This window comes from Coturnix japonica, chromosome 1 (genome assembly GCF_001577835.2).
Source record: "Coturnix japonica isolate 7356 chromosome 1, Coturnix japonica 2.1, whole genome shotgun sequence".
Classification (NCBI taxonomy): Eukaryota; Metazoa; Chordata; class Aves; order Galliformes; family Phasianidae; genus Coturnix; species Coturnix japonica.
This window is the reverse complement of record NC_029516.1, coordinates 53,396,637-53,540,815: the sequence shown is the minus strand read 5'-3', so window position 1 is coordinate 53,540,815 and position 144,179 is coordinate 53,396,637. Positions and strand designations below refer to the sequence as shown.

The 144,179-nt window shown below is 39.5% G+C and overlaps 2 protein-coding genes across 12 annotated transcripts in view; both read right to left on the bottom strand.

Moving 5' to 3' along the window:
- The window catches only part of DNM1L (dynamin 1 like), a 35,858-nt gene extending 13,084 nt beyond the window's left edge, over window positions 1–22,774 (bottom strand). For 2 of the 4 annotated variants that reach the window (XM_015866337.2, XM_015866355.2), the window contains exons 1-12: window positions 22,513–22,774; window positions 12,438–12,585; window positions 8,689–8,727; window positions 7,462–7,508; window positions 6,402–6,473; window positions 5,532–5,618; window positions 4,944–5,106; window positions 3,174–3,294; window positions 2,425–2,556; window positions 1,613–1,819; window positions 1,297–1,417; window positions 1–64 (exon numbers count right to left, since the gene is read on the bottom strand). The exon at window positions 1–64 is cut by the window's left edge and continues 92 nt beyond it. In XM_015866337.2, coding sequence (XP_015721823.1) covers window positions 1–64; window positions 1,297–1,417; window positions 1,613–1,819; window positions 2,425–2,556; window positions 3,174–3,294; window positions 4,944–5,106; window positions 5,532–5,618; window positions 6,402–6,473; window positions 7,462–7,508; window positions 8,689–8,727; window positions 12,438–12,585; window positions 22,513–22,614 — 1,303 coding nt within the window. In that variant the 5' untranslated portion in view covers window positions 22,615–22,774. The remainder of the gene's footprint in view (window positions 65–1,296; window positions 1,418–1,612; window positions 1,820–2,424; window positions 2,557–3,173; window positions 3,295–4,943; window positions 5,107–5,531; window positions 5,619–6,401; window positions 6,474–7,461; window positions 7,509–8,688; window positions 8,728–12,437; window positions 12,586–22,512) is intronic. The other 2 variants (XM_015866348.2, XM_015866366.2) reach the window with 1 other exon arrangement.
- A 7,032-nt stretch (window positions 22,775–29,806) lies between these two features.
- FGD4 (FYVE, RhoGEF and PH domain containing 4) lies at window positions 29,807–137,475 on the bottom strand. 8 transcript variants are annotated; one of them, XM_015866281.2, is made up of 18 exons: window positions 78,181–78,195; window positions 76,468–76,561; window positions 70,157–70,321; window positions 63,450–63,630; window positions 59,895–60,369; window positions 51,017–51,106; window positions 48,952–49,097; window positions 45,241–45,397; window positions 43,964–44,102; window positions 43,110–43,168; window positions 42,340–42,486; window positions 41,151–41,323; window positions 39,626–39,656; window positions 39,345–39,440; window positions 38,814–38,939; window positions 36,829–36,969; window positions 35,780–35,920; window positions 29,807–35,584 (listed from the first exon to the last, which is right to left on the bottom strand). In XM_015866281.2, exons 2-18 carry the CDS (start codon window positions 76,556–76,558, stop codon window positions 35,327–35,329), a joined length of 2,616 nt encoding a protein of 871 aa, XP_015721767.1. In that variant the 5' UTR covers window positions 76,559–76,561; window positions 78,181–78,195; the 3' UTR covers window positions 29,807–35,326. The 8 variants fall into 8 exon arrangements, with proteins under 8 accessions (XP_015721767.1, XP_015721760.1, XP_032301439.1 ...); XM_015866274.2 differs by lacking the exons at window positions 76,468–76,561; window positions 78,181–78,195 and adding an exon at window positions 137,240–137,475; XM_032445548.1 differs by lacking the exons at window positions 76,468–76,561; window positions 78,181–78,195 and adding an exon at window positions 104,199–104,297.
- Between the last annotated feature and the right edge of the window lie 6,704 nt (window positions 137,476–144,179).

Below are 144,179 nucleotides of genomic sequence, written 5' to 3'. Positions count from 1 at the left end.
TGATTTGCCTTTTAACCAGCAATTCAAATGAAACTTCAGGAACAAACAAGGCAGGACGGGGACCCTAGTTTAAAAGGACAGTAAAAGTTGTTAAACTGTATATTAAAACAAGGTAGTTATAGTCATGAGTTTCTGGTGAAGCCCATAATAAATCAGGTCATGGCCTTCTCACCCAGAAGAACACTCAGAACAGGCCTTGAAAATGTATGAGTAATAACAGTTCTAAGACTACTGAAATAAAAAAAGGCTTACAGACTAAAGAAATACAGAAAATGCCTGTAAGACTAATTCAGTGTTAATAAATTAACCAGCATCCCTGTCAAATCTTGAGCATTTCTACCTAATCTTACAACTGTGAATAATTATCTTCACTTTTATGGATCCAAGTTTAAATAAAATTTGTAAGAAAGACTAAAACATTCTCTTCCTAACTTTCAGCAGACAGAAGAGGTACCACTATTGAGGGGCCATACAATTCTCACTGGATGACAGCTGGGTTTGCTGTTATATACACTTGGGTGCAGTGTCCCTGTGTCATAAATTAAATTATCCCAAACATTGACTTTGCAAACCAATACAATTTATCAGCCACTAAACCCTGTGGAAGAAGGACAACAGCATGCATACATTTCATTGCTGCAAGTATCTGATGTATTCCAAGTCTCAATAATTCTTGACCACAGAAACATATTCGTCTGCCTGCACCAATCAGAACTCAATACAAAAGGTGACTTGTTTGTTCAGTCAAGTTCTAAGGAGTGAACACTCCTTGTACTGCAACATTTAAAAGTAAACTTACAGTGAATTCCTTGCAACATCAATTCCCACATTCGTATTTACATTATTGGTTTTGTTGTGAAACTATTAAAGAGTCACATCCAATATAGAAAATGAGAATATCCGAATGTGTCCTAACCTGCAAATCTCCCTAACCTGAGTCTTCATATCTAACATAGAAATGCTTCATGCAAAACAAGTGCGGTCAATCCTTCATCACACTTTTTCATACAAAAAACTGTACCGGGTTGCCAAAGTTGGGCCTAAGCTTAATTTCAGCTTCTTCACAACAGAAACGAGCAAGCACTTCCTTTAAACTCATTCCATAGCTGATAACGGCTGCAAATCTGAATGCTGTATTTTTCTCTTGAAATAACAAAAAACAGGATTCAGCATATCCACATAAACTCACACAGCTTCTGTTAATTCACAGTCCTGAAGCAGCACAAATTAATTGAAATCTTATTTTGATTCCAACAGATACAGGAACAACACTTAGAAATACAGAGTAACACTCACAGTAGCATTTCTAATGGCAGTCAGAATATCAATTGTGTTAAGGCCACCTAGAGGGTCAACAGATTCTAAGGTTCGTCCAAAGGTCTCATGAAAGATGTAACAGATTCTGGCTCCACCACACCTGAAAGAACAAATTAACTGAAATTAGTGAAGTAGAAAAAAAAGCTCTCATTATGAATTTTTTTATGATTACTTATATTCAAACTTTTTTTTACTATATTATGCTCTAGTGTACTACTGTCGTCAATGTAAGACAGCAAGAGATACAGCTCAATCTAAACACAGTCAAAATTCCAGAAAACCATTTAGTACTCACAGCTCAGAAGTCTCTATGTATTTTGCTGTTCCTTCAATAGTATTGCAATATTCTGTGGCAAATTTGGTAATAAGCTGCAATAAAGTGGCACTTTTGTCCTCAACTGGTTCCCCATAGCTGTTAAGTAGAGACTGGTACTGAGCAGCTAAAACATTTATTCTGGTTTTCAGTTCGGGCAAGCAGTCCCTGATATGATGCATTAGAAGTCTAAAAATAGAAAACAGACCTTCATGAGAGGGAAGAAATTTCAGCATTATCATCTCCAGCAAAAGAGAGATGAGACAGAAAATAACCAACAAAGGAAAACATTTGCACAGGGAAATTACAGTAAATTCAAAAATTGAATTTGGAACCAAACAGAGCTTTCCTTATCATAGAATCATAGAATCACAAGGTTGGAAAGGACCTACAAGATCATCTAGTCCAACCGTCCTCCCATTACCATACCTACAGAAAACCACTAATCCATATCTCCTAGCTTCTTATCTTGATCACTGCCAGGGATGGTGACTCCACCACCTCCCTGGGCAGCCATTCCAGTTCCTGACCACTCTCTGAGAGAAAAAGTTCCTTCTTACATCCAGTCTAAACTTCATCTGATATAACTTGTGTCCATTTCCTCAGGTCCTGTTTGCTGCCTGGGAGAAGAGGCCAAGCCCCTCCTCATCACAGCCTCCCTTCAGGAAGTTATCATTTCTGATTACCAAAGTAAAAATGAATGGTAAACACAAATGATTACGTACATCATACAGCAATCTACATTTCAACATACCTTGAAAAGCAGACATATTTGTTTTTTATTAATGTAATACCTGTTCAGTGTCCTAGCAAGATACTTAGTTCCATTCCGATTGGCTAAGGAGGGATACTTCTTTTGAAGAAAACCATATTCATCACGAATAGAATCCGCTACACTCTTCTTATTGTTGATATCCAGCTGACTCCTGAAGTTAAAAGACAGAATTTCACACTAGTTAACATGAGAACTAAAAACAATTCACACTCCTTTTTTGCCTGACAGGACATCTAAACAGGTGAGTTTTGCTTTAAACAACAAAAGACAATTACTCCTATTGCTTGGGTGATAAAGAAGGGGTTCATCTACTGTTGCATGGAGCACAGAGAATAAATCAGTACAGGTAGCAGCCATAGACAGACTACACAAAAAACTTTACGCTGCATGACATTAGACCTAGCTGATGCAAATATAAGAGTGAACAAGTACTACAGCCAGTACTATGCTGTTAGCACTAGCTTAGCCCTAACATGATATCTATTAGTGCTGAATTAGCAATACTGTGAACAGCTGATCAGAAACATCCCTCAAGCTAAAAAAAATCAATAGTGGGAACAGAAGTAACACTACAGTTCAACTAGAAAGGAATAAAGACATTTCTTCTAAATCAGCAGTTGGTTGATGGGACGAAGAGACTTTTGAAAAGTAAGCAACAGGTTTGTTGGTTGCTTGTTTATTTCAATGCCAAGTCACCTTACTCTCAAATTCATACTCATGGCTAAACGAGTCAAGTCTCAGAAACAGTGCAGATGTCCCCAGACAGACCTGTTCACTACACCAATGATGCCAAGTTTTACTGGAATCACTCTTCCCATGAGCACATCCATAGCATCAGTGCCAGCATCCATGAGATCCAGCTTTGTGATAACAGCGAGGGTTCTTCGACCTACCAAAAGAAAAACTCACTTTCAGGGATGTTTTGTCTTCACCAAAGCTCAGCATTCAAAAAATTTCTTATACAGTTGAATGAAGTATAATAGAACAAAGCAGCAGAGACCAGCACAAGATGTGTGGTGCTTGTCTACCTGGAGCTCTTAATCAACAAAAATGTAGATGAATAAATATTTGGCACGTATTGCTCCCCATGCATAAGTTGCTAAAGATTTAGGTAACATGCAGTTTGAAATTACATAATTGCTAAATATAATAAATATTTTTGCATAGTGTGTGAGGTTGCTATTAATCATTTATGGAGAAGACTAAGGCAAACTGGCAGGGGACCTGCAAGTGTGAGCAAACTGAACACATTTCTATGATATACGTAACACTGCACATAATGGCAATTCACATAATGAAACTTTTTGAAGTGCCACTACTACTGGAGAAGCTGCCAGGGGAGGTAACAGGATCAGTTCAGGCATTATGCATCAAATACACTGCCAAAAGTACTAACAGTCTGAAGAAGCATCATGGGGTTAATGAAACAGATTTTTGTCAAATATGTAACTTAACATTTTCTGAGTGAAAACAACTTTGTATTAGACACTGTGAAAAAAAAGTCACTCAAATTCTCTTTGCATACCACTGTGCCTACAAAGCCTGCAACACAAGCTGACACTCCAGACCTTTAAAGTTTAGAATTTTGGGAAGTGATCCAAAAAAACACAGCTGACCACTTTTACAGGAGTAAACGAAAAGGAAAAGGTCTGCTGGCTGGAACCAGAACAATTTGACTAAAGAGAAAGCCAAGGGAAGAGATTCTCCCTCGAAGCTGTGGACTCTGCAAATCACAAAGCAGACTTGTAGCTTGAAAGCAAGTAAGAAATATTACTTCTGTGAGTAGAAGAATTTGAGGGGAAAGCAAAAGAACACAAAATTTCTCCTTAATTACAGTATACCTATGTTCAGAGTATACACTTTCATAATCTTTCAAATTACTTGGTGCCATTTATTAGAAAATAGTAGCAACAGTACCCAGCAGCTTCAGAATTGTTTCAAAGTCATTAGGCAAATACAAAAGTTATCCTTCTTAGATTACAACAAAGCAATCAGTTCTGTCAAACAAATGTGGAACACTAAAATGGATACTAAAAATAAGTATTAATTTTATTCTCACTAAAAGTCTCTAAAGTAACATCTAAACAGATGATTGCTGCTGCAGGGTGACATTCTCTTGTAAAAGAGATATTTTCTCTTGTAAAAGAGAAAATGTTTGTCAATAAAGCATGAAGTCATCCCAACGGATTAAACTACTAAATATCTCAAAACCACTAACATTCCGTAATGCCATTTTGGTGCTCTGAAAACAGATGCGGCTCACAGGACTATTAAAATAGTTTTCTGATCTGTTTGTAAGTCAGAAAGCTCTGACAATATTAACTGTTCACAATATTTTCTGATTTGCAGAGACTGAAACAAGAATCTTTAAGCAAATATAATAATTGCATTTTCCAGCAGATTAAGTAACATTTTCTTACTTCTTTTCGCTCAAACAACTCCTTTTTTGTTTTGTTTTGTTTTTTTGTTTGTTTTTTAATTCAATCCTAAAATAAAGGTGAACCTGAATTACAAGATCTAGTTTTCCTTGCTGCTTACCATCCGGATCCACTTCCCGTGCAATTTTTAGTGCTTCTGAAGTGGCCATGTCTGTGTTAGCTGCTGTGACTGCCAGAATAATTGAATTTGGGTTGCTGATGAATTGAAGGATTAGCTCTCTTATTTGAAGTTCGATATCCTTGGGCTGGTCACCAACAGGCACCTAGGGAAAAAAAGAACACAGTGCAGAACTACTCAAAACTGTACATTTATTCCCATGTTAGACCACTAACTGAACACTGTAACAAAGTTCTCAGCCCTTCCCTTTCACTTGGAGGAGAAAAGAAAGAGGAAAGAGATAGAGAGGGAGGAAAAGAAGAGATGGGGGAAAAGAAAAAAGGGGAAAAAAAGAATGAAAAGAATTTTAAAAAGGCCACTATAACAGTGAATAGCACCAGAAACCTAAATGCTAAGCCAGAAGATGGCTATATAACGTTTGAGATGTCACCAACTATTTTATCTGAAGGAAAATGTGAACAACTTTTATGAATTGAAACACTAAGAATACAAAATAACGCTTAAGATCGAACATTAATCTCCTTGTTTGAAAACACAGTGTTTTCAGAAGGAAAGCATTCCATATCTCACCTTTGTCATTCCTGGTAAATCCACAAGAGTCAGATTCACAACATTAGATGAAAATATCTTAAGGTGAATTGGTTCAGGACTGATACCCTAGAAATGTATTCATAATACAGTAAAGTTAATCACTGTACCAGATTATTTAAAAAACCCTTTAGAAAGTCAAATCTGAAGTTTTGTAATAATGCATACATAAATAAAAGAACACTTTTCATTCATCACGTACCTTATCTATTTAGTGGAAGAAGAAAAAAAAAAGCCACATATGTAAACCAGTTTCTCCGTATTTAGCAGCTGCCCTGATATCCCTTCAATATAATGCATGAAATGCTTAATTTCATAAAATCATCATAGGATAGCCTGGGTTGAAAAGTACCACAATGATCATCCAGTTTTAACCCCCTGCTATGTGCAGGGTCACCAACCACCAGACCAGGCTGCCCAGAGTCACATCCAGCCTGGCCTTGAATGCCTCCAGGGATGGGGCATCCACAATCTCCTTGGGCAACCTGTGCCAGTGTGTCACCACCCTCTGAGTGAAAAACTTCTTCCTAATATCTAACCTAAACCTCCCCTGTCTCACTTTAAAACCATTCCCTCTTGTCCTAACACTATCCATCCTCGTAAACAGTTTTATCCCCCCAGAGTCCTTCTCCACAGGGCTGCTCTCAAGGGGTTCTTCTCCCAGTTTGTATAAATACCTGGGATTGCCCCAGCCCAAGTAATTATATAGATATTCAGTAACACAATACTGCTTGCTATCTCTTCATTAGAACAGTTCAGTGCTTTTCACTACTAGATGTCAGAACAGGTTAAGAAAGCTTTCAGCAGCAAGAGAATCCACAGCAAAACAAAGATGGACAGTTCAGTATTTACCTTATTATTTCCTGAAATCCTCTCTGTTTCATTTTCTATTTCCTGACGAATTTCGTCAAAATCTGTATAGATCTGAAGTACAGAAAAGAAAGATTATTTAAATAGTCTTTCATCCACAAACATCTAATTGTGAAATAGTGCTTTTTTCTCCAAGAGACAATGAATTATGTAACTACATATATAGAAGATGAGGGGAAATAAGGAAGAGTGACTAATAACTCTTCAGCTACTGCTGTAACAGCAACCATCAGTGCTCAAAATTAAAGGAATCAGAATCTTATGGCAGTTAGTAGTGCTTACAACAATATCAAACAAGGTAGAAAACAAACTGCACACACCAAAAGAGAAATTCACACATTTAATTCTACCGCTAATCCAGTTACAACCATTTGAAGTTGATGAACAACATCAAACTTCAACTCCTTCACACCTCGGGAAGGGACAAAGAACACAGTGTTTCATTTCCTTTTTACATTCTTGTTTACTCCATCCTCTTTTCACCAATAAAAGGAAGCCACCACCAAGCTACCCCTTCTACATGTTCCCTCTGTGTTCCTCTTTAGGATTCCTTCAACTTTCCGTACTGCCTACAAAGTGTGGAAATAAGTTTCAAGTAGTAAGACATCTGCCAACAAGGGGCTTTGCTGCTGGCTAAGACAGTAAAGCTTAATTCTTCACTTGAAATCCTCAGCCATCCCTGTTTCTCATTCCTTGCTAAGTATTAAACTCTTCCTTCCTTTTCACAGCCTTGTAGTATATCTCTAAAGCAGTCAATTCTTCACTGGGCAGAAATGACTTGTGATAGTGTACAATTGCCCTTGCAATTTAATTCATGCACACACACAAAAAAAGAAAAAAAAAAAAGCAGCAAAGCAACATTTTTAGGGTCAAAATAAATAACTCTGGCAGAATCAATGACCCACATACAGATTCATTGGTAACTAAAGCTTTGGTTAATCTTCTACTCTTAGAAACAGAAAAACCTGAATATTCTGCATGCAATGTAGCAGAATGGTTCTCTTTTTTGGGAAAGGATACTCCGTAACCAGAGCAAACATACCTTATTTTTGGTGTGAAGAAATTTACCCCACTCTTCTGCATCTATCTCTGCAAACAAAGAATTGGCACATGAGGAGGAGGAAGCAGATATCCCAACCATGTTTTTCTGAGACTGCCGAAGACTAGAATGTGATTTTTTTTTTCAAGCAGCAAGAAAAGAATTAGTTCACTTTCTGCTATTAGACATTAAATGACTCAGTACAAATACATTCATGATTCTGCTTATTTAAGCACAGCATCTCGTTATTCTTTAATTTGCCTCTCTTAAACAACATCTGTCTTCATATTTGTAAACTGAGCCAATCAGCTGCCCTACCATTCTTTGGATAAGGTCTGAGTCCATTAAAAAAAATCAGCTTGCAACAGAAAACAAAATAATTATTAGCAACAGCTTTAAAAAAAAAGGCCTGAAACAAAAAATATACACCAGCTTATAGCAACTTTTCTTTTACCATGCAAATGAGATCAAATTGCAGCTGAAAGAAAAAGTTAGAAAAACCTGTAGAACCAAAACAAACAAACAAACAGAAAATACTTAAGAACTCTATATAACAGTGAAGTCTTATGAAAACATGTCTCTTCCCAAATCTGTCGTGGACCAAAGATCTTAACTCTTGTCTGTCACCACAGGGGCTTGAAATTACTTGGGGACTCTTCAAGAGCAGTCCCAGAAACAGCAAAGAAGGTTTGGTCAACTCTTGCTCTGTGGTGCAGGCAGCACGCACAGTCATACTGCAAGGCACTCACACTTCCACAACTGGGTTTCTGAATGAAACAGCTCCATACAGAATTTTTTACTTAGTGATCCTCTGCTACTAAACGAGCAGTCTGCTCTAGGAAAATAACCTACAGGGAATTTCACAACTTGACAAACACAATGTTTCCCTAACATTAAGTCAGCCATTCAAAACGTTTTTTCACTCAAGTTGAGTTTCAAGGTACTTTTAATCAATAGAGATCTTTTAAAGGATTTGGGAATTAAAAGTGCAGAAAGTTCTATGAGGCAGCAACCACATAGAAAAGCAAAAGTCATCTCATTCTAAAGCAACAAGGTCAGAAAGCTAAAACAAACAAACAAACAACTAAATCACAAGACTTAGCAAAATAATCAACAGTAGCCAATGTGTAAAAGAGTGATCAACAATAAAGTGACACGAAATGTATGTGGTTAGTGTATATAGGCATGCACTTTATGTGTAGGGAGAAAAAGCAAACGGATAAAGGCAACCTTTAGAAAGGTGTCTTGGATTTTTCCATGTAGCAGGGTCTGCAGTTAAAGAGAAACAGCAGTGAATGATGTTTAAAATTTTTCATCATCTTTAACACAGCACTTTATTAACCTTCATCGCGAGATTATATTATAAAGATCACAAAGGCATGCAGACAGATGTGCATGCTAATCCACTACTGATGAGAATGTGTAACATCAACGATATGCACAGCAGTAAGATTTTAACTAAATATTAACAAATGATGATAATTAATCAGATATTCCGTATCACAAAGTTTACTTGATGATCTCTTTACTATTGCTGCTCATCTAATTCCAACACTTTACCAATTTTTTGTCTGAGCCCAGAGAAGAGCACCAATAGGTTCTGCAAAACTGAACTTCTTTGGCAAAATACCTTTGTCATTGTTTTCTCATGGCAAGAATGAGATAAAGTCAGGCATGTCTTTAGTGTCACTGGAGATAATATTACTGCACACGAAAGAAATCTCAGTTTTGTATCCATCTTTTTAAATGATGAAAATAAATTTATGCAGATTAAAAGACCCAATCACAGCAATTCTGAGACAGATTTAAGAAGAGACAACATTTGCTATCACCATTCTCAACTTTTAAGTTCCTCATTTATATAAACCCCATTACAAAAGAAAAAAGAAAACTTCATTAAGGATTAATGAGTTTATGACTGTATTTTTCTGTGACATCGATAAGTCCTTATGGAAGTGCAAGAACAAAACAAACCTTTTTTGTTGCATGCTGTACCTGTTTGGCACAAAATGCAAGGAGCACAGCAACAACTGGCTCATCAGTTTGGAAAGCCTGCTAGGTCTGGGGAGTCAACTCTGATGTCTTGCACTTGTGGATAAGTCAAAACTTTATCAATAGAACTACATTAGATGAACTGGATCTAGTAAAAACCAAAATTATTAAATAAAAAATACTTCTGTCCTTACTGATTTATTAGAGTTAATGAACAACCACAGGCATACAGGAAAATCACTGTTAGAAGGTAGGGTTTTGTGTTTCTTTTTTGTATTGGCTGATGAATCAGCAAAATCACATGCCAGCCTCCCCCTCAAAAAAAGTATAAAATGAAAGAGATCACTAATTTCACATCATTAAACAGGTTTAACTCATTAACTGTACAGAGGAACTACAGTAGAAATGAACGTTAATGAGGAAACTACAGCACTTTCAAAACTGCATTGCTCATCCAGTCTTAAGAACTGAGAATAGGATGATGGGCACAGAACCAGAAGATACAGCAAGATTCTGCCTCCACCACAATCTGAAAGAAATGGAGCACTCCTTTGTTATCTCTTTCTTCAGGAGATGATGTAGGACATACTGTTTCAGCCTTTAATTACTGGTTTTCTTGCAGCAAAGAAACCTGCTACTAGATTTAGTGCTATGCAGAATGGTTTTTTTTAGTATCAACCAAGAGATTTTAAAAATAGATACAAAAAAAAAGATGCGGCTTATTAAGAGGTATTACATTTTAACTTGTTAACATCCATGGATCTAATGAGAGGGGTTTTTTTTAAGCTTTAACAAGATTCAAGTTTTCCTTGCTATATATAACACCAGAGACTGAACCCATGATAAATGGCTTAGTGTTAACCTCAGCCTTAGTGCACATGAAGGAAAAGAAAATGTAAGGAATAAATGCAACATTCCAAGGTGTATAGAAAGTTTCATATGATGCAAATGTAAGTTTAAATCATCCTAGGAGTTTCATTTTATACAGTGGGAATCTTTCACCTGACTCACCTGAAGTCTATGATGACACACACACACCTTTGACATTTGAAAAAGAAAAAATCCCAATGGTTTTAATTTAATGCATTTGAGTTTTTGGAAAAGGAGGAAGGATTTGCATCAGGACTCAGAAAGTAAGGATTCTCAGGGAAAGGAGAAAAGGATTGATAAGTATGACAAAACAGGAATTACAAATCACAAGGAATCACAAAGCAACAAGGCAGCTGCGCTGAAGTATCCGTTCATGCAAAGAGTTCACAAGCACATTCAGAAAGCAACATGCTAAGGCTGATGTTCCCTTGTCCAAGATTCCAAGGATAAACCATCCACACCAGCAAGGTCTTTCCCACAAGATTTCCCTCTGTGAAACTCGTAACACATTCAAGCTGTACCTTGACATGCAAGTCATAATAAAGGTATAACATCTATTATAACATCTATTATAACATCTGCAATAGTATCATGACTTATTACAATTTCAGACAGAAGAGTCAGGATAACAGGCTGCCATCTGTCTTCTTCCCAAGCAACTCGATCCCGTGTTCTCAGATGAAACAAGACAATCTTTACATCAGCTAAACCACAACAGTGACAAAATCACTGATTCGCCTGAATTTTTGAGGCAGAAGAGAGGCAAGACAAATGCAGCTGGTCAAAGTTACATAAGTTTGTCTGTTCTTTAACAAACATGCCCACGTTTCTCTCACAGGAACATCCAGAAGAAATTACATCTTAGATATTGATCTTCTTCTCTAAGAGTCTAAATGGGCCTTATAAATATTAATTCAGCCCAACAACCTACCACAGTAACGTAATGATCCCATTTCTAATTTAAAATTCAAATCCCTGGATCAAATGCAACCTACAGCAGAAAACCTTTGCTTTGACTTGGTATTTCCTTCATTACAAAATTATCTTGTACGCCTGTAAAGTCACAGAGAAGAACAAAATCCTGTTTGATGCACAACCCAGAATCAAAGTATTTCTAAAAGTACCAAGACTCATGTACTGTGTAAAGCAATTAGCATGAAGCCACACAGAAAGAAATCCAATGTGTCATTCTCAAAATGTAGGCAAGGGAGTCTGTGCATTCCCTACCTTTGATGGATTTCAAGGCCCAAAAGGATTAAGACCTGAGCAATCTGGTCTTGAGCTCAAAGCTGGCCCTTTTTCAAGTAGAATGCTGGGCTTGAAACCTCCCTGAAATCACCTCCATTATGAATTATCCCATGATCCTTTCACAATCAAGCACTGCCTAGACTGTACACAGAATCCTGCATGCTAAAAGCACTTAATTGTTATGAGTCAGAATTGTGTTTTCTGTTTGCAGCAAAATTAAAAATGGAAGCTTCAGCCTTTAAATTGCCCAACATTAGTAACTGTTTTTTGGAATTACAGGGGTTGGATGTCTTCAATAGACTACTGAGTCCAACTCCACTGCCAATGCAGGTTGTCTATAATAGGTCACACATGTAGGCATCCAGACAGCTCTTGAGTACCTCCACAGATACAGACTCCACAACCTCTCTGGTCTTGGTTTTGATTCTCCTACCACTTTGCCCAGAGCTTATCCATTTCTTCACCTCCTTCTAAAAAGATACATACTCATCACCTCAAGGAAAGTTCTTACTTAAACGCAAAAGAGAAGGGGGAGAAAAGCACACACAAGGAAATCGTGTTCTTGACTCTTCAGACAATCATTATCGCAAATGAAATGCTTTCTTTGGCCTGCTTTTCTCAAAGGCATTTGCTAAGAACAAACAGGAATGCTTAAAACATTAAAGATATTCTGAATACCCAAAAGCTTTCCATGTCTTAACTTTTGCATTATGGACATCACAGCTGTGACGATGGCACTCTTTTCTTCCAAGGAAAACTTACTTTTCAAAGTGTTTTAAGATTACAACAACTGATTTTTCAGTAAAATACACCAGAAGATTAAAAGCCCATCTCCTGCAAGGACAAACCCACTCTTGGATCGCACTTACCATTTTCATCTCCAGCTGTTTTCCGACCATCCTCTGGGGAAACATACACCAGCTGCAGAATAAGGGGTCTTCGGGTCACAACTCCGGTACCTCGTGGGAGCAGATCCCTCCCCACAAGGCTTTCCAACACAGAACTCTTTCCACTGCTCTGAAAATTGGAACACAGTTACATGACCTTCTTGAACAACAAAATGCTACCAATGTAACAGTTTTAGCTTGTTTTCATCACTCCCTTACACAGTGTTCTGCTATCCTTCGCTATACAGAGTCACATGGAGCATTTGACAGACTTGCTGTATCTAACAGTGATATCACACCACATAGGCGACAAAGGACAACTCTGCTATAAAAGAGTAGAATTCTCAATTTGACTTTGACATTTAAAAGCCACAGTGATAGATGCATCTTCTAGTTTTTAAAGCTAAACTAAACAAGTAAAAATAAGATTCAAGGTTTCAGGAACAAAATAACATCCCCTTTAGCATTTTCTACCCTAAATATTCATCTTTCCAGAAATGCTTTCGGAAAATAAAGATATTTTCCTGTATAATGCTCAGAAGGAAATTCTGTATCCTCCGCTATGTCATTTACTAACATCCTGCAATAACACTTTACTCTGCAGTCCAACATTAATAAAAGCAGGAGCATCAAACAGAAAACACCAACTACACACAATTGAGTCCATCAAGCCAAGATAATCCTGCACATCTTTTAGCTTTTTACTATTATTTATAGATACTATAGTACATTGGCTTCATTAGTACAAATGATGTTTTATAATCTAATAACATATAAACAGTGATTGTTTTATATTGTTTTTCCCCCTCTGCACGTGTGTGTATATGTATACACACGCATATTTATTACTGAATAGCTGCAAACATCTGTCCACATAATAACAATCTGTAAGAAGCTGAGAGATGCTCAGAGGTTGGGAAATGCTAAATTTAACGTTTCTACATTAGAAGCATTCTGTAGAATTCAGCATGAAACATCAAATTGGGCTACATGGTCCAATAACAAAATGTGAACACGGGGGTTGTACGAGTGGTTCAAGATTATTATCATATTAAAACTAACAATTAACAACAGACCCAGTTATATCAAAATAGCAGTTCAAAAATCTGACCATTAAGATTCCGAGGGTGTTGTTTTGTTTTTAATAGAACTATATCCAATTCTTCCCATTTTCTGTAGTTGATAAGTCAACATGGGCACGCCATAAGAAAACCTGCCCTGACAACCACAGTAGTAAGTTAGGAGTTGCTACAACATGAATGCTGTTACCAAACAATTATTTATCAACACTGTTTGTTCTAATGGATGAATAGCTAAACAACACTGATTGTCTATATTTTTTTCCAAATCTACATAATGTCTATATTTTTTTCCAAATCTACATCAAATTCCATGGCAGTGAGTTGAAAGGAAGAGATGTGATCCCAGGCACGTAGACAGACTTGAAAAGTAGGCCCAGGTGAACCTAATGAGGTTCAACAAGGCCAAGTGCAAGGTATTGGGTCAGGGCAATCCCTGCCACAAATAGTCTGGGAGAATTGAGAACAACCCTGAAGAAAAGGCCTTAGGTGTATCACAGATGAAAATCTGAATATGAGGNCAAGCCATTCCATGAATAACAATTAAGTTAAAAGCTCTGTAGAAAATAACCTGAGGACACTGTTTGACATCCTGCAGAATATGAGGCAGCAGTGTGCGAGTGAGAAGGCCAACTGCATCCTGGGCTGTATCTGCAGAGGGGTAGCCAGCAGGAAGATGGGGGGGGGGGATTGTCCACCTCTGCTCTGCCCTCATGAGGCCCCATCTGCAGTACTGTGTCCAGGCCTGGGCCCCCAGCACAAGAAAGTTGTGGAGCTGCTGGAGTGGATTCAGAGGAGGGCCATGAAGATGCGCATAAGGCTGGAGCAACTCTCCTATGAAGAAAGGCTGAGGTAGCTGGGCTCGTTCAGTCCAGACAAGGGGAAGCTCCAGGGAGACCTCAATGCAGCCTTTCAGAACTTGAGGGGAGCCTATAAACAAGACAAAGAGCAGCTTTTTTATAAGATTATGTAGTGACGGGATAAAGGGTTACGGTTTCAAGCTTAAATAGGGTAGGTTTAGATTACATATCCATATTACATGTAAGGTAGAAATTGATCACAATGAAGGCTGTGAGGTGAGCAGACTGTAGTTGTAGATGCTGCACTCCTGGAGGTGTCCATGGCCAGCCTGGTTGCGGCCCTAAGCAACGTGATCTAGAGATGTCACTGTGCATGACAGGTAGACTGGAACTAGATGATTTGCAAATGACTCTTGGAACACAAACCATTCTATGATTCTATACTAAATTACACATGAAACTAGAACACTATATCCTACATCACTCCCACAGCCCAGTTATTTTCAGACGTAAAAGGAATTATCTGAATCCCTTGCAGTGGTTTAATAAATGGCAAATGTGAAGTCATACATTTGATGATACATTACAATACTCCACACATCAGGAAATTTGTTTATAATTGCATTTGGTATCCTCACTGAAGCAATCTGCTTTTGGAACATGATGCAGTATCTAATAATGCGCTCCTTAATCTGGCTCCCATATACATCCATTACCAACAATTATCTGGAAGCACAGCAAGAAGAGCAGTAAACACAAAGCTGATCCTACTCTGCCAGGGGGGTGAAGGATACAGAGTCTATTCAGAACACAAATTCAGTTCAAACAACTTTACATACAATTGTAGACAGGGACTAAGTAATACTTTGGGGTAAGAGTACCAGAGAATTTGAGGGGTTACACTTGCAGCAGCACCGTGCTTATTTTATCACCTCCTTGGAGCTACTGTCATGATTTGAAGCAAAGGCTGAAATACCAATTCCAGGAAAGCATCAACACATTCTAATCTTCTGTGGCAAACCAATCAGGTTTTCCTCTGGACTCTGACCTGATCCTGATTTGACATATCTGCAAGCTGTAATGACCACGGGAACTTCATATAAACTGCTCGGAAATAAGTGTTTAATGCTCTGCTCTGTTAACCATCTGTCTCACCAAGTTAAATGGACAGCAAAACTATTTTCCTTAGGAATACTAACATAAGAAGGGAAGATACGCATAGGGACTTGACTTAAGAAATGTTTGACTTCAATATGCAGTATGTACAATATCAATCTTACCAGTTTCTTACTGCCATGTAAACAGTTATACTATCATTGTTGTCAACCACTTTTCCAGACTAATCTCAAAGAACCAAGGATGAAGGATAGTAACAGTGAAATGGAGGGGCACTTCTCTCTCAAATTACAAAGCTGAGATCTGTGAGAACTGTGACCCACTCCAAACAACAACATCATCATCTCTACTCATTAAATATCCTTATAACCCTGCTTCTACCTCCTCATTCTACCTTCCATATTTACATGTCCCTGCTTATTTCACCTGTGTGCACTTCTAAGTATCAGCACACATTTGCTCCCATCCACTACACTAATTCTTATGAGGAAAACTTCCTTTGCAACCAGCTGTATTACTAGCCACGCTTATCAGGAATTGTGAATTGGTAGATAGGACATGACTTTGTCCAGCTTCCTTCACAAGACTTTATTCTCAGAAACACTTCAGGGTTGCTGACATGGCAAATGGGAAAGATTCTGCATTGAAAATCTGGAAGAAACGCTACGAACAACCCAAAATGTATAAATACTACTTATCCCAAACATTCCCCTCCGCAGCTTTCTTGTTCTATTTCCAAGTCCACAGTGACCTAATTAGCGGTCCTAGTTTTGGAAGACTTGCTCCCCATATACAGAGTGCCAAGATGTATCCTCCGTGTCCAAAAGAGCACTGACTCAACTCTCTCCCACTACTGATATTTCCTCTTCTCTTTGAGTCCCAGTCATAGGCAGAAAGGCCTACGATACCCTGTTGGTGAAGATAAAGGCAAAGAAGACAACGTGTACCTCAGTCTTGCCTGTACCATTTGTCACTAAATCACCAGTCACCATTAAGAGCATGCTAAGAGGCTGTCCCTAAGGTCATGCCAAGTCTTTTGAGCTTCATTGCCTTGTGTCTTATAGGACCTCAACAAGCAGCTCAGGGGATAAGCCAGCCAGCTTCTAGGGAGCAACTCATAGGAGTTGCAAAGAGGCAACTCACAGACCCACCGTGAGACTCACTGATGAGTCATAGGTTGTTACATATTTCAAGCGTGATTAAAACAATAATGGGCTTGGCCGTGCACATTTTAAGTCATCTTATAAGAATCCATTGCCTTCATAATGTTTGGGAAAGATGGCCTGGGGAATTTCCAACAAAAAATGGTTCAAATGGTGATACATTTTCTTCATTATAGAATCACTGAATCCTTAAGAGTTGGAAGGGACCTCCTGAGAGCCACCCAGTCCAACTCCCCTGCAATGAACCACAGCTACATCAGGTTGCCCAGGGCCTGATCCAGCCTCACCTTGAAAGTCTCCAGGGACAGGGCATCAACCACATTGCTAGGTAACCTGTTCCAGTGACTCACTACCCTCACTGTAAAGATTTTTTACTTACATCTGACCTAAATCTACCCACCCCAAGCTTGAATGCATTTCCCCTTGTTCTATCACCATTCCTTCCAAGAGGACCTGATAAATGTTCAATTATCTAATCAAACAGCAAAAATAAATAAATAAATAAATAAATAAATAAATAAATAAATAAATGCAAAGAAATCCTGCAACAGAATACAGACATACTACAGGACAGTACAAGAAAACAGAAATGCGTAATAACCAGAAACATTTGAGAGTGATCAGAACGGCGAAGTAGGAGAGGTTTTGCTTCTCCATGACGCAGCTCCTGAAGTATTTTCTTCAGACAAGCAGCGCGTCTGCTTTGACATCTGAGACAAAATGGCGGAAATCCTGCAATTTCTGTCACACAAGAAATAATGAGAATGGCCTTGCTGGCTAAATCGTGCTCTTAGCAATGCATGTGCATATGGCTTACTCAGCTGATGCATTTTTCACTGAGGCATCGTCCACAGGAACACTACCTTCTTTTCAAAGCATCTATATGGGAATCTCAGTCAGGAAGAAACCAGAATCCATGGGGAGTCTCTTCACAAAAGAGACTCATATATGAGCTGCAAGGAAAGCCAGACATTACATAGCTCACTCCAACCTGTTCAAGAATCCTCTATTCACACTCTAACAAATACACAGAATATCTGCATTTGTATTCTTTCCCAATACATCAACTCTCAAGGTCCTCTGATACTTCACTAGAGTCAAAAATACCTCATTTAATTAGAATCAACCAGTACTGGTTATTTCACAGAAATGTGATGTTTAATGATCCACATTTCAAAGCATGAAAGATTGGCCTTATATATTCTCACTTATACCATTCTTGTTAGTTTTCAAGTAAGAGAAGCAAAACAAAGCCAAGTTGTATTTTCAAACGCGAGAAGCCCTAAGCAACTGAGATACTTTTTGACTTACTGAGAGGAAGCCGGTGAACCTCCTGGCTACCATACAAGGAAATCTTCTCCAAGACCAACACAACTGTTTTCTCTCCAGATCATGAAACACACTTGCCAAGGCTTGTTCCTTCCATCGCAGTTTCTCTTAGCTTTCCTGAAAACATGTCTTCCTTATGCTATCCCCTGAGGGCAAGATTTAGGATCCATCCATTTTAATTACAATACCGTATTACCAATCACAAGAACAGAACCCTGGCATCAGGCACACAAAACTACAGCACTATTTCACTTCAGCAGCAAAGTTTCTGGTATGCCTGGCATAAGAAAACACCTAATTAATGTCAACTTCATTTTGCTGCTTGTTTGAAACGCTCACCAGAACAGTCAGGGCATGATCTGACAGGAGGAAGGGATGGCAAAGGGGAAAACATTTATGCCTGCAAGTAAATACAGGGAATTATATCAAAACACAAAAACTCTCACAAATTAAATTAAATTAAAACAAAAAAAAGCTTGCAAAACCCACAAGCAAAACAAGTTCCCTCCAGGCAGCAGAGCCAGCACTGAACACTCTAGATCTATCCATCCCATCACAAAGGTAAGAGGGATCTAAAGACAATTGCACTGAAAACCCAAGAAATACTGATTGTTCAAAGAAATGAAGAGGAGGGAGGATGCCCATTCCTGGCTTGGGTTTGTAAATTGCCTACCCAGTTGCTTGGCACAACTTTGAGTTTGCCAACATGGATTAGGATGTGTTGCTGGATGAACCAAGTCCCTTCTCTGCAGGGAAGGGCACTGTAGTTCCGTGCAGCATAAAATAAAAACACAAAAATAAAAACGTAACAAATTGAAAGCATGCAAAATAAAAATGTAATGCTCATCCACGGGTCAATCATAGTCTTAAGGAACAGCTTGTTTGGATGGCAGCATCCAACAGACCAAACTATGTTAAGCACTATAAGATACACTTGCACACTGGAAGTCCCAAAATAGCATTTACTATTGCTCAGCCTTCACAAATGTCCACTTGAAAGGTCTTTTATAAATATCTTTGTGAATTGCAGCTGCTTATTCATGCAATTTCATCATGAAGTCTCTATTATAATCGTCACTGCAAAGCACAACTTTTTCCTTTCTAAAATAATGCTGGTGTTAGGAGAATTCCTTTGTTACAGAGCTAGCACTAAAGTTAGTACATATCTAGGTCAGTGACTTGTAGAAACCCTAAAGAGATGCCAAGAATTAAAGACCTGGAAAAAAAGAAAAAAAGAAAGAATAAGAGAAAAAAGAAATAGGGAATTCACTTCCACACATCTCTAGGCACTGATTCTGTTGATGTTTAATCTAAAAGTCACGCTCTCTTCTGTCATGTAGGTATTTCTATTATAATACCTACACCTCCTTCACAGAATCACAGAATGACCCGGGTTGGAAGGGACCTCAAGGATCATGTAGTTCCAACCCCCCTGCCTGGCAGGGCCACCAAACATACACCTTTACTAGATCAGGTTGCCCAGGGCCCCGTCCAACCTGGTCTTGAACACCTCCAAGGACGGGGCATCCACAACCTCCCTGGGCAGCCTGTTCCAGGGCCTAACCACTCTCCTAGTGAGGAGTGTCCTCCTTAACACATAAAAGGCCATAACTCAGTTTTCTTCCCTGCATCTCATTTTAGCTCAGTATTAATGTGTTTGGTTGAGGCACCTCAATACAACCTCAATATCCCTTGCCACAAAGCAAAGTATCGATATCAAAGACATCATAAGGACAATAGGGTTTGCGTAGCATTCCCAGCCTCTACACTGCTTCACATTTCAGCAACACAGCTGTAAGGTGGCAACTGAAACACTGAATCAGGAAAAACAGCACACCTACTGGGAAGGACAGCGAAACCCTAAAATAGCAATACATAGTTGGCCGTGTAAGGGTGCCCTGCAAGTCCTATCATCGGCAGTTTTCTTAGCAGATTCCATACCAGGGTACAGAGATGACTTTTACAGTCAACTATGGGGGAAAGCTTGGAGTCACACAGCACTTAACCAAAAATATCTTAAGGGACAACGCTGTTAAAAGGCAGGTTTCAAAAACACATGGAAGCCAATTCTCAGCAGCAAAACCGTCAGCCCTAAGGACATATGTGAGACATCTCCAGAAACCTGGGCTGCCATAAACTACATTGAAAGGACTAAACGAATACAATCTTAAGTATGAAATAACTGCAGAAAATAACTACAGAGTCACTGCGTCCATGAAGACAATTATATTTTTCAGGAGCTGAGACTTAAACAAAAGAACAAAATTTGGCTACAGTTTCCCATCCAATTTGCTACATATTTTCCTGAGGTAAATAAAGGCATTCAAGCTGGTCTCCTAAAAGATACAGTACCACTATACCTTACTCACAGGTCTTAACACCAAAGGGGTATTAATACAGAAGGGCAGACTACTCATTTCCACTGTCTTCTTTCCTGGCCTGACTACGGAAGTTTGAAGCTTCAGCTTAGTCAGTGTTGTTATGAGTCAGAATTCATGGTTTGTCCAGGTCTCAGGAAATCCAGGATTACCCTTTTCCCATCCCAAAAGACAACGTGCATCACTTTAACCACTGAGGGCTGCGCCCTGTTAAATTCCCATTGAAGAAGTTTGTATCACCACTCCATGGACAGCCATTGGAACTTCGGTTCCTAGTGTTGACACCGTGTCCTGTCACTGATAATGATTCAATACAGGAAACAGTCATCTCATATTGGTTCAGCAGGACCTGATAAACCTGCATATGATGTTCGTTCTGATCCTGTGTGAGAACTCATGGGACCCACCCAGCACTAAATTTGTGATATTCCAACATTGCCACCATCATTTCCAATGCAATGAAATTGATATTTAGGTCTGCACACAATTCTCTGCTTGTAATCTGCTGATCTGTGTGGATGAGCGGACTGAGACGGTCTTCATTTCATGATGTGACAGCTGTGCATGGATGTGTGGAACATGGCTTGCCCTTCACATCGCTGTCACCGCAGCTGAAATGCACCACCCACTGCCTCACTGCACTCACATCCAATGTTTGGGCTCCATAAAGGTTCAACAAGCATCAAAGAATGACAACGAGTGCCATTTTTTCTGCGGAGGAATTCAGTTCCCCACATTTGTTTCATATGCGCTTCCATATCAGACACCACTTAGTCAGCCTGCCCCTCTGCTGCCATCTGTTACACCGCAACATAATGTAATGAACAGAATATTGACGGGAAGGTTCAACCTCTACTGCCAAAGCACCTACATCCACCTCTGACACTGTAGGCCAATACAATAAACTAGGAGGCATGACTTCCAAAGTAGCCTCTGTATGCGAAAATAGTCCTATGTACTCCATGTACTTTTAAGTTAACTAAGTTAACTAAGATAAGGTCGTTACAAAAGACTTCAGCACATTGGAATGAAGCTGAAAGGCATATTTCCATGAATTTCAAGTATAAAAACATCACACCTCTGCTTTACACCCTTCTGATAGAGAAATAAAAAAACAGCATTGACAACAACAAAATCAGTTTATATTGTTAATATAATGAGATTGGAAGTTTCTACACAGCAAAGGGCTCCTGCGATCAGCAGAAACCAAGGACCTGATATAACTGACCAGTACAAAGTCTCCTCCTCAGCGCCGGTGTTGTGGATCTCTTTTATAAGGCAGCTGACACAGAGTCTCTGAACCAGCTGACTGATGGTGGTTAAGCAAAGGAAGAGCTGCCTACCCTACAACCACACCACAACTGGCTTTGAGGAAAGCCATGCCATGCTTCAGCTATAAGCTTGCAGTCGGTGCCTTCAAAGCCATGTAACGATACCCAGCTGCAGAGCATCTAGCACAATTCTCTTGATGTCAGCCTACTATTGTCAAGTAACGGCATATATTCAATAAATAAAAAGAAAGAAGGTGATGTACTAAAGCCAAGTTTTGGTTGTGTTTAATGTTTCATTTTCACTTCTCCTATGACCGCCACCGTTCTGGACTGGAAGTTATGCTGAGGAACAGCGTCCCGTTTGGACGCTGGGTCCTCCAGAAGGGTTTGGAGTCCCGTTTGGATACACCAGAAGGATCTGAAGTCCCGTTTGGATATATCAGAAGGGTCTGGAGCCCCGTTTGGATACATCAGAAGGGTCTGGAGCTGCTCGTTCAGCCCCTCAGCGTTACCAGGCTGGGACACACTGTAACGCCAAGACAGGCCGCTTTGGCTGCCAACAAAGAGGTCCTAAAGGCGGCACAACAGCTCAGCGACCCCTCAGCACAGCCGACACCCGCAGGTGCCGTCCCTCTGCTCTCCATCCCTTCAGCTCAGCGGCCCGTAGGCCGGGGGGTTGCCCCGGGGAGCGCCGCGGCCGTTAGAACCGGCGGGGGAAGGAGGGCGGTGGCACGGGCACTCCCAGCGCCAACGGGGGGGGCCGCGGGCACAGCTAAGGGCGTCCCGGCCGCCCTCGTCCCCCCGTGCCCTTGGAAACGGAGACCGCGGCTCAGCGGCCCCAGAGGAGCAGGGGACGAGCCGACATTAACCCGGGGCGGTGCGGCCCGGTCGTACCCGCCGCCTCGTCCCGCCCCGCCTCACCTGCGTGCCCACCACCACGATCTGCGGCAGCTGGATGATGTCGGCCCCCACCGTGTTGAAGACATCTTGCAGCTTGTTGATCACCGGGATCAGAGCCTCCATGGCGGCGGAGGCGGACACAGCCCGGAGGGGCTGAGGGAACAGAGAAAGCCGGGGAAGACGTCGGCGATGAATGGGCGCGACGGGCAGCGGCTCCCGTCAGCCGCCCCCTCCGCCTGCCGCCATTGGAGCCGGCCCCCGCGCACGGCGCGGCCCCCAGCGGGCAGTGCGGGCTGAGCGCCGCGGGGATCCACGGGACATGTAGTGAGGAATGGGGCCGGCCGCACTGGGCCCAAGGCCTGTGGAGATCGTCCATTCGCTTAGGTGTGCTGAAACCAATTGCTCTCAGAGCTATTAGGATCATTAACACAGAATCACAGAATGACCCGGGTTGGAAGGGACTTTCAAGGATTCATGTAGGTTCCCAATTCCCCCCTGGCCTGGCTAGGGCGCCACCAAACATGACACATTTTACTAGATTCAGGTTTGCAGGGCCCGTCCAACCCCTGGTCTTGAACACCTTCCAAGGACGGGGCATTCCACAAACCTCCCTGGGCACCTTGTTTCCAGGCCTTAAACCGACTCTTCCTAGTGAAGAGACTTCCCGTCCTAACATCAATCCTAATCTTCCCTCTTTTTAACTTTAAAACCATTTCCCTGTGTTCCTTGCTATTAGTCAGCCCTTTCGAAGAGTTTACTCCCCTCCTGGGAGTAAGTTCCCTTAGGTATTGAAAGGCTGCAATGAGGTCACCCCGCAACCTTTCTAGGCCTGAACAACCCAACTCAACTCATACAACACAGTGTATTGCATATAAATACATAAGGATGTGGAAATTAAACCTAGATCTGGATGTTTCTAAGCTACTAGTGGTTGGAAACAGGGTGACTGTCGTGCACAAGCGCTCAGTGCTTGACCTTTAGTCCATCCCAATATGGCTATTCTTAGAATTTAATCAGTGTAATATATTTCATTAAGAACACAGTGAAAATATCATTTGCCAAAATGTGTAGAGATAACTCAGCTTTCCCAGCAGAACTGTCAAAAAATACCATCAAGGACACTATACCCACATGGAGAAACACAACTTAAATGGATGAAATGAATTAATGAACAGAAGAGAAACAAGAAGAGCGGACTAAATAAGACTAAATAAGATTAGGAAACCCAAGGAAGAAAATCTTACCACATTGTCTATTTCTGGCTAAAAAGTGGGTTCTGGAAATACCTTTGCTATAAAATGTTGTGTCTATTACCAACTTACCAAAGCCAGCATTTACCTCAATCCAGAGCAACTGCACCAAAGCAATCATCATTTTGGCAAGCAGTGACCATCCTGAGCTTTAATTATCTAATTTCCTTAATAGGCTTATGTTGTACAGGGCAAGAAACTCAAAGATCTGATAAGAGACAGACTGGTTTTTACTAAAGGTTAATTAACATAAGAAAACAGGAACTGCCGCACTGAATCTGACCTGATATAAATCTACCTCAGGATGTCATTTCTGAGTACGTTAAGCACCAGGATTCCTGGGGAAATTATAAAAGTATGGTAATAAGATCTTCTGATCACAGTCCTGTGTATTAAATCTGATTTTGTCTGTAAAATCTGAAGCTGACAGATCAACGTGCCTTCTGTTTTATCGATGCTACTTGAAACCAGATTGTTCTGTTTGCATTATACCATATAATATATTTCTGTGTGCCATGGAGTAAAATTCTTGGCTGCAGCAACATCCTGCAATAGTAAATTTCATGATCTAATTACTCATATTGCAAAGAAAACCAATTTGGTGTCAGCTTTGAAATTCTTGTGTCCTAATTTCATTATAAGCTTGCTTGTTTTCGTGTCTGAAGTCAGAACAAAATTAACAGAATTTCCAATTCTCCTTCTCCACTGTGTGAATTTCTTATACTGTTTTGCATCATCAGCTGCTTCCTTTAACTCAGACAAATCGCCATCCCTGGATGTGCTTAAGAGGCGTTTGGATGTGGTGCTCAGGGATATGATTTAGCAGAGGGCTGTTAGAGTTAGAGTGCTATGGTTAGGCTGCGGTTGGACTTGATGATCTTCAAGGTCTTTTCCAACATGGGTAATTCTATGATTCTATGATTCTATAGTGACATGCAGAGAAGAGCAGACCACTCATCTGCTATTTAATGACTTCATGCCAGAAAACTACAAGCTACCATGACATTAAAGGTTATTTCCTTGCTGTCATCTTTGTCTAGAGGAAGAAATATTTGATAACCACATTTTAAAGTTTCAATTATGTAATGTAACATGTGCAGTGTGTACACCACCATACTACTTAGTACTGCACAAAAAGTAATGGCAAAATATTTTTGTAAATTATTCCTTGATAATGTCAACTTGGCAAATTCTCAATACAAAATACTACTTTTCAACATAGGTACCATCATGAGCTACACCACATTTTCACTGGCAATAAATAAGGTCCTGCATGCCATGCTCATAAAAATCTTCACCAGTGGAAGTGACCCACTGTTTCACAGCTGCTATGACAGTGTAGTTGGTAGGAAAATGTTGCCCACACAGTCCATCTTTCATTGGCCTGAACAGATGGAAGTCAGAAGGTGCCAAATCTGGACTATATGGTGGATGTTGTAGGACAGTCCAACCAAGGTTGACAGCGTGATTTTCATACTGGTATGGCACCTGGTGTTACGGTGTTGCAAGAGAAGAGCTATCTTCTTCCCCAGACTGACTCTGGAAGTTTGAGCCTTCAGCTTAGTCAGTGTTGTAATGTAGTAGTCAGAGTTGATGGTTTGTCTGAGTTCCAGGAAATCCAGAAGGATCACCCTTTTCCCATCCCAAAAGACAGCACACGTCCTTTTACCAACTGAGTAATGCATCTTGAACTTCTGTTTCCATGGGGAATCTCCATTTTGACAGCTCTCCATGAACTGTTCTGACTGGCTTATAGTGGTAACACCACCTCCTGTTATTGGCAGTGATATGATCCTGGAAACTGTCCCCTTCAGGCTCTTCGTGTTACCCTCCTGGCACAAAATTTGTGATATTCCAATGTTGCCACCATCATTTCCAATGCAATGAAGTAGATATTCAGCTCTGCACACAATTCCCTGGTCGTAATCTGCTGATCTGTGTGGATGAGCTGATTGAGACACTCTTCATTTCATGGTGTGACAGCTGTGCATGGCTGTCTGGAACATGGCTTGTCTTTCACATTGCTGTCACCACAGCTGCACTGTTCCACCCACTGCCTCACTGCTCTCACATCCACTGTTTGGGCTCCATAAACGTTCGACAGGCATCAAAGAATGACAATGGGTGCCATTTTTTCTTCAGAAGAATACACCACTTTGCATCATGTGTACTTCCATGTCAGACACCGCTTAGTCAGTCTGCCCATCTGCTGCCATCTGTCACACTGCAACAAAATGTCATGAATGGAATACTGGTGGGAAGGCTCAACCTCTACTGCTGTACCACCAACATCTGCCTCCGACACTGTGGGCCAATACAATAAAGTAGGAGGATTCACTTTCAGAGCCACCCTCATGGTATAATTCTTGATAGCACTTGCACCAGACATCTGCACAGCAAGCACCGTTACAAGAAAGGAATTCCTGAACTCCTTTGCAGTCTGATCCTTCTGGGGTGTTTTACAAGGGTTGCCCAAGCTGGCAACATTGAAAGCTTTGTCTTCTTCCAGAAGAGTCAGAGATCTGATTTTTCCAGTCTCTAGTTCAGGGGTTCTGCTGATTTGGCATGGCAGGCTCGCCCTCACTCTTCATCCAATGATAAGAAAGTCACAATGCTGATACAATTGCCAAGTTATGTGTTATCTAGAGTGAGACTCAGCCTCTTGCATAACAAAATAATTCTGGGGTAGAAAGGCATCTTTGCTGGACAATCTGTATTAGTAAAGAACTGACTGCTCCTTTTATTCTTTGCTATATCATCATAGTATCATAGTATCATAGTCTCGTGCGGGTTGGAAGGGACCTTAGAGATCATCGAGTCCAACCCCCTGGGATTCGAGCCTCTGTGTAGCATAGCGGCACTTCCACCACTTGCACCACAGGGGGGATTCGAACCCTGGCATGTTTGAGACTTCACTCAGCCTCTCAAAACATGATTGCAGAAATGATAGCAGCTTTTATGTTAAGGAAGGGACAGGGAAGACAGGGAACAGAAACCAAGAGCCATAGGGCAAACCAAGCACGTAGAGTTTGATCGATCAATAACAAAGGCGGAGCATTCTGATAAGTGTGTGTAGGATATCAGCATTTCTGCTAAAGGCCAATGAGAGGAAACCTTTTTGGCCGGAGATAAAAATGATATCCTCATCAGCCCAGACTGCTGTGCCAGAGCACTTCCCCCCTACATCCCTTCCTCAGTTGGGGTGGCCAGACTTCGGGGAATAGCAAACATAATTTCCATTGATTGAAAAATAAAACACACACTTGGTTAGCCTTCAACTGTACAAATATAACTGGAAAGGAAACGAAAAATATACCCATCGAATTAAGATGCAACAGATTTGCTGGCATTCAGGAATGCTAGAGCCTTGTAACTGCTATTTCTGCTTCTGTTATTTTAAGCAAGACTGTCTCTTGAGGTCTTTTTTGGCCATATGTTAAGATAAAATAGTATGCCAAAAAGAACACTGTCTCTATTTATCTATTATAACACAAACTTTCTTATGCATGTTCCTTCTTATATTGTGATTGGCACTATTTTAAACAGGAAATATAATGAAGGAATGCATGTGGTTTATGCCATCACAGTCTGGGTATAAGACTAATAGATACCTCTAGTGCCTGATTTAGTGGTTCGCAACCCTGCCCGCAGCAGGAGGGCTGGAACCAGATGGTCTTTGAGGTCTCTTCCAACCCAAGTCATTCTATGATTCTGTGATCTACCTCAGCTCTTCAGTTTAGGACAGATTTGTAATTCTGAAGTGGACCCAGTATCTTTACCTGCCATGCCATAGCACCAAAGAGTTGTCTTGGGTTGCATTGATGAAAGCCTTTTCATACAAAACAGAAGAACATTTAGTCAATAGGGCTAGCTAAGTGCTGGCCTGAAACTGAATTCCAGAATATAATATAGGTCTTTTGTAAGTGCTACTTGCCTTGAGCTAAAAGATTTGGATTCCTTTTTACAAGCTGAGCAACATGCCAGTAAGCCAAAACAGGCAAGGCAGGTAGTTCTACATAGTTATGCTATAGGTCTAAACTGAATTATGATTGTAATCTTATCATCCATCACTGGGCCATTCATTCAATTTCACAGAGTGAAAAGGCTTCTCCATGCAGCAGAAACCAGTCTAAAGCCCAGACTAAAGACCCAAGAGAGAGTTCATTTCCATGTTCCCCATGCAAGACTGCTGAGATCGGCTGCCTCTGAGAAGGCGCAGTTGAGAAGAAGAGGCTATGCAAGACCAAAGAACAGACAGAGAGTAATCCTAGGTTCTGCTCCCAAGGCTGCTTCTGTTTCTTAAATTATTGGCTACTTTAATATCACAAATGCACAAACCAAATCTAGACAAGTCAGGAGTCTTCCAGTTATGTAGGATGGTGCAGAGGAAATTTCACATGGGGAATTTGGGGATCTAGGCCTAGGCCTTCATCTACCTAGGTACCTATTTGAAAAATATGCTGTAACGTGAAGAAGTGTGAGAGTCTGAGATAGACAACAGGTCTGCTCATGACACCTGAATGCTGTTTTAAAATAGACACGGCAATACAATCATGGAGTAGATCTTAGGCAAATAAACTCTGTTGGACGTATCCTGGTTTACCACACCAACTGGGTCTGACAGGGATAAAACTGCCAGAGTTATCTGGTGTGTAGGGCCAAGGGGGCAGATGTAAGAGCATTAATTAAGGTCCTTCCTCTTGTTCATTAGAGACACCACAACACCTTTCAGACCAGTCTCTTTAAAACACAAAACAGTTTCAAGTATTCTGTTTACCAGAGGCTCCCATGTCAGGAAGCACTCACACATTCCCACCCAGTTTAATTGACAGTGAGGCAGTATTGGTCAAGCTCTTACCTCAACTCGGAGGAGACAATGTCTACTGTGCATACTAACCCTGTGCTCAGTAAGACTCCTGAATGATTTCCTAGTAAGTAGACATATCGGTGCTTATTAAGCCTGTCAATATAAAGGAATTAATTAGGAGTTATGATTACGATTTCCCTGTAACCTGAACGTTATCATTATTTTCTCATTAAAGTACCCTTTAAGGAAAATTCTGTTCTTTTTGTCTCCATGTAGAGCACACTGCATACTGTTTAACCCGAGGAACACAATGGTTTAGAAGCAGAGTTAATCATAAAGGAACATGAAGTCAGAGAAATCATTGAGAAAATATATGTAAGTAGAGAAGGAAGGCTTACCTTCAGTGCTTCAAATATGAAACTGTTTCAGCTGTTTAACAGAAGGAAAAACAGAGGCTAAATAAAATTCTTGTGCTCAACTCATTCCAGACAGGAACAAACAAATTAACACCATTAATATTCTGCTTTATTCTTAGGGAAGTCTTTCTGAACGACTGTACCCACCTCAGTGCAGAAGAACTCCGATGATGAATCAGATGCAATCAGAATGGGTTCACTGTGCACACAGGTAATGGAAATGAAGGCTACAACAGATGGTTCTTTTAAGTCACTCTTAGAAAAGAAGTAGATGCTGTTAGATAGGTCTTCAGCTGGCAGAATGTGTGCTCAGCTAGTGAATGGATTCTAAGTGTCTAAATTGTCTGTGCTTAGGATCGTAGTCCTGCTAATTAATGGTTTGCTTTTGCCTCACTACTTGAATTCAGTGCCCAAGAGATTACGCTGAACAACTGCTCAATGTCTTGTTTCTCCCTTTTGTTCATAGCTTGACAAACACTAAGAGTGCTGTGGGGACACGGTGAACTTTTCTGGTCTTGGTTGCTCACAAAGTACTCGCATAGCAAATCCCATCATAGAAAAGAACTATTGCCATTATACAGCCTCAGATGTAAACTGTGAAGGATTGCTGAGACAACATCTTTGTCTTTCCAGTGTAAGATGCCATAGCATTATACACCGCCCTTTGTACATCTGGAATATATCTTCCATTCCTTTGGTTGTATTTTGGCAGGTTAGTTAACGCTGTTCCAAAACGGCTCCTCACCATCACCTGAACAACTAGAAATGTTGTTTTCATCAGCAGAGAAAATAAGCAGTAGGTGGACAAAGCAACCAACCAACCAAATAGAATCAGCCAACAATACTTATTGAATGATGCCTTTATTTTACAGGATTTTATTTATTTTTTTCTAAGTATTCAATGGAAATTAAAGTGCTTACTTTATACAGTTCTCCACCCACCTTAAAACCAAATATACATATCTTACAGAAAGTATATACAATATCTGCAATTATTTTACATTCATATATTTTTGACCATAAAAATGACCACTTACATTTGCACGACTTCGAATGTCATTTAAATCTCACCTTTTAAATATTCTTCAGTTTACTGCAAAGCCAGAATAAATTTACACCTCTTCCAAATATTACTGTTTTTACAAACAAAAAGTGTTTTCCCAATTAAAACCAGACGTAATGTTTTCATAATAAAGGGGAATTACAGCGCGTAGCCTGTAATGCTGATGTCACATTACAGCTGATCCAGCTCCCACTAAAAAAATTAATGTATTAATTTGCCTTGAGGACTGCGGAGTAGGGAACGTGCTAATAGAATAAAAAAAACCAAAACAGTATTTGTATTACAAACAATTCCCCATATCCAACAAATCTGCCTTCTTTCTTAGAACTCTTAGGGCACGTTATTTCAACAATGCTTTGATGCAATTCCCCCACTTATTCTGAATGTTGTTACCACAGTTAAGGAATCAACAAAGGATGAACTACAAAGCAAAGTAGGTTTGTGTTACGCAGGGGCTGATAATACATTTTATTGATGGAAACCTGCTGAAATTTTAGTAGAGAGAAAATATGTTCTAGGTTCTCTTGTGTTAGGATGAAGGGATGAAAGCAAAATGCCATGGATGACTCTGGGCCTAATTGTAATCACAAAGTTAAACAGGAAGCAGACTGAATGCATTACTGGATTTAGTCTGTTTTGGTTTTATGTAGTTGTTTTTATGTAGTTGGAAATAGTAATCATGCCACAGAAGGAGCTCTAATTCTATTCACTTTTTCTCCTGAAAAGCATACTCAACACAATCAATATAGATCATACTTTGAATGCAGCACAGTGTGGTTTTGATTGTAAAATACTGCTTGAAGCAGGTTGTATGAATAATAGTCTCAAACATTATCCACACACACACATATATATACATATACAGACAGATATATATGTGTATATATGCATACATTCATAGACAATAAGTTACTATTATGATCTGTTAATGGACAAGGAATTTAGGAAGCAATCTGACTAGCAGATTAAAACTCATCCAAGACACGTGCTTCACTATAGTCCTGTCGGTCAGTTATGGGTGCATTCTTATACCAATATGGCTACAGAATGAAGAAAAAACATCACTCTATGCATCTGGGTTCAAATTCCAAAGAGGAGTACACCACAAATTGAGACTGATCCCCCTTTCACCAATGGATTGATCTTAAGGATAGTTAAGTCTGCCACAAAATTCTTTTCTCCAATTGCTTTCAGATTATCAGCTGTCTCCTCTCGCTCCTACACCGACTGTCTTCCAAGTGAAACCCCTCTGAAGTTCAGCTGAGCACCGTGATTCCAGATGAGACATAGGAATTCAGCGGGTCTTAAAGTGGAGTAACTGATTTTCCACTTATGTCCTTATAGAATGTAAGGTTGATTCTGCGTGTATTTAAGTCCAGCAGGTATATGCTAGTTTACACCCACTAAGGATTTCAAAATATATCTACAGATAAAGTTATTTGTTAATTACTTAGAATTATTTGTATGTGGAATTCCTAATTGTTTTCTTGAAATCCCTTTTCTTCAGTATAAGGAACTACTGCCTTTTGTTCATTTTATTTAATCACGATGCAAAACATGGCCCAGTTTGTGTATTGGTGGTATACTGGTATGGTGGGAAGTACTTAAAAGAAAAAACAGGCAACGAAAAACACAGTGAATCCCCAGGAGCCTGTCAGACATTTCCACATCCTTTCCAGACATTTTTAAAGTGTATATTTCTCTTTTTTCCTCTTGACTCCACTCAGAACTCTTTAGAATACACATCTATTCTTAACCTCATCTAAAACTTACGCAAGTTGTAGTGTATATATTCTACATTTAATCCATGCCTTAGTTGCATTCATATTTTAAACACATGAAGAATAATAAGCCTCTTTTATATAAAAGGGATTTAGAGGAGATTTATAAAGCACTTCGAGATGGTTTTGCATAAGAAGGTGCCACTGTATTACATGCAATTTAAACAGTTTAATATTCTGCTCCAAAGAGAATATAACATTTTTTATTCTCAATATCTGTTTTATACATAAAAATTAAACACCTTTTGGAATAAACAGAACTATTCAGTGTAAAGGAATCTGAAAGTACTATATGCTATCAGTTTTACAGCAGCTCTTCAACTAAGCACAACTGCCTGATACCAAAAACAATTTTAACAGGACCTGGAAGAATGGTATAAACACCATAATATATTATTTTTCTGTAATAGGGCAATAAATATCATATCATTTTGAAAATATAATATGCTCCAAACAAATATCATGATAAAAATTAAGCCACTCTTCTGTTTGAACACTGACAAATCACACAAATTTGCTTCATCTGCTTCAAACTGCACTGAGGGCTGATCATTCTTAGCTAGAAGTGAGCATTTCCTGAACATGAGACTGACAAAGTTTAAATAATGCAGCAGAGCCACTCACATACATTCATGTATTATGAATGAATGCTCAGTTATGCTTTATTTTCCTTACACACGTAGCTAATAAATACTTAAAACCACTTAAAACCATGGGAACAGCCTACACCGTATCAGAATGATGGCTTTGACTGCTTTGGTCATGACACTAAGCCACAGTGCTTACTACTTAAAACGTTTCTCTTTGCAGTTGTAAGAACAAGCTTTGGATACTGTAGGGAGGGAGTCGATCTGTGGAGAATGGTGTAAAACTGCTAAGGTGGATAAATCTAGAAGCAACTTTTCATACACACAGAACCACACGTTTGTGTGCTGTTATCTTCTGAGTCAGGATGCAGTAATTCTGACCAAGCAATTAAGTGAACATGAATGAGTTTCTGCTACAGTAAATAAAGAATCCCACGGTATAAACTTTAATTGTTGAAATAGAACATGAAGCTGAAATCCAAATAAGTAACTACTGCTAATAATATAATAATGATGCTGATTTAATTCCACATTATGTCCACATGCAGAGCTCAGCCTGGGATATGCTGAAACCACTGAAGCAGCTTCAGATAGTCAGTACCGCTATAACAATAAAGCAGACCAGAAATGGCTGCTTCTAATGTTCTCCTAATTATTTTGCTGGAAATGGGTCTTCCTACTTGGCCCAGAATTAAATTTGCAGGATCTCAGAATACAGGATGTACTAAGTGATTGCAATTGTTTCACCATATTGAGTATAATTCAGTCCATCTTATCTTTTAAGATAAGGATCTCTTTTCAGGCAAATTCACCCCTCAACAACTTGAATGTGGGAAGTGATGTTTTCATACACGATGCTGTATGAAAAGATGACCCTGCAGATCCCACATGTGCATTGGAGATTCTTCCAGAAGATACCCCCTTTCTAAGACCACCGAGAGTTCTCCCTACCTGTCTGAATGTTACTTTATCTCTTGTCAAAACGCACTGTGTTGCTAGAGAGACACCAGTGAAGATGTGAAGGAACTTACCAACACAAGCTCTATACACCTTAAGCCGCCCATAACTGACAGTGAAGGCAGCTGGAATCAGAAGTAACTTAACATCTCGCAAAGAATTACAGAAGAGCTTGCACATCAGATAAAAGCAGCACTAGGATTACAAACATAGTAATCTGAACACATGGAGCACCCAAGGAAGAATTCAGAACTGACATGCAGAGTAAACTGTAGAGTTAGCGCCCTGCAATGCCATGTTCTGATTATAACCAACACTAGTGTAAAGCTTTGAAGTCTAAAAGCCATTATAAATTTTGGATTTGTGCAGGTAAGAGCAAAATCCAGACCACTAAAATGAAGCTGTGACCTTCTTACTGAAAAATGGCAAGTACTGTGTACTCAGGTACATACGGTGCTAAAAGCAAAGCTTACTCTAACCATCTTTTGTTAAGTAAAATGAGCATTTTTTTCTAGTGTTGAAAAAAAAGAGTCAAGTGGGAGTTTAGTCAATAATTCATTTGGAAATTTCATTATAAAAAGTGATAACTGAAATCTGCCCTCGTGTTACCAACAGAACTGGACTTAAGCCTGGGCTCTTCAGCTTCTTATGTCTTAAAATACAGACAGTAGTTATATTGAGAAGTAACACTTCCGGATGCTGTCATGATAAGGTGATTGTAGAACATATATAATTCCCTTCCTCATGATTTGCAGGCTCATATTTCATACTAAATGCATATAAAGCAGTCTCCATATTACAACAGCGATCCTTGGAGACCGCTGTCATAAATAAGTAGTGTAGTATCTAATCTTCTCCAACAATCACAATATTTAGATTGAAAATGTTCTTTTGTTCCAATAACCATAATAACAAAAATACCGTTCCCAGAAGGTTAACAGAATCTGTTGATTATCTCAATCTGCATAGTGCATTTTAGTAACGAACTACTGCACTCTTAAGAGATAACGGTGGTAGGACACTGAAGAAAAATGACTACTCCTTTAAACACAACTGGAACTTATTTTTCCATTGCATGCCACTTACGTTACTGCTATTTTTTTAATGCATAAAAGTATCGAGATCGTTAAGTGTCAGCTATCAAAACAAATCACTGAACAGTATTTGTTAATTTAGGACAGTTTAATTTCAAATAGAAAACATGCTTTTTAAATAAATTATTCACTAACAGGAACCCAGTCTCAGGAAATAAGAGCAAAAATCCAATATTGTACATTTTAATACTGTACATATATTATATACTTCTCATCTTTTATGTATTCTTTTCTAGACTGAAAATCGTTCTATTGTTTCCTTGATAAATCGAGACTTTAAAAGCCAGTATACCTGTAAAAGCAATTTGCATTACTTTAATTAAAAAGAAACAAATGAATACAACATATGTACAGATCTGTGGAGTTCAACCTACAAACTACTTACATTAAACCAAACTATCCCTGTATCTTTAACTACAGATCTATTTTGGCAATGTGGAGGTATATCTTTTATCCTGTTGCAAGTCCTAATACGTAAGCAGGAAGCTTCAATATTTGCACTCATGATGAAAGTAGCAAACATGAACCAAATAGCAACTTTCAAAAAGAAAATGTGCATCACAATCAACAAGTAGTACAGTAAAGTTAGTAGGGATTCCTAATAGTATTCACATTTTTTACAAGTCTCTGAAATGGACCTGTACATCACTCTTTGTGACAGAACAACAGAAGAGCAAAGAGAACAAGAAAGAAATCCCTAGAAAGACCAGAGTTTTTCCCAAACATAAAGTGCTAAGACATATATGGTAGTAGGAAGTTGTGTTTTTGTTTCTTTTTCTTTTTGCTTGATTGAGCAAAGAAAGGCTAACGGGTTAACCTTCCTCAAAAGTTAAACACAAATCCAATTGAGTTTTTTAACAATACCATGTTTTCTTGAGCTTCAGCATTCAGACGTTTTAGAAGATTCGGGTTGATCTTCTAAATTCACTTGCAGTTCATTTTGACATTCTGACGTCTCACCTTTGACAGCTAAATGGATAACTTTTAGCCACTTCTGTTTCAGTTCTTCATTGTCCGCAGCAAAGCTATGCACAGACTTTGACTGGGTCAGTTTGAAGCTGTGTGGGAGGTCAGCACTTCTTGGAGTGTCATCAACGGTATAGCCCAGAAGTGGAATTGTAGCCAGAGCTTTAACATCCTAAGAAAAAGAAGAAGAAGAAGAAGTACCTGATTAGAAACAGCCAATTAATTTGCCTGCCTGCTGCGTTTCATTTACTACACCAGCTGGTAAAAACACTTACACCTTTCCACCATTACCAAGGAATCTGAATTCTCTTCCTCAGATGTCAATGTCAATATTTATTAAAAGCTTTTCTATTTCCTCTTTGCTTACCTGTGGAGCACCATACATATAGAGGACAACAGCTTCCTGTTTAGGTATAACACACCACGCTTTCTGCCAGGGCTTTGATTTTTCCATGTATTGAAGGAAGCTACATATGACACTATTTCCAGAGACTTCAGCAGATTCAATCTAGGATAGTATAAAGCATTAAAATGAAGGTAAATTTTCATTAATAAAGACTAAAACCCACAGAACAGAAAGGCTGAAATACACCACTAGTCATAGCACATCTTGGATAATATCTGCAAAAGAGCTTGAGCAAGTAATGAACTACATAGGGAGATTATGTCAGTATTACATACATATGGTCACAAAACGTGCACTCTAATGCACATGTAATCTGTTCCTTCTTTCACCAGTAATTCTGGATTCCACACTTCTAGATGGCTAAATATTTTTCCTCCTACTGCTACCCTTTCTCTGTATCTTAGTATCCACAATAAGGTTTTAATTCTAAGGTAACATCATGCAAGGCACTGAAATGCTACTGACTATCCAATAGGACAACCATTCTATTTCAGCAACAAAATACTATGACAAGATCTAATGTAAATGCATTCTACGGATAACATAAGAAAGCAAGCCTTAATTCTAGACCTAACATTAGGTGAATTGTTCAGAATCAGAGGGCAGAATGACACGCTTCTTAGGTTAAATGTTGATGCTGAGAAGAATAGGAAGAACACAAAATGACTACATGCTAATACTTCCTTAGCTCTATTTCTTTCCCACCCAGGGTAGTTAATCACTTCATTACAACAGCATGCAGACTGTTGTTTCCTCAGCTACCTTAAAAAGCCACCACAACAAGAAACAGCAGTCTCTTGACTATTTAATGTGCTAATGGAGTCCTGTAGCAGTATTGTGACAGATGAATGGTGAAACGCATAATCCATTGGATGAGATGAATTTGATCCACGTGTCCCTTATTTTCCTCAAACACAAAAAAGTCCCACAGGAATCCTACCATTTCTCATTTATTGATGAGTCAAAACTGCTTGCAGTTATGCACATGTGATATTTTTTACATGACATACCTCCAAGATGCCTTTCTTCTTCTTTTCCTCGCTATCAGTACAACCAATTATAACATGATAGCAGTCCTTACAAACTTTATTCAATTTATTGCCATCGTATTCAAGATGTGCCTTATAATCAGAACATTTCCAGCAAACCACCTTAGAAACAAACAACAAAAAAAGATAAGCAGACGTATAAATTGTAAGTATTTATAAAATTTCATGAAAACAATTTAATTAGAAGTTAATATGATCATATCTAATAGCAATGTATTGTTCAATTATGAAGAAAAAGAAAGATAATGGCTATTATGTCATTAATAGTTTAATTGAAAATAACATCCAAATTTGTGCCACTGATTCTTAACTAGAAGTGTTCTTCACTATTTACATTACAACTCTGTACAAAATCCCATTAGTCTTTCAAATATACATATAAACTAAATATAGGAATAGAATTAGAATACAGGACAAGCTATGCTGTAGGAAGAGAGTCTCCCATTTTCTTTACAGTTCAACCTGAAAAGGTACAGTCACCATTATGTTTTCCACATAAGCCCAGAAAAGCATAACTTTTAGAAAGAAAAAAAAATTAATTAAAAGACACCAGAAATGTCTAATTTTTAACTTGCTAAAAACACTGAACTTACAGTTTCAGAATCTGTTCATAAGGAATAAGTAATAATAAGTAAATTCATAAGTAAATGCTATACTGCTGATATTTCTTTCTAAGAAATATTTAAGAAAATTGAAATGCAAGAAGATCTGAAGGAAGATTTTTCATTAGAAGTATTTTCATATAGGAATGTTCTTTCAGCTGAAAAAGACGCCCTGCATAAAACAGTGAGTAGAGTCATTTCAGTAAAGTAAGGCAGATGAGTGGATTTGAACAACCCAAAGACCTGAAAAAAATTTTGTGAAGAGCCAAGGATGTGTAGTAGTAACCTAGATAACTACCCTCAACCAGTATCCATAGAGAACACTTGTTTCTGTTTCCAGTTATTCACTGCTGGAAAGACATACTCACTGACCCAAAATAATTCCCAATAGAAATGTATCTTAAGACTAAAATGGAAGGAAATGTGACAGAACTCAAATAAGAGTCCAAACTCCAAAAGGGAAGTAAGAGTAAAGGTGCGATCTTCAGATTTATGGAGGAGTTTTAAGATAGAACAATCTGGGAAGCAATAAAACAGATGACAACTGAAGCTTCTGAATAAGTCTCTATTGTTCAGCAAAGAACAACAGCAGAGCTGTGAATGCCATAAGCCTTCACATCACATATGAAATTTAGAAAGAAGCCATACAAGACAGCCTGTATCAAAAAATGAAATCTGGGCTTGCACTACCATCTGCTGGACAAAGGAACAGCTGCCGACTGGCAAGAAAAAGAAAGCAAGCACAGGATGTTTGCTCTTCTTTTATTAACTTCTGAAAACTCTTAAGTCATACCACTGTTGTTTAATTATTTTAAAGTGACGTGTTATTGCAGCCTCACATATGGAAAATGGCAGTAATATTCTCTTCTTCCCACCTTATCCTCCTCTTATGCTTCAGGCATGTTCACAGAATCGAACCGTGAAATCAGCTGGTAAAAGCTCCAAGACTACCCAAAGAAAATGTTTTAACAACACCTCTTCGTGGTCTGCTTGCAAATAAGAGAGAGGTGGTAGCAAAATGGGAATAGGAGGCAGCCAGTGCTGATAGAGGTAATGAAGGTTTATGTTATTTCAACAGTCTTCAACCTGTTGAGATCAGTGCAGGCCACTCAGCAATAACAGAACAGTTCATACTTTGGATGTTTTCCACAAATGCACGTTACCTCTGCTGCAAATTACTTTCCAATTTGCTATGCCAACTAATTTGGACAGAAGATCCTTTGTGGTGCTACTCAGATTCTCCTCTCAGTCACAAGCACAGTAACAAACTGCAGTATAACAGACAGCCACCAGAAGTGTGCTCAGAGCTATTTCCAAGCTCACCTGCATCAGTTTTGTACTTACATGTCCACATGCTCGGCAGTGGTGCCGCCTTCTTGTCAGTGCATTGAAGGGCTCCTTGCATTTCATGCACATGGTTACTTCATTGTCTCGGATCCACCTTGGTGCTCTCTTCCCAAGCTCAGCGTTCTGAAGAAGGTAGGGGAAGGATGGGAGGATAAAATAAACCAGTTGTACAGAAATCTTAATAGAGAAAATAATCATTCTCTTCCTCTGGAAAGGAAATGGCAAAACACAGTTCTAAATTGATTTTGAAATCCATACAAGAAATAACAAAGAACACAGTCAGAAACGATTATGCACGAATGAAAGGATACTCTGTTATGCATTTCAAGGGGAAAAATAAAAAAAGACTCATTTATAAGATTTGGCATTATGGAGAAAAACAATTACCAGCAAAACGACTACTTTGTACTTTTTTTGCTCTAAGGATGATTAGTCGGAAAACAAAGCTGCTTCTGATTATTTCTTTTCCAACTATTGAAGAACAAAATGGGTACTAATAGGGTTACAAAGGAAATAAAAGCAACTCACAGAAACCTCGACGGGCATGTCTTCATATTCCTTAGCAATAGCATTTCTGAAAGTTTCATTCCTCTGCTGAAAAGCTTCTATGGTATTCTGAAGTGCCTAGGGAAAAACAATGGAAAAACTCCTCAAATGCACTACACTTTGAATGGACAGCCTGCATTCTGACCATTTATTGATTAGTAGAGGGAAACTACAGCCAGAAAATATGAATATTGCTTTTTGATTGCCATAGTGAAAAAACATTTAAAAAAAAAAAAAAAAAGAAAGAACGTAGAAAGGTTTACCTTTATCCATTCTTCCTTGTCTTGTTCAGAACTAAAAGAAATATTTGACACGTTAGTCCAAAACTAGTTCAGAAAACATTATTTCACTATCAGCAACTTCCTGCAAAACCAAGAATCTGAATTAATTTTCATTAATTCAAAGTAAGACAACGCTGCTCATTAACTGTTCAACTAAAATGAACAAACAGAACAACCCATGAGTAGTAGTATTCCCATTGCTGATTACTTCTTTTGTTTTGAAGATCAGGATGGAAAGGAAAAAAGGAAAATGCTAAATATTTAGGTGTAGGTACATTTTGTTCTCTCTTTTCATGCACTACTAAGTTCACACCAACACATGTTTCTCCTGTACATCCATCTACCAGATTTTCATCCTTAAAAGTAATTTTCTTAATGCTTTTGTTGCTTTGTTTCAATTTTTTTTGCACTGGCAATAAAAGTATCCAATTGAAATAAAAGGAAAACTCTTCAACATTATGAACCAGTTCGCTGACTTTTCCTTTTTACATGTTTGGATGGACTACAGATGACTTAACAGGAAGTACAGGTAAAACATACAGACGTGACAAATTAGATAGAGGTAATATATTAAACTCCAACCTTGTATGATAGATTTCTCTTTGAAATACATCAACAGGACTGTTACTCTTAAGTATTTTGCCATAAAGAAAAATATCTTGCAATTTTTGATTTGATAGCAAGCTATAGTCTGTCCCCAAATATATGGTGGAGACACAGAACTGTATCCAACACAGATATCAAGTTGCAGTTACATCCTGATTACTATGAATAAGATCTTAAAGAAGCTCCAACAGGCTATGTGGATGTTAAATGGCTCTACTTTACTTGAGGTAGCGCAGACAGGGAAAATTTAGTCTTGGCAATGCAAAAAGAAGCAACAGAAGGGTAACCCAGAAAGAAAGAGATTTGAGAACTAACAATAAAGAGTCTAAGAGTGCCATTTAGAAGAGTGCAATTGGAAGGAAGGGACCGAAGAACTAAAAAAACTTGTCTTTCAGGATGAGACTGATCTCTGGAATCAGAGAAAAATAAACTGAAAACAGATCTGAGTAGTGGAGGAAAGTAGGTACCCATCAACCACTGTAGAGAACTTTGTTCTGGGGATATAACCCCACCAGGGAGTTTTGTTGGGTGGATGAGCCCTGAGTTGAACTGACCCATTTGTACCAAGGTAGTTTAGGAACCAGAGGCTGCAGCACTGCCCAGATTAATACTCAGTGTCTGAAAACTCTTGATGAAGCCAGACATATCTCCTTTGCATACACTGATCTCAACTTTCCAGGCAGCTCACTCACAACTGTCTTGGATATTTCAACAAGGAAAGGCAACATACTATATGCTGTAGATGCATCTTCCACTCCAAGAGATTCTTAGAATGACAATTGATGCTTTTTGCGGCCTACGTTATTTTCAAAACACTGCCATTAAGATGAAAAACTATATCTTCCTCCAAATCTATGCATAAACTTAATCCTCCATAAAAAAGGCAAAGGACTTCTCTTACCTGGCCTGCAACTCCAGCGTTCGCTCTTTTCCAGACACTTGAAAAGTGTGTGGGTATTCTTCATTATGAGTTTCTATAATCTTCATACCGTCTATGCCAACTCTGGTTCGAACTGAGAACTTTGATCCTACCAAGCTGAATTTGGGGACGCAGTAGAGCAACATATTGTTAAACTGGGGAGAAAAATAAATACATGGCTTTACATTAACAAAAACACAGAAAACAGGTAGTTCCTACTGAGAATTGGACTATATCACAAAGCTGAACTAAATAGGTGGAAAGCAGGTTCATTTCTGCTTAGCTGATACATGCAAAGACCAAAACTGTAATGCAAAACATCTTTTTTTCTAATATTTTTATGGGATTTAGAATTCCTCACATTTTCTCTGTATTTTTAAAAAAGAGATACTCAAATCCCTGTTGAACTTCTCACCCCTTTTGTTAAGCAATGAACTACATTACACCTTTTCCAAGGGAGGCTTAAAGGCACACTGCTGTAGTCTGTTATTCCTAAGAGAAGAAACAAGCTCCTGTCAAGAGGATGAACTGTCATAACAACAAGTTTCCACAGGACCATGAGGCTTATATGAGGACCAAGGCACAGAATCTATTATTAGGACTGAAATCCCAAGCGTCTACATTTTTGTTTTATGAGAACTACATAGTTCCCATGCTATTGAACACAAGTGTCCAACCTTTTGGTTTACTGAGTGAAGAGGGATTGTCACGGGCTGCATATAAACTATATAATACAGTTACTGTACGTAAGTAACAAAATTCATTTATTTATTTATATTAAAACAGAAAAACAGTGGGTTGAACCTGTACTTAAGATGGGCAGATATTTATTTAACAATGGGTAGTTAAACCCATAGTAGTTTAAAGCAGTTAAGCTACCCTCAGGTAGTTTAGGGCACTATGGTTAGGCTGCGGTTGGACTTGATGATCTTCAAGGTCTTTTCCAACCTGGGTAATTCTATGATTCTATGAGTTGTTGGGTGCTGGTTCACTGGTCTGAACAGTGTTCTCATGCCCTCCTATGAGCAGTACAGGGTTTGGTCAGGCTCAAATATCATTAGAGGAAAGGTTACTCAATCATCTGGAAGAGAATTTGCTTCTCTCTTTAGTATTTCTTTCAAGTCTAGAAAAACATACAGCCACCCTTGCAAAAAGGCAGCATGATACTCACTAGGAAAAGGTGCCGTTCTTGAGCAGATGTATTGCGAGCAGCAAGTTTAAGGATCTGTCCTTCTTTTATCAGTTCATTTGAAGGGTTCACAATGTCTTCCTCTTCTCCCAGCATCTCATATATCTCTAACAATTTCTTTAGATTCTCCTATTCGTGGAAAACACAATTATGAAGCTTATTAATTAATAGCACCGATCATAATGCATTTTAAAAGAAATGCCAGGAGCCTGTGTAAGTCTGGAGAATGTCAGCTTTGTAAAAAGATTTTTAAAGTATATAAATATTTATATACATATACTGCTGCTATATAGAGTCAACGGTGATGACTGATTAATCAGGTTGATACAGCTTTAAGAAATGTTATGATAGTCTTTAAAAATGCTGGTATATATACCATAATTTACTGTCCAAAACTTCAGAATACTAATCAAGTCTTTCAGAACACTTAATGAAGTATACCTAGCATGATGGTCTGATAACAGCAGGGAGACAGTAACTACTTTCTACAAACATTATTTTTCCACCAACAGAAACAGATGCAACAAGGTTAAGAGTCCAAGATACTTCAACCTGGAACTTGCAGGTTAGGTGCACTGTCAAATCTTGTTTATCATCCCCAGGAACCATACAAATATGGTGAGTAGAAGCAATCACTTGGACACTGGAAAGTAATTCTTTCCCATTTAGGGCAAATGTTAATATCACATCCTAATCCTAAGTATTCAAATACAGTGTTTTAAAAGATGAACAGTAAAACAAAAATAATTTACCATTTTCCTTATTGCACTATTTGAGTGGCTTGCTGCAGTGGATATAATTTCCAGAGATTCTACGTAAAAGAAAAAGAAAAGCAAAACAAAAAAGCTGCATTTCCACGTGTATTTCTATTGCACAGAAACTGTTGTACTTTTTACATAAATTACACACTGCGATAAATTCATTGCAATATCAATAATAACTAACAAAGGTAAAGTGGACAACACAAGAAATTTAGCAACCAAATTGAAATAATCACTAGGAAAGATCAGAAGAGAATCATTGTAGATTACCTCAAGGTGAGCTTCAATACTTAGAATCACACTTTCGAGATAGGAACAGTCATGGTTCTCTCACCTCTTTTCACAAAGCACTCCAGAATGTCACACAATAGTGTGATTTTTTTAGTTCAGACACCTCATATTACTAACATTTATGATAATCGTACTAATAATGAAATACAGAGAGGAAAAACATTGAAAATTGATTTTTCTTTTTCCCTGTAAGAGTTTAAAAACAAAACAGAGCCTAAATCTTCCTCTTTTTCTTTCCAAATAAAATAAAATACATGTGCATAAAAAAATAATAATCTGATGAGTAGAAGCAAACAAGCAAACAAAAAACTTGAGCACAATTCCAAAACTAAAGCAAAACTAACATACTCCATTAGAATGACTAAAGGATTTACAGTTTCTACACTAATTTCATCTGATTTTCAAATATTTTTTCAATCCTACTGTTTCACTGAATAAATTCTTTTTGCAGTGTTTTTGTTATCACCTTTTTTCCCCCTAAAAATGGTTTTAATTTACAGTATCCCCTTACTACAATCTTATTACCGCTATTTTATTGACTAGAAGATATTTACTTTCAGCATCTTTCCAGTCTAGGGAGTCCTGAGGCAATTTCCTTAGGTAGTCCTTTAGAAGCATCTCATAGCGTGGAATGCGTTGTACAGGCTCTAGCATGTGATGTTGTAATGTCAAACTTCCACACACTTTTTCCTTCTAAAAAATTGTAAACATATTTCAGTGTAGTAAGCAAAAAAAACCTAATTTACAGGTATTTAGTAAAACAAAAATTATAATAGATAAGACAAATAATTTATTCTAGAAACATGTATGGCAGACCTTCTGAAAAAAAAAAATATTACAAAATCTACTTTAACAAAACAAAGTTCTTTCCTAAATGTAATTGTAAAAGTAATATCCTAAATATTCAGTAGAATTTATAAAGGGAAGCCCTACCAAAAAAACACTCCCCAACTTCACTGTATTTTAACATTCATTTTGTAATAACTCTGAGAATAAGACAAAGAGCACCGAGTTCATATGAACAGGTCAGGATCGTATGTTAGAAAAAGTCTCCTAAATGAGCAATAAAAGGGTCTTTTTTCTCTCTGAGGAGAGAATGCTTTCTGTGAGTTTTCTTCATACTTCCTGGGGATGTATTTAAAATGCACACCCTTTTCCATAAGCTTAGGTGTAATGAAAAGATTACATTAAAATACACATAACTGCCTGCCTTCATTTGGAATCAAGATTCCCTATATTGCAACAAAATGTAAGCAGAAATATCTTGCAGTATTTCTCAATGTTGGGTCCTCAGGACGAAGATACATACCTGCATTTCACAGCAAAACCTACAGGGAGCACTACAGCATAGGAAACGCGCTCTTTGAGAAGAGCAGTATGTTGCCGTCAAGACTCCTTTTACTTTTTACGGCTCAGCGTTTTGTATTTCAGACCTACTTCCAAAGCAAAGTGTTCTGCATATCAGCACTGGTGCAAGCCAACAGAACACCTGCAGATTCAGCACGAGGATCCAAAGCTGCACTGATGCACGATTTTATCCTAAAACTATTTACTCTCAGTATCTATGACAAAAAAAAAAATGTATTCAGTCTTTCCATGTTTCAACCTTTACGCACTGGTTCTCTGTGATGCAGTGGAAAGTTTGGATTTATGTGGGTATTTATGCATATGTGAAGAGAGAAGAAAAACTGCAGCATGAAGTGGAGAAAAGAAACCCTTCCTTCTAGAGGATTCTGTAATTTTCCACTTTATTCTTTTTTTTCTCCTAAAATCCCAAACATCTTTATATATGCTAGTGCTACTTGCAGCTCTACATTATTCTCCCCATTACCTGAATATCCTGAATGATGAATTTGAATTGAGGTGATCGTTCAGTCCACGTTTTTACCAATTCCATTGCGTTATCAAAATTCTTTACGTACTCTCCATACATCTTAAGAAAAGGAGCTAACTTCTGCAGAATATCGCCAATTCTAGGGGTGGTAGACCTGCAGAGTAAGAAAGTAGAACCTCAGAGCAGATAGAAAAGAAGAAAGTCACACACAGTTATCAAAAAGTTTCAAGCGTTTAACAAAGAATCCTTGTTGGAATCACCTTGGGTAGAGTTTCAACACAACTGTTAAAAAGGAGCTGAATTAACATGGAAAGAGTTTCTGCATTCTCTTTGGTGATGTGTGAGCATTACAGACCAAGTAGATCACTGAAAAATGGAAAGCTATTTGTAATGGAAAGCCTGAGACACTTTCTTTACAAAACACAACCTAAATTATTTTACCTGCAGTTCCTCCAAAGTACTATTTCATCCTATACTTCTGTGGATATACTGTACCCTCAGTAAAAACCTGTGGCTTTGTTTGAGGACCAAATCCATACTACAGGGCTTCCCTCCAGTGCTCTGTATAAATACATGCATTTACAACTTCAAAAAGATTATTATTTATCTGATAAAATCGATGGAGTAGTGAGAATAGCTGGGATTCCAGACTTTTGTGGTATATTTCCCACATTATTCCCAATTACTGAGAGCATCTTAAAACAAATCAGAATAGTACAGAAACTAACTGACAGACAGGCACAGAGAAACTGTACTCTGTGCACACAGAAAGCATAGCAGCACACATGCATCTTTCAGAACTGCAATATAAAACGTGTTTCATATTTTGTTTTCAAACACTCATTCAGAAATCCATTCTCTCTGGAGTTCAGTAGTAGGTTGGACTTGATTTAGTGAGTGGCAGCCCTGCCTATGGCAGCTGGGTTGCAACTTTAAGGACGGATGATCTTCAAGGTCCCTTTCAACCCAAGTCATTCTGTATTTCTATGACTCTGAACGTCTGTACAACCACCTGAAAAGAGATTGTAGCAAGGTGGGGTCTCTTCTCCCAGGGAACTAGTGATAATGGCCTCAACTTGTACCAGGAGATGTTCAGGTTGGATATTAAGAATGATTTCTTTTCAGAAGGAGTGGTGAGGCACTGTGACAGTCTGCCCAGAGAGGTGGAGGAGTCACCATTCCTGACATGGCTAGCCAGCATGGGTTGGGGTTGGACTAGATGATATTAGAGGTCTTTTCCAACTTTAATGGTTCTATGATTCAATAAAGTCAAAAATCAGCACTCTGTAGTGGCCTGAAGAGAAGCAACCTTCTGCAATTACACTGGCACCCTACTCTGATACACCATTGTTCCAAAAGCTGTTCAGAAGGGAAAGTTACTTGAACAGCAAACACTGGCAAGCTCAAGAAATAGGATTTCACATTGTCTGCAGATACAGAAACACTTCCTATTTTGGTGTTATCAGACCACAGTGCTATTCACCTAGGCATTGTAAAAAACTCTAGGATTAAATAGTTGAGACTTTCTGACCGAGGAAGTAAAGCAAAGGTCTGTAAAAATAAATGCAGCCATGGTGATTACAATATACAAGCTAGTAGACAACCAAGTGGAACTGAAAGTTGTAGTTCCAAATTAAAGCAAAAATCACATCAATAGGTCAGTTCTGAAATTGCCAAAGAATACTACAGTCTAAAACACTGTGTTGAATAGTTTGTCCTCCAAAAAAAACCCAAAAATCCAGACGATATCACATTGTGTTTTTATATTCTTCACAGGTACTTGCTATTGGACTTGCTTGGGTACATTTAAAAAAGATTCAGATTCGTATTTTGACTTGGAATTGTTATTATGCTCTGTTTTGCTCTTTTCATGGGAAATATATTGCACTGTTTTTTAGCCATATGTTGTAAGAGAGATATTCAGCTCCAGCTGTTGCTTAGCTCATTCAATATGCCATTACCAACAGCTTCATTTCCACTGGATAAGTTTAGACACACACGGCCTTTTATTCCAGAAAAAGAATCTGCTTCTGCTTTATTTCCCAATTTCAAGAGCTCTACATTGAGGTCTCTTCCAACTGCTGAGATTCTGTGATTTTTACTTTAAGTGTTTGAAAACAACCAAATCTCGGGGGAGGTGTTGGATTTTTTATGGTAATTTTAAACAGAAGTAGTGCATACAAGTACCAATACTTCAGTATTTCTATCAATAGTTAAGAGAACTGCTGGGAAAAGCAATTTCAAAGCAATTTCAACAATGATCAAAAATCATTTCCTTAAGCCACACTATTTCTTCCATCTTCTCCCAAAAACATAATGTTTTTAGGGCATTTAAATAACCTTCCTCACACATAGCAAAGAGGTTTTTTCCAAGCAGCTGCTTACAATGCAACTTAGTAGTTTTGCACCAGTAGTTGTAGCTCACCTGCAAAAATTCTATTAAACCATTAAAGCTATATAATTACATATGCATAATTAGAATGCAACTTAGCGTTATGCAAAGCTAGCGTGATCCATTTTCTGTGCTGAATCCAGAGCAAGATCTTGAGAGTTCATCCTAAAATTAATTTCAGATACATACTGACAAAATGTAGTATATGCTGCTTTTTAAGCATATTATAAGTTCAACTCTACATCTCCTGATTATGCAATCTATTTCTGTTAAAATTTTTTCAGTTGTTCAGATGAAGAGAATTTGTTTTGAAGATTTGTTTTGTTATTCTGCAAGGAACATAAGAAAAGTCTTAAACTTTGTTGTATATCATGATACTCATGTTTTATTTACTTTCATGTATTACGGACTGTTCAGGGCTACCACAGTTTGTGCATGGTAACTACTCCTACTTTAAAGATGGTTTTTAACAATTTCATAAGATAGACCAGAAATATATGGCCATATTTTAGTATCTCCAAAATCCCATACACTAAGGAAGGAGAAAGATACTATACAATAGTAGATGAGTACATTAGGGACTATATTAACACATCTTCCTTGCTGCAAATGTTCTTGACTTACTTTTCTGTTTGAAATTAAAACCCCAAACACAAATTAATGAGTATTCCATTTTACTACTGAAACCAATAATAAGAAAGATTACTGTGCTGGAGACCAATGACAGAATGCAAGGAAACCACACTGAGCTGCAACAGGTGTGGTTCCAATTGGAAAAATTGGTCAAAACACCAGAAGAGGCTCCCTGGTGAGATGGTTGATGTCCCTTGACTGTCAGCATTCAAGAGACATTCAGATAACACCCTTAACAGTATACTGTAATGTCTGGTTAGCCCTGAAGTGGTCAGGCAGTTGGACTACATCTTTGAAGGTCCCTTGCAACTGAACTATTCTATTCCTATTTCTGTTCTGCAAGGGCAGCACAAAACAAATACATCCACCTTGTCTCAATTTTTTTATTATATGCAATGAATTCATCGGGTTGCACAATTTTAGTTTGAACCCCCAGTTCAGCATGGCATTTAATAATGAGTAATCTCACTGGCTTCGGTAAGATAGATGACTTAGTTTGGGCTAATGATGAAAGTCCTCTGCTGAGACAGACCCTGAAGAGTAGAGGAGCAGATGTTCTCCTACCCACAGTGTTTCCTGGGATTGGAGCACTTAATTATGAAAGCATCTTCCCTACCTCAACCCTGCAACAGTTTCTACAGACGTTGTTTTATTAAATTACTAATCAGTGAATCATCTCTTACCATTCTTGCATTCTCTTCTCAAGTTCTGGAAGTAAAAATTTACTGTGGAAGGCATTTATTGATGAAATATTAGAAAAGATTTTGTTAATCACTTCAGCTGGAAAAGAACCTCTGTTGGCTTCTTCAAGGAGTCTGGAGTAAAATACCTGCAATGCAGAAAAAGAGCCCCAAACCTATTAGCCTTTTATCTGTTATCACTGGATGAAGACCCTTCCTCTCTTTCCTACTCCAATCAGGACAAGACTAATGTTTCAATAGCACAGGCAGATAATCACAGAAATTGTTTCCTTTCCCAGAAGTTAAAAGCTACTCCTCCCGTTACACCTAACTTTCTTCTTTTGAGCTGTAGGCTGAGCAGACATAAGGAAAGCCAAACTGAAGCACCGCCATTCTAGTCTGATTCTAATATCCTGTCTGTTTTAACAGTTAGATATTCTCAGCTTTCCCAGTTCTCCAGTCATGTTTTCCATTCTCTTAAGCGAGCATGATTTCAGATTACCATTAGCCCAACAGTCTGTATGCCGTAGCCCCTTATCCTTTAAAAATTCAAGTAACTGACAGACTATAACAGACTACACAAACTATACCATTTAAAGTGCAAAAGACTTTAATATTACTGTAGTCTCTAAAGTTAAAAAAAGAAAACCATTATTTCCTCATCAGTTGCGTTACCTGAATTGTAGCTACAAAATGAGACGTGTAACTCTTAACACACATCACATGCTCATGGGGAGCTATGTCTCACACAGTCCATGTCTCACAATTTCATTTATACTTTAAAATATACTCATTTTGCTTCATCTCTGAGAGAACAGTTAGAAAATTTGGATAAATTCATTCAAAGACTATAAAGGTTACATACTTTTCAACCCAATTTAGAAGCATAACAGCCACAATCTTCTGATTTCCTCACACTATCATTAGTTGGGCATCTGTGCTTGAAACCATTTTCAGAACTCTATCCAGCTAATATTTGGAAAACAGTCATAGAGTAATCTATGCACGACTGAATCAAGGACAATACTTGTATATTACAGGGGGAATGGTTTTAAAATGAGACGGGAGGTTTAGGTTAGAGATTAGGAGGAAGTTTTTCACACAGAGGGTGATGATGCACTGGCACAGGTTGCCCAAGGAGGCTGTGGATGCCCCATCCCTGGAGGCATTCAAGGCCAGGCTGGATGTGGCTCTGGGCAGCCTGATCTTGTGGTTAGCGACCCTGCACATAGCAGGGGGCTGGAACTGGATGATCATTGTGGCCCTTTTCAACCCAAACCATTCTGTGTTTCTATGATTTTATGATTACTTGTCAGTAAAAACTATAAATTAAATATTGTTTATTGTTTTTTTTCCCAATCAAATCAGATTTTTTTTTTCCTCTCACTACTCTTAAGGACAATTACTTAGATTCCCCAAGGAATCCAAATGATTATTCTATCAGTCAAAGCTTCTTATTTTATTCCTCAGCAATATGTACAAGACTTATGCATTGGAACTGAGAAGTTTAAACAATGATATCCAAGAAAAATATCATGAAGTAAGACAATGCATAGCTGTAACTACTCAGATAAAATGGATGTAGGCGTGCTGTGAAAAGTAAATAAGAAAAGAATATGAAGAACTACAGATTTTCAAATTTAAGAACTATCAGTTTGATTCTACAGGGCATAAGAACTCTTCTCTTGTGGGAGAAGTAATTTTTGTTCACTTTAACAGGATCTGATCTAAATGTATAATGGGAAAATAGGGCATGTATGGTTTAGAATGGGCATCTTCATAGGTTCTTTAGCACCAAAGAGATATGCTGTTCATGTGGCTCAAGTCCAAAAGACTTAATTTGCTGGTACGCAGGCAACTTCAGTACTAAAAAATGATAACCTCTTGTCCAACTCAAGAGAAGCCAACAAATGAGTGAGTGTAGTTTTTCAGCAACCACAAATGACTAACGTTAAAGGTCAGTGACATATGAAAAACGTACAACCTCCTTTCCATAATTTACACATGCACACAGCCATTTTAATGAACTAAAAGAATGAAAAGAAAAGCAAATTCGAGAGAAACGTACTTGATCTAAGAGGCCAAGTCGGCTAACATAGGCTTTTTCTGTTTGCAGAAGTTCGCTGGCAATTTTGTGACGTTTCTCTTCATCTGTCTCCTAAGGGAGAAGAAGAAGAAATCTTCAAATACTAGAGAAAACATAGCAATAAATTAGGAGGGAAAAAAAAAACAAAAAAAACCCCAAAATATTAAAAAGATACACAATGACCTCAGAGTCCAAAAAGCACCTGAAAATCAACTTTCACATTTAGCATTTGTCACCCTATTTTGGAAAATAGAAGCTTTCTGCCAATTTAATCAGCAAAATGAAAAGTCAGAGGAGGATTAAAAGAAAGAAATCAGTAAAACTACGGAGCAAAAGCCAAAGACTAACCCATTTAATATTTCTCCGTTTGTATAGGAATCTTTGCCAAAGCCCCAAATCCCTACAGAACAGCTCAGCTCCAGCCTGGTAACCAAGTACTATCAACCTTTCAGTGCTGGAAGAACTCATTTACAGAGTAAAATGTAACAGATGGAATTAGTTGGTGTTCTACCTCGCCCCCGTTTTGAAATTTTTTTGAACTGGCTGTTCTTTGCATAACAGAACCATTGCAAAATATCATAAAAAATGTGTTATGTTCATCAATACAATCACTGCTTATCCACGACTGACTGCTATTAGAATATTCCCTCCACAGCTCTTTCTATTAAGTTAGTTAAGTTCTGTTTCTTAAGGAATTTTTCACTTTAAAGTCTTTCTACACCAAAAAAACCACATATTTTTGGTTCTTTTGCCAAATGTAAAACTTAAAGCATTTATTCAAATTTCAACCTTAAATTTAATATGTTAGAATATAAAATTATGCACTATTTCAAAACCTTTAAAGTGCACCCTTCCAAAATACTAAATAAAAGTCTCATACTCAAAAGTGTCATATTCAACAAAATAGCTCTTCCATTATAAGATTTCCTTCCAGGTTTAGTTTTGTGCTGCAAAGTATTGACATTTAATGACATCTGAGTCCTAAGGAAGTGGTAATCTATGTCCAAATGGAGCTTATGGGAAAGTAGGAATCTTGTAAACAAATTTTGGAAACCTTCCATTAAAATAAATAGAGATTTCTGATAGATTTCTGATTTAAAACTGCCTACTGCTTTCTGCAAGATGAATATCTGCATGTACATATAGTTGTACATACTGCCAAAAAGTGAGCAGTAAAGAACAGAGCTTTCATGTACCATGTATTCTTTCCCCTTTCAGTATTCAGCAGGTCTTCCAGATATGAATACTTTACAATTCCGATCTTCAGTGCTAACAGTCACACTGCTACAAAGCAAGTCCCCTCCCTAAATACAGGCTTTCAGTAGAGACTTCAAAGCAGTTCATTAAATCTGTTTCAATCAGCATAGCAACCACAGTAACCTACAGAACAGCATTTTAAGTGCTGTCAAGAGACATTGCCGAGAGCTGAAGGATTAGCTGTTACAGCCCCAGCATGCTGTTTAGTGCAGTCATTAACAAAGAATCTCACATACAGTCTTGCCAGAGGCATAAAAATGTGGAGGCTACTTGTTCCTTTTCAAATACATTTCAGATTTTATTCTTCAATTTTTCTTTGTTTTTTTGTTTGTTTGTTTGCCGCAAGTCCCCACCTCCCTGAAGCACTGCTACAGAACCCATCTACAGTTCTCAGAATATTACTCGAACTAAACAGGAGAGGGAAAATCTCCCTCTCACCCCTCAGCCAAGGCAAATCCCCTGCTCTTTCACTATGCTCCATCTTTCTAATTCTAGAGCTTTGGTCTCCTTTCTACAGTTAGTACTTGTCTTTGTGGGGGAAAAAAAAATCCACCAAGGATGAGTTATCTTTTAATCACAGTGGCATGCTCTTATTCCAGCATAGGAACATCCACATATGGGGTTAGATCGGTGCAAGAATAGTGCAAAAGTTGATTGCTAGTGGTTTGGTTTTTTAGGGTAGTCCTCAGTTTCCCACTATATCACCTCAATATCTGCCCACATTTTACAAGAACTCCCAACTGTTTTCTACTTCTAGCTCCATCTTTTTCACTTTTCTTACTCTCACATCCCTATCTTCCTGGTACCCTATCTAAAAGAAAGCATCTGGTTTACGTGAGGTCACTCTTGCTTCCTTCCTGCTGGAAATAAAAAGTCTCAGGCCATTTTGTTGATAGTGACATCCATCTCTTGAACTTTTTTTGATGGAACTGGCACCTGCTTGTCCCAAACACAAGGGGTGAAACAGGTTCAGATATATAGGTTTCAGGTCTTCCCATATGAAGGAAAGACTCACTACTGAGCCACGTGGAATGACATGAAAAACCCATGTTGCATGTCTGCCCCCAGCTTCAGCACCCACACCCTACTTGGAGGGGGCACAGCCACAGGCTCAGGGCACGCAGAGAAGGAGAAGAGGAACAGGGTCTGCAGATCTGCATGAGGCTATTCTGAAGAGCAGAAACATAATTCGGTACATAAATCCTGAATAATATCTTGCAGTGGTGAGAATGACTCAGAGCTGTTGGTTATTAGAGCCGTTCAACAAAACAGTCTTGAAAAAGTTCATAGAGACGACTGGAGAAAAAAAAAAAAAGTCTTAGAAGAAGAAACTTTAGAAAAAACAGGCATAAAAAACACGTTAATATTAATCTGCTACAAGCTTCAGTGCTTGCCTAAAGAACTGATGTTTCAAATCTGATGCAATCATTAATAGAGAAAGGGAATTTTTGTTCTGTTTCAAGTTAAGCTTTATTTTCACAGTACATAACCATAAATGCGTGCACCTCTTCTCATAAGCAAGATAATAAGATACTAGAAATGAAAAGAATGGATATTTCTTTACGCTTTTTAGCATTTATATTGGGTACCCTGCAGTTAATAAAACACAGAAGGCAAAAAACACGACGTATACCTGGATACATACTCCATTATTTTAAGCACAACTTCTCAGTGGCTTGGGGGATCCATTACAGCCCATAAAACAAGGCAACTCAACATACTAAACCAATCAGGAACAGCTAGAGTGATAGAGACCATTCACTTTAGAAATAAGGTTTCAATTGTTGATCATAACATTAGAAATGAGAGGTAAGACTGAGTACCTGAATTCCATTCCAAAACAGAATGCAACCATGTCAAAAATGCCAACTCAGCTTTTATTTAGAACATTAATTTTAATTATTGTACTACTATTTTCCAAACAAGAGAGCTAAAGATAACTAGAACTTCTCTATGCTTTCTAATAGTTGCAGAGAAACTGAAATGTCAGTCCTACTTGACCTGTAGATACTAACCCTTGAAAAATGCAATTTTAGAGAATTTTTACTTACATATCTTTAAAGTAGCTTCCCTAATGACCTGAAACAGACATTTTTATTTATTTATTTATTTTTTCTGGTTGAACCATTTATTAACTAAAGTATTTCAATATTAATAATTTCTAGCAAACCATACTTTCCATTCCAAATATTTAACTAGGTCCATGCAGGCAGGACTCCAAATCTGTATCTTTAGATCGCATGTTTAAACTACATATTTCACCTTGATTTTACTGCGTACTCTTCAGCACAAAGCACTGCATTCTTTGTACCATTGTGCTACTATGGATGCTTCAGAAACTAAAACTGTGGATGCTTCATCCTTGGAAGTGTTGAAGGTTAGTTTAAATGCAACCCTGAGCAGCCTGATCTAGCAGAAAGGGCCCTGTCTACAGCAGAGGGTTGGAACTAGATGGTCTTTAAGGTCCCTTCCAACCCAAACCATTCTATGATTCTATAAAAGTAAATAATTCTTAACCCCAACCTGAGCTTTGAAGTTAAGATGAAGTATGTAAAATGCAATTGAGGATGCAAACTCTTTGATCTGTGTTTATGTTTCCTCCTAACATTGTTTTTCCACTCTCCTAATTTTGGACAAATCACACTAATTTAAAGCAGACTTCATATAAAGAAAATTCCAATACGATCATAACATATTACCCAAACCAAACAAGAACCATCTGCCCATCAAGAAAACTATACCTACCAACATGACAGTGATACAGTATGGCTTACTCTTACCTTATCATAGCTCTTGACTCAAGAACATTGCAGTAATATATTAAGGAATACAGACAAAGTGAGAGATTTAAAATACAGGCAAATGCAATTTAATCTACATTGTGGGATTTTTGTTTTGACTTAAATACTGAGTTTGGTCTACAGTAACAAAGGGAGCTTTTCCTTTTCCAAAAACAATTTGTGGCATGATTGCATATTGATCTGAAACTTTGTTCTGTAAGTATTAGGAATATAAATGTAAATGCCCAAGAGAATTTAAGATTTAATTTAATCTCAAGTTAGTTTCTGAAATTGAGGTAACCACTCAATTATGCATGACCCACTGAATGCTACCACCACCTTCTGCCACATTAACTCCATGCAACAATTCATTACGCGAGTAATTGGAGAGTTTCTTGCCCAGCAACAATGAAAAACAGTGAAGATCCTAGTGACCCTAAAGGATACTTCTGAATGTTAACATTATGTGCTAAAGATACACAGCTTTGTTCATGATTTAATTCTGCTAAGGAAGAATGCAAAACTGTAAAACTGGGATTTTCCACTTTCTCTCTTCATCTAGCATTGCAACAGTTAAGTATATCTTAGCAGAAAGTTAAATTAGCAGGAAAGTTTCATTCCATTTGAATCAAAATTTCACCTTGCTTTTAGAAATACATGATATTCACTCTGAAACACCGGAGTGCCCTGCATGGCTATTATAAGGAAACATCTGGTAATTATTTTATTATAGATGTGCAACGGATTCTTCTCCACCTGTAGCACACATGAAATATCCTACTACCAAACCTCACAACAAACACATAAGCATTTGTCTTCTTGCCTGCAATTAAGTTCAGCAGCAGATTTCTCACAAGATGTTTTCCAGGAAACTAATTGATTGGGATGTTCTTGTACTCTTCATCCTCCGCATTTTAGAGGAAAAAAAAACATATATGACAGAAGGTGCTTCTGCTGCAAGGCAGAAAAGTTAAGTTTTAATTGTCTTCTTCCTTGCGGTATTTGTGGCTTGTGACTTTCAGACTATCTAATAGAGTAAATAAGAAAAATAAAATTTAGTTGTTTAAATTTTTCCAGAACATGTAAGAATCTGACTTCAGTGACAAGGAGGTGGGGTGGAAAACTGATGAGTAATGTTACTCATTGTAATGTTTACTTAAAATAAATTTTCTTTTTTAGGTCTAAAAACCATTTGCTGCTTGGGTTCTGCACAGTTTAATTCACCCTTTCCAGCAGCAGACTAATAAAAACACAGACAACCCTAAGTTGGAAGGGACCCAAAAGGGTCATGAAATCCAACTCCTGTTTCTGCACAGCACCACAACAAAATTTCAACATGAATGTTATACAAGTGCATGAGAGTGCTCAGCAGAATCTACAAACTGCTGACTCACAGTAACAGCTTAAGGCTCTGTCAGGCCTCTCCTGTTCCACACCATCCAGATGGCACGGCAACAGCTACTTTGACAGGGATGATTTCAGTCTATAGAATGCACTACCCTAATCTAAATCAGTGTTTTATTATGTAAAGCATAGCCCTTAGATCAATCCATGGTAGATGTGACTCTTAATGTTACTAAAGAAGATGCTTGTATCTCAGAAACTGCTGTCATCCAATTCAGTTTTTACAGATTCAGTTCTCCAATGCACTGTACTCCAATATCTGTCTTAAGAGTTAACTCACATGGTCTTATTCTATTTTGTTTTTCATCCTTCTAGCACCAACAACAAGTACATCTAGTAGGAGTTGTAACACACCTCGCAGTTTGGATCTTGGTCTACAAGCCAGATAACATATATTAGCCACTCAACAGGCCAAAGACATTAAAATGAGATTGCTCCCAGTCACATTTTCTCAAAGCTTTGTCCCATTTCCTTCCTGGATTTGATGATACAACTGCTTCCCATTTCTGCCTTTTCCTGGAGAATCCTGCCAGCACCTTCCTGTGTAACTTGGATGCAGGCTTAGCATTGCCAGTCTAGCATTCAGCACTTTTATTGGCACAGACAGGGGGAAGCACACATTGCTGAACAGAAGATGGAAACATAAAGTAAGGTATGGCAGGTTAAAGGCACACTGGATTGACACTGGAATTACATTTAGATAGAAAACAATGTTTATACATTACTATCAAAGAAATCCTCAAAACAAATCAACAAAACAATTACCTACATATCAGCACCTTCTTGGCAGGACCCATTATATTTTATCATGTAATACATGAGATCCATCTTTCCTAGTTAATGAAATTACCCTCCATGTGTACATGCAGGGTCTCTAGTTAGTTATATGCAAGGGCTTGGAGAGATGGTGTTCTTTTGTGAATGAAAACACCAATGTAGCTGTGTAAGAAACAGATCGTGAAGCAGAACCTTCTGGAAACTATGCTATGTGAGGTGACTGGTGAAAGCCAACAAAGCTTCACCAGGGGCAAATAGTGATTGACAAACATGGAGGCTTTCTACAATAGAGTTACAGCACTGGTGGGTAAAAATAAGAGCAAGCAACATCATTTACCTGGACTTGTGCAAAGCATTTGGCACTGTCATGCACAACATTCTCATCTATATAACAGAGAGGCATAGATTTGACAGATGAACCAATCAGTCGGTAAGGAACTGGCTGGATGGTCACATCCAAAGAATCACAGGCAATGGTTTGATGCCCAGGTGGAGACCAATGATAAGTGGTTTCCCTCATGAGTCTGTTTTGGGACTGGTATTATTATCAAACATCCTTGTCAGTGACATGGACAGTGAGACTGAATGTAATCATCAAGTTTACAGATGACACTAAGCTGAGTGGTGCAGCTGACATAATGGAGGGAAGGGATGCCATCCAGAGATATCTGGACATGTTTCAGAGGTAGATCCATGCAAACCTCATGAAGTTCAACAAGGCCAAGTGCAAAGTTATGCACTTTGGTTGGAGGAATCCCAAACATGAATACAGACTGGACAATTAGTGGATCGATAGCAGTCATGAGGAGGACTTTGGTACAGTGATAGATGAAAAAATGAATAAGAACTAGCAATGTGCATTGATGGACCAGAAAGCTGGTCATGTTCTGGGTTGCATCTAAAGAAGTGTGGTCAGCAAGTCAAGGAATGCGATTCTTTTCCTCTAGTCTGCTCTCATGAAACTCCATCAGGAGTGTTGTATTGAGGTCTGGGGCCTCTAGCATAAGACAGTCATAGATCTGTTGGAGGAAGTCTAGAGAAGGGCCACAAAGGTGATATGTAGCATCTCTCTGGTGAAGAAGAGAGCTGGAATTATTTAGCCTGGAGAAGAGAAGGCCTCAGAGAGTCCTTGTAGTGGTCTTCCAATACTTAAAAAGGACTTAAAGGAAAGATGGGGAGGGATTCTTTATCAGAAAGTATATCAATAGCACAAAGTGTAATCTTTTTAAACTAAGAGGGTAGGTTTAGACTAAATATTAGGAAGAAATTCTTTGCTAGAATAGAATACACTAGAATAGATTGCCTAGAGAGGTTGTGGATGCCCCATCCCTTGAAATGTTAAAGGCCAGATTGGATAGAACTCTGAACAACTCAATCTAAATGGAAGATAACTGTGCCCATGGCTGAACTGATTGGAACTATATGGTCTTTAAAAATCCCTTCTAAAGCAAACCACTCCATGATTCTGTGAAGACACAGACAGAAACACTATCAGAATCTATGAAGTCCTGTATTTCCAGCTCCAGAATCGCTTTGAAGTTTTGTAGTTAGCTGATGCAAGTGTACACCTGCTACTGGGGAACAGCTTTAGCAGTGCTCAGTAACACAAAATGGTTTCTGACCATCCACTCACCCCTTTGGCTGTGTGTTGAAGAGGAGGGCATGGAGAGTGCTAGCCCAGCCCCCTGCAGTGACTCACAAAGCAAAGATGGGCTGAAACTATTGATTATACCAGTTGGCCATGACTACTTCAGTATGAGAAGGTAAACTGCAAAATCAAACTTTTAGAAAAGGAAATACACATAATTTTCTCAGCAATTAATTTTTCCAAGACAGACTTTCTTCCGCCCACTTATTTCCCTTAATTATTTTAAACTTTCCTTATGAAGAGGCTCAAATTCACCATGTCACAGCTCTTGATAACGAGGCATATATTTCATATTTTCTGAACTTCATGTCTACTAATAGCTACCATATTGCAACTGCCTTTCCATATTTGACTTGACAACTACATCCAAGATGAGGATCCACACAGCAGTTCTGCCAGAAGTGCTGTTGCTGTAATTTACTACATATGAAATTCTGTTTCACGTATGCTACTATATCTTCCTCACAGTTTAGCATAGCTGATGCACAGTGCTAAACATGTACACATAATTGTACACATATTTCAGGTTCAGTTTGTTTCTCTTTTTCTTTTTTTTTGGTACCCTCAGATCCCTCACCTGATAAAGAAGGAATGAAAAAATAAATTTCTGCACATCTTTCATTTTTTTTCCTTTAAACTCACCATGAACACATTTGAAACATCAAAATAGTTTTGGTGGCATTGCATAAACCAAGAAAATTGTGCCATATCACATTTTCTTTCTGTTTGCTAGCTCACTTCAGAACCATATCACTGAATTGCCACTGGATAGTCAGGCTTTCAGATCTCCTTTTGTAGTTTCAGACAAGTTTGTTGATTCCTTTTAAATATCCTCTTTTTAATAAAGGTAGTAGAGGAAAACTCATCAGATTGATTTTCAGCTGATTTGCTCTACAAAACTTCTTTTTGTAAATAGAAATCTGGAAAATATACACAAAATAGCAATATTGCAAGAAGAAAAAAAAACCCAAAACTTAACAACTTCTCTCTTTACCTTTGTTTCTGCAGGTTGGTCTTGTTTGACGATTTCCTCATTCAGTTCTTCCTCCACGTTAGTATTAATTTCATTGTCAGGGGGGAGCAGTGTATCACTGCTTGGAGTCCTGTAGCAGCTGTTAAGTACTGATCCTTCATAGGAAGTTGTAGTTTCCAGTGAATCTCTGGATGTGCTTACTCTTTCTCCATTTACCAAGCTGCTGTTGACTGAATTGTCTGAAACCAGGATGGACACAGTAGAATCTCGGTCAAGTATCCTGTCCTCACGTTCCACCTGGTCTTGTGCTACTACTCCATTGGCTGTATGTGTCAGTGCAACCTGAGTTTTGTCGGTATTACTGTTTCCCTGTTTTAGTAGTGGGTGTTGGGAGGGGAGTTTTGGCTGAGGTGGTGGCGTTGACCCATATCTTCCTTGAGATTTAGAGACACTGAGAGCAGAGGAATCTTTCTTCAAGTCAATAGGACTGAATGGGCTAAATATACCAAACAAGCAAAACATAGAAAAAAAAACAAACAGTTAAACATAGTGTTACAGAAAACCCCTGTTATGGGGAGCAGGACAGCCAGACCATATAAGCAGTTCCTCCAAACTATTTGTTTCAGCATTAATATCAGGAAGTTCATACCATCAATACTTAAACCTCATTTCTCCATTAAAACACAAACATGCATCTTTCACCGGAAAACCTAAGTGCTATCTGTATTGACTCCCTCCATCCCCATCTCTCTTGTATCTCAGTTTTCAAAATGAAAGGCAGTATCACTGACTACATGCAGGAGACGAGGAAAATGAAGCCTCAATACATACTGCAACCTGCCCCAACTATCCCAGAAGATGACAAGCAGAAATGAGGAAAGAATTCTTCTCTCCCAGGTACTAGTCCAATACCTAAACTAACAGGGAACCTGTTCCCTAACTGCCTGCTAAGAATGCATGAAAAACATCTGAGAACGTTTAGCATCCCTTCCCTTAATTCAGCATATTGAAGGCAGAGTTTTGGGTTACTATCCCATTTTTTTTCCCCCAGTTTCCTTCTTTAGCAGCATCCTTCCTTCAAGATGCATCTCTTCTGGAGGCTTTTTCCCCCCATATTTTATCTCAGCTTTGAACATATGTTATCCCTCATTTGTACCTTTCACTATCTCTTTCTGTTAGATTTTTCAGACTTTGAATTTTAAGATAATATAAATGTTAGCCCACTCTGTAAAAACGTTTGGCTTAATTACAGCAAATAGAAAAAAATATAATCATTGAAACCATAATAAAACCTGAGCATTTGGATTTTAAGCTCATTTATCAAACCACATTCAACCAGAAAAATAGAAACATGACTGAGCATTAACACATAGTTCTTAGTATGAACTATTAATCTACCAGGAAGTTGATGATTAGTTATAAACTGTACATTTACTCCTTATTTGTTGGACAGTTTACAAGAACATTGCAAGCATATTCTGAACTTCTGTATACTTCAGGTGAAAAACATATACCAGCTTCGTTTTCTATCCTATAACAAAAGAAGTTCACATTTTTCCACTGCATACATACAGCGCAATGGTTTAATTACCTTTTTTTTTTTTTTTTTTCTTGTAGACTAATGAAAACATGTTATCATAATTGGCAATCAGAGTTTGCACTTCATGAACACATTGCCAAGCCATTTGCAAACCAATAATTACAAGTGAAGTTTGCCTTCATGGAAGACTTGCTCTGCGAGGTAAGGTCATTTTAAAAATGTGCACTGCTTCCCCAGCCACAGCAGGACACTGGGCATGCCACTTAGGAAGTTTCTCAACAGCAGAGATCAGAGTTTTGAAGAGAATTTATCAGTAGATAGATATTGTTTGGTGTACTTAATAAATAACATTAGCCAAAAAGGTTATTCAGCTTCTCCCACACCTAACTCCCTCCCAAAAAGCCCTTACAGTCTACAAGAAGGAAAGTTTTTGAAGCTTTCTTGTTGAGTTTATTTGCATATTATTTAGAGAGTGCCTATACAATCCAGCAGGTGTGGGTAACAGGAAGAAATGTAGGGCTTAATGGCACAAGGGCATAGTGAACTCGTGGAGCTTTCTTTCAGAAAACAAACTGCTATCACAGAAGGCAGTGTTTCTATGGACAGGGAGATTCCAAACAGCGGCTCACATCCATCAGGACAGGATGCCTTGATGTCTTTATATTGGTCCTTATTGGTCAAAGGCAGAATTTTAGGGAAACTCTTTTTTATGCACCTTTTTCTCCACAATCCACATATGCAATCAAAAGGGAACTGCTCAGACATAAAGAACATAACCAACCAAACAAAAAAACTAAAAGCACACAGCATTGTATCTTATTTGAGAAGTTTTCGTTAGTTCTCAACTACTAGAAAGAGAGATCAAGGAGGTAAAAATGTTTTCCTAGGCTCACTACAGTGTTAAGAAGATTTGGATAGTGCTTTGGAGAAAGAACAGGAAACAGTAATAACAAGACTAGGGATTCAAACTAATTTAATTCTCAGGACCTCCAGTGCTGCCTTACAGAGTTTTTTCCCACTTTTCTGTAGTTGTCATGACAGCAATGCAATTAAGCTTGTGCAAAATGATGGAGGTTTCCTGTAGATGAAGCTCTGAAATTATTTCTATTCCATTAAACAAACCTATTTTTGCAACACTCAGCTGTTTCTGCATAAAAAATTAAGTTTCCTCCACCTCAAGGAGGAATTATTTCAGTGAAAACCTTAACACTCAACAGTCTCATTAGGACATGCTCTGTTGTATATCACACATTCAGTCCGGTACAAGCCTCAAAACATTGCTATCCTAAAGAAACAGAAGAAAGCAATGTCCTGTACTTGTAACACTTCCTGAATTGCTCCTCTGTCACGGGATTTCTGGAATGTCACTCTCTTTATACAGAGCAGATGAATTCCAAACTTCTGTTTCAGAGTTTGTCATATGCATCCAATTAAAAGGCACACAAGAAGCACTATTTTGTGAACTAACTGTATCTCATGTTTCTCCAAGTCTTCCTTGTAAAATGGAGCATAAAAACTAAGGAAGATAAATATATTCAACTGAGATCACCAAGTACTACAATGCAGTTTAGTGGATACATGCCACATCAATACAACTAACTCGCTTCACGTGAATAATCTGAAGACATTACAGTAAGTATAAAAAGGAAGTCAGGACTTTCCTTTTTACAGGCAAATAGAGAAATGTGGGTGCTTTGTGGGGTTTTTTTTTCCTACAAGAATAAAAGAATTTAGGATTCACTTCGAAGTTTCATTCCGAAATTAAATTGCTGATGTTTTTCAGGATGTTTTAACAATGCTCCGAGTATTGTGGGTTTTAGGTTTGTTTTTTCTGTTATTTGCTTGTTTAAAAGAAAAATTAAGACTGGTGCCTCATCAAAATGAACAGGCCTGTGCAGACCAAATACACAATTGTATCATTTCAAAACATGCTGTTTTGTTACCAGTTCCTCTGGCAGAGATAGGTTTAACACTACCACAGTATCTGTGTTCTTCTTCCCACAGAATCACAAAAGGATTAAAATCACATCACATACCTGCATCCCTCAAAACGATGGATGAGATCTGACACTTTGCTGGACTTTTCTTTTGTGACACTAGAAACAGGTGTAGGTGTATCTTCCTCCATTCTTGGTTTTGAACTTGATAAAGCTTTATGCCTAGAGGTTTGGTATGTAACAGGTGATAGCTTCTGCAGATGAAGTGGCTTTGGAGGCACTGCAAATAGTAACAGTGATCTGTCAGTTGGCATGATCGGTCAGAAAACATGAAAACTTTTGCATAAGAAGTTATCACAGTAAGAGAAATTGTTCCATTTACTTAGCTTTTAGGTTGCATTATGAATTCAGGAACTTCATTTAACCTTTTATGTGCTGCATTGTATCAAGCATCTTCTTATCTTATTATAGTATATAAAAGCCAAACCACATACTGTTGAAGCTAAAATATTAGGGTCCCTCTCCCTTCCATATTCTCCTTCCCCCCTCCCCCCCCCATTTGGTATTCTGTAGCAAACTCATGTGTGGCCTCTACAAATGCAGATTTTATCCCAAAGAGGCACTGAGCGTAAGATCTAACCACATTGTGGAAGTTGTGAATCTTTCCTCAAGAGAGACCTAAACAGAGCTGCTCCACTCTGGTGCCCTCATTATCTTCTCCCTCAATACTTCAAAAATGATCGCCAGTGGAAAAGAAAGATTTGCCTTCAGCTTGAACCTTTGTATGTGTATATTGCTGAAAATCTAGGTCCCACAAAATATTTTTCTTTTTTTTTTTTTTCATACCCTGACTATAAACTCTCGTTAGACTGTTAACAATCAGCCACTGTTTAACTGGGCAATGACTAGAAGACAAGTCATTGCCTGTGGCAGCAACTGCTCCTTGGGCTCCACAGGCAGCATGCAGGTGTGCTGCAGAGCCTGCAACTTCCCCACAACACGTAGGGGCTTGCTAGAGAGCAAGCAACAAGAAAAGGAGGCCAAGAACATACATCAGCAACTATGTGCATCTCACATGACAGCAGAATTAGCACTGATTCAGGATGCTCAATAGATGGATGTGAAAAGGCCATATTTGTCATATCACTGACTCTAGAACAGCTTCCTGACCTACCCTGTAATACCCATGCACCATAACATAAGCTTAAACCCTGCCAACCAACATTTGAAAGTGGTAACAAAAAAGATTATTGCAAATATACTATCACAGAATACAACAGCTCTGATGGACCGCTTGATTTAAGATGAATTTCCATCCATATCTTAGATGAAATTCATAGGAAGCAGTATTTATCAGTGCTTCCAATAACCAAACTGTACTTAGAGACTACAGTGATAGCTGCATTCTGGAAAGAATCATGAGAGGCACAATGAAGAAATTAATGTAAAACAAAGAGCTTAACATTTCAATCACATTAACTACAAATGTGGACAAACAAAATAGAGGGAGAAGAAAGGTGTTCAAGGCCAGGTTGGATGGAGCCCTGGGTCAGCTGGTCTAGTGCTAAATGTGGAGGTTGATGGCCTTGCCTGTAGCAGGGGATTGTAGATTCATCATCCTTGAAGTCTCTTCCAACCCAGGCCATTCTGTGATTTTGTGAAAGGTAAACACTACCGTTCAAATTCTTTAATGTATGGGTGTGTACCTTTGGTTCTTTCCAACTTTGTTTGTATTTGTTAACACAATGAAAAAGGAAGACTGGAGGAGGATGCAGTGAGTCCAGAAACAAAACTGAAAATATTGTTATTTTCAAATAGTTACAAAACAACACTAAAACAAGCAGAACAGTTGGGCTTGTTCAGCCTGGAGAAGAGAAGGTTGCGGGGTGACCTCATTGCAGCCTTTCAATACCTGAAGGGAACCTACACCCAGGAGGGGAGTAAACTCTTCAAAAGGGCTGACAATAGCAGGACACGGGGAAATGCTTTTAAGCTAAAAGAGGGAAGATTTAGGTTGGATGTTCTGGGGAAGTTCTTCACTAGGAGAGTGGTTAGGCCCTGGAACAAGCTGCCCAGGGAGGTTGTGGATGCCCCGTCCTTGGAGGGGTTCAAGACCAGGTTGGACGGGGCGCTGGGCAACCTGATCTAGTAAAGGTGTATGTTTGGTGGCCCTGCCAGGCAGGGGGGTTGGAACTACATGATCCTTGAGGTCCCTTCCAACCTGGGTCATTCTGTGATTCTGTGTAACATACAATTGTGTAAGTGTTGCAGTATGCCAACAGAAGCCCTTATGGTAGGGCTGTGCACGTTTGCTCAGCTGCAGCAGAGCTGAGCAGTTTCTTCTACACTCCATCTTCCCAGGGAGCCCTGAGAACTCCTGGCAGAATTAGGCCAATGAGCATCACCGAGCTGTCAAAGCGCTGAATAGGTTACTGCACTGACAAAGGCAGCAGGACAGCTGAAAAACACGAGACAAGCAGCCTGGGAAAAGCAGGCCACGTAACTGAGTGTGGGCATTGCCATTCCCTCAGGGTAGGAGACAGATGGGAAAGAGGACATCGAGTAGATTTACTGACCAGCACTGGACCAGCTTCTGGCTCTTGCAATACACTGTGCAGAGCCTGTGGTCCTGCGTGTTCTTACTTGATGGACTCGTACATCAGTTCTTTTCATACCCACACAAGGATATATTAAAACTACTAAACTTGAGGGAGTTCACATCTACTAATTAAGCAGAAATAATTAGTTCAAAGCTATTTTTACACCAGATCCATTGGGACAAAAATTAAATTCTAAGACATTCTGTGGAAGGGCTGTGCGTGTTTGTATCCTTTACTAAACAAAAAATGAAAGAAAAGAACCAGTAAAGTAACAGCAATTCATTACTGCAAGCACAAGGAACCTCCAGTCAAACCAGATTACACCAGCATATTGAAAATGCCTTTGAGGTCCTCAGAAGAGAATCCTGAGTTTAAGTTATATACTCTTTGTTTCGGCTATTACCACCTAACAGGCAGCATTTCCCCCTAATCAGCTACTCCTATGGCTGCTGTTGGTTTTAGAAATAGAGCAGTGGGAAAAGGACAGTCACAAGATCAAGGAAAAGAAAAGCATCAGTAGTATAAAAAGCCCTTAAAACCTTTCTGTAAGGTCAACATTGTTAACAGGGATTATGGAAAACAAATTGCATTAATACTTCCCTCAGTGTACTTCTGAAGTGCTTTGTTTTAATCAGATTATTTTTCAGTGTGCACACGGCAAGGATCTTAAAGAAAAAAAATGAGAGAAGACTGGAGCATTGTAATACACTGCATAATACAGAGCTCTGTTCAAGTCTATAAATACTCTTGCATTTCCACTGCAGAATTTTGAGCTTATTAGGAGATCTGAACACCATATTCTGCCTAGAGAAAACCTTTCAGTATACTCTGGTAGCTACTACTGTAATATGCCAGCCCAAATGCGCAATTAAGGTTTAAGTTGTAGTCCCTAGACGTGCATTCAACTTTGTACATGCAAGGAAATGGGAGCTCATTTGAGACACCCGCAAATGGCCCAAACAGGTACAACAGCCTCAGCCGGTGCCAGGGTATATTATCAAAGGTCATTTATCACTTCTCTTGGAAAACACCTATTCATTCCCCCTCTACGCATTTAAATTATGATGGTTAAAATGCTGTTAAATTTTAATTCAATGAAAATATTAAGCTAAAAGTTCCCGTGACAAATAACTGCAGCTATTCTGCCTGACTCATCCTCCATTGCCTTTTTCATGCTTTGTCACTTACATGAGGATCCAGACATACAAGTGCAACTGGACAGATGCCAAAGACTTACACTAGGAAGAACAGTACAAAATAACCAGATCCACATTTTTATATAACAAATATCTTCCAATAACATATTAAGAAACAAGGTCAATTATAATCAAGTGTGCTTTGTTCTCTCATTTATCTTCTTTCTGTATGTAACATTTGAAATCAAGCTTTCTTGTCTCTAAGTATTGCTACAGGTTTCTTAAATCACTGTTCATTTTGAGAAGTCTAGCCAGAAACAGCTCTCAGATTCAGTCCAGCTCACCTTTACTTGTAGAAGTTCAATTTGTGAAAGAAATAGTCTACATTGCAGACCTTTAAGAGTTTTTCAGCCCAGGACACTGAGATTTGTCTATGCCATTTCATAATAGAACAGAGCAGGTCATCTTCTGGAGTGGCACATCATCTCCAACACTAACAAAGACATCTCTGGCATCAGTAAGAGATTCACAAGTACTCTTCACTGCTCATTAGAAAAATCTAAATGAGCAACTGATGCAAATTCTTCAACTGACAAGACACTTCTCTGCTTTAAGGAAGCATTAACACTTCAACATATTTTTCACCCTACAGTGAAACTGGCTGCTACAGACAGCACTTTGAGTACCTAATACTTAGCAATTGGACATCACATAAAACCCACGCAAGAGGTTCTAAACGTACGGAATAGAAGAACGTAGGAAAAATGATCACTTTGTTCATGTTGCAGCTCGCTATAGTGAGGTCCTGATCATCGCCCAACTATATGTAGGTACTTGCAAATTTCACTGTATTTTTATTTCTTATTTTTAGCAGTTTGCTTCATTTCTCAAACATCACATTTGCCTCAGAACACATTTGCATATATTGCTATTTCCAATGACTACCACCAGTCTGGATTAGTCCATACAACGCACGACGGACGTGATGGCAAAGCACCTTATTTCACAGCTGCTACAGACTGCATTTCTCTGCAGTCACAGTTTCCTTGTTTAACTCCATCACCAGTTGTCATCCACTCTCCGTCTTTCTTCCAAATCTGCAGACTTTCATGAATCAAGCAATACTCAAAGAATTTCAACATATGAATTGCTAAATCGTTGATGGAAGGAATTATTTCAGAACAAAGATTGCTCTTTCATTGTCAGTGTATCACACAGCTAATTTGTTTTCCCCTTTAAATGCCAGGAAAAAAAAAAATGAACAAAAAGAATTTCATATTGTATTCTCTTCAGAAATGTATTCACTTGCTCTAACTGCTCTAAGTGATCTGTTTCCAAATATTCAAACTACTTCTCAGTAACCAAGTAGAGACCAAAACAAGTTCCGAGTTCATGGTTCACTTCAAGTGCAAGATTTTGGAAATTCTTCCTCTATTTAAAAGTTACCCTTATTAAAAATACCCGTATTTCACTTACGATGCAACCACAAAGTGGTCTTTATCTCTCTCATTTTGATTGCATACATTCTTGTCAGTTTTGAAAGTCTTTTTGCAGTTTGTCTACAACCAAACATATGGGCACTGCAATTCAAGCCTGTGATCTTATTTCCTCACATTGCAAAAGGACATGCAGTATTTGCATGAATAGAACAGCAATTTGGAAAATCATTTCTCACTAATATCAAACTGAAACTGCTGTGCCTTATCACTTGTTAAAACAAAAACAAAAAAACAGCTAAAACTTTTAGTTTTGAAAAGTTTAAGTCTTTTCATTCATCACCCAATTTTCTTCTAAAGTTCTTCTATTGGGAAGAGCATGTGCTCCTTTGCTAACTGATCTTTAGATAATGCTTTTAAAAGAGCCCTGGGAACTGGTCACAAAGATCACTTCAGATAAGCGTTGCTTATATATGACTGCCAGTATTGTTCATTAATCTAAAATGTTTTATCAAAGGTTTAATAAAAACAAACAGAACAAGAAATACAGATTTATTTTGCTTTCATTCACTATAAGTAAACAAAGCTTTTGTGGCAACCCGGCAAAATTTCTTTCCCTCCTTAAGATGAATTCAGAACTAATACAAGTGTTTTCAAGATGAATTTTCCCACAGATTGATAGACAGGTATTTAAATCCACTACATGAAAGTTCTACGTAATTTTAGTCTCTATACACGACTTAGATGTGACCTAGTTTTCTTTAAGTCCCTAGCTTATGCCATATCAGCAATGTGTCTCAGAATCCAATCCACTGAGTAGGACCATTATATCAGTCTTCAAAACTGTATCTTTTTTACCTTTTGAGATGAATGAAGCTTCTACTGTACATCACTCCTAAAGGACACCAAACCAGATTACCTTAGAATTCAAGATTTACAGAACATATAGGCCCTCTGTTATGATCAACTTCAGCAGAATCATCAATATTTTTCAGAAGACCACATAAAAATTGTTCAAGGTTTAGATAAATAACCTTGACATGTAGGTTAGAAATCTATCCATCTTCTAATATTAAAAATACTGCTTATGTACAGGAAGAAGGGAGATCAACTACTCTGCAGATATACTGGAGAACTTTACTGTGAAAATGCTGAGTTCTTATTTCTTTCCACATAATCCCACTAGAAGACTCCAGCTGAAGTCATCAGGAATCCCAGAAGTTTTGAATTTCCTTCCTGACATGAAGTCAGACGGACAATAGCTTAATACAAACAAGGGGCTTACATGTGTTCTCACATCTTGGGCAGAGAAAGAATTTCACATTAGTTACCTGGCAGTAAGCATACAGCAGATTGCTAGACAGTTGTGATGCAAGTACAGAGGTATATCGATACCAGCTTTTATTTTTCAAAACCATATTAGTTACTAAGTCTAACCTTTCTTCTAAGAAGCTTTTTCAGTGAAATATGAATTTACCAGATTCAAAACATTTACAGGACATTCGTATTTCTGTGGCCATCTTTTACCCCACTGTTTTCTCTGTGAGAAGTACTGCCCTTTCAAAGTGTTCTATTTCTATGAAAGCATGAGTTGAATCACATATTACCTAACCAAAGTATTTGAGACTACTTACCTTGTGGCTTTGGATTTGAGGCTGAACGTGGGGACTGTTTGACTGGCACACTTCCATTTATTCCCTGAGCCGCTTCATTGTGTACATTCTGCTCGACTAGCCTGGTTGTGGCACTTGTTGGACAAGATCTCGACAATATTAAGGACTTTGGACAGATGCTGCTGCCTGAAAAACATGTTCAAAAAGCATGAGTTAGAAACAGAATTAAATGCACGGTAGAATGATTATATACATGTATATTAAGTGCTGCTGCCTCTCTACAGAGAAAATTTGAATGCTTGTCTTCACTTCGAAGCATCCCATTGTAAAAACAGAGACTGCCTCCCACTGAGATTTATTAAATTGTTTAAATCTTGAAGAGTTGCATATATAAAAAAATATTTCCCCTGTGACTATCCCAGGTTATTCTAGAGAAAGCTTACAATCTCTAGCTGCCTTCTTGCTATCTTTATTATCAACAGGCTTGTTTAGGAGAAGAAACATTGAAAAAACAGCATTTTTGTTCAGCTGTTCAATTTGAGTATTCAGAGTATTCACAAAATACTATGCATTCAAAACGTTTATTTTTCTTTCCTTTTGGAGACAAGAGCTACTAATTACATCATTAAATATGAAAGCAAAGCAAAAAGACAGTCGACATCTCTATTTCATTTTGTCTTTAGCAGAGTGGAATTTATTTCACCTGAGAGAATGCTAGCACGATGCCATTTGTAAGAGAACTGGATGAGAAAATAAAGGAAAACATATCTGAACAACAGAAATTGTAGTAAATGCATGTATTGGAATGTACTCACATAGGCCTAGACTATGCACTTTGGATGTGCATGCGTAAGTTATTCATTCTGTAAATATAATTAAAAGACTTAAAATACTGCTGTGAAGGAACTCGGTATCTCAATTAAGTTAATGTTCCTCCACTTCTGAATCAAAAAAATCCACAACTTTGTGGGTAGGAACAAGGGATGGGAGAAATATCCACTTCTCATTTATTGCAGTGTTGCCTTAATTATTTCCATTTTAACAACATAACTATGGCAGACTTTGAACACTTACATTTATTGTTTTTATTTGTTATCTCATTTTTATCTTTGCTTTATCTTTGCTCGCTTCCACTAGCAGAAACGCAAGTATAGTCGAGGTTTTGTTTACTCATTTCCAAAAAAACAAATTCAAAACCCAGCCAACCATTCAATGCTCTGTTGTCTTCTAAACAACTGATCTGCAGAGTCTGGAAGCACTGATCTAACACATCTTCCTATCCCAAGGCAAAATCCATTATATATCAAGCCATTCCCAGTAACAGTCAAGCACGCTCATTAAAAAGCAGTGGAAAGGGATTCCAGAGGTATTGCTTACCATTGTTTAAAGGTCCTTCAGTACCATGTAGATTTCAACAATATTCTAAAGTACTTATGTTTTATTAGAAGCTCAATTTCTTTTTAAGCACTGAAGTAGCATTTCACCAAGAATCTGCTTTTGCAAACACAGAGTCTTGCAGAGGTTTATGCTGAGATCAACAACCTGCCCATACAAGGCACTGGTACTCATATCACAACATGCACAGGACATTTGTGGCTGCAACATGGCATCACTCCCCCTTCTATTTCATTCAGTTAGCAATGCATCTCCCAAGAACATAAAGGTGTCTGCTCCCAGATGATTATTTAATGAGGCCCACTCCACGTGGATGCTTCTCAGACACCCACGATCTCAGACAAATTCTTCAGCTGTGTTTCCTTGGGTATCTCCATACACAGAAAGCCATCTTGTACTCAGCAGTAGGAACTCTGCACCAGCTCCTTCCTCGTTTCACAAGGATTCACCTTGTGCCATTCCTGCCTCTCTACATAGAGTGGAGTATTGAAAGCTCTTGGACAGACTAAGGAGATGGCACAAGGCTTGTAGGAGCAAGTCTTTGTGATGTTCATCAAACAGCTGAATTTCTCTCCACCACAGAATCATATTGTATCATATTGTAACTGCTCACACTTCAACTTGGAAATCTCCAATTTAGAAACAATTTGAAGAAACAGCAACTTCTGGCAGGATCAGTACATCCCACACATTATGTAGGCAATTGAAACATATGTTAGAAATCTACATTCAGATCAGTCTTCTAACTCTGCGATGAGTGTGAAAGCATGACACCCTACAGCTTTATGAAAACTGTTCAGACTGTAGATTTGACAGATAACACACTTCTTCAGGACCTCTGGCTCCACAACTGCAGATCAGTAGAAGGCATATTGTTAACTGTTCATGCCAAGAATGGAAATCTCCATCAGAATTGTACCTTGTTATTTATTAAAAGGATTCTCTAAGAAACCAAGGTACTGTCAGGGTCAGAATAGGAACGTGCTTTATACACACAAACTTATCTCCATGCTTTTTCTTGTTTAAAGTTAACACTCACAATCAGATACAGAGCTGTTGCTAAACAGAACAGTTCAGTTCTCTGCCTCTCACCTTGTCACCATTTAGTTCAGCTTCCACTCCTTGCTATGTCTCACCCCAGGCTTGGAGGGGAGCACCAGCACTTGTACAACCACACAGTGAGACAAGCAGTAAAAATGACACAAAACTAAAGATGGATCACACAGATGGGGTCACTGAACCAATGGCCATTCCAGCACTGCTGGCTGGCATAAGGGAAGAGGCAGAAATACAGCTGGACTTCTTTAACAGCCCCTACTTACTATCTTCAATTTGTTCTTGTTTGCATGAGCCATTATACCAGCAATTCACTCTATCTAGGAGGTGTATTTCCTACAGACTGACACACCACAAACATTTAAGACACATTTTGAACTTGTAATTCTGTTAACCATCTCACATCCTCAGTCCTCAGTTTTGAAGTGTAATATAGCCATAACAGGATAAATAAAATATGTTCAGCTTTCTTCATATGGAGATATGGAAAGCTGGAATGGAAAAAGGTAACCTAACTACGAGAAGTTACATTCTTTGGACAAAAAGCATTGTTTTACATCCCTGGTAATCTAAATCCTGGTTTCTTTGTCAGTGAAAGATGATACCTTCCAGATGATGTAGGAAAAATAAATAAATAAATAAATAAATAAATATCAGAAATACAGGAATATTCACTACAGATATGTATCTAGTAGCAAAGGTTTGGAAGTATATTATAAGCAAAGCTCCAAATACGTTGTTTTCAGTGTGTGCAAAAACACCAAATGCTTTACAAGCAGTGGCCTGCATTTCATAGAATCACAGATGTTGGAAAAGACGAGTACAATAATTTAGTTCAACCACCAGCCCATCCCCACCATGCCCACTGACCACGTCCCTTAGTGCTATATCTACAATCTACACATTTCTTGAACACCTCCAGGGATAGTAACTCCACTTCCTCCCTGGGCATCCTGTTCTAATGCAGGACCAGCACCTGGTATTGTTAAAGCTCATTCATATTTCAGTAGGGCTGTTCAATTCTGTCATTTAAGCAAGCAGTAAGATAGTCTACACTTCAGAAATGCAGTTGTTCTAAGTGCAACTTAAAATCCAATTGTGTATACAAAAAGTCAGACATGCAGCAAAAGCTTACAGATGCTGCTGGGCTGAAATAGATTCCCATTGTGATTGATTCTGATCTGATTAAAGAAGCACTCACGTGTTGCTGTGGTTCTATGTGTTATAATAATTGAGACATTAATTGAACTCAGAAATGCAATGAGCAATGAAATACTAGACAGTTCCTGTGTTCACCAATACATCTCTAATACTCCCTCTTTTAATTGGGGACAATTAGATACAATGAAATGAAGGATTTAAAAAAAATTCAATGGGTTCAAGCAAGAATGCGAGTGATAAAGCAGAGATAATAAATAACTAACAGAAAAGAGAAACACTCCAAATCTGACGAGCACTTAACTGTTTTCTTCATAATTTACAAGAAAACTGGAAGATATTTGAAGCTAAGAAACATTATCTAATTTTTCAGAGCATTTTAATTAAAAATAACTTGGAGTTGTGAACATTTAGCCAGCTTGAAAGGTCAGTAACATGAAAATATTGCTTACTTGTATTCACAAGAGGTTAGACTAACATTTTCACATTGTATAGGTAGTTCATCAGCAGTCCCAGCTTCACCAAGACAGGCTCAACACCACTAGATTTTCTATCATATCTGGTTTTACTCCTACAATCACCACTTAATGTTTTACTGCCACTGTGATCTTACTCTTGATTGTACATTCTGAATGAAAGAAATGCAGCATGTTTGTATGTAAAGCAAGCCTATAAAGGAAAAGCTTATTCTCCTGTGACTATCCAGAGGCAAAATTTAAGTCTCAAAATAAGTTTTACTTTGTTTCAAATGATGTAACTACATATGCAACCCGTGTGTTACGTTCCCAGGATAGCAGCTACAGTCTTGCCACACTTTCTTATTCAGCGTCCAGGCAAAGCTTCACCCTTGCTACTCGCCCTCAACACACACGGAGGTGCAGCTAATATTCTCCCTACTGAACTTGTAAGAAAAACATCAGTTTAGCCACAAGAATCTTGTCTTACAATCTCCTGATCAGTTCAAAATAGCACAAAGTAGCGCTGACACTAAAAGAGATTCATTCAGCCCTCTCACACACTCACTGAACACTGTGGCAGGGCCAGTGTAAGGACAAGCAGTTTCCTGGGCACAAACAAGAAGGCAGCTCAAGAACTCTTGCACAGGGAGTTATAATAATAGATTTGTTGAGGCCTGAGCAGGAAATCTAGCAAACCAGGTCATGGATTTTACCCACAGTTGTGCCCAACCCTGCCCTCAAAACTAATTTTCTAATAACTTAAACGGTACCTACCACTCACGGGCTTGTCCTGCTTGTGAAGAACACATATCAGACTATGAGATACATACTACTAATTGCACACCCAAACATGTTTTAAGAATAACTGCTTAGACTAACCCAAACTATGTAAATTAGGAGTATGGAAGAGAGTAGGAAGTATATATATCAGAAGTTTAGAATTATCCTTGAAGGGTGGAATCTTGGCAAAACTTAGGAAACAGTTCAGGTTTTAGTAAAAAAAGTTGTTCAGATACATATAGTAGCAAAACAGAAAAATACAGAGATTTTTCTTGCAAAGCAGTTCTCCAGACAAAGGAAAAATATATAGATATATCCTAATTTCAACAGAAAAATGTAGATCACTTTCCAAGAACAAGGCTTTTATTTCTGATATCACTGCATGGAGACGTTCCCAGGATTAACAAGTACTTTCACAACATATGTTGCAAGGAAAAAATCAAACTACATGTATTACTTGTAGACAGCAAAAAGTGTATTGATATTGTTTAATAAGCTCTGTGAATGCTCCACAATATTTGATAAAGAAATCAAAGAGATGAATCCTTACTGAACTTAAAACTTGGACGCCAAATATATAGGTCACTCTGAAAGTAATACCTCCTATTGATTTCCATCTATACTAAAACAGATACAAAGAGCACAATAACACTGTATCACTGACATCCACCTCTGACATTGTGGGCCAAGATAACAAAATAGGAGGCAATACTTTTGGAGCAGCCCTCATCCTTGCCACACAATACTTCTTGGGAATCAGAAACTATTCAGCTTCTTTCTAGCTAAATCAGCTTACATAATAACGCAGAGCTGAGGTTTCCCGGTTACAGTATACACAACACCAAGTATCTGAGCCTCTTACATCCAGCTGAGCATACAGGAGAACAGAAACAAACTTCAGAAAGTCCAACCATGCAACACACAGAAACAATATTCTAATGAGAAAAACTTCTTTGACTTTTGAAATAATTCCACTTCCAATACACTAAAGTGGGTTATACAGAGTGTTCACAATAGAACCCAATTCAAAGCAGGTACACACCCGTTCCAGATTGGTCCAAGTCATGTCATCGCACTGGTCCAGTTTGTGGGTGCTGATGAGACTCAAGCATTCCACAATGCTGTTCATGTGCTTTCTTAGATTCTATGGTTGTTCTGGTTGGAAGAAACTATGCGTCTTTCCCATAGTAGTTTTTTAGTTTTAGACTGAAACGGTGTTTACAGTATCTGCCTGCTGAACAGCTAGAATTTGCCAGGCTACCACAACTGTCAACGCCATCACATTCTAATAGGTTACCTGCCTTAAGAATCCAGAGCCTGGTCTTTAAAAGGAAGCACTAAATGCTAACAAAGTAAGATTTAACATCAGCAATCTCCTGATCTCAGCCTCAGATGCCGCATATTACACAAATTAAAGGACTGAATGGTGAATTTCACATTCCCTACAGATGCTGTGCCAACACTGGCTAATGCAGGCAGACTCACCATGATGTAGATCTGCCTCCCTGTCTGGCTGTGATCTCTGTTCTTTGAGCTCTGATCTAATAGCAGTTTCCATGAAAGCAGGCCTGTGCATCTGCTGTGGTTTAGTAAAAAGGAATAAGAAAGCAACTAATGAGGCTCCCTCTTAGCATTTGTCTATATTTTGGATTAGCACAATAACATAACTTTCACTGCTGGTGCCCTTCCAATAAAATGAAAAGCACTGCACAAGACTTTGTTTCTGGGCTCAGTCCAGGAAACAGCCATTTGATTTCCTTAGAAAAAAAAAATGTCAGTTTCTTCATACAACATGCAGAGATTCCAATATAACCTCATTAGAAGGGCATGCTCTGAAGTAAGGAATGCGGAGATGCAACATGAGGAAAGGGAATGCAAAGCAAGTAAAAAACTACTTTGAGCTTGCAGAGTCTTTAAAATAAAAGTTAATTTGATAGAAGTCCAAATGGCATATACTGTCAATGCTATCTATTTGTGTAAAATACAGCAGTAAAAAAAACAGTGAATGACTTCCAATAATGGTATTAAAACCCCACCCTGAGAATGAGCCTTTGCAGTCATCAACTTCTGCACCTTTTCCCTGCTGGACCACTACTATCCTAAGATTATCTACAGTCCAACAATGCTGTCTAACCAGCCATACACTGAAGGATACCACAGATGAAAATGATGCTGAAGCACCTTAGGAGAGGAGGACTGCTAGAGCTGAGGTTACTGATGGCTGCAGGGATGGAGAGTTGTAAAAGCTGCAAATCACTGAGATAACATTAAAACCTATCTCCTGGCCATGTCTGCTGTGGTTTTCTGCTCCTCCATCTTCCCCCATCAGAGGGATAAAAGACAGCAGGTCTGTGAGCTGTGCTACTGACCAAGCAGCTGCTTCAGAAGGCAGGACCACAGACACCTGCATCTGCTGCTCTCTCTTCCAAAAGAGAGCAGAAGGGCTGAAGGGAGAAGGCAGAAGTGCCCAATTCTGGCACTCCCTGGACTGGATGCCACTGGTTTAGAATAAGTTGCTGACACATGGCTTGTGGTTTCAGAAGAGTAGCTTGCAACTGAAGTCCTCGGTCAAAACCACAGAATGTACTTCATTAAGGTCCTTATGAGTCACATTTACTTACAAACACTGGTTTTGCTGATAGCAATTGTAAATCAACTACCAGAGAGAAGCGGCTCTTCAGCGAACTCCAGATAAATGTACAACTTCAGTCAGAGCTCAGAGCAAAATCAATTCAGTTTACAGGAATCGGAAACTGCTCTTTCACTTACATACTTAGATCCTGTGTTACGGAACAATCCCTCAAACTCTTGCTTTCACTTTCTATTTGAACATGGGATTATCAAGCCCAAAACCTATGCAGAAAACACAGAGTAGTGTTTTTTTACCTTTAAAATATGTAGCAGTGTAGAGACTTTGTTATCATTTGTTTTTCAGAAAATAGCATGAATAGAAAATAGTCTATGCAGTTTGAGCCCCTTTTTTTCCTTCTTCTTGTCCCAAAGGCTATCTCCAAAACTCAAGGGTTACCAATGCCTCTGACAACTACAAGTGGACACACACACATACATAAACAAAACCACATCAAAAAAGAAAATATATCTATTAATCTGCAGCAATTTCATCAGACCAGGTTAATGCAGAATAACTTGATCCTGAAACCACATTCAGCTATGCTGCTGTTACTGTCTCACCTCTACCTTAGATAATTTCAGGCAGCTTCTCCCTCCTTGTTACTATGGCCTTTTGCTAGTCTCATAATACATGATAGCCCACACCCAGCTTGGAACTCCTCACACAGTGAAGTTTTACAGTCCTGGGAGCTGACTGACTGCATGCTTCCACCTCGTCCCTGTAGCGACTATGGTAAAGTTGGTGAGCCATGTTCTAAAGGTCACTTCCTTCCATCCCTGTTCTTGTGACCTTCTCACAGCTTCCCACGTATTTGATGAAGGAAGGGGCTGAGTAAGGTTTGTGTGCTGTTCTCGAGTTCCTACTGTATTAACAGCCATTGTCATGAACTCAGCCACCAGAACAGGTTAGCAAGAAGCACCTCTGCTGAGTTTTCCCCAAAGCATTTTTTCCTTTTATCTTTCTTTGTACAACTGTGAGGTGAGAAATGTCTCCCCAGCAACTGCTTTACTAAGCAGCGACATTTTTTTTTGCTGACTTTTCAACTGATATCAGCATATTCTACACAGATGGCAATCATTGGTTTAAAATACCATGAGCTCTTACTTAATAAGGCACCCCATTTGCATATGCAGATTCACCGATCACTGAACAATCACTCATCCAAATGAGGGTTGTGACACTGAGACCTAAATGTTTCTTTTGCTTTATCTGCCTAGACTCTGCCATGTGGTATATTTTCCTCCTGTTACCATATGTAAGATAACCAGCATGACGTTGTACTAAGCAGCACAGTCTAACCCTTCATATTAAGGAGAGCACCTGCAGCAGTGTTGCAGTTGATGCCCTGGTTCCTAATGACTTTCAAGGCAAGACTGGATCAGGCCCTGAGCAGCCTGATCTAGCTGTGGTGTCCCTGTTCATTGCAGGGGAGTTGGACTAGATGGCCCTCAGAGGTTCCTTCCAACTCAAAAGATTCTAAGTATGATCTAAATTCAAACCATTTTTATCATTGTACTCTCCTTAAGAAGACTTCTCTGACAATTCAGTCATGGAAATTTTATCTTCTACTCTGCCCAGGTATCTGTGCAGTTATTTCATATTGATCTCAACTTAGAGCTACTTTAGAAAATAGACATATGCTTTGAGACAAACTCAGCTAGTTCTGTTTCTAAAAGATTAATTGCTAAGAAAACATTTTTAGAAACAGGATGCTGAACACCACAGACCCACAGGAAAAAAAAACAGAAAACAGTCTAATTACAGTAGGCTCAAAGTATAACTGACATCTATTACTTCTGAAGATCTGAGCACATGCTGTGTAAGTATACGTGCTAACAGCATTCGAGCCATTTAAATGCATAAATACATATGTATTTTATCTGAAATGCAGAATGGCCAAAGCTCCAAACAGAAGTCAATTGTTCTATACCAGCCAATAAAATTATCCCTGACAGAAGATAGGAAGTACTTCCCATATCCAGCTGCTGAGGCAGTCACAGTATATCAAACCAGCTTTGACAGACCAAAACCATCCCAGAGCCAGCCAGCTTGGACATGAGTTGTTCTACCCACTCCCCTCCCTCCCAGCTGCCTGCTGCCAGCGCTTTCTTTGCACCAGCACTGGCATGCATCTAGCTTCAGGATACAGTCCGGAAAGGTTAAGCCATCAAAAATGTAATCCCACCAGAAAAACAGCAGCTACTAGCTCTCCTCCAGATTCTTTCATTCACCTCAGATGCACTGGAGTTTGGGCAAGGATGCAAATGCAAAAGGAAAACAAGACTACTTTTTGAGAGGAAAGTAACCACTAGATAATGTTAATTCTACTGAATCACTTCTCAGATGTTACAGTTGGAGGAAACAGGAGGGAGAGGGAATAAAAATCAAAAATCTCTTCTCTAAAAATACGTGAGTCAAGACTTGAAATAATATGCTGTAATTAAAGAACAGGGTGATAACTGCACAATAGCACCCCAACAGGATACCAGGCACACTTTCCGTTATTTGAAAGGTTAAAAATATGTTTAAAACTGTGCACTTGATAAAGGACAAAGAGAGGATGGAGAGAGAGAAACATGTGGCTGCAGTCCCATAAATAAGTACCAGCAGTGCAGCTGCACGCTGCTCCAGCTGTTCAGCAGAGAACGCTTTTCCTCCCCGAAGTGAGGGGCACGCAGCCTGCTGTCAGCCTCCCTGAGCACTCCGACCTCCCTGCCAAGTAATTAACAACCGTCATCCACGAGACAGAGAAAAACAAGCAGCTCCCTGGGAATGGCTCACTGAACCAAAACAGAAATATAAAGAACCAGAAGCTGGGCACTTCACAAGAATTCAAGCACTTCCTGCTTTTGACCTGGTTGGGGGGAGGGTGGGGGGGGAAGAAAAATAGTAAGAATAGCCATGAAAAGCCTTGTTTAAGTACACTTAGAGCCTTGGAAATATTTAAGAAGGACCTTCCTTGTGCAGCCTCCTCAGAACCTGCTGTAATTATGACAGTTTGTATGTGGTATCTTGCCTATAAAGAACATGACAGAGAGATCATAATGCTAACTCACCAGTTTTTAATCATCTTTATGAAAAGATGCATATTGCCTGAAATCCAAAGGCATAGAGCCTTAGCCTTACACTGCCAGCCATAATTCCTGCTTGTGCTGCTGGTCACAGAGCTCCCTTCAGCTTAACAGACCTGCATATCACTGCTATCATCTCTTCAACATCATATATTTTATGCTATGAAATAGCCAAGATAAACAAATCCACAGCAACTTCATTTATTTCTCCACCTTCTCTTTTCCAGAATTCTATTTAAAATATATTTAAAATAATAATAATAATAATAATAATAATAATAATAATAATAATAATAATAATAATAATAATAATGGCTATATGATGGATTTAAAATGACATATCATAAAACTTAATTTGGAAAACTATAATACTATTCTTCAGGAAGACTGGGATGAATATTTACCATTCTGTCCCAAAAAGTTCAACAGCCAGATGACTGTTTAAATCACTTCCCCATCTTTGAATGCCCAAATGGATAGGAAATGCTTTAAGAAAAGGTCATGCAGAAGAAAAAAAAACATTGAACCCACCAGAACATCATCAACAGAAACAAATGTAAAAGAGCCCAAGTTCTGTCCAGAACATTTGAAGGCCATGGCAACTTTTCACATTGCACATATTCTGAAAATGAAAATGTTTATGGTCTCAGGACAGACCGAAACGGGCTGCTCAAAACCAAACAACAAACCCATAAAGAAGAGAATGCTTTATCCTCTCGTTCCCACACCATCCTTTGAATTCCCACCGCTTACTTCTTACCAATTCTAATACTTGGATTTAACTCCAGGCCAATGGAATCCCAGCAGAAAACAATACTCTTTTTATCACACTCATTTTCTCCTGTGTGTGAGCTGAAATGGCTTGGGAAAGTCTAAGAGAAGGACTGGGCAGCCCCTTGGCAGCATTTTTCCATTTGATCAGGTGAGCTGCTCATGGAACTGCAGCCCTACCATGAGGACTCCTATGTGACACTTATCAGTTTTTCTTTAAGTCTCACTGTATGGCATCAGAAGAAAGAGTATAAAAATATTCATTAAAAAAACAAAATAAAACAAAAAACCCTAAAACTGACAGCTTGCTGCTGGGGAAGAAAGTCTTGCAAACAAAATCTATGAAATTGATCCTCATAAAAACCAACCCATAAACAAAAATCTCACAACATTTGTCTAAGGCTAAATGTTTCATTACTTTCACAGTGCAAGCTTTGGCAGCACTCCAGGCTCTCTCCACCTTTTATGACCTTACTCAGTTGTTGCTCCCCTCCTTCTTTTCCCTTTCTCCACACCTCCCTCCCATCCAACCAAGTGATGCACTGTTCTTGTATAGGCTTCTTCACAAGCAAGTGAGAGCAGTGACAATATGTTAAACACTTTTACAGCAAAATAAAGCAAAGATTGTGTTTTCTAACAGCCTACTCTTCTCCCTGTCAAGTATTGCCCATCCAACTGTTTGGAACACTGCATTTCCACTCCCTTAAGGGTTCAGTCCTTTTGTCTTATAATGATCATAAGCCCAGAGCAGGCAGGAAGGATGGGGGAAAAGAAGCGTGCCATAGCTAGTTTGTATTTTTAGTGAAGACTCAACAGTTTCACTGGGTTTACAAGCACTGACGTAAACCATCAGGCTGGGTTTCTCTGTTTACATAGCACCTAGCACAGAAGAGACTTGCAGAAGACTCCTGGGGCTGCAGTAGTAGTGCAAAGTGAAGTGATTGTGCTAATGAGAACACCAAGCTCTCTGGTGACTTCTGTGGGTCACAGTGTCATTGAACTTTTAAGATCACTTTGAGATCAGTTTTTCAGTGATGCTTTCACCTAATAGTGAATATAAAGAAAGCCATGAAGATCCTTTCTTCCAAAACTGAAGCTTGAGAAAAGGTATGTTCTATAAAATTCATGTATTGGGCCTTCAATACTTGGAAGAATTCTCTTGCTTAGCCTATGGGCCACACTCTCAACTCTGAGTTTTTGACATTGATGGAGAAATGATTAAAGTGATGTATGAATTTGCATCCCTGACTAGGCACTCTCCCTTCTGGCTCAGCGATTCCGTCTCACCCACCTCTGACTATAAGCTGGCAGTGCTTCAGCAAGAGACAGCAGAAACAATAACTCCAAATGTCTTTCTGATGCAATATAGGAATGTCAAGGGATATTTGTCTGCTTCCTTTCAAACCTGCACGGACTGGAACTATTTCATATCACCTTTTCTATGCATATTGTCTATGTACTTTGGTCTCCTGATACCATTCTGAAAAGGTTATGCTATGAGGTACCTACATGCTCTAGAAGCACGCTGCTAGAAGCTCCTTCTGCTTGCCCTTCAAGCAAGATATTTGCAAGAGAGTCCACTACTGTGCTAACTGCTTTCACATAACTTTTAACCAGAGTTAAAGCAAAGATACTGCCTGAAAAAATGCCACAATCTCTGAATATACTCAGATATCACAGCTTCACCAGCGTCCTTTACATTCAGATTGTCACTGTTGTAAGCAAGTATACTGTAGGCCTCTTCCAAATGAAATCACCAAATATAAGCCAAAGGACAAAAAGAAAGACAAGTTGTAATACCAGAAACAGTAGTCATGGCACCCCACTGAGCTTCCTGAAAATCCACCAGGGTTGCATGTTGCATTTACAGGACGAGAGTATGCATACACATCCCAGAAAACTGCTCTTAAGGGAAAGACTTGTGGGGAAAAAAAAGCTTCCTACAACCATATGTACTTTCTTCTCAGGATTCAGAAAAGTGATACACAAAGAATGAGGGTAAAAGTCTGATTCCCATTCTGCCAGGTGGTTATCAATATCTAGTGGATAAAGAGTAATGAAACAGGGAACTGGGATAAAATTTGAAAACAAGTGCTCTTTGTAGGCATGAAAAATCAGATGCCCATCAGCAATGAAGTCAGGAGGCAGAGACATTTGCATCCATCTGCTCCAAGCTTCTCTAGCAAATCCCTCAAGTTTACCTATGCAATCATTCCCTTTCCTCTATTCACTCCTAGAAGGCTTTCCAGAGGGAAACTGGTACGCTGATCCCAAACCTCCCACAGTCATATTTCACCTGCAGCTCTGTGGAGAACTGAAATAAAAATATGTAGCTGTTAGGGCTGATTATAAGCCCTTTTATTTCAACTCAACCTAAGTTGAAATTTTCTCAGAACTAGAAAATGCAGTCACACGTAGGGGAGAAATTTCAAAAGTATTCTTAGAAATTAAGTTAGAAGCATATTTGCAGTGCAAAACCTCACACCTTTCATCAAAGGGTGCAATAAGAGAAGGAAGAATAAGACAGTACTCTACTCTGTACACTAGCAGTAGTGTAAGTGAAAGTTAAATGGATTATTGCAGGATCACTCAAGAAAAGCTAAGCATGTCAGAAGTGTACACTTATTTCCTATAACAATGAGAGACAGATTTCAATTGCTGATTCACAGAAGTGAGCTATAGAAACCTTGCAGCTATGAAAAGATTTCTGTATGTCTGGCAAATGCGTCAGAAGTAGAAATAAACATCACAAAACTGATTTGCTTTAGAAAGTCTCTAGCTGGTGAAAGCAGCTGCAGAGTGAGCCAAAAGTAACAGTTCCCCGTGTGGCAGACTTACTGGGCAAGCAGCTCAAGCAACTGCAATCTCATTTACTCAGAAAAAGAGCAAAAAGACACAACCACATTCCAGTTGTATTGCCTCACAGCAGCTGGATTTTAACATGTTTATTTGCTACAAGGCACCCCTCTAGAAAACCTGACTTGTGCCTCTGGCCAAATCCCCCAAGCCTTGAAGAGATAAGGTTTAACAGAAGCATCCCATTCAATCTTACCTGGTTCAGAAGACATTTTTTTTAATTATTATTTTTTAAAATCTATTCCGGTACCACTGCACGAGGAATTGCTTTCACAACAGTAATAACCCTATGGCATGTTCCCATGCATCCTATTTACACAACTCTAAGCAGTCAGAAAGGACTTCTTGCAGCGTTTGCCGGCAGTTTACAGGCCGGCTCTTTCAATTATGCTGTGCTCCTCCTCTTTGAAGGCCAGCCTGTTTTGAGAGGAAAAACGTAAGCTTGCAAGCCAGTCAGCTCAGAGAAAGGACTGAAGCCTGCTCACTATTAAAGAGGAAAAACAAAGAAATCAGCTTATGTAACGACACACTGCTGGAGAAGGGAGGAGAGAGAGGAGGAGGGACAACTGTAAATTGTTTTGTCTAATGCCCCAGCTGCTGCTATGAAAGTTTTGCCTCTATTAACTGCATTGCTCTTTGAAAATAAAGCAGTGTCAAGGTTAAAGGACAAGCAGTGACTCTGCGGTTGGGACTTCATTCTCCATTTACAGCACATTGTGCATATTTCTAGCAGCATATTTCCCTGCTTAGTGTGTATGTAAACTTATTCCTAGAACAATGTAAACACGATGTGCAGGATGCTGATGCAGTGACCAAAAAAAGCCTTCTTTTCATGAAGAATGTTATCCCGCTTGGCACAGACTAAAGCTCCCTGCAATCACTTGAAACCAATTTTTAAATGGCACAAAGTGGATCCTGTGCCCGAGGGTACAACACAAAGAGATTACAATGAATTCAGAACTGTGCAAATGCAAACTTTCAAGAAGTGAAAGGACTAACTGAAAAGAGAAGTTACAGCAAGTAGCATTTTGTTGTTGCTCACATGTGAGCTCTCCCATCACGTGGTCACAGGCTGGCACGCAGTTATACGGGGAGGAGAAAGAAACTAGGATTTATAGTCCAGCCCTGTCAATTTGGATAATATGAATCAGAATGCAGCAGCCAGCTCTTCATTCACTGCAGCTGAGGTCACCTCCAACCACAGCTCCAAACCGCATCTCCCTGCAGCCCCTTCCTCCAAGGTCCACTCCTAAGCCTTGTGCTGAAGGATACGCACAAGCGAGCCTCTGCAGAACTGCTCTGAAGGACAACTACCAAGGGTTACAGGGAATGCACTTGCAAAACAAACCATTGTTATAAATATCTGTTTTTCACTGAGGAGACAGTTCACTGAATGAGGGCAGCTAATTATTTCCTTTCTACTACAGATGTTGAGCAAAGGGATTTTTGCCAAACCCAGTGAAAACAACTATTTTCCCCTATTGACTTCAAAACTTTGGCATGTTTTTCTTCTAGAGATGATGAGACTTGAGTTCTATGCACAAAGCTTTGAAATCTAAATGGAACCCTTTTTTAGCACTTCGACACAGACTCTCATGTGTTGTTTTCACTGTAGGCACATGTTTTATTAACAGCTAAAAGTGGAAGTTGCAATTTGCCATACCTGACGCTCCTAACCAGTAACCCCAGGGTGTTTAAAGATACAAATCTCACTCACTTGGGTCATCAATACACCATTAAATCAAAAAGTGACTAAGTGACAAAGTTTATAAAATCCTGCAGTAAGAGACTAGACTAAGAACTCCAATGCATGGGTTACGTGTCTGTTCTGAAGTTCATCTCCACTAATTTAAAGACCATAACCTTCTTGGGCTTCCAAATGAAGGAAGCCTACAACAGAACACCGCTTCTCTCCAGAAAAACCTCTGCAGAGAAAATAATATTCTCCTCTGTTTCCCACATTTTAAACTACACTCTTTCCCCACGTGCCTATTTTGTTCACCTGCCCGTGAGACCTTGCCAGTCTTCCTACAACCTGATGCCCTCTTCATAACCCAAGACAAGCACTGATAATGTACGTCGCAGAAGTAGAGGGCAGATTTTAAACGCAGATGGGAATCCAGCAATAAAGTTTTCCATTCTCACACAAGCAACACAGTAGTTTGGAAAACTAAAATAAATGGCTGCAAAATCATATTAACAGCAAAAACAATTATATAAATATGACTTACTGACTTCACCATAAGGGAAGAAAAGGTGAGAGGCCATCAGAGCAGTGCTGCAACAAGCCACCAACTCTCCCTTTTGTGGGTACCACAACTGTTTCAAACTCTTTCATATGAGCTGTGTAGGAGGAATGACATTTGAGCTGTCAGGTTCTGCTGATACCTCAGATGTCTGAGGTAAGAGGCACACCCCCGAGATGGAAGGCACAGAAGACATCAGATCAGAGCTCTGACCTGCTCTGTAGGGTCCATCTTCTACTCATCCAACAACTCCATCACTGTGAAGCAGCTCACAAAGAGCAACCCCAGCTCCTGATTTGCTCCAGGAAAGAAAGAATTTTACAAAGTTGAAGGAAATTGTGACCTTTATTTCATTTCCAGAAGGAATATTAAAACAGGTATAAAGGCATCTCCAAAGCCTAACTTCAAAACACATGCTTAGCTTCTCCATCTTAAAAAAGGTAAAAGATTAATTGTTTTATCTTTGTTTGACTAGCTAGCAGATAAGGGGACTTAGGAAAGATTAAAACAGATACAGTGGGGACATCTTGTTAACCTATTCCCCTGGTTACACATGAGTTTTATATCCAGCTTTGCTTACTCAAGAATAGAGATAGTACAAAGTACAACCTACATTCAGATGTCACATTAGTTGTCATCACGTTGACAAGAGGCGCAATTATGTCTTACCTATCCCTAGCGGGCACCTACAACCTTCATGGTAAATACACTAAGGAATAAAGTTAATTTTATTAGATTTTATTAAAAGTAGATAAATGGGCATGGAGAATAGCTAGTTAAATGAAATCTTCTCATTAGTGGGTAATTAAAATCATTCCACTGCATAGCTGCTGTCATTCAATACATACAAATAAAATAACTATTCAAAGTAAAACCACTATGGGTTTGGTCCACACTAAACTAGCGACATCCTACAAAACAGAGTTTTCTCAGCACAAAATCATCGGATTTCATCACTCCAGTTCTAAAGCATTTTTACAGATGTCTCACAGTAAATATAGGATATTTACGCTGTTTTTTCAACTCTGGGCACTCTTCAAACTAAGCTTCACAAACTCTCTTAGCACTTCTCCCATTTTGCAGGGAAGGGGGGCTCAAATTATTTACCTCTTGGAATATTCTTAATTTGATGAAGCTGTAGTTGAGAAGAGTCACGTGATCACGAGCACTCAGGAAATCTGAAAAGTTGAACCAAGTATTGAAGAGCTACACAGGCAACATTCCACACCGACACACATCCCTGAAAACAAATCAGCTCATGTGACAGTGAATCACGGACCAACATTCAGCCAGTCTGCCTTCATCTGGCTTCCTACCGCAGACTTTCTTTGAGCACCGTGTTGGAAGAGTTTTGCTGAGAACACTGTGTCAGAATATATTATGAAGTTTTCTGCAAGCTGGTGATGGAGAAAAAGTGATTTTTTGTGCCATCTGAAGGATCAGATGGCACCCCAAGGAAGTTCTAGTATAGAACACAGCAAAAGCACTTCTGAATTCCACAACATCAGTGCTCTGTACCTTGAAAACACACCCTCTTTCTTTCTTTTTCCATGACAGATCTTTAAATATCTTTTTTAATCCAAGATGAGACTTAAAACCACAACAACTAAAAAGGCACCCTTTGCATGGCTCCTATAAGGTAGATACAGTTGTTTCACACTGTTACTAATCTTCTCCCTTTTCCTTTCCACCCTAGTTCTTCAAAAGCACAGTAATTTGGTCCTGGGCAATGGCACGCTTTGTTACTAATCCAAAAGAGTTTCCAAGGTGCTGCTAAAAGCCAGACTTAAAACGTCTACAATAATCTAAAGCAAGGGTTTGGCTTGGCTCCCCACTCGTAAGGTACAGCATATCTTCACCCCAAAGAAGTCCACTCTCCTGTCAGTCCTTCCTTGTGCTGTCCTTTTCTTGATTCTTGGAATAGTGTAAAATCAGTAAAAAGTGATGCAATGCTGGAGGCTGGATATGAACCACTGCCAGGCACAATTAGCCGAGGGGCAGCTGTTTTTTCCTCCTCCTGCTGCACCTTCTTGCTGGGCTGATGTGCAGGCTATCGTCTGCTTTCTGTCTGAGCGCTCCGTAGTATACTGAGGCTTCAGACAAGTGCAAGAGCCCAGAATAGCCCTACCACTGGTGCTCTGTGGTTTCTGTTGTCAATACTGTGGTACATAGTGATCAAAGGCAGGAACTGCGTGCCATAAATGGACAGTAAAACTGCAGAACTCAAGCACGGCAACAAAGTAAATGCCTTAAAAAGTCAACCTGCTGTTAGGACCTGCATATGAGGGGAACTGCCACACAGATGTTTATAAGTTTCCCCTCTCTGCCAAGGAAAGGAGAAGATGATGCCCACAAGGATGTGGGTTATGTTACAGCTGCATTTCAGTCTAGTGGTTCTAGTACACAAACCGATCGTATTCCCATCATTCCCCCCTTGCAGCTACAGTCAAGATTCACTGTCATCAAAACATCAGCCCAAGATCAGCCAATGTAACCCAGCAGGAAAATCCCCACAGGCAAAGCGAACAGTTTTCTCTCAGGTCAGCAAGCTGAACCAGTGCTTTCTACAAGGTGACAAGCTCCATGAGGTGCATGGTGGAAATCACAGCACTGCGCAGCTCAGCAGGAACATGAGTGCTCATACCAGTGCCAGCCTGTCACATTAACTCAGCTCTGACATGTCATCCGGGGGCAGCAGTAGGGGACAGCCCATGACTGCAGAGGTTAATGATGACTGAATGCAGTAGCTGTGAAGAGTTGACAGGAACCCTTGAATGGGTACACAAAGGGTGAAATTCATGCATGATTGCCCAATATCCTCAGGATAGGCAGGGCGAGATAATCAGTGTGCAGTCCAAGAGGATGGTTATGTCAAGCTACTATTGATGAAGGAACACACTGCTCTTCCTCTCCTTGCTGAGAGTCTTCTCTGGCAGTGCTGAAAGCCAGTTCAGCTCACTAATCTGCCAGAAACATATTAATTTTCCCTTGGATTGGTCCGATAACTTAGCAGGCTGAGCCGGCCTATAGGGCCAGATGAGTATCAGTGTCAACAGAAGGAGCAAGGGAGAGAGAGGACAAATTCCTTCCAGCAAGCAAACCTAGTAACTTGCCTCATTAAGCCACATTCTTTAGGCTTTGCCACCCAGGCATGTGAGGAAGGAAGAAGCAGTGGTACAGCAACTCAGGTTTTGCATGTAACCACCAAAAAGTAAAAATGGGGAACAAACCACTAGATTCAGCAAATGACCTACAGAAACAAGTGACCCAGGAGTAGGATGGACAAGAATAAGTCCAGTCAGCAGAAGGCTCTGTGTGAAGGCAGTTTAGAGTATTCAGGACTAGCATAACAAAAACCAACATGAGGACCTTAAATAAATGGATAACTCATCCACCACCAGGTGAGAAACATCATGAGGGATCCTGGATCTGCAGCATAACATAAACAATCGTATTATAATGGCATTTACCCTTCCAGTTCTGAGAACAAATGCTATTCCAACGGATTCCCTCCAACTCCAGCTCTCCTGGTTCACGTGCAAGGATTTGGGTTTGAGACAAGCAACACCAAGGAAGGTGAGACGAGTAGTTGCCATGCCACAATTAGAAAGCAAATAGCAGTATTTTTCCATTCTTTTTTCCCTCCCTCCAACTCAGCTGTAACATATGCCCCAAAGGGAAAACCAGTGGCTGCACAAAAGCACAAAGGAGAAGTAACAGAAGTTCTTAAGGGAAAAGCCTACCTTTTTGTCCTACGTTTGCACAGCATTTATCATTGTCGAATCTCGGTGTCTGCAATTTAGTTGAAGCATATAAGCAACGTGACACCCTCCAAACAAATAATTAAATGCTCATAGTTCTATTGAGTTAACTGAGTTTGATTGCCCAGGAAAAATAAAAATAAAAACATTTCAACAGTTTTCTATTTCCTGTACTTCCTGTTCTTAATATTTTTAAACTGGCTGGTTTCTACAAAATTGAGAGAAAAGTCTCATGTTGCAATTTAGGGAAGAGGAAGTGACTACAGTGCTATCCCTTCTGTTACACTGTCACACAGTGAGCAAATAAATACCAAGTGGAGACCCTGCGGCCTGGCAGTTCTGCCTTTCCTTATGCTGTATTCATGCTTTATCTCCCCCGTGCCTTCCCCAGGAGAAAACCACTTCTCCAGCCCTCCTGCCTGCACTGCAGGTGCTGCCTTATCCCCAGTGACTCCACTACCTTCAAGGAGGCCACTTATCACTGCTTCCAGACAGGATGGAGGCCTAAGTTACCAGAGCCCAGCGCTGCCAGGCTGGTGTTCATCAGATGAGAACAACATGGTAGCTGCTATCACAGTAAGCCACACATTTCCTTTACAGAGGGCCAAAAAAGGAGAAGGGAGGGAGATGTTTGGGCCCTATCCCAGTAGCACTGTGCCACCTGCCTTTCTTCACCTGCAGATTCAACATATTGCTCATTTAACAACTTTGCAAAACAGCTGAAGAACACAGACTCTCCTTTTCTGGTTAATTTAGCTTTTGGTCACACATTACACATAGAAAAGAACATGCTTGTTTTACAAGGGGGATAACCACAATAAACTAAGAAAACAAACAAAGAAAGCAAAACAACAACAACAAAAAATCCAAACCAAACAAAACAATCCAAACTAGAAAAATAATCACACAGACTTTTTTCTACATTTAGCCATTAAGTGATAGGCTACATCCTCAACCTTAAAACTATCCCTGCCATGTTAAAAACCCAAAGATTCAGCAGCAAAACAGACCAGCATGCAGTGAGAGTGATTCCACTTCTATACAGAAATATTAACAAAAAGTAAGTTTGGGCAGTGTCAGACAGTAAATATTTAAGTAGAAATTATTTTTACTTGGAGTTAACAGAAAAACAGCATGAAAGATTCATGATAAGCAGCACAGTGGAAGACATCAGTACATTTCCAGAGTAGATAAGCACATATAAGCTACTAACTGTAGTCAAGAAAAGAAATATATTAAAAATTCATTCAATCTAATATCCTATATCTGAAAAGAACAGGTAGCAAATATTTGGGTAACCTACAGCAGAAGCTCATAATGATTCTTCCCTCAATCCCCATGGCTTCCAGCATCCGTTGTCTGGGGATTGGAGTCAGCGGATGCATTCATACTGTATTCTACAGCTGATGACAGGCATATTCACCATGAATTTGTTTGGCCTCTTCTCAAATCCCACTTGTATTTCTTGCACAGATTATTTGGTAGTATAGGTGTTTCCAACATGTTTAACCTCAACTCTGTCTGTGCTTTCTGGAGAAGAGAAACTTGGTAGCACAATACTACTGTCCTTTCCCTTCCACCCTTTTCCAACATGCCCATCACATTCTATGAGGCATCAGGGCAACTTTCTTCAGAACACATCAGCTCCTAAGAACATATTGGGACTAAAATTTTCCACTATAATGACTATTTCCTTTTGCTTTAAACATCCTGATCTAGTACTTATGGGATAGTCAGCAAACTGGGACCTTCTTCACAGTCCTTTTAGGTCTTATTAGCTTCTGACATTAGCACATATTACTCATTTATTTATTTATTCCAGTCCATAGCTTCGAACTAAAAGTGAAGAAGAGAAGAAGGGAAGAAATTTAGTTTGGATATAAGGAAGGTTTTTACAGTTGGGGTGGTGAAGCACTGGCACAGGCTGCCCACAGACACAGTGGATGCCCCATCCCTGCAGACACTCGAGGTCAGACTGGACAGGGCTCTGAGCAACCTGATCTACCTGTGGGTGTCCCCGTTCATCACAGAGGAGTTGGACCAGATGGCCTTTAAGGGTCCCTTCCAACTCAGACGATTCTATGATTCTATGATCTAGCCTTGCTAAATTTAAGCGTCCAAAGGAAAATGACCAAGAGGGATTTCCCAAACAAAATTATTTCAGAAAATGAAGGTGATGATAACAGAAAGTAGTGAAAAATGACATAATTTAGAAGTTGATTTCAGTTTTTGATACAATATGGGTGCAAGATCAGTGACAGTCATATGACTGTACATTTTACATAGTGAAGTTACTCTGACAGTTAAACACAGCCTGCATCAGTACTAATGAAACTATGATTTCCTTTAAATTATCACTACCCACACCCCAAACCTCATCAGCTCAGCCTCTAATAGCTTTTCATCATCTATTTTAACATGAAAGCAATCAATAAGCTTTTTCTCACAGTTCTTTCGCTGCTGTGTATGAATTTTAAAACAAAACCCACAACCCCAGAATCAGAAAAAATGCCAGCTATAAAACATGCACAGTAAAAAGTCATTGCTGCTTTTCTTATGGAAACGGATTTTAAATTTCACCCAATTTTGTGACAAACATGGATTAAAACAGCGCTCAGTGATCCACAAAGAAAATCCTAATAAATCAAAACATGATTAATAGTCTCCAGTATCAAATAACTGTAAGTAGATCACACTGGATTGAGTGGATATCCTTCCCATTAATGACTGTGTCCCATGCGATGTTTTTCCCTGCAAATGTCGAACGTGAAACTGCAGTCATATCGCATTTCTATTAGCTTTGCAGATCGTTCACTCATGCTGAAGATTTTACACAGAACACACATGTATATGCAAAAAAAAAAACCAACATAAAAAACCCTCTCAGCCAGCAACTCACGTTCTATTTCTGTGTTAAACAACAAGCAAAAAACATTCCACAAAAAGAAAATAGGTATATATATATATATATATACACACCTATATATGTTGCTGATATATATGGTGTGTATGTATGTATATATATATATATATATATATATATGTATATATATACCAGGCTAACATCAGCAACAAGGCAGGTCTTGAAATTAAAGGCAACTGTTTACAAAGGCAATATTTTATAATTAACGCATATATAAAGAACATGAGAAAGTAGCAATCATACTCTTATGCCAGCAGCAAGGCCACAGCATGCAGAACAAACAGTAAAACAAGTAAAAACCTGTGCTTTACCTACAGCACACTGGATGAGTTTTTTCTGAAGAGCATGTACCAAAAATAACACAACGCTAGCAGACAGAGCAGTGCAGCACTGCTGACTTCACTGAGTGCAAATAGCGTTCACACACTTACCTCTGAATATTTCATCAGATTAGGTTGTGTTGTGTTTTCAGTTTCAGATAAAGTTTTAATTCCACCACTAAGCTTTCCATTTGATTTCGACTTAGAGCAGCTATTTTTAAGATTTCTTAGCAGCTTCCACAATTAAAACTGACTCACACATGGAAATCTTGACAAGTCAAAGGACAAGAAATCTTGCCAGTTGCTTTACAGTGGGTGTCCAAGTCATAACAGCAAAATAGGGCTCCAAGCAATGGCAAGAACAAGAGCTACTGAAGAGAATCCACATCAAAATTAGTCATGGAAGCTGACTTGGCACATAGAGCTGCCAGAGAACTCTTAAAAAGAAAAGTGGCAAGGAAAGATGCAGTTATATAAACTATGAACTTGTAATATTTTGGCAAGCTTAACAACAGCTGTTCAATACTCAACCATGTTGAATGCAAGTAAAGACAGCATCTTCTAGATCACAGATATTGGTCTCAGTGTAACTACTGAAAGCATTATATGGAAATCCACAATAAACTATTTTGAACTAATGAAAAGTCACTTCATGCTTTCACTCATTTTCCTTAGCAGTGACCTCCTTAAGAAGGGGAAGACAAAAATGTTAATTCATGTAGGAATTGGTAGCAGAATGTGGCAGGAAGAAAGTCATGCTGGGACAGAGGAGACACCAGTAAGGAAAGTGTGAGTCTTACCCTGCAGGAATAACTAAGTACAAAATCAAACCGTTACTCTAAATTATTGGGCTAATCTTCCTTCTACCACACAGCACTCCAGGGAATACAACATGCTGCCTGTGACACAGCTCGGTGCCTGCAAAACAAAACTTTTGACTACAAAAAAAGAATGGAATTCAAGACTTCTGAAGCAACAGTCCCCCATTTAGGCAGAGTTCATCAGCTGAGAAGGCTCAAATAGTACATATTTTTAACCTCAGCTACCAAAAATATACCAGAAACACGGAGCTGTTATCACAGCTCCTACTTAATTGGGTATGAATGTGGACTTCTAGTTTTCCCAAAGAGTAAGTGTAAATGGAATGACGATGAATAGCACATCTTTATGAACTTCATGAAGGTAAATGAGGAAGCCACAATAGCAAAGTATAATCCAAAGGATATACAAGCTAACAGAAGACTGCAGATAGTCAAGAACAAGCATTAAAAACTGCGGTTTTTAAACTCTAAAGATGAACAGCTGGAATAGCATTCCCACCAGCCAACTGTCAGGACCAGATTTCTCTTCCCTGTGTGTCTGCTCTCCATTACGTGTCCTCTGAAGCACTGAGGATTGGCCATGGCTGCTGGCTCTGGGTTGATAGGTAGAATCCAATTCTCAACCACCTGCTTCAATGCTTTGATAACAGGACTCTCACGGCACAGACAATGATTTTGATCTTTCTTGCTCAGTTTCTGAAGCACAGTTTAGCACTGGCTTTTGGCCACTTGCTGCAGTTTAAAGTTTGTTTGTTTTCAATAGCCTGTAACAATCTGTAATTATCTATGTACTGGAAAAGAATTCCATTGAACAGCTAAATGAGAACTAAATCACATGGTTGTCAGTGACTATCCATTTCTGAGCTCCACTTTTCCAAATGTACTCAAGTATTTGCTCTGCTCGGTTATTCATTACAAAGTAAACAATTCTCACATTTTTATCAGAACAAGTAGTACTTTTGTATTTAAAGTCAGCACCTAATTGTTATGTACAGTAAAAGCAACTGGATGAACCAAACACCTCTGAAATAATGTCTCTTCAAAACATTTCTTAGTTGGCTTGCAGTTATGTGCCTCCTCCGTCCTCCTAACTGTGAAGTCTGAGCAATGATTAACTGAAAGGAATGTTTGCTGAAATCATTCCAGCCCCCCTTTGGAATAGACTAAAAAAAACCTGCCACGATTCCTAGGTGTGTCATGACTCCATGCATTGCCAGTCTCTTACACTTAGTCATGCACGAATACCTCACTGCACTGGTTTAGTAAGAAGATCTGCTTTAGAACCGATTTCATGGATTCATGATATTTCAAACGAATTTCACGTTTTCAAAAATCTGGTTTAAGTACTCCTAGTATCATCCAAGAAGTGTTAATGCCTGCTTTTTATCCCCACCCATACAAGGCATAGGAGACGTGAGGTCTTGCAGACAGACCAACAGCAGCAGTGCTGTGTCAGCAGCTTTGTCCTCCCACATCCAGCATCTCGACGACTCCATTATTCCTTGTGAGTTGCAAAAGGAACAGTTTGTAAACAGGCACCAAGACTTCCCAAAACCGCAAACTCTTCAGAGGGAGCTGCAGGCTTTAACCTCCAAATAGCCATGTTACCATCAGGAAACAGTACAGACCCTCAGCATGTTTATTTTAATGTTCACAATACACCAGCAAATGGCAGGAGAGAATGTGAATCAAAAACTGAGTGTGTTTAAAAACTCTGCAAAGTAGCAGCCTGAAGACAATGTATAAATAAAGGCAAGTCATGTCAAACAGCATTCCACAGTCATGCGTCGAATGAAAAGCAGAAAGACTTGTCTGTTTGAAGAGAACAATTGTGATCGTTTATATGCAAGCCAGCCTCCTGTATATTGACTCAGGATTTCACCATTTAGTTGCAAATCTCACTAAGAGCTCAGTGTGTGTGTGTATATATATATATGTATTATAAACAAGATTATGAAAAACCGACTGTGTACTAGGCTGTATTTCTAGGCACTAATTAGCGGGGAGTTCATTCAGAGTGCCTTTTTTCTAAGACAGTGTATCAAAATTGAGTTTTCCATCCTAAGAAAAAATCCCACTGCTGAGTACAATGTCTGCTGGCCCACAAAGCCAGTGTTTCAGAACAAATCTCCTTCAAGAGATCATGTAGCAGATTGCACTGACCCTCATTTATTTGCATTAAGCATAAATATCAGAGCTGACCGTAATAATCCACCGAATTCTAAAATAAATCTTTTAAAAAATAATTAATTTCAAGCAGACATTTAACAGTCGCTCTGATAGATGGAAATGGGATGCCTACTATGAAAGGCCAGATGCTCAAAATGGATTAAAGAGTGCCTAGTCTTTAAATCCCATATCTGCAAATCAAGACTGACCCAGTGACCTAAAGTAAAATTTACTCGCAGAAAATGCGTGTATTCAACAGCTACATAGAGATCATTCAGAAAGGGAAATAACAGTAATAAAAATTAATATTTTTCTCAGGCCTCTGCTCATCAGAGAATACAATAAGCAGAACTAGAGAACACCAAATGGAAAGTCCCATTGCTTATCCTTGGAACAGGTTTAGCAAAAACAGCAGAAAAACAAGCTTCCCAGCACATTAGATAGCAATGAGGAGTAATCACCTCCAGGAGGACACACAAGACATTACCTTTAGGTCAATATGATTGCTGCTTTCTGCGAAGACTTGCCACTGAGCCAGTATTTCCCATCCCCATTGAAAGGGAATTCTGCTGGCAACAGCTGCCTTGCTAGAAGCGGATCAGTGAACGAAAAGGCATTCCACATCAGCTCCAGGATGACCTCAGGGTGGTTACCCTTCCCGCCTGACACCCTTCAGGCTTCAGAGCAGTGTTTGAAGGATGAAAGTCTGATCTACTTCCAAGCACAAAAGCCAACCTGCCTCCTGTGCTCGTTCTAATGATGCAATTACAGACATGCAACCTGCACGTGTGAACAAGTCCACTGCAGCCCATTGTATTTGCATAAATCACCCACTTCAGCAGCAACAGAATGCTTAAATTCTGGAGAAAGAAGGGGTTAAAAGAAGTATTTTGAATTACAAAGGCAATGCAGCTTCCATTGAGAAGACTCACCCTGTTCCACCAACTTGCAAGAGTAACATGACATGTGAAAGGACTTCAGGCACAAGAAGCATAAAAAAAGCTGGTATACAACCAACAGTGTAAGTACTAAAAGAAATAACCACTCCCTTCCCCCCTACACTCTTGGTAGGCAATAAGACTTGAAAAACCTCTTGGAGGTTAAAAATTGATCACAGTCAACTATGTTGCAATAGCGACTTATTAACCACAGCGGTAACTTTTCTCCTGGACTCCAATGAACTGACATTTCACTTGCATGAAAGCAGAGGGCAGAATTAGGACTTGACACAGCTTTAATTAAAAGCTTCTAGCAGTACTCTCCCCCGTACCAAATGAAAATGGCAGTCCTGGCAAGAGGGAAGCAGTCTAAGAGCTTTATTTGAAAAGGGAAAGTCCCTACAGGACTAAGAATATCTGCCAGTATAAATCTTTATCTACTTGGCTTACAACTGGACTCAAAGGAATGAGTTTTAGTGCCCCTTATGACAATGATTTAAACTGCAAACAAACATTTACCATGCATTTCTTATGGAAAATAATAATAATAATAACATGCCTTCTCCTAGAGGATAGCAAAAATGTCTGTTATAGGACACAAAAGCCTTACAAGCATATACTTCCAATTTCGTTTCCTTGACATGACATCCTCCCAACAAGACAGACACAATATCTGCAGGGCATCCTGAAAACTTGTGCGAAGTCTCTGTATAATTATGCCACTCCAGAATGTTTGGTCAGTTTGTGAGCTGGAAGCAAGGGCAGAGGGTGGGAGTGAAGAGTGAAAAAACTGACACTGCATTCTGCCTACCTTACACTGCTTCCTCTGCACAAACTGAATGAAACACCCCAAAAATCCATTGTATTGATAGCCCTGTTTCAACACTACCCCCCATCTCACCATTCAGTACAGTATGAGAAACAAAGCACTTATAGCTTATATATGTGTATATAAATATATATATACATATATCGCTCAGACAAAAAGCAATCAATGTGAAAAGGCATGTAAATCAAACAGATTTGGCAGCGAACAGCATTTCATAAAGACAAGAGATATGAATTGCTCCATTTGTGTCAGAGTGGCCAGTGATTGTTCTGACTTACTGCTTTAACGACCTCCAAATTAAACTGCTTGAACCAAAAGAGAAATCTTTAAAACACAACCGCTCCTCCTCCTCGCTGCACTCCTAACAATAAGCATTATTGCCATGGTGCTACCAGCTTCAAATCATAAATACATCGCCCCATTAAAAATCACCTGCACACGTTACGAATTCAGCACTGACCTTACAGAAAGCCGCATTCACTCCTCTTGGCTAGAAAACATTAACAGTTTTGGTAAAATCCTTTTATGTGCTGCTCCAGCTCGCTCATTCAAGCCTTCCATTACCACACTCCATTGCAGATAATTGCAGCCAGCACACGCTCCCCTGCTCGTGCCGGTTCCCAACCCAGCACGGATAATCACATTCCAGCGGGGAGCGAACAGATGGCAGCCTCCATGGTAACCAGTCCTCCCCAGCTAGTGGGAGCACTGGGAGACTACCGGAGACTGGGCAACAAGCGCTCTTTGTGCTTCAGCCTTGCAAATCCTTCCCAAAGGGAGAGCCGGCTGCGGGCGCGCACTGGGCATGCCTAGCAGGTGCCGTGCCTTCGCCAGCAGGCTGGGAGCACCTTTAACAAAGCTTTCCACCAGGTTTAACCTTGACACTGCCTCTACCTGCGTCTGCGTGGGGGAAAAGGGGTGTAACACACATGCTAAGGTGCAAGTGGAGATAGCAAGAATTTTCTTGTATTTTTAAAGCACAGAAGGGTTCAGAGAAATAAGCTGAGAGCAGTTTTCCCCCCTGGCAAAATTATTTTCTAAAGGAAGGCTTATTTTCTCTGAATGAGTTTCAGTTCAGTACTAATGGAACATGTGCTGCCTGTTCTCTATCTCCTGGACCCTGCAGTTGCTCTCTAAGAGCATCCCATTATTTTCTCCCAGTCCAGGCTTTATTCACTGGGAATGGACTAATTCCTTGCTTTTGGTCTCAGCTCCTTTGAGGCTTATCTGCTCTTGCATCTGCTGCTGATTCAGCAGGCAGAAGCTGCTGTTTCTCTGCTGTACAGCTAGGCTGCTGGTGGGGGTGTGGCTGGAAAAGGTTTGGGATTTTTGGCATCAAAGCCAGAGCTGAACCCAAAGCTCTCACTAGTCCAGGTCCCGCACCATTGTGCACCTCCAGCACTGGTGTGCCCCAGCTCAGCACAGCCAGATTCACACTGACCTCAGCTGGGGCTGAGAAGGGAGTGAGTTCTAAAGTGCAACCAGTAATGGTCTTGTCTGGAAAAGGAGAGCTAGGGAAGAATATATTAAGCCTTTGTAAGATGATGAGTTGCACAGGACCACATCCTAGTACATTCAAAGTGCTAACCACAGGATGTGAAGTACACAACACAGTAGCTCATGGACTAAATGTGCTGATGCATTTAACTTTTGTTTCCCTCACTCTTGGAGCCATGTAGTGCACATGACTAACAGTGTGTCAGAAATCTGTGGGTAACTTCACTTAAAGTTGAGCCAAATTTGGACTTCAAAGTCCTATATGTTAATTGATCTTTTGAGGAAGGAAAAATGGTTTCCTGCCTCCTTCACCCTTGGTCCCCTTGTATCTGGTCCTGCAGTGCAGTATTGGCTCCTATAGAAGGTTCCTATAGAGGGATGACAAACCCTTCACTGGAATCCATCGTGACAAAAAAGCTCATCTGTTCCTCCAGGTGACCCCAGGCTGAGGTCAGTGATTTTCTTCCCCTCTTAAGTTTTCAGTTTCCCTCAACCTCAATGCACAAGCAAGTGAGCTTTGTTTCACAGCAAGTGCAGCTCAGTCTTTCTCACACACTGCTATTAAATCGCTTGCACATCAGCACTGGGAGCCCCTCTGATGAGCACTGTCATTGCCTGTGGGTGAGGTGCTGTGTCCATGAGCTGTGTAAGACTTCAACTACAAAGCACTTGGCAACTAAGCAGGACGTGACCTGAGGAAGGGACCTGCACTTCTTACACAAAACAAGATTTCAAGCATTGGTGGCAGGCGTGGAGGAAAACACAGCTCTGCCAGCTCCCACCCCAGGGCTATTGGATCACTCTGCCTCGCACCGTTCATCTTCATCCAAGTGCTCAGTGAGAAGCTCTGTCCACCCCCCTCCTGGCACAACAGTGTGTACTCAGGGTTGGGTATGTCGCTTTTATTTAGTCTCACGTTGTCAAATGAGGAAGAAAATCTTCTCAACACACTGTCTGCCTCTAAATCAGCCATTTTTACATCCCCAAAAGTTTCTGAAACGCCCACGGGCACCAAACTTAACTATTAAACAGCACAAGGGTAAAATAATGTAAGGAAGAAAGCTGATTTCCTATTTAATTTGCCAAATGTTAATAATAAAAACTTTTCTGTGCTTAAGCACTATGGAACACATCAACATTTGTTGCTTTCTCTCTTAAAAGGAAAGAACACAGCTCAAAAAATGAGCTTTGTATAGCTGTAGATTTTATGTATTCACGCATTTCTGGGGGAAAAAAAAACACAACTAAATGTAACCATTACAGTTGCTGGCAAACAGACTGACTTCAAAATTACAGGGATTCCAGATCAGTTTTAGTCTGTTTTCCTCAGTAAGAGACCTCCAACAAAGTAACTTTCTAGACTTTATATATATAAGTTAAGTGAAATATAAGTTAATTGTAAAAGTACTTTAACATTAGAAGGCCTGTTCCTTACAGTGACAAAAATCCTCAAGCTGTAGCTTTACATGTGCAAACTGTACCCACTGTATGGCAATGAAGGGCAACAGCAGTCCGAATCTACTTCACTCTCTTAATTTCTTTCATTCTTAAATCTGATTTTCCACAGCTTTAACAAACTACATGCAGCAGCCATGACGAAAAGGGGCCATGGGATACACTACAAGTTTTGGCAAAAGCAGTCAGTTATGTGGAGCAACATTAAAAAAGCATCCTCCACATATTTGACAAATATTTAATTTGAACTGCTTGAAATCAAGAGAGGAAAACAGCACACCCAACATGCTGATAAGGAGAGATGGAGGAGAGAAAGACAACATAGCCACTTCTTTTGTTCTTTGGCCCACTATGAGCCAGAGAGTTATTTAAGGATAAACTGGTTTTAGACAGAATCTAGCAATGAAAAATAAGCAACATGTTAACACGCTGTGTCCTAAATTGGTTGCATTGGAAGGAATACCAAAAACAGAGCTCTTTTATAATGATGGCACTATGTACTTCAGCTTTTCCCAGTCCTAGCTGCTATCTAATAGACAAAAGCTTTGGTATTTTACTGAAGTTGGAGACTTGAACTGGATTTTAGAAGCACGCGTTGTTTGAATTAGATTTTTTTTATGACTGCCAAAAATCTATTAATCTAAAACCAACCACCTGAGTTTAAAATAATGTATATTGTTAATCTGAGAAAAACAAACAGAAGTTAGTCCCCATCCACCGCACAAGATTTAAAACCTTTATTAACAAAGCCAACCACTGCATCCAGGTAATCAATAACAGGCCATACATGCATGTGGTTTTGAACTTTAGCTCATTTCTCATACCTACTCTCAGAGATGTACTGAAATATCCCTGTAATTCTAGCAGTTGTATCAACTGTAAGTTAGTGCTGGAGAGAAATCACTACAATAGATCATCAGACTGCTCTATTACAGTATCACTTGTTTCTGAAAAGAAAACATTTTTAACTCCTCAAGATGAGCTTATTATTGTAATTAAAGCTCTAGACAGGAGAACACAAATGTACGACTCAAGTACATTTGTGCTGCTGGAGTAAAATGAAAAGAAGGAAAAAAAAAGAAGAAAAAAGGAATTATTTGTACCAGAATGTGACATGTGGCTTTAAAAAGCATAAGGATACTTTAAATTCTCACGCCTGTTTCAAAAGAAGAGAGATTTCTCTAGCAAAAGATATAATTAAGACAGCCGGGTATATTATCACTATGAGTAACAGCTTCAGTGTAATGTGTATGAATTTATTTTATGTTGACAGCATCTGGTATTGAGAAAGTCCAAATTAAGGGAGACAGGGTGTCTAAAATTTTAAGAGTATTAACAATATTCTGTAAGCAATTGCAAGCGCTGACACAATTTTTCCTCTTATTTATCTACAATAGAAAAACTTCCAAGATTCAATATTTTTTGAGATCACCATAGAAGCAATAAGGCTTCCAGCCCAGTCCTTTTAGATCCCTTCATACTACAAAGCTGGTCTTCCAGTCCTATAACACTGTACACTGCAGCAGCAAAACAGCAATAAAATAAGCCCTGCTGGCAGCAAGTACCTCATCAGCAGCACTTCTGCAGATAAAAAGCAAATGGAGCCCTCACATCTGGATGGGCTGTGCTCCCCTTACTTCCCAAATGCTTTCAGCCCCTATGGTTTTCAGTCAGAACATGGTTCCTCAAAGCCACATGAGCAGCAAGACTACTGAGTTTCTTCTTCTCTCACACTGTGTCCCACAGGGTCAGAGATATGCAAGTTGGATGTGAGAGAAAAGGAAGTGACTGTTTTTCCATTGTTCTTAAGGCTACTGTTTGATTAAGTGACGTAAACACTCTGAGTGATAAATCTTTCCCTTTCTAACTCTTACAGCTTATAAAAGTAGGTTTGCAGTAGGAAGACAGGCTAGCTATCTCCTTACTAGTTCAATTACATGGACTGCCTCCAGTCTCTGCAGCAAATCATTCTTCAAAGGTTACAACAACTGTTTATGTGGATGTTTATCTTTGGCAGCTATTATTAAAGGATAGCAAAGAAACATGGTCAGAGCTCATGATAGGCTGTCTTAGTGACTCACAAGCATTTGTTGCACAAGTCTGAAAGGGATCCTTCTTTCATAGGTTCCCTTCCAGAACAACTTTCCAGTTATGAAATTAAATTCCTTACAGAAGGAGCAATGTCAAGATTTCAGTGCCTCAAAAAGACCTTAGGGGAGCATAGGCCCAACAAACTGAAACATTTATTCCACAATCTGCAATTCCTTAAGTTTCCAAGTACTTCACGGTAACTTTACCATTGAGCTGTATCAGCATTATCTCCAAGTTAGTCATGCCCGTAAGGAAGGATGCTGTTTGGTATTTTTTCCTTTAAAATCAACTGCAAATCATATCTACAGAGTTAGCCAAAGCATGATTAATAACCCATTAAAGTATTGTGGAAAGTAGATTACATAAAACCTAACTCCAAAAAATACCGCTGCTTCAAAGACCCACAAACAGAATTCCTTTTCCTTGAAAACTGCTGAGCACAAAGAAACAGTTACATTAATAACATTTGTTTTGTAAAACAAATAAACAAACAAACAACTGAATTACTTCATATCAACAGTAGAAAGTACCACAAAGGAGAGTTTTTAGGGAAGACTGCACAGCCTCCCTGAGAGGAGTACAGCAACTCAGGCCCAGCACATACAAATCATGGACAGCTTATATCAGTGGTACCCAGAAGCAAGAGGTCTGAAGCTGTCTTTGTGCATGGGCAGAGAGAAACGGGACAGCCAACACCAAGGGATTTATATTGCAACAGCAGAATCAACAGTGACACCAACAGAAACATGACAAGAGCTGGATTTTTGCTGAAAACAGTTCATCAAGGTAGAGTCTGGAAACGTCCAACAATAGGGCACAGCAACCGCCAGACGTACCTGATTATTTCTGCAATTGCACAGAGCGTTTCCATGGAAAAGCAGCAGAATTCTGGTTTGACACATTCAGCATCTGACAGCTGAGCCAGCCAAAGCTCAGACATACAAGGCTCCAAGAGAGATCACAGGCGGCTCTTTGGACAGAGTTCTGAGCAACATAGGAGTAACAGCAGCTCTAGGGGACTGACTGACCCCAGGGACTCTGTCCCTTGCTCTTTATTTACCAGCTAAGATCCCACTGAAAGCAGAACAGACATCCAAGTAGTGCATGGGTGGGAACTATGGTCACGGGGTTTTCCTCTCTCTTCAGGGTTCACTGAAGACTTTCAGAGAGGCTCAGATTAGAAATGGAGGACTTCTGGGCTACTGCATCTTGGAAAAGCCTCACCAAATCTAATTCTTTAAACATTAAACTTTGTTAGAAAAAATACTGTTATAACTCCAGAAGTTCACAGAGGTAATCTGAGGTACGGCTGGGGTGGTGGTGATCAAGCTGCACTAAATATTTCTTCAGTATACTGTACTTTAGCCCGTTACAGGTGGCTAACCTATTAGTGGCAAAGAACTCAGAAAACAAGCTTAAAATGAATTTAACAGACCAACTCATATAATACACATTGATTCAATTTAAGTCCCTCTCCAGACTCACGAGGCACAGCTCTGACACAGCCTTCTAAGATTTAGAAACACCCGCGTTAGATCCAACACAAACACTCCCCTGAGCAATCCACAACAGGTCTCTGACAAAGCACCAGATTTGTTTTACAAAACATCTTCCTTTCCCCTCACCTGAAGCTTCTCTGTTGGTTCATAATTAGGCAGGGGTGGAGTAGGCCCCATCCCTGCCCTCTGGCATTGGCTCCACTGCCAGCAGAAGGAAAAGCAGCAGTGCAGCATTTACTGCTAGCTGCCATGGCCACCCAGTGAATGCCAACCATTCCACCTACATCCCCATACCACTTCACACAAGTAAATTAACTATTTTTAAACAGTCCCACTTCACAGTACCTCTTAGGCTGGCAGCAGCCATGTCTGACATTGGAGACACCCCAAATATTTCTGTAATTTTATTACAAATGCATGTAAATGGCTCAAAGCTAACCATGCTGTCTTTGCCTTCCCAAAAGGATGAGCAGCAAACTCACAGCTGCAAAATAAGTGCAAGTTTTGGCACAGACTACATAGACAAACCTGATGAATACTGGGAGTTTGATCATTACTGGGGCTTCCAGATGATCCCATAAGAGATACAGAGCGTAAACTTGAAAACAAAAGTTTTTAGTTCCAAGTTTTTACTCTTTGCTATAAGCACTGATGAGCTCATGAGTCAAAAGACCGTGCAGTAGAGACAGGGATGAATATTGAACAGCATTTCTATGTCCCTCAAACAATACAACATAGCATAAACACAGTGCATGTATTTTTATATACATATGTATAGATAAACATTTATGTATAAACTCTACAGTAGAATACTCTTCATCCAGTCTGCCTATATTTACATTTTAAATTGATGGAACATAGGCACACTGGTAGAAAATTTTGCTGTTGAGAGAAGAGCCTATCTGGTGATGCATTGCTACCTAATGTTGTGGGTGGGCTGTAGGAGCACACACTTCCCACTCCCGCCCATAGCCTAACAACTATTCTCAAGCTACATGCAATGGGAAAATAAGAAGGGGAAACCATAAAAGCGTCAGAAAACAGGCTCAAATTTAAACAGAAAGCCATCGTGTGCTGAGAGGAAGGTTACAAGATTCTACTTCTCACTGCTGTGCTAGCTGCCTTTGATCAGTGCACTCATGCTCTGCTTCCACTGCTGCTCATCCATGCAATGAGAGCTCAATTCAGCACAACTGCCCTAGTTTCCAAAGCTTTCAGACACTGATAAATGACTTTTCCTTCCTCACTGACAGCAAGAAACAAGCATCCTTGTTGATATTAGCAGGGAAAGAAAAAAAGTCTAGGTTACAGATTGCACTCCTACTTAGAGAAGCTTAATCACGGACTAATAAAGACTTAATTTGACTCCTGCTGTATACCAATTCTTTAAGAGATATCCATATTATTTCCAGGACAAGATGAAATAACCATGTATACCTTTATTTTAAAATATTTCAAAGAGACAAACATGAAATTAATTAATTATTTTACTTCAAAAACAATGAAGTACTAAAAACAAAGAAAGGAGAAAAACAGGCATAAAGAGAGGTCTACTTACAGCCACCCATGCCTTACATTGGTATATAATTGCTGTGAGCAGAATTTACATTCCAAAGTTTTCATGCAAGTAACTACCCAACTATGAGGCAGTCTTTAAACTGGTCATAAAACAAGCATTATCAACTCATCATATATACAAAAAAAGAGAAGTTCTGAATTTCATAACTCACTGATATATTTCAGGAAATACGCAACAAGAAATATTTCAACACACACCAACAACAGACTGTGTGAGTGGGCACTTAAGTCAGAACAAATGTTTCTTAAAAAAGTAATAAAATCCCTATAAGTTAAGAATTGTCTGACTCAGAGTCACCAATAAGGGCAACCCTATAGCTGTGTTTTACCCCACTTTACATAAGCTGCAATCTAATGACATCTTGAGTTGCTTTTAAGCGCCCTCATTTGTTAGGAAAATGATAGGTAACACTGGCAGTGAAGAATGACTTTCTCACTGTGAAAAGGAATTCTGTGTTTTAGTTTGTGAAGAACTAGAAATACCTGAATAAAAAGAATTTCTGCAAGTTGCTGCCACTTGTAGTCTCACTACTCACAGTGTTAAAATGCCTTAGAGTAAGTTAATATCTTTCAATACCAGAAAACTCAAGCATAACAATCTTAACATTTGCATTTAGTGGTTTTTTTCTATTGACCTTCTTATCTGTGCTACATTGGTACTGAGCCAGCATCAGCAGAAAGCCCAAGCTCTCTGCTGCTTACATGTTCAAGCCATGCAAAATTCAACACAGAAATATATAAGCAGTGACTGCCAAAACCTTCTAGCTCTTTTCTGTGTTGACTATTACATTACCAAAGTTGTACTAGACAATTTTCAACCAGAATGAAAGACTTGACATTTTCCATTGTGCTACAGGATGAGCCATTACGAACAATTCTATAGAATTAGATAGATGATGCCAGCAGTTCTCCTTATAAAGTGCTCTAGACAGCCATACACTCACCTGTCACACCATCTGTTACATACGCTTTCTTCAGAAGTCCATTAAATACTCAACAGTGCTTTTCAGGTACATTACATACAGCAAGAAAAGTCTATTTCACCAGATTCCAAAATAAATGAGGTATGAGCGATGTCATCCAAACTACTGTGTGCAACTAACTGCCTCTTTCAGACACTCTTCTTTGAAGTTGCAATGTGTGAATCTTTCTAAGCACAACTCATAGGCATCAGCTGCAGTAAGGAATTGTTTGAAAAACAGCAGTATCATCATTTCTCAACGATATTAGAATTACCAGCTCCTAGGAAGTGGAGAAAAACCACAGCAAGTGACAGATTCCACAGGAAACAGTTTCTCAGCTCTCATATTGGGATAAGTTTTAAATCATAAAAAGATGTCAAAGTGAAGTAGGTGCAAACCTAAAGCTTTATTTTTTGAGAAACTATTTAGCGCTTGTTTGACTTTCACAACAGTAAGAAACGATCACCTGGCAAAGCAGAAAACCAGATAGTTACTTACAAAGGCAAAAGGAATTGCTTCAAATACACTATGGAGCCTCACAAAGAAGTGCATTTCAGGAAAGACTGATGTAGGGAGACACCAGTAACATCCACTGGAGTGCCCCCACCTCAAACAGATTTTTGAAAGCAGGAAGCACTATCAGCTAAAACAAAATGCTGAGCATGCATCTACTGCACCATTGCTCTATGACGTGGGAAAATTTGGATTTCAGAAAATTGTCATTTAATCATCTGCAATAAAGACAGCTATAGAAACACATGAATGGATGAAATCTTAGGAGCCATCTGATGCTAATTACAAATCAAACTACTACCTGGGCTGAGATTTATACCTGAGTGTATAAACAGGAGGGGGAAGGACTGTTTATGAGGTTGGGTAGTGACAGAAGAAGGGGGAATGGTTTGAGACTGAGACAGGGGAGATTTAGGTTAGATATTAGGAGGAAGTTTTTCACACAGAGGGTGGTGACGCACTGGAACAGGTTGCCCAAGGAGGCTGTGGATGTCAGATATTATCTTGTCAGACTGCCCCTCTGCTGCCATCTGTCGTATGGCAACGTGTAATGGAATGTTGGTGGGAAGGTTCAGCCTCTACTTGCATACCACCAACAGTTGCCTCTACAATAATGGGCCAGCATAATAAAACAGGAGGCATTACTTTCAGAGCAGTCCTTGTAAAATATGTGATATCATTAATACATAAGTAACAAAATATTTTAAATTTTAATATTTTTCTTAACACGTTCAAAAAAGGAAAAAACAAAAACAATAAACTAGTGGGATATTTGACCTTGTTCTTGTGACACTACCAAATCAGTCTGGTTCTATGGCAGTGCTTGCCATTCTTAGTGAGTTCTCAAGGTGTTCAGCTAAGCTTTTGCTTGAAAATTTACTCTTCCTGTACTTCATCCCTGAAAACTGTTCACAAATGGGCATACTGACAAATAAATGTGACGTGAATAAGGTGTGGTTGTGAAGCAAAGGATATTTTTCCTCTGGTAAGAGGTCTTATAAAAGTCTACAAGAGAAATATGATCAGATTTTTGAGTTGAACTGCAACTCCATATATTCCATTTGAAAGTTTGCATGTAATGTCCGTACATCCACTGATAATGGTGTTGCAAACATAGACTGATTTTTCTGGCACTCCTGAAACTTATTCTCAAACTCCTTTATCAAAATGGAAAGCATGGCTGCATATTCTTTGCTGTTCAGAGCACTGTGTTCAGCCAGTGTATCAAAATGCATACAGTTATTTGCCATCACTTGAGTCAGCACTGCACAGCACTGCCCTCCCTGTGCCCTGGTTTCAGTCGACACAGCGTTAATAGCACACTGACGGTTTGGTTGTTGCTGAGCAATGGGTGCATGCCTGGGGCCACTCCAGGGGGAAGAGCCGCCGCCTTTATAGTGCAGCTAAATCTTAACCACCTTTTTGGTCACATTATTTCTAGCAACCTCCTGTCACTTCAATAGCAGACACTGAATTCTTACTTTCTATTTCTTCCTGCAATTTCAGATTATTGGAAGAAATGGTTTCAGAATGAAACTGAATGAGATCACAGTAAAAATTTTGCAAGACTACACCTGATTTCAGCACTATTAGGAACAACTGCTATCATCAACAAATGAATGACTGCATCTGACAGTCTACAGAGAGCATGTATTCATCTGAACCACAATTACCTAGAATACAACACCATTACATCATACACTATAGTGCCATTTATTTTAACATTTATTATTTTATAAAAGGCTTAATGTAACTTTAAATAAGAAATAATAATTAAGGCTACGCCCCAAGAGTGATTTTTTTTTTATCTTCTCATATTTCTACTGCTTCAGCCACCATCTTTTTTAATATAATGTCATAATATAATGAGATACAGTATGGAGAAATCTCTTGCGCAACAGGTTTCAGACTGAGTTATTAATCAGTCGATCTGCTGTAACAAGCAGAGACTTTAATAAGTTGTGACATTTATACCTGAAAGCTGCAGAACCGACAGGGCACTCCAGACTAGATTTTTAATTCAGTACTATGTGATTGAAAACAAATTATCTCCAAAATGCATCCGCTCCTCAATTTGGAGGACATTAAGCACATCCAAATTTAAGACACTCTGTCATCAGACCAGAGGCATCTACATTTGGGGTTTACCAAAAGCAATGCTGAAATAGGATGTTAATCCTCCATTTGACACCACACAATTTAGAAGCAGTGGAAGACACTGTCCCCTGCACGTAAATGCATTCTACATGTCTGCCATCTTCCTATAAAGCAGCTGCTAGAGTCAGAAACATCTCTGCTGCTTGCTGACTAGAGGGAGAGATTGCTCAGTATTTTGTTTTAAAATGGAAAATTCAACCATTTTGTTGTCATCAGGAATTCAGGAAATGCTAAAGCCAGAAAAGGTTCCAGTTATAAGTATTTACACTCTGAGGACACTGTAAACCACAAGAAGCCATACTGTCTTCCACAGCTGTCTCTGGAGATTCGAGGAATTATGTTGTTTAGAGCTGGGAGCAGAAAGATCTGAGAAGCAATCTCAGGATACACAGGAAGCCTGCGTAAGTACAGTACATAACGGTAAACATCCTCACTATTTTCCCTTCCCCCTTCAACAGCATACATCTTTGCTGAATATTGAAACTAGTGTGCCAAGGAACTGTATTTTAGGAAGACTACCTACCGCTAAATCAAAATAAGCAAAAATGTTATGACTTTACAGAGGTATTTTTCCAAGTTAACACTACATTCTCTTTCATTTCCAGCATACCCAGGGGGAAAACAATAGCCAGGTTTGATTGTACTCAAACTCTTTTTTTTTTTTAATTTGAATAAGCAAACAAGATAAATGAATAATCCTTTTTAGATTCTGTTGCCTTGCAAACAACCTAAACCCTCAGACCCTTTTCCACCATGCAGCTTTCCAGACAGTCTGCCTCAAACCTTGAGTTGTATGGGGCAGTTGTGGCCAGATTACAGGATCTGGCATTTGGTCTTGCTGAACCTCAAACAACTGGCCTCACCCATCAATCTAGGCTATACCAATCCCTCTGTAGAGCCTTCCTACCCTCAACACTTCTTCCCACCTTAGTGTCATGCACAGACTTACTGAGGGTACACTCAATCCCCTCATATTGCTTTGGTTTGGGGTGGTGAGGTGACTGTGTTTCTTTGTTTTTAAGCTTGTAAGCAAGACACGCTCTAGACAGTATTTATCATGTTCAAGTCACACCAGGTTGCCACCATCTGGCCACCCTTACACTTGCACATTCTCTTTGCATCCTCCTGAATGGTAAATTATATGAATCAACTGTATCATACAAGACAACTATTTCATGTAGCAAGGGCCAAGAAAAATTCTGAACAAATGCCCTGCCTCTTGCCAAGCCATATGCACCCACAATGATGGCTCACTATATTAAGAGTGCAAACATTGTTGCTTATTTTTCTTACTCTTTCAACTCTTACTGCTTCCTAGTCTTTTTATGTCTTAGGATATCCGTAACACGACAGTGAAATCGGATGCCTATGTAAGAAATACTGCAGCCTAGAAGAGCACAATGTTCTTTCATGCCTTTAAAAATATTTTTTTTCAAAAAGGGTCAGCTTTGCATTTTCCAAGGATTTAATTCATCTTCTCTGTATGTCTTGACACATGGTTTGACAATTTTACACCTTCAGAACTGTCACTGAAACAATCACTTTCCTAAACCTGCTGCAGTTGGTTCCACTTCACCATGAGGGCACACTGCTTACTCATACAAATTATTCACCAGCTCCCCATATAATTTTCTGCACTGCTGCTCTCCAAACACCAACTTGTACTATTGCCCAGAGATGTTGTAGCTCAGATAATTCTGATTTGCCCATGATGAACAGCAGGAGTTTTCAGTCAATCCACTTATCCAACTTGACAAGGTCCTTCTGAACAGCACCTCTACCCTACCCTTACCAAATCCCCTGCCTCCATTCAGCATCATCTACAAACTTGCTGAGCATGCCCTCCTTCCCACTGTCCAGGTAATTAACCATTATAAATATGAAACAGTGTCAACTCCAGAATTAACCCAAGAATAAGGAATTACTCTTTTCCTGTCTTCTAGGCAATACATATAAATTGACTGGCCTATCAATTGAACAGTGTGCTCCAGTAACTAAAATTACATTGGAAGTCAAAATAATCCCATTTTACCACACCTTTCCTACCCAAAGAGCAAGATTCCAAGAAATGTAAGCACAGCAGGATCAAGTGGCTCCTCCTACAAGCTCAAATGTGACAATTAAACACTGAGCAAATTGTTTGAGTATAATTTTAAGTATCACAACAACACCAGCTGTAACAGTTACTCATTATTTTTCTTCATCTGATGAGCTTGAAGTGTTTCAAACCTTTTCTAAAGTGCCCATGTATATGACAAAAAGAAAACAAACAAGAAAGAGATGAGAACAATTTGGTAAAATTGTTTTGTTTTTTCCCCTCAAAGAATCCTTTGAGGAGTTTTAGTACTCAGTAACCTCATAGAAGAACAAGGATTTTTACATTTTTTTGATAGAAAGGCATTGAACAACTATTTGTATGAAGGAAAATAAAGAAGGACTCACTAAATGTCAAACTGACATTTTGTTTGGGGTCTTTGGCTTCTATTCAGTGGTGGAAGGGGTGGGGAACAGAGGAAGCAGGAAAGCCTAAATAATATCACTTTATCATTATTCATAGAAAATAAGTCCGAGGGCATTTTGCATGGATGATATGCAACACAACCTTGGACCTTAGCTAAAGTCACAAGCAAATTTCCTGGAATTTTTGCTTATCTCTAAATATTTTTAAATAGTTTATTTGGGGTAGGGATAAATAACTTCTAGGACTAATCTGGGACAACAGAGATTGAGCTTAAACAGGAGATTACAGAAGACAGAGACCATAACACAGAAAAGATGTAGAAGTTGTTTTAATAAATCCTTTCGTTCAGGCAAGTAGGTTCACATTCTCTGAGACAGGCCATGATAATTCTTTTCAAAGAAGTTCACTACACCACTCTGTCCTTCTCATTTTTAACAGCACAAACAACTTTAAAACAATTGTCATTTTGCTTTAGAGACGCTTTGAACCAAGCAAGCGAAGTAGAAAAAAACAACAACATAGTGAGAAACACTGCTATCCAAATAGGAATTAATGAAAGAATAACTATGTTATAACCTGCATGGAGAACTTAAAATGACAAAACTCCGTGACAAAAGAGAAAAGCCTGTTGGTAAGCTACTGAAATGCTTTTAGAGATCTAAGTTCCAGTTCTTTGGTTTCATAGAGAATTTCTCTGTCCTCAATTTATTCCTTCATTCTCTGTACAGATGTGGGTAACTACAGCATTAATAATGCCACTGGCTATGAAGGGACAAAGAGGAAACAATCATTAATTACTGGAGGTTGTGCAGACATTTTAAAGCAAGGAATACAAACCAAGAAAAATGAGCACACAGTTCTGGATGGCACACATGGTATTTATAAGTAGCTGCATGAGAAAAAAGCAAACCAGAAATGAAAATAAAAATCAGACTTTGTTCTAATATCAGATGGAGGAAACTGCTTCCCCATTACAGAACAAACAAATATCATCAACTGACTTACACAAAAGGGAAAAGGAAAACAACAGGAAAACTTGCCAGCTGGGGAAAGCAGTAAAGTGCCAAGGATCATTTTAGGACTGCAGCTGTATCTCTATGCCAAGTTTAAAGAGTTAGCTGTTCTAAAAGCGTATTAGAAAAATGCAACCAGGGAGTTCAAACACAGACCTTGTATGGAAAAATTCCATGAAGCAGACAGTGAATTTCCAGGATTCCTAGGAATTGAAAATTCTTCTTGCTATTTCCCAGGTTCAGCATCAATACAACTATTCCAAAAATGCTACCAAAGTTCCTTTTTTCCTGCTCACATCCTACTTAAAGAGTTGCCAGTCCCCCATGTACAGCTCTGAATTTAGTTCTGCACATCCCAATCCAAAGGAGACTACTTCTAAACTGCTACTATATCACAACAGATCTATTTTTATTGGGCAACGCATGACAGTCCTGGGCAGACAGCCTATACGAAACTTCTCTCAGTATTTTAAGATTACTCATGCATAAGGCTCTCAGCAATGCTATCTCGGTATTTTTTGAGAAGCACTGGTGATTTATATATTTTCAAGTATTTTAGGTCTGAATAGGGCTATATCTGGTCAAAAGTAACTCAAGAAAAAACAACTGTTTTTCCCACACTACAGTGTGCTTCTAACTGAAGTCTGACTTCTGTTCTGGTTTGGGAGGGTTTGGGTTTGGTTTGTTTTTTTAAGTAAAAATATGTCTGTAAAACATGACACTGATATCAGAAGTGATGTAAAGGATGAACATATCATTTCTGTGATATTTCTGGGAGCTTACCAGGAACCTCGCAAACAGGTGATAAAGGAAGAAGAATGTAAAGGTGTGCAAGCCAAATGCAAAAGTGACGCATTATAAAACATCTGCACTTTGTTTTTGAATACGTCACATACAGATTCAGCTGGGGAAAAAAAAGTATCCAAGACAGATGCAGGAAGAAAGGCAGATCCACAAACATTGTGTCACATCCTTTAACACCCACAGAATCACCTGTGACTTATTTTAACCACTCAAACAACAAGGAAATATTTATTGCAGACAGAAGTTCTGCAGTTCATTCTATTTAATCAGAAGCGAACAAGCCGTCTAAAGTTTACCAGGTTTGAGGGAACTGAGAAGATGTGATTTTGTACCTAATTAGTTACAAGGGTGACCAGTACACAATATGTGTGGGAGGTGAGGGGAAGCTACTCCACACCAAAGGTGATTGTTTGCATGAAGGCTAGCTAACTATCAACAAGTATTGTTATAAAAACTGAAAAATCTACACAATAAGCATGATAAAAAATAGAACCACACAACTTCATCATCAGAAAGGGCAGAATTCTACAGCTACTCAGCCATTCATTAAAGCATTAAACCATTATGAAAGCAGAAGCAATGAAAGCTGTGGGTGCCCCATCCCTGGAGGCATTCAAGGCCAGGTTGGATGGGGCCCTGGGCAGACTGAGCTGCTGGGTGGCAGCCCTGCCTATGGCAGGAGGCTGGGGCTAGGTGGGCTTTAAGGTCACTTCTAACCCAAGTCATTCTATGACTCTATGAAATTATGGTTATTGTATTTCACTGCTCTTTCCAAGTAATCAGCAACCTTGACTCTTTCAGTAATGGTCAGACAAATCAAAAAGGCTACATACATATCCTGTTGAAGAAGCTGCCAATCAGACATTTACTTTTCTACTTACAGAAATTACTTGGACATAAAACAGGAACCTCAAAATCCTGCTTGTGCCTCTAGAATCATATCTAGGGACACAGAAGAGAGAAGATACTAAAAACTGAACAAGCAATCAGAGAGGTTCATCAGTTTGGCTACATTCAAGAGCATTTCAAACAAACCTTTAATATTAAATAAAAAAAATTTCACAAAGCACAAGTTAGTCGAATACCTATTTAAAATAAAATAAAATAATATAAAATAAAATAAAATAAAATAAAATAAAATAAAATAAAATAAAATAAAATAAAATAAAATAAAGTAAAAAACCCCACAACCCTCCCTAAAAAAAGTCAATCCCATCTTTTGATACACATATATTTACACCAGTGATATGATATTCAAAGTTCAAGTGTCAAGATGAGTAAAAGTTCAAAGAAGGTTTATCAAGTTTAGCAGTGTCTGTTCTATGCTGGCTGTGCCTCCCTGAGTTACAAAGATAAGAACACTTCTTTGGAATCCATTCAAGAAGGAAGTTTTAAAAATAAGCCCAATTGCATGCACTATCATTGGATAACCAGTTTCATTTTGACTACCAGAGGGAGATAAACTTACTGAGAGGAACATTTACTTTTAGTTAGCTTTTGGTTTTGTTTTTAAAACAAGTACAAGTCAAGTTTCATAAAGGAACAAGCTGTTCTCTGCAATACCTAGGACAACCTCTCCACTACATAAAGACTATATTTCATCAGGAGTGTTTTGCATTGCAGTAACAGTGTTGTGTATTACAGTCTTTCTGCTCCATAAACCTCACTGTTTTGGTGTAGTTTGAACTACAGGAGCTATCTTAAGACAATGCCAGGATCCGAAAGCCAAGAACAGAAAAAAAAAGTCACAGGAGGTTCACATAACACAGTAGTGGATCAAAGAATACAGGACTAGGACTTCAGCACAGATATAAGTCCTTTTAGATAAGAGATCTTCCAAAAGTCCAAGGAAGCCAGGAGAGAACATGAACTTGTCAGCACCTTGAGCAAAGCAATGGCTGGCAAGCCCTGAAGCAGATCACTAAATAAAAATATAAGATAAAATAAAAATAAAATAAAATAAAATAAAATAAAATAAAATAAAATAAAATAAAATAAAATAAATAAAATAAAATAAAATAAATAAAATAATAAAATAAAAAGAGAAAGGAAAATGCCCTGTTCTGTTCTGACTCAAGCTAAAACCTATATAAGAGCTAAAACCTATATTAAGAGCTTTGATTTTTCATGTCTGTGGACACTGAGAATATTTTAGGCCCAAAGTTCCTGGTAGAACCACCTCACTAGATCAACATTTCTGGATAGGATGCCACCGTTCCTCCTCTAGGACAACCTATCGGCAGCACTGAAGAATGAGCAGGAAGGCTGCATTCATGCATTCTTCAGTAGTCTGGAGAAAAGCTTGGTGAGAGCTGAGGCCAGGTGTAGGAATAGAAAGGCACAGAGCTGAAAGTCTAAGTAACAACACTCTTCAGGACCCAACATTACTAAGCATTGTATGTAAATATGCTTGAAGCTTGAGAATCAAACTCCACAAGACAGTCATTGGAGTGCGTGGAAAAAAGGGTGGAAGAAATATGGTAACAGTAACACTTAGACCTCTTGTGAAGGCTTTGCTTTGCAAATTGCAAATAGCACTATCATCTCCAGTGCAATGCAGGAACCTCAATGTACAAGCTGCTTCTCTCTCAAAATTCATACATAATAGGTGCTTCTTACAAAAGATTCAGAAATCCCTCCCTGATAAAGCTTACAAAAGAAGTAACCATAGGTTTGGCACAAATTAATGTTTCTTCCATTTTTGAAGCTTAGGTCATTTGGTTTTGGTCTTGGGGAAATAGAGGTTTTCTGTGTGTGTGTGTCAATGGTTTATACAGTGCATGTTTGGGTTTTTTTCCAGCTTTTTCTTTTAAATGGGTGACAGACACTTCATCTAGAAACAATGACAAGTATGTAAGCCAACTATGCTTTGTTCTTTGAATTTACAAAGACAAAACTGAACTCCTCCTCTTCCCCCTACGCCTGGCTTCAGTGAAACTTACAGAACTTGAATCAGCAACTTCATTTTAATATACTTTTTTCTAAGCAAATATTTTCCCTTGAAAATTGTATTTTCTACACAGAACATCAGTTCTTTCCACTGTGTTCCCGGAACTTCTACAATACCACAAATGCCTTGTTTAAAGCATCACTTTCTTCCCTCTTTACTTCAAAGCATAGAGCCCCATCTGAGAAGAACTTTACGGTTCCATCAAGGCAACACAGAGGAAGCATCTAAATTTAAATAAGGCCTTTCATCTGTCAGACAGTACAAACAGACTCAATATAGCTCATTCCTTAATCATATAAAATTGTACTTTGACATTACATTTCCCCAAATAAAGCCTCAGCCGTAGTTCCAGTTTAGAATTGCAAGAAGATTTATCAGACAGAAGGGAAAATATAAGTCTAAACTGCAGCTTTCCACTTTGGTTTGGACTCTTCCAGTGATTCAGTGGACTCAAAAGCTTGGCTTTCTACTTTTCCTTCTCTCCCCATTCATCTGTCAGTGCAAAAGACACTGCCTCTCTCCTATGGTTCCAGCCTAGCTGAATTCATAAACTTTACCTATGAGCACACAAGGTTTATTGGGAGTTACCTCCACATAAAGATCAGTATCTCACTTAACTAACTTTAGCACAGAAGAAGTAAAGGTCTGCAAATATCAGAACATAAACCAGCTACAAACAAAGCATTTGATAAATACAAGCCTAGAAGCGATTTCAACATGCTAACAGCTCAACCAGCTACAGGTTTGTGTTGATATCTTGTAAACACAAAAGCAAAGAAGTTTTAAATGCCTGTAGGATTAAGCTGACAACCTAAAGATCACCATTACCATCAGCTGTCTGTCACCATGATGTCTTGCAAATACAAAGTTGGCACAGTCATGACAAAACACACTCTCAAGAAGTCTTTGTTTCATTAAATTAATGGTTGCTGTTCTCAGTATTAATTAAGAAAGAAAACACTTTCAATATCTGAAGCTTTGTTAAAGGATAAGAAAAACTGAACCCATCTATACCAGTGGCGAGCTTGGAAGATGCATCAAGAAAAAATGTGAGCCCAGGGGTCAGCGAAGGCAAGGGACATCTTCCTGTAGATGTAAATGCTCTGGGAGCACTGAATTGTATCACAAGCTACTGATGGTTGTAGACCGCTATACGAGTTTCTAAGAACAGCTTTGAACACTACCAAATCACGCCAATAAGCATAACAAGCACAATAAATTGCAGTAACAGAATTTGTTGTTTTGACTAGCTTTCTTGCTCATGGCTGGGCAGTCATCCTGAATGAAATTGATTACAATGTTTTATAAGGGAATTTCCAAAAGTTAACAATTTCATTTATTTTACTCCAAAATAAAAAAGTAATAGCTTTCCTCTATCATGGGAAAACCAGCAGCTCCCAAACCTTGGTACTTCCCCCTGTAGCTGCAGAAAGAAATGGGATGACAAAGACCTCAGTGACATATTCCACATCTTAAGCCAGATTTAGAACAGCCTTCAAAGAAACACCATGCAAAGACTCGGTTCTAAGAGAAACCATTTCACCATCTTTGATCCCAGCAAACTTGCTTTGACAGCTAGAATAAAGAAGAGTTTGCTGCCATAAGCCCGCTATTCTGATCACCTCCTAGAAGTTGGCATCCCAGGAAAAAAAACAAAACACACACACACAAAAATCAGAAAAACACTTCATGGGAAAAGCATGAATAAAAGCGTGGACAAAACGCACATTCAAGTGCAGTAACACGCCTGGCTATTGCGTAGGCATCCCATACAGTTAATGGAATTAAGCAGCACCAGTCTCTTTCAGAGGGCATTTTTTAGAACACACAGAGAAGAGTGTCTAAAATTTGTCTGCCAAACACCTCGTATTTCATTATCCTCTAGCAGCAGCATTTTGTTCTGTATTCTTGAAACACTTCCATCACTTTTGGAAAACAGACTATTTTATTCTTAAGGGAAGCATGTTAGTTATTCTGTGGATGAGCTGTGTGAGCAGACAGCAGCTGCTGCAGCAGGTCAATAAGGGCTCCACAGGAAGGGCAGTATTGCTTTTCTCTCCCTTTAAAGATGGATCACAAGCACAGGCTTCATTAACAAGTATTGACTACCCCATCTAATTACTGTATTCCAGAACTCACATTTTCACCGGACTACAAACCTCAGCAGTCTGCAGATGCCATTTACCCTGTTTAGATTTTACTCGTACTGGCAAATTTAACACTCCATTAATGGGCAAGCAAGAATTTTTATTTTATTTTATACAGACATTGGATATTTGTCATTTTTCCAGAAATAGCCACAAAACTTAGGAACATACTTACTGATGTTAATCTTTCAAGTTATGTATCTGAATCTGTTGGTTTGCGTGCCTAAAGTTAGAAAACACAAATGCAGCATTTAGCCTTGTAAATTAGTGAACTGGTTTTCAGAAGAACTCGAACTCATTTCCTCAAAAAACCAAGCTATTTAACTATTAAATTTGTTCAGAAAATCCTGGCTACAGAGCTGAATAATTTCTGCCTTGCCCTCGAATCTCTAATTAATTGTACTGAGTGATACTTCTGCTTTCCTTATGCATAGTTATGTATAGATACTCAAGTTTAACAAACTACATTCAAGAATTAAACATTTTAATTCTAAATAGCATTGCTGGCAGAATCGAATACAGTTTAAACAATTTTTTTTTCCTCTCTTTTTCCCCCTTAACATTTCAGAATAGACAAATCCACAACTACTTTTCAATTAAATATTCACTCTATTAAATATCTGCCTTAAGAAAAGAAGCTCCATGGAAAATGCTAACACCTATACTGTACTCTTATCATTGTGCAACATTTTAAATATAATCGCAGTAATATATTAACTTACCTGAGAAGATACCTAAGGGCATTTAACAAATTATGAATTCACTTCTTCTACTTGGCCCTACACACAGCTCTTCCTATATCAATCTTGCTTGCTCTGCGCATCCTCAACACACACGCCAAAGCAAGCTGTACAGCCTACATGCTGAAGGGCTCCCATCTTTCACTTCCTTTTGTGGCTCTCAACACCAAAATAAGAGGGAGAGGTTTTGTTCACCAGAGTGCTGAGCTTTTGAAAAAACAGCATAGTTATAAAACAACTGAAAAGTGAGAGCTTTATTCCTACCTTATGATGCATTCTTTCATACTAATTTGGCCTACTCTACAGATATATAAGATGCCAGTATTTAGCAAAAGATCAGAATGCTTCCCCTTCTTTCCCATTGCTGAACTCTATCTGTCTAACATGTACTCCAGAAAGTGGACTCTTAAATGGTCATTAAAGTCTGTCTGGATGAATGGAAATCTCGCTATTGCATCTACCTAAAGAATGTATTACTAGGCTGCATTTAAAGAGTGATTTGCTTATTGAGTTTTGCCTATTATTTCTATAGGAAAGCACCAACTGACATAAAAAAACATAGTTTTTGTGTTACCTACATCTGAGGATCATCAGTTGTCTTTATTTAAAATCTATTTTATAATAAAGACACCTGAACCTTGCCAGTTTATCTTTAAAATAACACATCTCTACTGCAAACACACCATAAATATGCTTTATCTTACTCTGCTTGTTTGGCCAAAGGAGGAAGTCATTTCTATAGGAGGCAGGCACAGCCACCACAACTTCCAGTTACCACTTCTCAGTTTCACAAGTATTGGAGCAATGAGATTGTATTAAACAGCTTTAGAGAAAGCCTGCAGCCGAAATGTTTTGTGCTCATTGCACATAAGGCCAATCATTTTACAGGATGTCTTTTTGCCGCAATGCTGTTAAAGATTTCTCAAAATAAGCAAGAGCAGCCTAAACGGGATAAGTAGTTTGGTAGTTCTGGTTTCTCTAATTTACAGCCTATTGTGTGAAAATACTCTGAGGAAATATATGTATTTATACACATATCTCATCTTGTCCACCATGCTCTGTGGAAGTGGTTTATGCAGCAACGTGAAGTTTCAATGACCATTTGTATAATAACAGAGATACTGGGTAAATAAATCACAGTAACATTCTTCTTGACTTATAACAACCCTTCCTGGTTTCTTTTACCTCCAGAATTGTCTTCTAAGCAAACAATGCCCATCATGAAACAACCATAAATAGGCCAAATATATTTTCTCAAACGAGAAATTTCCAAAACTAATGAAGGCTTATGATTTGCTTCTGAGATGAAAAGTACCTACCTGAATAATAACATTGAAAGGGAAGTTAACCATTTTTTAATAAATATAAACAGTCTCAATTCTTTCAAAATTGTATTCCCTGCCATACAGAGCAGGTAATTATTTTTGAATAAAATAAAAATTCAGAAATTATGCTATCAACAAGGTGTTTAAAATAGACAGACTATCTGCTCAAGATCCTGAACTCCCACAACAATGTGCTTGTTGTTTGTTTTTAAGCTTAAAACACCAATAAATTCCTGTTAAAATATCGATGCTTTTATTTTAACGCAACCTAAAATATACAGTTTTTCCATTTCATTTGAAAGCACTCCACAACTTTCAATTAAAATCCCTGGCATTTCACAGCAGTCAGCCAGTCTGCAATTGCATCTGTTTGTCTGAGGATGAATAGAAAACTTCAATTGTCTGAAACGATCAGCCCAGCAATATCCCCCAGCACGCAGTACTGTGTGACACCATTTATCTCTGAGAACTCCACGGCATCTTGAGAATTACAGTCACCATGCTGAGGTCTATGGCTGATCACACAGTGTGATGATTCAGTAGAACAAGGATTAACGTTACCAGTCAGGTCAATGTTTTCAAGCAGGCAACAAGATATTGGCATAGACCATGTATGATTTTTAAGTGGCTTTAATGTAGTAACACATGTAACAATTAAACAATTAAATCTTTCTTTTACTTTTTAAACTAATACTGGACATGATTCAGTCAACAACATAGTGGTTTGGCCTGTAGACTGTTTGTTCCTACGTAGAGTCAAGCATGCTTAGCAGGTACACCTGCTTCTTACACCCTAAAATACTGCCATCAAAATGTATGTCATTCCTTTTAATGCCGCTCAGCAGTAAGGAAGAAGGACAAAACAGAAAACTGCTGAGACAATTTTATTCTGCCAACCATCAGCATTTCAGAAAAGGATTCACTAAGCTTTCAGAGACCACACTGAGTGACTTAAAACCTGGGAACATGAGAAGGCTGCATTTGCACTAGGTGTTTTGGTTTTTTTTGTAATGACATCTACTGAGTTTTAGAAAGGTTTCACTATTCAGCATAAGTAGCTGCAGTCTCCAAAGGGAAAGAACTGTACAGGGATTACAGCAGAAGGAATTTCAGCCACTAAAAGGGTAAGGGTCTTTCACCGGCCGTAATCATTTTTATCCACTTCCACTGACTGCCTAAGCTCAAATTCCAATTTTTTACCATTGCTTTCTAGCTCCAAGTTTGCAACTCACAAAGAAAGAAGTATGCCGGTAAATTGGTGCATTTTCATTCTAGGTTCTGGACTAAGATAGAAAATGAACATGCTGAACTACAGCTAAATGTAGGCATTATACAGTGTGAATAGGACTTTCAGCATATACACAATCTGTGAAAAGGAGACCTTTCAAAAAGAAAAATGAATTCTGCAGGGAACAAACGTATTTTCTGCCTGTCCACATTCCTTTCACCTTGAACATAAAAAAGACTGAGCGTCATCCAGCTGATTAAGTATTAAACCTCTCACCTTTTCTTATCACATGGCCAGTTTAGTCAACGCAGTCACCTCTACTGAACCACAGCATTACCAGGCACAGAATATTTGCGCATGATTCACAGTTGAACTAAACAACAGTTTAGCTGGATGTCAGAGGGAAGTTCTTTACTGTGAGAGTGGTGAGGTGCTGGAACAGGCTGCCCAGAGAGGCACCTCTGTCTCTGTGCTCAAGGCCAGGTTGGATGGGGCCCTGGGCAGCCTGGTCTAGTTTTAAATGTGGAGGTAAGTGGCCCTGCCTGTAGTGTGTGTGTGTTGGGGGGGGGGGTGTTGGAGCTTTACGATCCCTGAGGTGCCTTCCATCCTGTGACTGTGTGATTCAGTGAAATTAGAATCTGGTTTACTGACTGTACATCAGCCCTAAAGCGTTTGAAAAAAGTTCAGACAAGGTCAACGGAGGAACATTCCCCTCAGGTGAATTTCTTTCTCATCTCACTCCACGTTCTGTTTTGTTAAAACCAGTGCTGAATGAGGCACTTCACTGGAACAAACACACACAAAAAGTAAGATATGGGGAAGTATGCAAAACAATCTTCTTTGGTAACAGACTGAAGGGGTAACTGCAGCATTTGGGGACATGAACTCTACTGTAACTCACTGTGTTCCTCAACGTGGTCAAAAGCATTTTGTATATAACCAGCACCGCTACCACATTGCCTTTCCCACCGTGTGTAAAGAACTTCCCATCTCTAAGGAGCTTCTCAGTTTATGCTACTGTGACATTAACTTTGTTACAAATAAAATTCACTGAAGTTGAATAAAATTCAGCTTCAGATTTCAGAAATCTAAATTCTTGTCATCAGTGTTATGCATTATACTATATTCATAATCATTGTAACCACAACACCTGTATCAAAAAGAGCCCATGGTAGTCTTCTGCTGAATCACGCGCTTGGCTTTGAATACTTGGATTATTTTCAGTGTACCCAGATGTGTCTGTATTTGATTTCTATGACAACAGATAAATTCAAGACCCTTCTGAATTTTAAAGGGGGGTAGGGGGAGGGTAATAAAAATGCATAGGAAAATTTACTGCCAGAAACTTTTCCTTAATCTATTCACAGTATCACAGTATCACAGTCTTGTGCGGGTTGGAAGGGACCTTAGAGATCATTGAGTCCAACCCCCGGGGTTTGGGGCTCTGTGTAGCAGAGCGGCACTTCTACCACTTGCACCAGTTGAGTTACCTTACAATACCAGATATGCATTAACTATCATCTTCAATTTCAAAATTCACTGTTTAAATCTACTTGACAAGTATGCACATTTTCAACTCAAATTAATATGCTACATAAAATAAAACTAGCCTTGTCGTCAACAGAATATATTCCAAAGCCAATGATAAAACACTGCTGGCTTTGTTGTCTCAGTTCAATATCTTCGGTCTCATGTGCAAAACAGCCACTTTGTTAACAGGGCAGGCAGGCAACATTATTTAAACATACGCAGACTCATAGATTTGTAGAATGGTTTGGGTCGGAAGGGACCATTAAGATACGAGAGTGGATAATCCTGAAGAATAATCTCAGTCCGTGTAGTCCTTTTTCGTCTTACTCCATATACTCCATATGGCAGACATGGTTATATGCAACAAAAGACAAAAAGCAGCAGCTAAGAGGTATTGATCCTGACCTTTATTTGTTAACATGGAGAACAGAAAGCCTGGCTTAATCTCAAAAATAAATACATAAATAAATAAAAATATACAAATGAAGGTTTAATACGTGAAGGTATTAATTATATCCAAATGCTTAAGCTGAGACGATATCCATATCCAACCATATCCAAACGCTTATATCAAGTTCTATCAAATCACATTAGGGATTATAATGGCCCACTGATTCATACACAGGGAGTATTTTATGACTATAATAAAAGCTGCTTAAAAAACTGCTATACCGCAACACCCATGACAGAGCAAACGCACGGGGAAGCCATTCTGCTTGGCGCAACAAAGCAGCATGGTGGCTTGCTAAAGATACCCATATGATAAGAGCACTGTGAGTCAGCAGACATTGATCATTAGACACCTTCCTCTTAGAGAAGTTTTTACTTTATTAATAGTAGATTTTAGCTCTTGAGTCTCTTCTTTATTTTTTTTAAAGGTGTTCCTTATTTTCTGGAAACTTTTAGGTAATATTTGTATCGATTGCCCTCATCTCCCAAATAAGTCATCACTGACCGACTGCTGTTTGGAAAATAAATAAGTAAAAGATTAATTCATAAAGCATGGTAGAAGAATCTATATCCTTTATATCCAATTCCCTTCTACCTACTTGAAGAAAACAAAAGTATATGCTAAAAACAGAAGTTCCTCTTAAGAAGCGCTCGATTCTATTCTACTTTTTATTCCATGCTGCTTGCTTGCAGCTGCTGTAAAGTTGTTCAAACGTTTTCATTTGAAGTTTAACATGCTTACCAGTTATCAGAACTCTCCTGCCATCTCTCAGAAAGATCTTCCAGCGTATGCCCACACACCATGAAAAATAATAGAAAAGATTCTTTGCATAAAGCGTTCTTTCAGCACGGCGCTCTCAGCTCACTGTTCTCTCTCCTCTCAGTTACTAAACTGTTCCTGTTTCTCTTACCCCTTGTGAACTATACCTGAAGAAGAAAAGCCTTATCAGAAAGCTGATGCTGTTCCTATGCCCTTATCCACTGTAAACAGTATTGTATTTTAACTTCAAACAACCTGTCCTTGCACATGTACAAAGAAAGTTTCCAGCCTTAATACTTCAGATTCTTTAGCTCTTTGTGTTGCAGGTTTCAGCTCTGCTAGCCTTACTCACGCTTCACTGACTTTAATGAAAGTATGCTGTCCTTGTCAAGCATGAGATATTCTCACTTTTCATATTTAAAAAGTATTTTTCCTTTCTGAAACTGAAGTTAATATTTGACAGCAGGCAACTAATTTGATTTCTTAAGAGAAAACAATAAGAAATTCCGTCATTTTCACAATAGATTCGAGGTAGCATGTGGCTGCACAGCCCAAATGTCAGGGGCATGTCGGACTACCTCAGACTGAACATATGGGAAGCAGAGGGACAGCCATGCCTTTTTTTTGTACATACATCTGTACTAGCAAACAGATCTGAACAGACCACCGTGCAAGATGGAAGACGACTAAATATACACACTCCCACAGCCTTCAAAGAGCAGAAGTCATCTACTCCTGCTCAGTTCTCTAATCTCCTTCCCAGGGACCAAAGGGAGGAAATAGTGAGTTTTATTTTCTGAAAGCCAGCATTGGTGTGAACAATAGCACTGCGCACCAGGGCAGCAGAAGGAAGCTGAAGTTCCTACTGCAGGAAACTTTATTCACAGTGTTACTCTAAAGGAAAATTTGCAAAATTTGTTACCGAACTATAGAATATATACATAGAATAACACCTTCTGGTGGAAGGAAAGTGCCACTTACAACACTTAGTAGGCATAAACAGGATAAGTTGATTTTGCATTTGCAGCGTTGTACACTCATTTCTTTACAAGTGAGGATCTGGATTCTGTACTTCAACCACATATGTCTGTTCAGGACATCACACCCAGATGCATTACCTGGAGAGCAGTTAAGTTAAACTGCTTTTATCCACATCTGTTCCCCATGCACACAGTTCAGTACTATCACCAAACTTCTTGCTGACACTGGCAATTTTCTTCCTAAGAGTCAGCTTTAAAATCACTTTCATTTTTGAAAGAGTTCTGTTAATATGCTCTCACAAAACCATACTGAATGTCATGGGTCTTACAGAATAGGAGTCTGAATAATGCGCATCAAATAAGTTTTAAAAAGGCTTGAAGGCTTTGTCCTATCAGAGGATTGTGGTGTTGCTCACAGCTGTGATGCCACGTGCTATTTCTCATGGATGCTGTATGGGTATGGAAAATGTCTTTAGTCATCACTGTTCAAAATGAATAAATCTGACAATTTGGGATGTATGAGACACTCTCAGAAATAATATTTGGTTTTCTATATGATGTCAACACTAATGCCAGCAAATCATGCACATGGTGAAATCAATCTCATTCAGCATCAATCATCTTCATCTCTAAACATTTTCTGTAGGTTACAGGGAAAATAAAAACAGTTTAAACGAAGGCTACATTTCTGTTACAGCTCAAGTGCATTTACTGGAAACAGCCAAAGTAAGCTCATACAAATGTAGGTAACTACAGAGTGAGACACATAAGAAAAGCAGAGATCAGACTTAGAAGTGAACAGCTGTTCAAACTAGAAAGTGGTAATTCTTCACACTTAAGCTGAACAGACACTTGGTTATTTCAGCTATACCAAAACCCTTTGAAAGCTAGTTCATTTGGGTTTTCAGTTTCTTTAACTTCCTCATTAGAGCACTGAATTCTAATATTGTTCTCAATCCTGTCAGCAAAAGCCTTTTAGCACATCCTGTGCACAAGAAATAAAGCCCTTACACAGACAATAAGATAAAAACTGAAAAGGGTAATTCCCAACATGGAAGCCAAGCACCGATGACAGCCATGCCTACACTGACTCTTACTGGCTATATCCAGCAGACAGGATGGATCTTTTAATTCCCTTCCTTTGACTGCATGTCAGCAGTCTTATTCTGAAGATCTACTCTGCTTGGAGGCCAGGGTAAGGACATAAGGAAGTTTAGAAATAGGTTATGTGCAAAACCAGCCAGTGGGACTGTTGTGTTTTAGCTCAATTGCACCTTACCATTCAACCCAAACACAGAAGCCACCCCCAGCATCCTACAGCCATTAGCTTCTGCTCCCTAGCCTAGCTTGGCAGGCTTTAACCAGTTTGTGAACAGCCAGCTCAGTCATCAGCATGCCCTTCACTTGGAAGCCTGGGCAGCATATTTGTCTACTGGATCAGATATAGATTAACAAATTATAAAGAACACTGCTTACTGCATTATCATTCACTATTCCAGAGAGTACAATGTAATCAGAGTAACACTTGGTTCAGATTACCAGGAGAACTTGATGAAAGTCAAACCTCTGCAGCGGTAACTACTGTTTTCTAATACAGACAGAAATTTTTACTGCTAAGAATACGCACGAGCAAATTACTTTACATTCTAATAATGCATAGGACCCTCCAAAAGTACTGCCTCCTATTTATTTCCATGGAATCTACAACAGCTACAAGGAGAACAATAACCCTATTTTACAAAGCAAGTTCTCAGCTACAAAGCACTATTTTTTCAACACAGGCATCACCATTGGCTGTGCATTTTCACCAGCATCAAAAACCTGCATGCTGCACTCATAAAAATCGGCACCAGTGGAGGTAACCTGTTGTTGATGCTGCTGAAATGCACCACCTACAGCCTCACTGTGCTCACATCCACTGTTTGTGCTCCATGAACATTCAGTTCACTGATAAATGTCAGCAGGTGCCACTTTTTTCTGCATGCATGAAGTAAATGAACACACCTTTGCTTCATCCATGTTTTCACACCAGTCACTATTTGGTCAGCCTGCCCCTCTGCTGACATCTGTCACACAGCAACAAAATGTAACAGAATACTGGTGGGAAGGTTCAACCTCTACTGCCATACCACCAATATCTACCTCTGATGTCATGGGCCAACATAATAAAATAGGAGGCATTACTTTCAGAGCAGCCCTTGTAGTTCTCATCTGGAATGTATTTGGTCTTAATGACCAAAGTTAACGTTAGACTGAATAAAAGGAATGCAAAGTATGCCTATATTAAAATTAGGGGCATTGTGACAAGAGTCATCTGAAGAAGGTCAAGCAGTACAACCACACAGAACTTGAAAAGATTTCCAGTTCTAACAAAAAAAAATTATTTTTTCCTGTATCAGTGTCTGTGTTTCCATTCTCAAATCCCCAGTTCTGAAGATGAATGTAATTAGCCAGTAAGTTTCATTTCTTAACTCGGTCACTGATGTTAACACAAATAATGAGCATATTAATATTCAGCTAAGAAACTGAAGCATCGCAGACAAGACAATGAACTGCAGTATATGAGCACAAGAAAAATAGTCTGATTATTCACTGTAAGGAGCTGATAAATCCTGACACAGACAAAACATTAAGAGAGAGACTTCAAATACTATTATTAACCTCAGCAATAATACAGTTTGAGTCAGTTTTAGCTCTTTTTTCAAAATCTCTTGTAGGCTCAGCATCGATTTTCAATTTAAAATACCACTTTCCATCAGGGAAAAGAACCTAGGAGACTGAAAAGGTATTACCAACTGAGTGGCTCAGACTGGAAGGAGAATAAAGACTACCAATATAACCATTATTTGAATAAGAATTTGCCCTTTTCCTGCATACAGACTGCACTTAACAGGCAGTACCCAGAAGGAAAAAAGATCAGTGGATCAGGATCCTCATCCAGACAAACAGCAGAGAGAAAGATCTCTCTATTCCTTCCCTTTTCCTTGTACCTCCAGAATTCAGTGGTACCAGAAGGAGGAGCTGCACTCAGAATCACAGAATGGCCCTGGTTGGAAGGGTCCTCAGGGATCATAAAGCTCCAATCATAAAGCTCCTCCAATCACCGCAGGCAGAGCCACAACTTCCACATTTAATACTAGAGCAGGCTGCCCAGGGCCCCATCCAACCTGGCCTTGAACACCTCCAGGGACAGGGCATCCTCAAGCTCTCTGGGCAGCCTGTTCCAGAACCTCACCACTCTCACAGTAAAGATCTTTCCCCTGACATCCAACCTAAATCTTCCCTCCTTCAACTTAAAACCATTTCCCCTTGTTCTGCTGCTATCTACCTTTCCAAAGAGTTGACTCCCCTCCTGTTTGTAGGCTCCCTTTAGCTACTGAAAGGCTGCACTGAGTTCACCCCAGAGCCTTCTCAAGGCTGAACAAGCCCAGCTCCCTCAACGTGTCTTCATATGGGTGGTGCTCCAGCCATCATCTTTGTGGCCCTCCTCTGGACCCTCCCCAACAACTCCCTGTCTTTCTTGTACTGAGGGCCCCAGACCTGGACACAGCACTCCAGATGGGACCTCACAAGGGCAGAGTAGAGAGGGACAATCACCTCCCTGCTCCCACTGGACACTCAGGCTTTGCTCAGATCTAGATGTCTCACAGCTCACACACATAGAAGGAAAATCATCTACTGGTTTTTGTTTTGAGCATTGTGAGGTCCCTCTAGGAATCACTGAGAAACTCCATCAAATCCTATTGGTGCAGAGTTTCTAAGTGAGAAGGGAGAGGTTGAAAGCAGGAAGAGTGCCCACAGCAACCCCTGGATAGGCCTCATTGTGCAGCACCTGCAATAGGAGGCTGCTCAGGCTTCATAAGTTCCAAGTATGCAGAAGTTGGATGCAGTTACAGTATAATTACACAGCTACAAGGCTGGGTACAGCTACAAGAGCTGAAAAGCCTGATAACAACAGTGACAAACAGAATTTACGATCACACACTCCACTCTGAAAAGCCAAATTTTTTAAAGGCCAGAAGAAATCCAGCCTATAAATCAGTCTGAATTATTTTTAATTATTAGTGTACATTTTCTCTCCCTAACATCCATCAACATCTGGGCAGAGGCTCGACCTGTAATCCTGATGCAATATCATCTATGCATTGGGACGTTTGTTCAGAAGTCAGGAATAAATCACAGGATTTTATGTCTCAGATTAGAGATCCACATCATTTTTCCACCTTTCCAGGCTATTTTACATATTTTACATTAACATCCATGACACGCTTAGTGTTAATACTTAGCAACTTAAAACGTCCCACTTGCTCTGTAACACCTCTAACTCCACGCCTTTTGCCTCCAGTTTTAACCCATTTCATATTCCATTTTACTAAGTTTAGTATAATCAGAGGCAAATTGCATTAACAATCATTAAAATATACTTATCTTTCTTTACGTGTCTTGCTTTGTATACTACCGTAGCAATTAGTTTGTCTCCTTTTCTGCTATGACTCGCTTCTCCATATCTTCTGATAGAGTCTTACTGTTGGGTATTTATGCACTGAGATGACATCTCTGATTTTCATTTTGTTCAGCATCATCTCAACAAAGCCCCAACCTTCCCTCTTCGTATTAATTTCAGAAGTAGTTTACTCTGCTGCAGCCACTTCTGTTAAAAAGCCACTTCTAAGGCAGTTGCTTCAAAAATAAAACTTTAGAAATTCCTCTTTCAACTTCTTCCTTTTGCTTTCCTGTGTGTTTCAAGAACCTATAGCTCTGGGATACCCCCTCTAAATGAGAACTCTGTCTCCTATTCTCAGAAGTACATGTGCTCAGTGATGTCCATAGTAATGCATTTGATTAAGATGCTTCTACCATCAAGAGAGGGAGGCAACATTTACTGTAGGGGTTGGAAGGGACCTCTGGAAATCAACCGGCCCATCCCTTCCACTAAAGCAGGTTCCCTACAAAGGGATATGTGGGAAAGTGTCTAGGCAGGTTTTGAATATCTCCAGAGAAGGAGACTCCACAGTCTCTCTGGGCAGCCTGTTCCAGTGCTCTGTCACCCTCACAGTAAATAAGTTTTTCCTTATGTTCAGATGGAATTTCCTGTGTTCCAGTTCGTGTCCACTGCTCCTTGTCCCTGTCACCACACACCTCTGAAAAGAACCTGGCCCCATCCACTTGACTCCCGCCAAGCACTCATAAGATTCCCCCTCAGCCTTCTCTTCTCCAGGCTGAGCAGTCCCAGGGCTCTCAGTCTTTCCTCATAAGAGAGATGCTCCAGGACTCCAGTCATCTTTGTGTCCCTCCTCTGGGCTCTTTCCAGAAGTTCCCTGTCTTTCTTAAGCTGAGTACCCAAAAACTGGACACAGAGTCAAGATGTGGCCTCACTATTGACTCGCAGTCAACCTGTTGCCCACCAGGACACCCAGGTCCTTCTCTGAAGAGCTCCATTCCAGCAGGTCAGCCCCTCACCTGTACCAGTGCAGGTGGTTCTTCCCCAGGCATAGGACTCTATACTTGCCTTTGCTGAACTCCTTCAGGTTCCTCTCTATTCAACTCTCCAGCCCATCCAGGTCTCATGGAATGGCAGCAAAGCCTTTCTATTGCATTAGCTACTCGTCTCAGATTTAGAATGACAGAAGAAATCATTATGCTTATACAAGTGTAATTATACACCCTAGCTTGACTTACATTCAAGAGAAATACTACATGCAGCATCTCATTCTGTAACAGAATGCATTACATTCCTCACAAGGAAGGAACATTAGCTACAAGACCTGCAGTCAGTAATTTGGTTAAAGAATTGAACTGATAATAATATTCTCACGAAAATCAGTATTAAGAGAAACAGAAGAAGAAGGAGGGAAATAATAAATAAATAAAATATTAGTATCTTCTTTTAAAACTTTATTCATATTTTTTCATTTCCCTCTGACAAATTCTTCATCCTGGGAAGATAATTTGTCTTATACAGCAAATACTTAACGCTACTTTAAGACATAACAGTGCAAAACACGGCTGTTAAAACACTGTAACACAGATCCCACTGTACTCAAGATGTACTGACAAACAACATCAAATAAAAATACTGGTCAATGTTAAATAAGATTTTGCCTGAAATGCCGAGAGGTGAGATAGCCTGTCACCATGAAAGTGAGGGAAAAGTCTGACAAGTGCAGCTTTAAGAAGCACAGATACTGATAAAGGACAAAATAACAACCAAAGGGCAAACGCTATTTTTCTGTACCAACAGCTTGCTTTTTTTGCTTTACTGGTTGTCCAAAAGTAACACAGTCCCTGAGCAAATTCCCCACCAATCCAAAAATCTCCCAAATATGCTTATTCAGTTAACTGCAAAAACAACCTGTTCCTGTGACTTTTGTGTAACAGACTCATTTGGATCATATGCACAAGCTATTTTTTACTTATTCTCAGCTATCCCTTCACGGGCTTCAGGAATGGCATTTAGCAGCATTTACATCTCTCGAGGTCCACTGCAGAGAAGCCTTTCTGGCAAGAAACAGACTTAAACTTTTAGCAAATCCTTGTCAAATTCTTCTTTGAAACTGTTGTGTTTTGTCACTGGCAAGTCAAACACCTGTGAATCAGAAGTCTCATTTATTCCTGATCTCCATGAAGTCAGTATTACGAGACCAACAATTCCTGGGTAAAGCAGATGTTGCTTGGCAAGAGCTACGTAGCCACACCAACCAACCCAAAATACACAGCAACCTTCCCGATAGTCTGCAAACTCAACAGCACACTCTTAGTGGCCTCAAAGGGATATCACGATCCTAAATATTTGGAGAAGAAAAGGAGAAATGAATCAGAAAACAGCAAAATTACATTCAGGAACTAAGTTCCATTTCCTGCCACTTTCCACGCAACGCAGTTGCTTCAATAGGAGGCACATGGGATCAATGTGTCCCACAGAAATAGGAAGTTGTCTAAGAGCAGCAAAGAGGCAAATTTAATAGCTAGTGTATTTCCACAGAAGTTCTGCTTAAGGCAATGCTTTTATACTTCAACTTCCATCCTTTTTTGAAGGGAGAGGAATATGTAGCAGCAAATTCCTAAACAGTTACCTTCCATTCTCAATATTTGCAAGTATCAGCTCTCTTCAAGATATATCAACTTTAGATAACTTTCACAAACTTTGCTCTTAGCAGGAAAACACAGAAGGCAACCAGTTCTTCTTCATGGATGTACCTCTGATGCACCTAGGGATCCCAGGCACTGCTTAGATTAGCCCTCACCACCATAAGGGCTTTCCCTGAACACACTCCACAGTCACTGCAGACTGAGTCAACAACAGACTCAGTGTTGAGCCAGGAGCAAGGAGAATGACAGTCCAAAGTTAATTAGTTAATTATTTTCAAAAATAAAATGGAACAAACCCAGCAACGATAAAAACCAATGAGGCAGGGCAAACTTTAAAGAAAAAAAAAATGAGCACCTGAACACAGAAGGTATTTTTCATAGAACAGGATTATATTCTCATTTAGCTGTCTCCTAGTGCAAAAAGGTAACCCCAAAGACTCACACAGTTCTGTTTACGCCATCCCATAAAATCATACCAAGTTAACACACAAAGATACAACAGCAGGAGCAGGGAGATTTACTCTTTTTGCTTGTCAGTGTTTGCAGATACCCTGCTGCAGCAAATGCTGCCATGAATGCAAATCACCTCAGCTCCCTGAGACCCATGCTGCAGTGTCCGACACTGCCAACATGCAGTGCAGTGCCAGCAGCCGTGTATTTATATATATATAAAAGGGAATGGGAAAAGGAGTCCAGAAACGGTGTAAATTTGCACTTAATTGAACAAAGCCACGGAACCAGTACAAGATTTGCATCTCACAGGGAATGAATCTAGTCAGTATGTAGCAAGGACAAAGGCAAACATGCTGATATCAGAAAAGAAGCCATTTATTGCTAGGAATGCAAGTTACTGAGCCCTCACATTCTGAATTGCCTTCCTTACAAGGCTAAATGAAGTTAACTCATGGATATACAGCCCTCCAGTGCAGTTTAATCCAATGAAGCAACAAAGTGCTGACAGGTTCACACTTTGAAGAGTGACTGGCTTGTGAGAAGTGCTGAGCAAGCAAGTGGCAGCCTACACCTAACTCTTGGCAGACAGTAGGTTTGGACTTAAAGTACAGACTTGCTTTTGAAGTACAGATTTGCTCCAGTTAGTATCAAGTCTGAATTCTAACACAGCAGGGAAAAAAAATCCCATTAATTATTCCCTTCAAAAATGGATTATTATTAATCATACTTTTCCACTGAAAGCCCTTCCATAAACTGTCTCTAGATATCAATCTTCACATTTTACAGCCATCTCAAAGCACTTCTGAAGATTCAAGCACTTTTTTGTTCAGGTCTTTAAATTGATGCCGATTTCTAAAAGGACACCATTTTCACTTGGTCCCATGGATAGTGAAACACACCAATCTTTTTCAAGCATCAACAATATCAATTGCAATTGATAGAATTCAATTGGAATTTAATCCATGACAGTGAATCTAAATGATTCAGACTGTAGTATGCTGAACAGGAGAAAGATATGCCCAGTAAAGATTGGACACTTAGATTGCAACACACAGCACAAGTCCAGTGCCATAACATACAACCTAAGTAGGCCACTTCAGCAGTGGAAGCGTTTTCAGACAAGACCAAGAACAGAAGTACTACCAGACCTTATCTCCCAGAACAGAAAACCTGTAATATCCCCTTCTTCACCACACCAGTGTCAAGGGCTGTTGATGAAATTCTTGCACATAAAGGAGTTGCATTAGTTATTATTAAGTCTTCTTGCTAATTAATGCACAAATTATTCTGAGAGAGTTCTGCTAAGTCTGCGGGACACAGAATCCGGAGTTTTTTCTAATGCATTTATAAGGAAAAGTAACTCAAGTCACGCAACTAGTTTCTTCAGTTGCTTGTCAGACACGGATCTGAACCAACTGCATGAGTCCAGCCCTCAGGCAGAAGAAAAGTAATTCTTGTATTTCACAACACTTGGCTGAGAAAAGGAGATGCACAGGCTACAAGAACTCCTCCTTCCCCCTAGAAAGGATTTCAAGCAGGTCAAAGGTATCCTCCTGCATTAGAAGGCCCCTCAGAATCCACTTTGTGTTTTATAAGCTGGAGTTGATGCAACACTAACCATCATTCTCAGAGACTGTTGCAGTTTTGACAGAAGAAAGAACGTACTCAGGTTTATGTTGCACCTGGGAATTAAGGTTTGTACTTGGAGAATCAAGGCAAGAATCACATGGAAGGATTTATTTATTTTTCATGAGAAAAGCTAAAAATCACCAATAAGACTCCCCTTCTATTTCTCATGTTTTCAGATGTCATTTCTTCATCTTCACTTAGCCATTTTCTTTCATAATACAATCATATTTATCAATCATGGTTCAGGAAAGTAGTATGATATTTGTTACCAAAACGCAGGGATACCTGATAAGCAGCATGTTGTTCACCTCAAAACCCTCACAACCTTCCTGTCACCCAAAAGACACAAGAGCCTGTACAAGCTACGCATGCATTGTGTGTACACTTAATAAATACCAATCACCTGTGAGTTTAGTGTATGCACAGACAAAAAAAAAGCAACAACAAAGGATTGTAGATGAGTGTGGAATTGCTATTCAGGACTCTAGAGTAATGATAAACACCTGGGGCAATGATAAACACCTGGGGCCATTCAGCCTCCACGAAGGTTCCAGGAAGACCCTTTCGGTATGTAAAGAGAGGCTAGAAGAAAGGAACAGACTCTTTAGCAGGGTCAGGACAAGGTAAAAAGGTTTCAAACTGGAAGCGGGGAGAGTTAGAGTCAGTGTAAGGAAAAGGTTTCTTACAGCAAGGGTGGTGAGACACAGAAACAGGCTGCCCAGAGAAGCTCTCATCCCTGGAGACACTCAAGGTCAGGCTGGACGGAGCTCTGAGCAACGTGATCTACCTGTGGGTGCCCCTGTTTATTGCAGGGGAGTTGGTCTAGGGTCTCTCCTAACTCAACCAATTCTATTCAAAAACCTGGTGAAATTGAAGTAAGAAGTAACACAAAACACAGGGCTCCATTTCTGTTCCATGTTACATGAGGCTGAAATCCATTAGGCCTCCAAGCTACAAATACAGCTGTTAATGCCTATTTCCAGATGTAAACACACAGCTGTAGCCTTCAAAAGAAAACCCCACCACAAATAAATTTACATACATTGCCAACACCGTGACCCACTAATGCTGAAAAGTCTCCAAGATAGCCTCTTCTTATTTGTGTATATTCATACCAACACATCTCTTGACTGGGGATTCATGAAGAGACAGCATTCCCCTCTCTACGTTCTACCTGGTGCATTCACAATGAGTGTCTATTGGAGATTTGACTCTGGTTTGTCCACTTCAGCCTCCCACACCTATAAAACCGCCCATATCCCACTGGCTGAGCTGCCACATCACGCAGCCTCATGGCTCATACACACAGCTGCGTGCATCAACTCAATCCTAAGCCAGAACTTCATGAAACTCCCAAAAGCGCGGCTGTGCCGATAGCTCCTTTTGACAGTAATACTGAGGGGACTCACAACCCTCCTCAGCCGACCGTATCACTGTTTGAAGGGGCTGTGGAGCACGACAGGTCCCGCAGCCGCCGCAGGGCGAAGGTGGCGGCCCCGGGGCGGGCACTGTGCCGCGTCTCACCGCTCCCTCAGCCCGAGGGCTGGCAGGATTTAACGAACGCCATTCGTTCATCCCTGTCCTGCGGAACCACCGAAGCCATACATACCTGCGAGCGGGCTTCGGGCGGGCTCCCCCCGCGGGGCGCCGGCGATGCGGGTGGGCGCTGCTCCGTAGGGAACGGGGCCGAGGCCCGGGGTGGATTTCCTGCGGATGGCCGCCCGCCTGAAGTTGATGCCGTCGGCTCCGCTCATCCTCGAGACGGGGGAGAAGGCAGAGAGAAGAGGCAGAGTGAGGAGAAGCTCAGCGCCCTCCCCGTCTGCCGTCCTGCGGGACCAGCATCGCGCTGGGGGAGCGTCCCCCGCCCGCACTGCGGCTCCGGCCGCCACCAGCGCCGGCTCTCACCTGCCCTCCCCGCCCCTTCCCTCCCATGGCCTGGCCCTGCCCTGCCCTGCCCTGCCCTGCCCTACCCGCGGTACCTGCCCGGCTCCTGCCGCACCCCCGCCGACACGCTGAGCCCGCTGCCTCCGCCCAGCCCGAGCCGTGAGGAAACTTCCCTGGGCCCGCTGCGGCCACAGGGTTCTCCTACGAGGAAGTTGAGGCGGCGGGCGCTGCACCTGCGCTGCTTCCTCAGAGCGGCGGGTTCACAGGAGAGCAGGGCTTCAGTGCCACATCCATGCTGTGTTCTTGAACATCTCCACCTCCCTGGGCAGCCCGTGCCACTGCCTCACCACTCTTTCTGAGAAGAAATTCTTCCTAATATCCAACCCGAAAGCAGCTGTGCTTTTGTGAGAACTGGCTTTAGGTTCACTTATCTAGCGACAGTGCCAGAAGGCTTCTATTCTTCTGATTAATTGGGACATGGTGCATGGTGGAAAAATATCTGCGCTTTTGCCACCTGTTTCTGGAGGCTGCTGTGTGCAGGGTGAGAGCCTTTGGGTCTGTCAGGAGCTTGTTCAGTGTTTTGGTCTCACTGAAATCATTCTCTTCCACAAGCTGGTCAATGTCCTCTCTTTCATTCCCAAGAGAAATGAAGTAGTCAGATCACCTTCCAGGTTTTGTGCTCTTGTAAACACTGGGTTTTCCTTTTGCAAACACATAAAGAAAAGCTATGACTCACAGGTAAAAGACTGATTTATTTCCCGACTTCAGTTACCTGAAAAGGGCTGGGCATATGGAGGTGAATCTACCTGTGTTATGAAGAGTATTTCTTCAGGAAGTACACAGACTGACTTCCTTGCGACAGGAGAGCAACACACTCCTCTAAACTCTGTACAGTTAATGGGTATGTACCACGGATCAATCATTAACTTCTTCAGATAAGAATCTGGTTCGAGAAGGCTGGCGCACACTTAATTCTTCATCAGAACACTGAGCATCAGAGTGGGCTTCACAACTACTCATTAAAGCATGGCCAAGGGAAGAGAGGCAGAGAATTTCTCAGTATTTCCCAACGCACTTCAGCAAAGAGGCAAGGATCAGCCTTATTTGACAGGGAGGGAAATGAGGTACTGAAGGGAGAAGTTATTTGTTCGAAGTTGCCCAATAGGGCAGTACAGCAACAGAACGCAAACCAGTACTCCATGGGATGAAAACAAGAATGAAAATGGAAGACCTTTGTCTGTTTCTCTTACATACAATAACTAAACTGATCTCAACCCAAGTATTGCCAATTGCTCACCAGCTAATCGTTAGCTTGGTGTAATTATCACTTATTGTTAAATCTTGTACTTGCATCTTTAAATATGGAGTTCTGCTCATGGAAGGAAAACAGGCAAGGAGGCAAGGACAAACACACCCACTGCAGAAATCCTACCCAAATGGTATGAACTACGTTAATTTTGTTTTCCATGATGTTATCGGGGAGTGGTAACTTATTTCAATGTCACTGGAAAATAAAGGTCACTTCAGAGAATCCCTGTAACTGCGCTGTGGCATCAGGAGATCATCCAAGACACTGAGCAGTGAGGTGACAGTCAATGACAGAAGAAAGTCATGCTGACAGTGAATTTGTGTTAATTTTTTAGAGCATTTGTAGATCAGCACAAGCGTCTCACAGCAGCTGGTTGTCTCTCCTCCCTTCAGTTAGCTGCAGCACAGACCTGGGCCAGCTGGTTAAAGCTGGCTCTGAGCTGCTGTATGCCAGCAGCACGTCCGTTCTGCCTGCTTTCACTTGGCAACAACTGGCCTCCCCTCCTGGCATGCCCTACCTTCTCCCAGGTACACTGCCCTCAGTTTCACGTGTTCTTCATCATGGAGGGACTGTGTGAGCAACAGGAATAACGCCTTTCTAAGCATAGGAAGTCAGAGATGCTATCTTGAAAAACTTCACTCTGAAAGATCAAAAATTTAGTGACTATAGAAACAGGATCTGAGGACAGAAAACATTAGGTTAGCTTAACCACAGAGAACGCTGCCAATTCTGCTTGAAACATATGACACAACCCAGCTAAATGGTCTGCCTGCGTTGTACCACCCATCCTAGACAACATGTGGGAAGTATCACAAACTCCTTTGCTGTATGGCAAAAGAGTTAACCAGTAAACCACTGCTAAGCCACATTTGAGTGTGGGTTATAGCTAGGCCATCTGGTTCAAAATCTTTCTGTGAGGGTGGTGAGAAATGCAGTGGTGGAAAACAGAATTAATTACTCCTGTTTGCATGTAGGAGGTACAGTAGGTACCTACCCCGTGAAGTCCACAGAGGTGGAGAAGGTGACAAGTTTTAGCCCCTCCTCCCCTCCCCACCAGAAAAGCAGCACAATAATGACTGAGCACTTCTGGCAAACGAAAGGCTTGAAATCACTTATCTCATGCTGCTGGATCACCAAAGCATTCTGGAAAACAGGCCATTTTTCCTTAGTTTATTAAATACTTCATTTGTATGCAAGATGTTGCCCCCTCTTTGTGCCAACCTTTACTTCTAATGGAAACAACCTTCAGAAGACTTCATTTGGCTGCTTATGTGAGACTGTTTCTTCTGTTGTGTTCAGTCAGTTTTCCTTATTTCTGCTAAAGTTTACCTTTATTTTCATCTGAATTACAGTAAAAATCTGTTTTTCTACCTTACCTGTTTATCTCTTCTCTAGCTTTAGTTTCTCTTTGTACTTCCTCATGCTGTAACTCTTAGTAAATCCACATAACAGCATTTTTAGAGCATTAATCTACACCCTGAGAAAGAATAAACAATCTTGGCACCTCACTGAAATGACGGCATGATTCAAAGCATTACACATACCTCAGAGTACCTTATTTAAGGCTGATGTGGACAGTACCTTCATTGGGGTATGACAGAAAAGAATGCCATTGTCCATTGGATGTGAACTAAAAATTAACCTGTCACTTTGCTCTTATGAGACCCCACCTGGAGTACTGTGTCCAGTTCTGGAGCCCCCAGCACAAGGACATGGAGTTGTTAGAGCAGGTCCAGAGGAGAACCATGATCAGAGGGCTGGAGCACCTCTCCTATGAGGACAGGCTGAGAGAGTTGCAGCTTTACAGCATGAAAATGATAAAGATCTGTGGAGACCTTATAGCAGCCCTCCAGTACCTGAAGAGAGCCTACAGGAAAGCTGGGGAGGGACTTTTAAAGGGCAGGTAGCAACAGAACAAGAGGAAATGGCCTTAAATTAGAAGAGGGTAGATTTAGATTAAGTATTAGGCAGGAATTCTTCACAGTGAGAGTGGTGGGACACTGGCACAGGTTGCCCAGAGAGGTTGTGGATGGCCCCTCCCTGGAAGAATTCAAGGCCAGGCTGGATGGGGCTTTGCACAATCTGGTCTAGGGGGAGATATCCCCCTACCTGTAGCACAGGGGTTAGAACTAGATGATCTTAGAGGTCCCTTCCAACCCAAACCATTCATGATTCCATGATAAAATGCAGCTTATAATACAGAAAATACATACTAATAAAGCCCTGCCTAAGCCAGGGAACAGCTAACCGTGTATTTTGCATCCCCTGTGAATCGAAGATTCAAACCTGTTCTGCCAGCAGTAAAATAAAGACAAGAACTGATATGCCAGAAGATAGAGTAGGATACTAATTAAAGAAGAATCTCATGCATCTCAGGCCCTCATGCACATCCCAGAAGAAAATTGTCTTCTGATGGCAGCAGCAGCAACACAGCACTCAAAGTAGCTGCAGAACAAGCAAGTAAGCATGAGGGAGTTACTTAGCCTCAGTTAAATCAGCAGGCAAACACAGGATCCAGCTTTCAAGGGCAAAGTGAATTTCAGCCTGAGGCTGTTGACTCTTTCTTAGTCCAGGGAATGGTTTACAAAGATTAGAGGGACTCCAGCCTTGCGCTTGTTCCCTGTGCAGCACCCAGCATGTATCAGAACAAGAGGACACTCTGGATTTACACCATTACACTGGCTTACTTAAAAAAATAAAAATAAAAAAAAAAATACATCCAGCTGTTTAATATTTACTCCCCAGCACAAACTATCTCTTGGGACTGGTTTTACTTCCATGTGAGAAGCAGCTGCAGAGTCAATTAGGAGCCACACATGAGAAGTAAGAATTGCCCTGTTGTCATCAGGTGCCCTAGCAAAGGCAGTCACCGGGGACCAACCAGCAGCAGGATTTGTTGGCTTCCAGTCACTTTAATTAAGAACCCTATTGAAACCTTACAGCCAGGGTTTCCTTGTCTACCATGCAAAAGACCACCAGATGAATGCTAACAGGTAGTTCTGTGAGAGAAGCACTGGGACAATTAAAGGAGGAAACATTCCTTCTCTATACAGCCTCCATGCTAACCACATCTTATCCTCTTCTTTTGCCATGCAAAAATAGGTCTTCTATTGTAAACAAATTCTTGGAGTTTACAGAAATGGTGCTGAGAAAAGGGTATCCCATATATCCCTTAATTCTGCTGCTTAGGGGGGGTAATTACAATTTAATTAGTTTTGTTAGATATATCTTTCAGACCAGCATGCCCTTAGCAAGACTAATTGCTTTTAGAGGTCTCAGAATATTCTTCATTATCACCACCACGGGTTAATTAAATATATTTCCCACTATCCAATTAGTATCAGATATTCAGACACCATTAGCAACAGTACTTGAGCTTTGATTTAGATTAACGATAGGTGAAAACAATCTTCTGGAAGGTTATTTTAGCAAAAGGGAGAGAGAAGGCAAGGTGCAGCTGAGGAAATACCATGCTTTCTGTTTCTCCTTCTGCAGCAAGACTTGACTACTGCTCGTGGCTTGAGATGAGATTATTTGGAGCAAAGACTCTGAAAAGGACATAAACGTTGGCTCTCTTCAACTTAATTCTCTTTTGCATACCAAATGTCACAAATAGCGCTTATTCATACTTCTACTTCTCAATAGATTTTTGGGAAACTACACATCACAATCAGACCTTCCCTCCAGAGATCTAACAATGCCTAATTTTGGAACTCACTACTTTGAGTTCTGCAGCACACTTCCAAGATTTTACTCACTGCAAACGGGCCTATCTTTACCATACTGAAATGTTCCACATTTTTATATTCAAGCATAAACACAACTAAGCATAACTGCATGGGTGAGGGGTGCGCTGAGCATGGACTGAAACGTCAAACACAACAGGGTTGGATGGGACCCTGGGCAGCCTGCTCTAGGACCAGATCTGGAGGTGGGTGGCCCTGCCTGTAGCAGGGGGATTGGAACTTGATGATCCTTGGGATCCTTTCCAAGCCATTCTGCGATTCTATGATTCAAAAAACCCAGACTCTTAATTTGGTCTCGGTCACAGATACATGTTCATGATTTTGAGCGCAGTCTTTAAAGGAATGCTGTCAACTTACAGGAAGCCCACATTCTCTACCAGAAAAAGAACATTACATTCCACTGCGCTAACAACGTTAGAAGAAGAAATGTTTTCCAGTGTTTAGGCAGTGTTATCATCTTGGGTTTAGTGAGTCAGATTGCTTTTTTAGTTTATAGGCCTGACACAGTCAGAAGGAAGGCGTAGGTCTAAAGATATTAAAACAGGACTGTTGATGTTAAACCTTAGCTATTTATAGTAAGGATCTATTAATACCAAGCACTGTCGGGACAGGGAACCAGCTCTGAATGAACCCAGAAGCTACAGTAACATAGCTTCTATAGCATGGGCCTAAAACTGGCTGACAATACTCAGTCACCACACCTAAAAACCACACGCTCTTCGTATGTATGCAGTGTGGATACAAGCAGAGAAGTAGAGTTATGTGTTAAGAAACTTGGCTCATCTTAAACATTGATGGTGTTTTTCATCCTCTCAGTCTCAATTTCTGTACCTGAAAGTGAGAGATAACAATACCCATTTCGCAAAGATGTCTCAAGAATTAATTAACACGTACAGAACGCTCTGAAGATAAAAAGAGTCAGTTTGCATTTGGCTTAGATAACAGGAGCCTTTGAAAGCGGTTGTGGCTCCACAGAGGCATTTCCTTTTTCATTAATGCAGGACATTGAGATTGCTGGTATTTGTATGCAGTACACTCTTTTGTTTGTATTTTACACTTGGCCTGAATCTGAGTCAGAGACTAGCTGCAAAAACGTTTTTCAGCCACATCTTCATATGGTACTGTATGTTGTGCCCATCATCTGACCTCCTCTACATAACCGAGTACTCAAAAACCAGATGGAGCCATCTCAAGCGCAGACAAGCTCTGCTCCAGCCTGAGGATCTCTTTAGATCAAACTTAAAGCAGTGAGCTGGAAGCCATGTCCATTCACTTGGGGCAATCTGGTTTCCCAACCAGCTTGGAATGATATGGCTCAAAATCCACCTGATTCCTTAAGTAACTTTCCTGTGTTCTAAGGCCTGATGGTAGCAGCCACTGTGCCATGAAGGACAGCTGTCACTTCACCTTAGAACACTAATAAGTTGTTAGTAGGAAAACCTCCCTTGGATGGATCACCTCAAATCATCTGAGCTTACAGAGGCTGTATGTCCCTTAAACAGCTTCCCTATCTCTATAACAAAGCACTTTGGTCTAGTGTACGTGGATAGAAGATGCATGCTGTAAACACAATAGTTTTATCTGGTTACCGTAGATCTCCCCCTTTTCTG

Bases quoted from the DNA above. Each gene is read 5' to 3' on its own strand.
- FGD4 (XM_015866274.2), bottom strand. From the start codon at position 137,384: ATGAGCGGAGCCGACGGCATCAACTTCAGGCGGGCGGCCATCCGCAGG. The intron at 41,324-42,339 runs GTGAGTATCATG...TTTTCTCCCCAG, and splicing joins AAGAACGGCACCTTTTCCTA to TTTAACAATATGTTGCTCTA. The intron at 36,970-38,813 runs GTAAGTACAAAA...TTTGTTTCTAAG, and splicing joins ACTGCCGAGCATGTGGACAT to GTGGTTTGCTGGAAATGTTC.